The sequence below is a fragment of the Caretta caretta genome, chromosome 19 (genome assembly GCF_965140235.1).
Source record: "Caretta caretta isolate rCarCar2 chromosome 19, rCarCar1.hap1, whole genome shotgun sequence".
Taxonomy (NCBI): domain Eukaryota; kingdom Metazoa; phylum Chordata; order Testudines; family Cheloniidae; genus Caretta; species Caretta caretta.
The window spans coordinates 9,551,003-9,692,634 of record NC_134224.1 but is presented as its reverse complement, the minus strand read 5'-3'; the positions used below and the strand labels follow the sequence as shown (position 1 = coordinate 9,692,634).

Genomic DNA, 141,632 nt, shown 5'->3' with positions numbered 1-141,632 from the left:
AATTCCCAATGCAAAAATGTCTGCTTTTGCAGTGTAATGTCCTTCCCAGACTTCAGGGGCCATGTAGAAGTCAGTCCCACATGCTGTTGAAAGAAAACATTTATTTACGTTGACAGGTTCTTCAGGGTTCTGTCCTGAGGCTGAACATACCTTACTTAACCCAAAATCAGCTACTTTCAGAGTGGGTTCCAAGTCACTAGCATCCATTCTGCTTTGCGAGATCAGAATGTTGTCAGGTTTGAGATCACGATGGATAATTTGATTTTTGTGAAGGAAAGCCAGGGCACTGCTGAGTTGAAGCATGAAACTGGTGTTGGTCTTGCGGCTGGGCTTTCGGGATAGCAGGTACTCATTCATATCTCCTCCATCACAGAAATCCATCACAAACCAAAGGTAATAGGCGCTTCTGGGATCAAAGGCTATTTCTCCTTTTAATGAGGTCTCTACAAGCTGTAACAAGGAAGAGAGATTTCATATACCTGTTCAGGAAGCATAATTCACAGAAACAAAACTACTGACTGAAAAAATAATAAAAGAAAGAAACAGAGGGGGACAAAAGTTACATTCTTATCTATTTCATGTAAAATTTAAAAAAAATTTAAATGTCAATGAATTTGACAATTCTACTAACTCTCTGCCTGAAAAACATAGCTCAAACTCCAATTTAAAACCTAGAGCTATGGGCAGATAAAAGTATTCTGAAAGATACCCAAGTATCACCTTCCCATCTATTTCAGCTGGGCAGTGTCCCAGCCATTCACCCACTCTAACTTTAATCCAAATACAGTGTTTCAGCAGGTAGCACTGGTACAGCGCCAAGGAGTTACTTGTCCTCTGCTGATGAAACATTATGTAATGGAAGTCTGAAACTTACTTTTCACTCCATCTCCATGAATAAATTCTAACGTACTATCCATGAATAAATTCTAACGAAGAACAATCAATATGCATAGCTAAACAGCAATAGAAACTAACGAGCTTCTGCTTTTGCTGAAGTTATTTTAAAGTAATCACTTATTAACTAGCTATTTTCCCAGATGCATGGAATATATTTGAGCAGGAATTTCCAGTTACTGATTTACATGAAAACTAATGAAACAACTAATCAGCTTTGTTAATCCTAGTTACACAACTGTACATTTGCTTATTCAGCTTGTGAGGTGGCTTTCAGCACATTCTGGAAACTAAGCATTTCAAACCACGTGTGTTTATAATAAACACCACATACTACCAATACATACTGGACTAAGGATACTTGGAAAGAATTTTCAAAAATCAAAGCAACTGCTAATAGAGCCTTCTAGGAACACTTTTTGAATCAACAGTGAGGCTCTTCTTCTGAAAAGTGAGTGAAAAACACATGGCCGCTTGAAAGTGAAATTGTTAACACAGCTGTGCTCCTAAGGTTGCAAGAGCAATACAGCGGTGCACAGGCAATCCAGGAAGTTTTTGGAAAATGTAGGGGACAATTTCCTGGTGCAAGTGCTGGAGGAACCAACTAGAGGCAGAGCTCTTCTTGACCTGCTGCTCACAAACCGGGAAGAATTAGTAGGGGAAGCTAAAGTGGATGGGAACCTGGGAGGCAGTAACCATGAAATGGTTGAGTTCAGGATCCTAACACAAGGAAGAAAGGAAAGCAGCAGAATACAGACCCTGGACTTCAGAAAAGCAGACTTGGGCTCCCTCAGGGAACTGATGGGCAAGATCCCCTGGGAGAATAACATGAAGGGGAACGGAGTCCAGGAGAGCTGGCTGTATTTTAAAGAATCCTTATTGAGGTTACAGGGACAAACCATCCCGATGTGTAGAAAGAATAGTAAATATGGCAGGCGACCAGCCTGGCTTAACAGTGAAATCCTTGCTGCTCTTAAATACAAAAAAGAAGCTTACAAGAAGTGGAAGATTGGACAAATGACCAGGGATGAGTATAAAAATATTGCTCGGGCTTGCAGGAGTGAAATCAGGAAGGCCAAATCACACCTGGAGTTGCAGCTAGCAAGAGATGTTAAGAGTAACAAGAAGGGTTTCTTCAGGTACGTTAACAACAAGAAGAAAGTCAAGGAAAGTGTGGGCCCCTTACTGAATGAGGGAGGCAACCTCGTGACAGAGGATGTACTCAATGCTTTTTTTGCCTCTGTCTTCACGAACAAGGTCAGCTCTCAGACTACTGCACTGGGCAGCACAGCATGGGGAGGAGGTGACCAGCCCTCTGTGGAGAAAGAAGTGGTTCGGGACTATTTAGAAAAGCTGGACGAGCACGGGGCCTGATGCGTTGCATCCGAGAGTGCTAAAGGAATTGGCGGATGTGATTGCAGAGCCATTGGCCATTATCTTTCAAAACTCATGGCGATTGGGGGAGGTCCCAGATGACTGGAAAAAGGCTAATGTAGTGCCAATCTTTAAAAAAGGGAAGGAGGATCCTGGGAACTACAGGCCAGTCAGCCTCACCTCAGTCCCTGGAAAAATCATGGAGCGAGTCCTCAAGGAATCAATTCTGAAGCACTTAGAGGAGAGGAAAGTGATCAGGAACAGTCAGCATGGATTCACCAAGGGCAAGTCATGCCTGACTAATCTAATTGCCTTCTATGATGAGATAACTGGCTCTGTGGATGAAGGGAAAGCAGTGGACGTGTTGTTCCTTGACTTTAGCAAAGCTTTTGACACTGTCTCCCACAGTAATCTTGCCAGCAAGTTAAAGAAGTATGGGTTGGATGAATGCACTATAAGGTGGATAGAAAGCTGGCTAGATTGTCGGGCTCAATGAGTAGTGATCAATTGCTCCATGTCTAGTTGGCAGCTGGTATCAAGTGGAGTGCCCCAGGGGTCGGTCCTGGGGCCGGTTTTGTTCAATATCTTCATAAATGATCTGGAGGATGGTGTGGATTGCACCCTCAGCAAGTTTGCAGATGACACTAAACTGGGAGGAGTGGTAGATACGCTGGAGGGTAGGGATAGGATACAGAGGGACCTAGACAAATTGGAGGATCTGATGAGGTTCAACGAGGACAAGTGCAGAGTCCTGCACTTAGGACAGAAGAATCCAATGCACCGCTACAGACTAGGGACCGAATGGCTCAGCAGCAGTTCTGCAGAAAAGGACCTAGGGGTTACAGTGGACGAGAAGTTGGATATGAGTCAACAGTGTGCCCTTGTTGCCAAGAAGGCCAATGGCATTTTGGGATGTATAAGTAGGGGCATTGCCAGCAGATCGAGGGACGTGATCGTTCCCCTCTATTCGACATTGGTGAGGCCTCATCTGGAGTACTGTGTCCAGTTTTGGGCCCCACATTACAAGAAGGATGTGGAAAAATTGGAAAGAGTCCAGCGGAGGGCAACAAAAATGATTAGGGAACTGGAACACATGAGTTATAAGGAGAGGCTGAGGGAACTGGGGATGTTTAGTCTACGGAAGAGAAGAATGAGGGGGGATATGATAGCTGCTTTCAACTACCTGAAAGGGGGTTCCAAAGAGGATGGCTCTAGACTGTTCTCAGTGGTAGCAGATGACAGAACAAGGAGTAATGGTCTCAAGTTGCAGTGGGGGAGATTTAGGTTGGATATTAGGAAAAACTTTTTCACTAAGAGGGTGGTGAAACACTGGAATGCATTACCTAGGGAGGTGGTGGAATCTCCTTCCCTAGAAGTTTTTAAGGTCAGGCTTGACAAAGCTCTGGCTGGGATGATTTAGTCGGGGATCGGTCCTGCTTTGAGCAGGGGGTTGGCCTAGATGACCTCCTGAGGTACCTTCCAACCCTGATATTCTATGATTCTATGATAAGCAGAGACTGAACAAGGAACATAAATAATGTTGTTCAAACTACGTATTCACATTTTACCCACACCTCATGACAGTGAAATTGATGCACTGTGGCAGTAGTGAGGAGTCTTTTTAGAGAAATAAGTCCTAGCAGTACATTTTTTCCTTCTTCCATAAAGTCCTCCTAAGTCTTCATAGTATTTAGCACCTTGGTTCAGACCTTTAGTCCACAAAGTTCAATATCCTACCCCTGACAGTGGCACAACACCAACAGGTAGGTCCTCAACTAGTTTAAACTGTCATAGTTCCATTGGCTTCAGTTTATACCAGCTGAGTATCTGTCCCCAAATGCTTCATAAGAAGGTACTTCCCCTTTACTACTTGCATACTGCATCTGGCCAATTCTGTAGTGTTCTATTTTTTGGGTAGGAACAGGGCAAGAGATTTGACTGCCCCCATCTTAACATGTATAATTATAAATGTCATTATAAAGTTACCCAAGCCTCTTTGAAAGTCTAGATACAATAGATAATTCTATACTTATAAGCATTCTGGGACAGGTGTTATCATTTGCCATGTTTGGGTCTCGCACAAATGACCTCTGACTTGATTGAGGCCTCTAGGTGCTACAATACCAGTAATAATAAATAGAAATGTATTAAACTTGAACCCATGCTCTTTGTCACTCCAGCAGTGCCCTGTAGATCATCCTTATTCCATCAATCCAAAATAGAAAGTTTCCTTAGCTCGCCTAGTTTAAGGTCATTAACACTGGTATAATACCTCAATGTTCCCTTTAACAACAGTGAGCTAGGCATTTTTACAATGTTCCGCAGCAGTCATGTCTAACATTGGACAATGACTGAATCAAAGACAACGAAAAGACTGCTAAATTGTGAGGGGCCTTCCTGCGTTTGTACAGCACACAGCCCAATGGGGCCTAAATCCTGACTGAACACTACCATAACAAATATTTAATAAAAGACCTGCACTAGATGCAAAAAACAGGAACAAGTGTCTGATTATTACATATCTGATCAACTCTCACAATTTATCTTTAATGTGATAACACATGACATATAAATAAAGTAAACATTTGGTAAGTATTCACTGGATGTGCTAGTCACACACTGAAGAGTGATATTTATACATAAATGAATTTACTTTCTCAGATATCTATTCCTATCATGCCCTTATCACCTTTGCTTCTCTTTCAAAAGCTTTTAAGGTTTATTTGCCCTTTTTAAAAAGTAAAAATAAATCTCTCTTGCATTCTGGTAATGCACTTCCTGGTTACTGGCAGAATCCTAAGCGATGGCTTCCTAAGCAAAGATGGTTACTTCCTCTACTGAGGACAGCTGGCATTTAGAAATCCGTGTAAGTTCTGTCTTAATAAATCAGCAAATGTCCATTCATGATTAGAGCTACTGTAGGGCTTTTACCCAGAAAATACAACAGTGTGTATCTGGATTGTGTTTTGTTTTCATTCCCTTAAATTGTCAGAGCTAGATGGGATTTTAGCTGTGTGACTTCCATTAAGTCTGCTGGAGTTGCATGGCTATAAATCTGAAAATCCAGAGGATTCTGTTTAGTAAACCCATTGTATTCAAACATCTCTAGAGAACTCTTAGCATTGTTTACACTGCGTATAAAGACAAAAAGCTAGCCATACCTTCCCCACTTCTTCCTGCCCAGCTAGATACCCATAAATTACTCCCATCCTCCTCCCAGTTTCATGTACCTGTACATAAAGGGAAGAACTGGAACCATGGGACATCTTCTGCACCATACCATCTTTCTGTAAGATGCACTCCTCCAGATGGATAACATTTGGATGCTGGCTCTTGATACTGCTCAGTGCCCAGAACTCACGTAGAGCTAGTTCCACATTCTCTGGAGCATGACACCGAATTTTTTTCACTGCAACCCGCGCAGAGGTCTTCCTGACGACTGCTTCATACACCACACCGTAACTACCACGACCAACCTCCCGTATTAGATCGTACTTTGGCTGGCTACTCACCATCTTCAAGGTCAAGGATTCTGGGGGAAAAAACAACACGGGACTAAATCCTATGAATATTGATCGATCTGCATTTCCTCTCTCTGTATCAGTTAGAGAAGTATCATTTGGGCTAATCACTGTGCTTCAAATCATCAGTATTTTCATTCATCAAATATAAATCAGATTGCAATGAGCCATTACATTCAGATGTTACCGATATGAAGCCTCAAACTTGTTTAGTAAAACCATGACTAATGCCAAGAAGGATTTTCAAATATACACTATATACTAATGTTATCGTCATTTTAGCCGGCCTTTATCATAAAACTTTCACAGTTCAGGCACAACAACACTCATCTCTATCTTTCACTTGTATTAGGTCAGGACAGAACTGTCACATACCTCTCTCAACTGCTTTATCTCAACATCTTTTACTCTAACTCTGTGTACAGTATCAGTGGAGTATTGTGCTTTCTTTCACCATATATTATAGCATTTTACCAGTTAAGGTCCTGGCAGAAGCCCATACTTAGGGGATTTTATACATAGTTTCAAACGGCATTAAGTAGGAAGTCACATAAGACAAGGGTGAACATTTTCTGTTGTAGTTTAACTATTAAATGATTTTCTGGTACCGAGGCAAAAGGAGTACTTTGAGATATATTTTAATTTTTAAAAATTAAATACAAACAGCTTATTATGAATGGACAGCTTAAACAGGACAAGATATTTAAAAAGACATTCTACATTGTTTACACTCAAATTCTAGTTTTGTTAAGAAAGGATGGAGGCTGGACTAAAACTTATATGTTCATATTTAAAAAAAAAATCACAGAAATATACATAAAAATCTTCCTTGCAAGATTACAAATCTAAAAATACAACAGCATTGTACGAATGCAAGCCAACCAGAAAGGAACACTAATTACAGACAGAAAATAAACTTTGGCCAGGTGTTTGGCCAAGCAGAGTGATTTGCAAAGAGAAAATAAATGGACTAAATGGCAAAATAGCAAATTAGATTATTAGAATTAAAATTTTTAAAAGTTAGTGACACAGGTAAGTATATTTACAACAGTAAACCATACACTGAGGACTACTTCACTGAAGCAACCTTCTATCATCAGGCAACTTTCAAGTATCTACAAGGTTTGCAGCACAAAAGAAATTACAAATATCTTCAGTCTCATGACAACATCAGTGCAGATATATGGAGACTTGGCAGCAACATCTTTGTTATGTTTACAATCTTGAATGATTTAAATGTAAATCTATAAATTCCCCACAGAAACGCCACTACAATGTGAGATTCAGATAGTAATATTTACTTAGCCTGCTCCTATAACATCATGATATAAGCATATGGAGAATAGTGCAGCCTAAATGCTCAGGTAAAGTAACTAGAAAACACACAAAGGAAGGTACACACACACACACAAATGGTATCAAGTTCGGATATTTAAAAAAACCAATAAAATGAATGTAATTGTGAAGGAAAGCCACACATTTCCCAGACATGGGTCATCTCAGGCTCAGAGCATGGAGCACAATTTACCCTTTAAGCATCAGTTTACTATACACTGTACCAGAAACACTCCCACTGCTAAATAAATATCAACTGTCACCTGTCTTCCCCACTGCCCTCTTTAAAAAAAAAAGGGGGGGGCCATTTCCAGACACCAGCCCTTCCTCTCATAGGGCATCAGAACATTCCCAAGTATCATCTGGGTCTATGTAATAATCTAACCTGACCAAACCTCACCCCCCCCCCAGCAGACACACGCTCAATAAAAAGCCCCCCCCCCCGGTTTTGTAATATCAAACTTCACATATTCTCTACTCCGAGGACTGGGGAGCAGCAGCCAAGTAAAGGAAGGGGCTCCTGACTGACTGACAGGTTAAGTGACTTTTATTGGGGTGTTTAGAGCCCACATGTTTCATCCACATTTCGCTCAAGTACTGGAAAGACTACGGGGGTGGGAAAGTCCCCCTGCTACACCCTCCCGCCGGCCCTTCAAGGAGGCAAACTCCCTCCCCCCCTCCCCCGCCGTTCTCAGGTCCTCCCTGGAGACCTCCAGCAAAACCAGAGCTGGTCTAACGTTCCCGGGGGGGGGGGGGGGGGCAGCAGGAAACTAAAAACCCTTCGCAGGCCTGCTCCACACCCCAGAGAGCCAAGCAGGGCACCAGCCCCAGTCGCTCCCCTACCCGGCAGGTGAGGCCTCCCCTCAGCCCCCCCTCCTCAGGTGACCCCTCCTGCGCCTCAGCCCCCCACTCCCCTCCCCTCAGCCCCCGCCCCCTACAGTCCCCTCCCCCCTCCCGACAGCGGGGGACTCGCGCTTGCCCTGCCCCCGGCACGGAAGGAGGCCGCGTTGCTCGGGCCGCCTGTCAGCCGCTCCTCCCCTCCGAGGGCCCGCTCGGCTCCCGCGGGCCCTTCGCTGGGCAGCCGCCCCCGACTCGATGTTACCTCAGCGCCGCCGCGCTCTCGCCGCCCGGCCGCCATTATAGGGCTCCCTCCCCCCACTCTCTCACACACACACACGCTTTGGGCGCCGACACACCCCCCTCCGCGCGCCCCCGCCGCAGCCTGGACTCGGCTCCCGCACGCGCCCGGCCCTTGCCGCTTCCCCATTGGCTGAAAGGGCGGGCGAGCCCCCGCTCCTTCTTTGTGCCGCGCGCCGCCGCTTCTCATTGGCTGGGCCGGATGCGCGCTGGGCGGGGCTTTGCCTTGGAGCTCGCGCCGCTGCTAGCAGCCCGCCCGGTTCGTTCCCCGCAGCTCCATGCACCGGGGTCGGGGATGCACCAGGGGTGCAGCTCCCAGCGCAGCACAGGGGAGACGAGGATGCACCGCTTCAGGCAGCTGGGGGAGGGTTGGTTTATGGAGGGGGCGGGGGTATGGCGTTCGTGCAGCTCACGTTAGGATGCAAGGGAGAGGGGAGGATGCGCCATGGATGCAGATCGTAGGTGGGGGGGGGGGTATACACCACTTCGCGCAGCTGACATAGAGATTGGGGGAGGGGGTTGAGGAAACCACGCAGTCTCCCTCTCTCTCTATTATCCACACCCCGCTGCAAATCCAACCTGCAGCCCTGTTCCTGTTAAGTAATAATGGTTTGAATTGCATAGGGCGGACCCATTATCCCACGCCTCCCGCAGCCCACTTCACCAAGGGGACGCTGCTGCCCCCTGCTTGCTGCCGTCCCCTGTGCAAACACCTACCGTGTCTGTCACTCATAGATGCTGATTTTCCTGCTGAATTTTTATGTATTTCTCATTTTTCTCTTCTGCAATTAGATCTTTGCCATTAAAAAAAATAAATCCTATTATTTTGCCTTTCTTTAAAAGAAAAAGCAGCCCGTATTAGACTACAACTTATTGTTTGCCACGCAGGGAGGAGGATTGCACCTTTTGTTATCCCTTGTCACCGTGTGATGGGGACATGCCTTTTAGGGGGCTGCAAGCACATTGAAGGATGCAATCATTTGGTAAGATCCTTCCCCCCCTCTTCTCAAGAGGATGCAAGGTTATTGGTATCTTCCCTTAAAGGGACACTGTCTGCATTTTTCCCTGCTGGGTAGCAGGAAGACACACTCATTGACTATGCGGTGTCACCTGCAAGACATACAGTTCAAAAGTGATGCTGGCAGGCAGCTGAGGTCCCATCTTCCTTATACCTCCCAGGTCAATGTGGGAGCAAAGGGACCACTGCATGCACCTCAGAATGGGTTAATGTTTAGTGCCCCTGGACTTCATAGCACAAGACTATCAGGTATCAGTCTTCATTAGAACACTCTCACACGGCTCACAGGCAGGGATCAGCATTCATTACACCCCTCATTAATATCCTCCAGCACCTGCCTGTGAAAAACAGTCAGAGTGGAAGTGCCCTGAACTGGAGCTTCTCAAAAGCCTGCCTCTTCCCAGGAATGGTGTTGCACCAGTGTTTCCCCCAGGAATTGAAATTAGGCGGGGGGGGGGGGGGGTTTGAATATACGGAAGGGGCGCGAGGGCCGACAAGGGTTGAGACTGTGAGGGCGAAGGGAGGCTGTATGGCACCATAGTAAAAACTGAAAAATGTTTCACGACCATTTTATTAGATTTAACTCATGTTTTAAAATCATCACAGAAATTAAAGTTGGCTCTTCGGGCCTACTATGAAGCACTACACCTATACCCTTCTTGGTTTTTTGTTGTAATTTTGCACAACTCTTTGGTATCTTGTAGTGTCTGTAACTTCCAGTCCTTCATGATATGCTCATGATCAGGCAGAAGGTGACTTCTTTCAGAATACAAAATTCTATTCAGTGAGGAAGAAGATGCTCAGCTGTAGCTGTTGTGACTGGGAGTAGCAGGAGATGAATTCCTACTTCATTCATCCCAGGAAACAGAGCACAGAGATTCGGTCGAACCACTAGTGATGATAAAGAAGAAACAGTTGAAGTTAAATCTTCATTCGTTCATCGTATGATATTCCACTCTGTGTTCAAATTTCTCTATTCTGCCCTGATCACATAGAAGTCCCATTGCTGGTAGTGCCTCACTCCACTCAACTAGAGGTGTTTTATAAGACAGGCATCTGTAAAAGCTACGTGGAGGTTGAGTAGAATCCAGAAATCGCTATTGTAGATTTGTAAGAATCAAGTCTGTGTACTTTTTCAGCTGGCTTAACAAACACTTCTTGTCCTCTTCACTTAAGGAGTCAATATAAGAACCTTCATTAGTCAACGTCTCGACTGAAGTCTTTGCTTCTTCCAGTACATTTTCAATGGATATCTCTGGTTGATCCAAGGGTAGCTTCTATTGCTGGACTAAGATCTACTCTTATTGTAGCAGATGCCTGGATGACATTGTTTAATGACCCAAGTGGTTTCAACAGTAGACTTACAAGAGAGAGAATGGAAATAGTCTTCTCTGAACTTAGTAATAAAAGTAGTTTGCCAGCCTTACTACTTAGATCTGTCCTATCTTGGTAGATACTTTTCAAAGCCAGTAATAATGGTTGTAGTAATTTTAAGATAACAGCCAAGAATCGCTCATGAGAAAGCCAGCAGGTGTTCCCAGGTTGGACTAATTTGAACTTCAGTCCCAAATGTATTTTCTATTGGTTTCCAAGACGTTCAGTCCTTTTGGACTCTTGCTGAAAGAAGAGTATAACAAAGCCATTACATTTATGGCTTTTTAATGTATTTTGAAGATTCTACAGCTCTTACTAGCATGAGTGGATGGCCTCTGCAGTGTGTATAGGAGAGATTAGAGTTACACTTTTCTCTGAGCAAAGCTTGGACTCCACTATGTTGCACATATGATTAAAGAAAGGTCTAATCTGGGTCTGTTCTTGTTTTATCTGAGCTGGATCATCTGTCTGTAGTATGTGGTCAGCCACTACTTCTACCTATAGTGTGAGGTGGAGGAAAGCAGCTTGCCAGAGACACAGATTCTTTCTCAATGTCATACACATCCTCTTTCTTTAGTGAGGTTTCCACTGGGGGAGATGTATGCATCCAAGCATGTAAAAGTCTATTTCTCCCCCAGAGCATGGACAATCTATTGGGGTGTGGGGTGTCAGCTTTTATTATACAGAAGTAACATCTTGCTCTTTGGATTTTTTTTTGCCATAGGATGAAGCTTCTCTGATTAGCTGAGACAGCATTTATTTTTTATGGTTTCAAGTATCAGAGGGGTAGCTGTGTTTGTCTGGATCTGTAAAAGCGGCAAAGAGTCCTGTGGCACCTTAGAGACTAACAGACGTATTGGAGCATAAGCTTTCGTGGGTGAATCCCCACTTCGTCAGATGCATGTAGTGGAAATTTCCAGAGGCAGGTATAAATATGCAAGCGTGAATCAGGCTAGGGATAACGAGGTTAATTCAATCAGGGAGGATGAGGCCCTCTTCTAGCAGTTGAGGTGTGAACACAAAGGGAGGAGAAACTGCTTTTGCAGCTGGAGAGCCAGTCACAGTCTTTGTTTAATCCTGAGCTGATGGTGTCAAATTTGCAAATGAACTGAGCTCAGCAGTTTCTCTTTGAATGTATGGTCTGTATGGTTTGTTAATTTGGCCGTTAAGCCCGCAATAATAGCTCTCAGAAAGCACCAGTGCACTGGTGGCATTAAGAGAGCGGCGGAGAGAGAGAGCAGTAGGGATGGGATAATTCTGTGATCCAGTTAAGCTACACTCTATCCCTCCACATTTGCCACCGCACTGTATGATTCTACTGATGGGATGGGCGAGGGGGTGGGAGAGTCAGGTAGTGCAGTGCTACTCGAAGTGGTGGTCCATGGACCGGTGCCGGTCCGCGAGCCATTGGCTGCCGGTCTGCGTGCACACTGGGGGAAAAAATTGCCGGTCCCCCACATCAGAGAGCTTGAGAAGCACTGAGGTAGTGGATGCTGAAAATGGATGTTACCATATTGTGGCAAGTCACTTCATAACCTATCTGTGCTCATGTGTTTAAAAGATCAGACTTGATTGTCAGGGTACATTTATAAATGGTTTGTACAATGATTAATCCATATTTTAATAAACAGCCAATTGTAATAGATTGCTACACAGTCCAGGACGTCAATTGTTTGCTTAGAACCCAGCTATAACACCATCTACCAATGTGCTTAACAACCATCCAATATGTACTATTCAAGTCTAAATGTCTTCATAACATCTATTAATAAGTTATTGACCCTTTATAAACGAGAACTATACCCTTCATATAAAGTATGACCCAGCACTTTGAGGTTTGACTTCAATGGGGCTTAAAGTTGAGCACATGCTTGCAGCTGTAAATTACTACTGGTACTAATAATAAGCAAATAAATATTCAGATAGGTTTCAGAGGAACAGCCGTGTTAGTCTGTATTCGCAAAAAGAAACGGAGTACTTGTGGCACCTTAGAGACTAACCAATTTATTTGAGCATGAGCTTTCGTGAGCAAAGCTCATGCTCAAATAAATTGGTTAGTCTCTAAGGTGCCACAAGTACTCCTTTTCTTTTTGCAAATATTCAGATAGTGATTTTTAAATGGATAATGTCCCTTTAAGTGCCTCAGATTCCTTGAGTGAAACTGTATTGACATCTAGTGGCCAACTGGATTATAGACGGGCCCTTAAATTCCCAAAGTCCTTACTACCATTTGTAGGGGAAGATCAAGTCAACAAGTTTTGTTTAATTTTAGCTATTTGAGGGTATTTAAAGTATTGCAGAATAACTGACTGGGGCCCATCATATAACGGGGGGGGGGAGAGGGGGGAATCAAAGGTCATGTGATTAACTCAGCCCAGGCTTCAGAGTAACAGCTGTGTTAGTCTGTATTCGCAAAAAGAAAAGGAGTACTTGTGGCACCTTAGAGACTAACCAATTTATTTGAGCATGAGCCCAGGCTGAGGGACATAAGGGAGAGGCCAGATTAGGACAGTGGGGGGCTTGAGTGGAAGCCAGTGACACTCTAGCTAGGCAGGACAGAAGCTTGGGAAGCTGTAGCTAGCTTGAAGAAGCCGCTGCAGGTGAATGGTGCAAGGAGCAAGACTGGCTCTGGCAGGGAGGGACTGTTGGATTATATCCCACCTCCGGGAAGGAAAGCTGCGGGCTTCTGATTCAAGTGTGCCAATCACAGACTTGTGAATTTGAAAATATGATTCTGCTCCTGGCTTTTATCTTCTGGCCATCCTGCTAGTATTGCTCTCTTGACTGGATGTCCTTTTCCGTCACCTCTTTGATTTCCATCAGCTTCCGTGTTGGAACTGAGAGATAGTGCAGCATGTTGATGGAGTCAATATCCTATGCTGGGTATATATGCCCTGCTCAGCGTGTCAGCTAACACCAGTAACTGTCCTGGACAATATCTGATCACTACCTGGTATCGCTGGACACTCATCAACAGGCGCTGCAATCTCTTTGGAGCACTAAGAAGGGGCTTTGCCATGACTGTCTCTAGGAGTTTGTGCTCTGATTGCACTGGAGTGGCCACAGGTGAACTGATGGAATAGCTCCACTCCAGATACCACAGCCAGAAGCTCTTTTTGTATTTGGGCGGTATCCCTGTTCATCTCTGACATGGTTCTGCTGGCATAAGAGACTGGCTGCTCCTGGAAAAGAGCCATACCCAGTCCTTTCTCTGAGGCATCACACTGGCGTGAAAGTGGCTCTCCTGGCGGATAGTACTTCAGGACAGGGTCATCCGTTCTCCTTTGTTTCAGTGCGTCCAGTGCTTGCTGTTGGGAACTGCCCAGTCCCATTCAGCCTCCTTAGGGCTGATGCATGGGTTCTGCTGCTCCAGCCAGGTGTAGACAGAAAATGTATCATTTCTATGAATGTAACTCTTTCACATCCACAGAGCTGGCATGTCGCTGCCAGCCTTGATCTTCTTGGAATCTGCTGACAGTCCCTCTGCTGCGAGCAGATGTCCGTCGTACGCCACCTCTTACTGTTTGAGTTGCCTTTTTCCTGGGTTGAGTTGTATGATCTTGTCCCTGCACTGCTATAGAAAAGCGTGTCATTTACTGTCATGATCTCGCTCAGCTTCGGTATCTTTGCTCCCTTCCCCTACAATGAGGATATTACCTGCCATTATTTTTATCCCAGGCAGCCCTTCCAGTGCTTCGGTGAGTCTTCTCTGGAACACCTCTGGTGGTGGGCTTATTTGAGGAGGGAGGGATAACTCAGTGGTTTGAGCATGGGCCTGCTAAACCCAGCGTTGTGAGTTCAATCCTTAAGGGGGCCATTTAGGGATCTGGGGCAAAAATTGGGGATTGGTCCTGCTTTGAGCAGGGGGTTGGACTAGATGACCTCCTGAAATCCCTTCCAACCCTGATATTCTATGACTCTATTCCCATTGGCGAGCACAGCCATACGTAGAAATCAAATGGTGTTTCAAAGGTTGTTAGCATGCTGGCCTCTTTATCCAGGCTTATGTGCCAAACCCCATTCCTCACATCACGGACTGTGGGCAGTGCATAGTGGAGTTTTTCCATGCTCATTTCAGTGGCTATGGGTCTATCTCTGTGCAGATGTGTAATTTGCCTGGTGGCTTCTTTAGCATGCTGCTTACCCAGTCTATACTGACCTGTTTAGGTGCTATGATATGCCTGCTCTATAGACTTTTGAGCACCTTGCATACTGGATGAAATAGTGCCCCTGGAATTTCCCTTCATGGTAAGAACACAGATTCCACAGTAGGGTACACTTCCTGTTGCAGTTTCCTTTCAGTGCCAAAGCTTGTATGGGTGTATTCCCCAGGAGGAGTTGGTGGGGTTTTTTGTCCATTACCACAAACTTCAATTGGGACCATCTGTTATTTTTTGGCTTAGTTACTACAGGCTGCAATATACTCTCAACATTATTAGATTGTGACCGCTCTTTGTAACGGGTGTGTTTAAGTCCAATTCACCCCAAGGAATCATATCTCTGGAGGCCCTGCTATCTCGGTGAAATCACACATGACATTTCCCTATTACCACTGTTGCATGCACGGAGGTTGGTATTGTCCCTTAGGGCTTTCCTGTCCCAACTGCCTGAACCTGATTGTCTCCATTCAGGGCAACTGCACCCCCTCATTGTCCAGTGAGGGCACCCACACTCAGGTTTCCAGCTCCCCAGCCGTTGCCTCTCTCAGGCGGAGACCCACATCTCTCTTCCTCCTGGGCGGGATGTTTGCAGGCTGCCCAGCTCCCTACTTACTCAGTGAATTCCTCGGCAAAGTCTGGCTGCCTATGCCAGCTTGCTTTATTTTCCTCCTCAGAGACGATAAACAGTGTAATTGCCACAGGTAAGCTACCACACAGCTCTTTCTAAGCAGGAACATTTATTCTTAAGGCAAAAGCATTTCAGACAAAACATTAAAAACAATAAAAGAACCTACACGCATGCCGATAAGCTTACCAAAGATCAATGCCTGACTCCAACAAGGGCTCTGGCTGGTAAACAGTCATTCGAACCCCACCACGGGGTTTTCCTTTGGTCACAAGTTCATGACAGCTTTCACTCAGAACACGCATGCTCATGAATCTGGGATTCACTCCTTTATCCAGATTGGGTCTTTGACATGACCTCGAATAGGGAATCAACCAGACAAAAAGTCCACACCTCCTCGCAAAGCTTCAAAGACTCAGTTCTTGCATAACTGGAATAGGTGCATTTACATCCTCCTCCTCCTCCTCGAGATTTCTGGGAAACCTACTTGACTAATTTCAGAGGAACAGCCGTGTTAGTCTGTATTCGCAAAAAGAAAAGGAGTACTTGTGGCACCTTAGAGACTAACCAATTTATTTGAGCATGAGCTTTCGTGAGCTACAGCTCACTGACTAATTGTTCATTCATGTCTTAGCCCTTTGTTTAAAAGAGTTCTTTGAAGCTCATAACATTTCCAAGGTTCACATTAGTCATCTCCTAGACCAGTTACATACAATCCCACAATAATATACAAACGTTTGCATTTTTAATCCAATGAGCTCCTAAAATACATCTATTAATTTAATAATTTTGAACTTAATTCAGTAAAGTTTATGCAGGCTATTGTAGGAAATTGCCATCTCTGTCACGCTGCTCTGCTCTTGGGCTCCAGGAGAGACTCATGATGCCATCCCTGCTGTCTGATGTGCCATCCCCCTCTTGTACACGGCTGACTGAATCTTTGAGAGCTACTTCTGCTCTTGCCCACGCTGCTGAAAGGGTTCGCCTTGCCACGTTCCTCTGCAATGCTGTCCTGGCACAAGCACGTCTCCTTTACCCAGTCGTGCTGTCTCCCACAGTCACTGCAGCTCAATACCCTTACAGAACCCTGGCCACAAACTCTCTTTGCTGTTGTCTCCCTGCATGTACTTCTGGGGGTGTTGGGACTCCTCTGGCTTTCATCCTTTCTCTTGAGGCTTTCGCTGAGATTGGCGGCTGCTCCTGCAGGTGAGGATCCCAAGTGCCACAGATTATGCTGTCCTGATCTCAGAAACAGAGACCTTCCAGCTTTGCTCTCTTTATTCCTGTTGCGTTAAGCTAATGCAGGAATGTTATTACAGTCTATTAAACGGTTATTTGACACTTGCTTTGTCAACATATGAGAACATTAAAGCAGCGAATGTTTCCTCTCACTGCCTGTGCCCAGTTTAATCCTGGCCATGCTGTCACAGGGAGCTTTTTCCAAAGCCTGCAAAATCCTCAATTAAGGATGCAGGACTGAGAATAGCCACAACAGCTGTCATTGGGCACATGTGAAAAAAATCTGGCTTTTATGGCACTAGGGGGCGCCCTGTGATTTCAGATAGAGGGCCTTGTCCGACTGGCATGTGCTCCTGGAGAAGAGGATAGGGACAAATTGCCTTTATGAGATTCTCCCAGGAACAGGACAAAGTGGAAATGTTCTGTTCAGTGGAAATCTTCAGTCAATCATGGGAGACACCTCTTCCAAATGACCAGCTGCTGGAAGTCGTTCCAACCTCTGTCAGCCATTTTTAAGCATATAACTTCAAATACAGTTTCAGAGTAGCAGCCGTGTTAGTCTGTATTCGCAAAAAGAAAAGGAGTACTTGTGGCACCTTAGAGACTAACCAATTTATTTGAGCATAAGCTTTCGTGAGCTACAGCTCACTTCATCGGATGCAAGTGAGCTGTAGCTCACGAAAGCTTATGCTCAAATAAATTGGTTAGTCTCTAAGGTGCCACAAGACCTCCTTTTCTTTTTGCAAATACAGTAAAAACAATGAGGAGTCCTTGTGGCACCTTAGAGACTAACAAATTTATTTGGGCATAAACTTTCGTGGGCTAAAACCCATGAAAGCTTAAGCCCACAAAAGCTTATGGCCAAATAAATATGTTAGTCTCTAAGGTGCCACAAGGACTCCTCATTGTTTTTGCTGTTACAGACTAACACAGCTACCCCTCTGAAACCTGTCCATTCAAATACAGTGTGAATTTAGGGCCGGGAAAGGTTCTGGATCAACAGCTCTTGCGAGTGAAGCCCTCTGTTTATCCACAGAACAGCCCCCGGAGCCATGCATGCTTTTCCCATGCTGTTCTGAGAGGGGATTCACTGCCTGTCCAGTCTTTGGTCTCCAAGGGTGCTAGCTGGTACTGATAGGGGTGTGTAATCGAATGCTAAATTGTGTTACACTGTTCCGCAACTAGGTGGTGCTGTGTGTAAAATACTGTATCTTATTCAAGCTAACCTGAGCCATACCTGGCAGAAAATTAAAGGGTTTTATAGTGAACACATCTGGTGTTCTCTGAGAAGCAAGCTTGTAGTCAGTGTATCTCTGACACAGAAGCTTCATCTGCTAGGAGCAGCCCTGTAACCTATCGTGTACAAGCAGTACATGACAAAGTGGACACCCAAAGTGGACTTGGGAACTGCAAAGAGACCTACATTGCTACTCCATGAGTAAGAACTCTTCGTCACTTCTGACCAAGGCGGGATTTAAACCAACAGCAGAGATTAAAGGTTCCATATCCCTTTGCCAATCCCTGGATGCCACCAATCTTCCATACAGCCTTTGACAAATACGTCTTGGAGTTGCTTTTCAAGATTGTTGAATGAAATGAGAATCCATTCACAAAGAACAGCAACATCCTATGAAGCGATGCCTTTGGTTCAAAAGATGGCAAAGTAGAGGGGAAGTGTTTACTCCGTCATGACTGGAAGGGGAGGGCTGTATAATCAAATTAGAGGATTTGTTTGACAATGGGCAGTTTAAACCTTTTGAGAAGCTTCAAGAGGATTTTGTTCATTAATGCAAATAATCAGATATAGAAATGAAACTAGTATGGATCCAGGCTTACACAACTCCTCTGAACCAGCTCAAGCACAGAATGTTTAGATCAATTCAAGAATTGCTGGGTGAATTCTCTGACCTGTGTGATGCAGGAGGTCCAACTAAGTGATCATAATGGCCTTAAAATCTATGAACCCATGAATTCCAGCTGTAGATCTGCATTTTGTATTGGTATGGAGGGCTGAACCAAACCCACCCTTCCAAAGAATGTTAAAAGTACAGGGTTGAAATCCAGATCAGACTCTGAGTGTTTGGATTTAGCTGGTTATCAAGAGCAGTTCTAGCTGTAAACTGCAGTCCCCTCTCAGTTTGAGGTTTGGATCCGAGGTTTAAGTTTGGGCCCATCTCTGCATGTAATTCAAAAATGGTTACTGAGAAAATGATTATTTTCATTGTAGTAATACCTAGGAACCCTTTCAGCCGGGCCTAACTGGGCAAGGTGCTGTTCAAACGCAGATCAAAAAGACAGATTACAAGATCTTTGGGACAGGAACTTAGTATAAGACAAAAGAGGACAGGTGGATACAGACAGGCCTGCACTTTGAGTTTTCTGTCTATGATGTACGCTGTAGTTCATTGCTAATTTTGTAGTAAAAAATTTGAGCATGAGGGTCAGTCTCACGAATTCAGGGAGTTATTTAGAGACTTTAATAATGCACCTAGGTTTTGGGATGGTCACTTCTTGCTCCCACCAGGGGTGCTGTTCTTCACAGTTATAGCCAAATTTAAAATGCAATGCAAAATAACTTGCTTTTATGAAAAGTTATAAAAGGGTTGGGAGTGTGAGGGGAAAGACATATGATCTCTGCTCCTAGATACGTAGGTGCTCTGACATTAATATAATTTCCTTGGATCTCTCTGCTAAGCTAGCACTTATTGGGGCAGGCTATTTCTGGAAAAAGCCCCTATGCCTCTCTTCCTAAACTAATATATTGATTCCAGTATACTGCTCTCCAACCTTCAATCTCTGGGTTTGTGCAAAAGGAGAGATGAGAATGGAAACCTGATGTTTGAAAATCGGGAGTGGGCTGCAGTGTGGGCAGCTACCGTTAACAAATGGCGATAACATGATTTTAATAAGGGATTTCCCTGGATAAAGCAGTGCTGTTGCAACTCCATGACTAAATCATCTACCTGGATCTGATTAATTTTGGACCTCGTTAAACTCATATAGTTCACTTTAGATTTCCCTGGCTGTTGGAAGGTTTATTAGTTAATTTCAGACTGGATTGATCAACTCTACCCATTAATCAGTGTGAGACTGCAGGGATCTAGCTTGTGCTGATCAGTGCATCTCACTTAACTACCTAGAGCCAATTAAAGGCAGGACTAGACACTTACAAGCCTGCAGCCATGCTGAAGCTGATTAGTGAATTACAAACCTGACTAGTCTATCCAACCTCCTCAATCAATTTCAGACATAATTAATCAATTTCACACTAGACTAGTCAGTTCAGAATCATTTAATTTCAGAGGCAGCCAGTTGGCCTTAAATTAATCTACTCAGGCCTAAACTATTTGATCTAGAACTAATGAGTTTGGCTACCAGTATGATACACAGATTAGGATTCATCTCTGCCTGATTAGTCACTTCGGAGGGCTGGTTGTTAAATCCGATTTGAGCCTAATTGTAACTATTAACCTCACCTTTGGTTACAGCAGGTAGGTGCTGTGATTAAATAGCCACAAGGAAACACTGAGGGATAGAATTTTGTTAAGTTATTGAAAATAAGAGAGGTGTGTCGATTTCTTCTCCACTAGCATTAACCCTTCCCAGTCTGCAGTCAAGTTCTTACTGATACTATTCTTCCCATATACTGAGTTTTTTCTTAGCTTTTTCTCTGTTGGTTGCCTGGCAGGTTCGAATCAGGAGGCCTAGTGATTATAAATATTAGCTTAAAAGTGAGGAAGGGCGGGCTGATTCCTGGATTCTTCAGGCCAAGAGGTGAACATTAACTGCTGGGTTTAAATACTCTCAGTGCAGAGTTGACAGAGAACAGCTGACAAGTGGAAAGTGGGAAACTTTCTCAGGCAAGTACTATGGCATGAGAAGAGGGTTCTGAGGATCTGCTGCTCAGTTCTGCATTTTAACAACTCCAGTTTGTAAATTATCTGAGCTGTCAGACTCCATGAGGAAGCCAGGAGATGTGCTGCATGCAATAAGGACCTGAATGTAATCTATCATTGCAGGAGATAGTGCCTTTCATCTGAGAGGATCCCCAGCAATCTCTGTGCTGACAGGGATTAGGCCTCACCTTCCCAAAGGTATTTAAATGCCTAACTCCCATTGTGATTTACCTTTGAGGATCTGGACCTAGGTCACTCTCTAAATACCACCAGATTTAGAGGGGGCAGCAGCGGCTGGCTGGACAGTGATGTGGGTGTAGAGGAGACCCTGGCCAGGGATACTGGGAGGAAGCCCCTGCTTTTCCAAAAAGGGCTATGAGAGCCTTAATACCTAGATAGAACCTCAATTAAGAGCTCCTCAGAAGGCTCACATACACTTAAAGTGCAGGGGGCTCTATTTACCTGCAGCAGAAGGAAGCTGGCCTGAAGCTGCAGGGAATCTAGATACATCGAACCTGCTACTCAGGTCGCTCAGCCGTCCCTTAGACTCCTGGGAAAGAGCCAGAGCCTGAAAGCAGCTGAGTTGGAACTCAGTTACCACAATTTCAGTTTGGCCTTGTTTCTCTCCCCCCGCCCCACTTTTCTGAGGCTTTGCCTGGTTCTGTAGTAAAGCAGTGCACCTTGGTGAGTGCTGCATTGTTTGTGGCGGGTCCACCATCCTGCCCACAAGGTTCCTGTGTTATGCATGATGATTCTTCGTGTGCCCAGGAAAGCCACACAAACTACCTTCTTGGGTGGCACCATCAATGCAGCTCCAGAAACCCTGCCTAGATGGGATTCAAGATGGTCCCTGTCCCCAGGGAATGGATGTGTTGTCTCCACAGTTCCCCCAGCCTCAGCCCTCCTGGGCACTTCAATGCCCGAACTCCCATATCCAGGACATGCACTGCCATTAGATCGCTGATCAAGCAGACAGAGGAGAGCTTGTATTGACCCTGGAAGTGAAGGGTCTGTTTGGGTTTTTCCTGAAATACTAGGGCTCAACCTTTTGGCAAGTCACTGAGCCTTTGTGCCTCAATTCCCCACCTGTACCATGGGGTTACCAAAACTTCCTTACCACACAGGGGAGCTGTGAGGATAAATATCTGAAAAGACTGTGAGATGCTCTGAGAGATGGCCCCACCCTTACTGCAGCAAGTACCAAAAAAGGTGTCCAAAAAAATCTTTCTAATGTGAAAGGAGGAAAAACCCTTAAGGTCTGATCCTGCCAATGCTTATGAGTGGGCATAGAGCTTACGAACAGGATGCATGCTACTGACTCCATGGTAATAAGCATTATAGGACTGGAAGGGACCTAGAGATGTCATCTAATCCAGCCCCCTGCATTCATGGCAGGACTAAATGTTCTCTAGACCATCCCTGACAGGCGTTTGTCTAACCTGCTCTTAAAAATCTCTAGTGATGGAGATTCCACAACCTCCCTAGGCAATTTATTCCAGTGCTTAACCACCCTGACAGGAAGTTTTTCCTAATGTCCAACCTAAACCTCCCTGGCTGAAATTTAAGCCCATTGCTTCTTGTCCTAGCCTCAGAGGCTAAGGAGAACAATTTTTCTCCCTCCTCCTTGTAACAACCTTTTATGTACTTAAAAACTGTTCTCATGTCCCCTCTCAGTCTTCTCTTCTTCAGACTAAACAAACCCAATTTTTTTTCAATCTTCCCTCATAGGTCATGTTTTCTAGACCTTTAATCAGTTTTGTTGCTCTTCTCTGGACTTTCTCCAATTTGTCCACATCTTTCCTGACATGTGGTGCCCAGAACTGGACACAAGACTCCAGTTGAGGCCTAATCAGCACGGAGTAGAGCGGAGGAATTATTTCTTGTGTCTTGCTTACAGCACTCCTGCTAATACATCCCAGAATAATGCTCTCTTATTTTGCAACAGTGTTACACTGTTGACTCATATTTAGCTTATGGTCCACTATGACCCCCAGATCCCTTTCCGCAGTACTCCTTCCTAAGCAGTCATTTTCCATTTTGAATGCGTGCAACTGATTGTTCCTTCCTAATGGAGTACTTTGCATTTGTTCTTATTGAATTTCATCCTATTTACTTCAGACCATTTCTCCAGTTTGTCCAGATCATTTTGAATTTTAATCCTATCCTCCAAAGCACTTGCAACCCGTCCCAGCTTGGTATCATCTGCAAATTTTATAAGTGTACTCTCTGTGCCATTATCTAAATCACTGCTGAAATTATTGAACAGAACCCGACCCAAAACTGATCGCTGCAGGACCCCACTCGTTATGCCCTTCCAGCATGATCGTGAACCACTAATAACTACTCTCTGGGAACAGTTTTCCAACCAGTTCTGCACCCACCTTATAGTAGCTCCATCTAGGTTGCATTTCCCTAGTTTGTTTATGAGAAGGTCATGGGAGACCGTCTCAAAAGCTTTACTAAAGTCAAGATATACCACATCTACTGCTTCCCCACATCCACAAGGCTTGTTACCCTGTCAAAGAAAGCTATTAGTTGGTTTGACATGATTTGTTCTTGACAAATCCATGCTGACTGTTATGTATCACCTTATTATCTTCTAGATGTTTGCAAATTGATTGCTTCATTATTTGCTCCATTATCTTTCTGGGAACAGAAGCTAAGCTGACTGGTCTGTAATTCCCCAGGTTGTCCTTATTTCCCTTTTTATAGATTGGCACCGTATTTGCCCTTTTCCAGTCCTCTGGAATCTCTCCCATCTTCCATGATTTTTCAAAGATAATCGCTAATGGCTCAGATATCTCCTCAGTCAGCTCCTTGAGTATTCTAGGATGCATTTCATCAAGTCCATAATAGAAGTTTGTAGGGTTGTTGCATGGACGTGTCTTGAGATCCTCACTGCCTCGCATGCCCCATGGTGACTTCATGTTGTCTCTTCTTTTGCACAAGAAGCAAATCTAACTGCTGCTGGGAAAACTCCTCGCCAGTGGGGGGCCTGGGAGGACTCGCTAGCAGGCAAAGAGAGATGCTGAGAAAGCCCTGTAGACTTGCCTATGCACTGGCAGAAGGATTGGGAAGACTGTGGGGGGCTGAGGGGGGAACCATGTTGTCCCTTAACATCTCCCTGCCTCACTTTCCCAGCGTGTTGAGACGCTAAGAGGGGTGGCAGAACAGCCAGGTAAAGTGTTATCCTTCCACCTGGGTGTTGTTTCAGTGGGGAATTGAGTGCTGTTAACTCGTCTGAAGTCCTGGCTAAACACACAGGTTGTACCTTTTCCACTGCAGTGATTGACAAATGGCCTGGCCATGCCTAAAACTGGCTTTTTAAATCAATTTAGCTAAACCGCTGCCAACTCCTTTGTGGACACTCTTACAGCAGATTACAAGTGGCTAATTTCGATTTCGCTTCAGTTGAGTCCTTAAACTAAATCTATATTTGCTAGCTGCAGACCAGGGCTAAGCCTTTGCAGGAAGCTTTGCTTCCAAGCAACTATCATTTAGGGTCAGCCATGAGCCAAAAGCAAGAAAGTGACTGTGTTGCGAGTCGTGGTTTTTAAAGGGGAGGGGGGCCAACTCATTCACCAGCCTGACATGTGAGTCAGATACAGTGACCGCGCTCTAAACAACAGCTGTGCCTTTCCCTGACCACAGCACGTGTTCCTGTTACTTAACTCTGTGCAAAAAAATAAAAAAAAAAAATAATAAACAGAATGGATCATGTCCTGGCTCTCTTTACCAGGGGCTGCCGCAGGAGATAGGATGACCCTGTCAGTGCCTTCATATCCCCAAAAGATCACAAGAGTTCCATCAGGCTGCAGTTGCTCCACCGATTCTTGTTCCTGGAAGCTCTGAACCACGTAATGGTGCAAACTGTTTCTGGGTTCAAACAAACAAACGGCACCAGGCAATATGATCCTGTGCTGAAAGCAAGGAGGGGGAGCCTGGATTCTGGGCTTCTATTCCTGGTTCTGCCACTGACTTGCTGAATGATCGTGGGGGAGTCATTTCTCCACTCTGTCCTTTATCTGCCTGGGAAGTAGGTAGCATAACACTTCATTATTTGTATTCTTGTAGCCCGTAGGGATCCCAGCCCTAGACCAGGACTTTGCCGTGCTAGGGGTTGTAGAAACACACCACCAAAAGATCCTGCAGAAATGGAACAAACAGATGGTACCTGCCCCAAGGAGTTCACAGTTACTGCAGGGCTGTGGCAATTCAATCGGTTTCTGTTCATTGTTGTTGTTGCCATTAGGAGATGTACTGGAGGGCATAGGCCTGCACTGATCCCCGGGGATGGTGCTGCATCTCTTAGCTGCTGGCACCTCTGACCAGTGTTCCCTCCAAGCTGCATGCCTGTGCGACCACAGAAAAGGCCATCAAGGGCCGCACACTTGATTAGTGCAGGTGCGTAGCCACAGGTGGGCCTGGATGTGTTGGTAAATGGCAGTGAGTGGAGATGGGTGGGGAATGGGGGGTGGAGGGCAATGGAGCGAGGTGTGGGGCAGTGATGGGAGAGCTTGGGGCATGTGGTCTCTTCCTCCCCTCCCACTTACTGACTGTTGCTGAACCTGTCTCCTTCCAGCCCCGGGAGGAGGTTGCTGCCCCCTCTCCCCATCCGGCCCCCAGGGAGAGAGGAATCCCTCTGCTCTGGGACTGCGTCAGGGAGAGCCCCCGGGCTGGGACTCTGAGTCCTTGGGAGTCAAGAAATTTTGGGTCTCTCCCAGCTCTTCACTGAGTTTCTGTGTGGCCTTGAAAAGTCACCTCACCCCACACCGTGCCTCAGTTTCCCCATTTTCCAGAGGGGAATAACACTATTAACTTTCCTCTGTAAAACACTGTGATATTTATAGATGAAAGGGCTTTTAGATTTTTTTGCATAAGAGGAAAAGATTCTTCCTTTCCAAAATTCTCCTTCTCTTGGTGCCATTGTCCTAGCTGGCTGCTGACTTTCCTCCCCACAGGTGGCTGCATCTCAGCGGAGCATTTATATGTATAGTTTGCGAAGCATGTACTGATCCTTGTGGAAGGAGGCTGTAGGAATGAATAGCTGGGTACTGCAGACGCCATGTGAAGACTGACCTTCTTCTCTAAGTCCTGTGTGCTGAGGTATGTTGGGTCAGATCTTCAAAGGTATTTAAGCACCTAAGGGTGCAAAGAAACATTTGGGATTTAAACACTTCTGGAAATTCCACTCTGCCTGCCTGGATCTTGTAGGTGCCTGAACACCTTTGAAATCTGGTCTGTTAAGCCTTCATTCAAGGAGGATGAAGACTCGCTAGCAGTCTCTGACCCTGCCTTCTGTCCTGCCAGCATCTGACACGCTCCCAGTTTTCAGGAGGAGAGTTATGGCCGAGGCTGTAGGAACCAATGGCTTGGGGGATTGATGAGAAGAGACAAAGCCTTTTGCTTCGAGGTCAAATCTAGCCCTGGTAGGTGGCTAACTAAAATTACTGGGATCTGACGGCTATTGGGTGGCCTGCATGCAATTAGCTTGGAAGGTCTCAGTCCAGTCCCCAGTGCATTGCAAAGAAGCACGGCCACAGCAGATGCTAATGGACAACGCTCTTGTTTGCGTTCTCAGCAGAAAGTCCAAGGCCTTTAAGAGCTCCCCTTGCCTCTGGAGGTGGTCCAGGGCGTGGACTCACTGCTCGTGTGTGGGAAGCTTGCACCGCCTCTCTCTGTCTCCCCGCTGTACATGGATGCATGTCCTGTGACTAAGCAGAGGAGTGGGGTCGCCAGGGCTGGCATTCCAGCCCTATCGCCTCTCTCTCTCTCTCGTGCACACACACACACTTAAATATGAAAAGACGTGTCTCCAGAATGCTAACCGGCCATTTAAAACCATGCTCCAGCCTGTCCCCCATTCATTTGCAGGCAGCCGCACTTGCAGTGAGATCTCTGAGCTCAGCAAAAGAGGCCCTATTTCCTCCTGACGTTCTGAAGCCCCCTGCTCAATGCTGTAAGGCTCATGCTGTGGTACCTGGTCTGGGTCCCTCTTCTGCTCCCCAAGTTCCCAATCCCCTCTCCTGGTGCATCTCTGTTAGATCATCAACAACACAGTGCAAATCTCCCCAGATCTAGGCAAATGGCCTAGAATCTGGTTTTAGAGGGTTTCATTTATGTTCAAAGGATTGCAGGCTATCTGATAGAAGAAAGACTTGTCTACACAAGGAACGTTACCAGCTCAGAGTGAATTAAGCTACACCAGACCAAGGCCACTATTATTCCAGTATGGGAGTTATACCAGTATAACTCTACCGGTACATTTTCCCCAAGTACACAAGGCCTGAGATGCTGGCAGCTGAGGATCTGAGCAGGCAAAGAGCAGCCACTTGGTACTCAAAGGTTCCTGTAGCTTTGGACCCAGCTATGCACCCACTGTTCTGGCAGGACGCTGTGCTATAAGGTGGTAATGCCCTAGCCAGGTTAGAATGCAGGATGGATGGGACCAGGCTCAGTTATCCCCATCTGAGCGAGCCAGGCTGCAGCCCAGGGCCAAAACTTTCAAACTTGGGTTCCTAAAATTAGGTGCCCAGCGGCGTGATCTGACTTTGGTGCTGAGCAATCACTGCTCCCAGTCAAGGGCAGAGCCAGGTTTTTCCCCTGGGGGTGCTGATAAGTTGATGGTGGGCTGGAGAGTGAGCCTGCCCTCGCACTCACCCAGCAGCGGTGTTTCCTGTCCCACAGCGTGGGGCTGGGTTTGGGTCCTCCCTCCAGGTCTTGGGACCTGGTGCAGGGGATCACAGCCCCATTCAGGTTTGGCCCAGCCACCCCTCCCCCGTGACAGGGAGGCAGCCGGGCCAAATTTGAGTAAGTGGTGTTGTGACATGGTGTATAGGGTCGCCATGCCACCCCAGGGGCCAGGTCACAATGCCTGCAGCGAGGAGCTGGGCCTAGCCTCACGGGACAGGTGCTCTGAGTGTGGAGGGGGCTCACTCTCCAATCCCATGTGAAAATTCAGGTCGTACACCTCCTTTTGTCAATTGCATAATGTGCTTGAAAAGGCACCACGCATCTACCTACAGGCCTCTGGTGGGGGGCACAGTCACCAGCCCGCATCCTTCCATTAGCTCTGCCACCCGCTCCCATTGACTTCGGCGGGCTTAGTCCAAGCCGAGGTGCACGCCCAAGCAAAGACGGGCCTGGCTGGCGTGTTCTGAAGGGCAGCGAACCGTAGCTCCGCTAAGAGGGAGCAAGGTTTTGGATCTGGGTGAGCCGCCACATCTCTACAGATCGACCCGTGTTGTCACACGCAGCCAGACTCTGGCACCGGTGCAGTGACCACAGCTCATCGGCTACATCCCCACGGGAGCGTTTCCCCCGCCCCCACCATGATCTGCGTTGACCTGTCCTCCCCTGTCGCGCTGCCCAGCCAGTTTTGTGTTGGTGCCTTCTGGGAGAATCTGGGTCCTTATCCCAGCCTCCATCAGTGGCAGTTGTTATGGGTGTGTTTTCCAGTGAACTGTGGGAGGCCTTCTCCCACCGTCATAGGGCAGGTAATGGGGCCGTTTGCACAGACCCCGGGGAAGCAACACAGCAGAAGAACCATGGTAGAATTTAGGATGACCCCATTCCTGAGTGGTGGCAAAACACAGCAGAGCTGGTGACCCCCTCGCTGCATGTGGACACCCCCCTGCACCGCGTTAACCTTGGTCCCAACTAGTGTAAGATGGGCCCTTTAACTGTTGCTGGCATAGTTTCCTCCTCAGACTAGGCAGCGTTAAAGGAGGTCAGTAACTGTCAGTAACAAATCGCCAACTGTCCGGCCCCCCTTGAGGACACTCTTACATGAGGCTGGAATGCCCGCTCTGGGAGTTGCCTGCATGATAAACACAAGGCCAGCTGTCATCATGACACCATGAGTCAAGGTGCTATAATTAACCTGGCCTCCGCTCGCTTCCCCCCTCTTCCTCCTCCCCCCCGCCAGTGTTTACAGATCTCTGAGTGGACGGGTGCCGGAATTTGCAATAATAACCTGCTTATCGCTTGAGTTCCCAGATGGATCTGGAAGCGACACCCTGATCATGTGGGCCAGGTTTTTGGCCACCTCAGAAATGGCCTGAACTAAAACCAGCTCTGTCCTTGTTCTCTTGAAGATGTTCCACCCCCACCCCGTCCCCGCAGAAGCCCAGGAAACAAACCATGAGTAGCTGGGCCAACTGGGGCCATATCTGGAAAATCAGCTGAGCTTTCTGGTAATTCAGATGAATCCTGGAAAGTTCCAGGAGATGCTGGGAGATTTTCATATCTGTAAATTGGATTAATAAAGGACATCTCCCACCCAAGCCTTCTGCTAAATAATAGAGAGGCTGCATGGGGCGGTGAATAGGACACAGAACTGCAAGTCAGGAGACCTGGGTCCTATTTCTGGCTCTGCCACTGATCTGCTGGGTGACTTTGGGCAAGTCACGTCCCCTCTGTGAGCCTCCGTTTCCCCATCTCTAGAACCCACCTTTGTAAATCACTTTGGGTGGGATTCACAAATCGATGGGAGTCAGGTGCCTAGATCCCGTTGTGAATCCCACCATTTGATCTGTAGGGACGGAATGCACCAGGCTGGTGCGAATCAACGATTAAATGCTATTAAACCCTCTCCTGCTGAGGTGCCTTTTATCCAGCATTCGGATTCCTCTGAGGAGCTGAGAGCACCGTCGTCTGGAACAGGGGTAGGGCGGGGCGAATAGTCCCACTAAACCTTACAAGAGTTTGGCGAATATTTCCGCCAGAGCACCTCAGCTGGAGGGAGGATCGTGAGGGGGCAGGGGACGATTGTAGAGCTCGGTGCTGGAGAGAGTTGGGAAATAGCAGCTGTGATTGTCTTATGGTCTTGCACCAGGGAAAGGTTTCTCCCTTGGGACTCAGCGGCTCCCCATCTAACGCAGCAGGGCAATGCATTCAGCAGCCTCTTGCACCTTCCCAGCGCCAACCAGAGCTGGGCATTACAGTTCAGTGCCCAGGGCGGCAGGTGTCCTGTGCCGGGAGTCACTCCGCTGTAGAGAGGAGAGGGAGTTTCCTGCTCTTAGAGGACATGCCAGACAGCCCGAAATCTCTCCCAGTGGGACATGGGCAATCGGGGTGGGCTCCTCACAGGGGCCACCTGCCATCTGACCTGTGACCATTTGTGTTCTCCTGGCAGGTGGCAGCATCCAAGAGCAAACAGGGACCTGTCTGCTGTCCTGGTCCTGCACTCAAGGCCAATGAGTTCAGAGAGAGGGGCTGATCAGTATAAGGGCCCTACCGTCAATCAAACCCTAGCCCCTCCCCTTGACCCCTTAGCCCCACCCCTTGACCCCTTGGCCCACCCACCGGAAGTCCCTCCCCATGGGTTATTACTTCCGGGGTCAAGGCTGCCACATGACCGGAAGCAAGGTGTGTCATGTGACACCCATCCCACCCTTGACCCCTTAACCCCACCCCTTGACCTCTGCCCCCCTTCACCAGAAGTCCCGCCCCATGGGGTATTACTTCCGGGGTCAAGGCTGCCACGTGACCGGAAGCAAGGTATGTCATGTGACCCCTCTAACAATTCCCCCCCCCACCCTCTACCAATCAGGATGTGTTTCGCCCCTGTAGGACTGCCCAGAGAGGAGCTTTGACCAATCAGGGTGAGTTCCGGGGCGGGGTGTCCTCTCTGGAAGTGGGTCTTCTGACCCCTCTAACAACTCCTCCCCCCACCCGCTACCAATCAGGAGGGGTTTTGTTCCGATAGGACCAAGAGGAGATTTGACCAATTAGGATGAGCTCCGGGGGCGGGGTGACCCGTCCAGAAATGATTCGTGTGACCCCTCTAACAACTCCTCCCACCAACCTCTACCAATCAGGCTGCCCCGAGAGCAGATTTGACCAAAATAGGGCAGGTTCTGGGATGGGGTGAACCGCCCAGAAGAGGGGCGTATGACCCCTCTGCCAATCAGAGCGCAGCACCATCACCCCATAAAGCCCAGCGTCGGGCAGAAGAGGCTGTCTTTTACCAAGAGCGCGTGTTTTAGAAATCGTGGAAACATGGACTCCTTCACCACCCCTGTGAGAACTTCAGACTTTGTTTTAGCCCCGAGGGCCTTCGACAAACCGCAGAGAAAGCGCTACATCAGCGACAGTTCCGAGGAGGAGGAGGGGGCGATTGAGGGGAGCCCTTTGGTCCAGCCATTGATGGATACCCCGGACCCTGAAACCTAGCCGCTTGTGGGGCCCCACGATGAGCGTGATGGCCTCTTGTTGTCCACCCCCCCTGGAGGAGGAAGGTGATCGCAGCTCGGGGAAGTCACTAGTGGACAAGATGAACGCTCAGGTAAATGAATGCTTAAGAGGTGACGGTCGAGGTTGGGGGTGTAACGGGGCTAGGAACCAGAGATTGTGTAAATCAAAAACCAAGCAGTGGGGTGCTTACGCTGTTTCTTTTCTAAAAAAAAAAAAAAAAAAATCTCTCGACAGTTCGATGATGTCTTTCTAGAGGACCCAGAGACCCTGGACAGCATTGCATCAAGCAGCAAAGATGAACCGGGCCCACCTTGTTTTTGCTCAACGCCGATACAAAATGTTGAAGAGGACTCCAAGGATGACGGCTATGAGGAATTTAGGAGGCTTGGCATGGAACTGACTGATCTAGTGCCACGTCGTGAGCGTAAAAAAGTCATGCGGACTATTGTACACGTTGCTGTTTATTCTGTTCTTAATCACTGTCTTAGGGAAAAGCTTTTTGAAGATTGTGAGGGCTGTGTCATAGATGCACTAGGCCAGCGGCACCATGACTGTGTGACTTGGACTTCAGTGGATATAAACTGCAAGCTCCGGGGCCTGTGTGCTGAGCTGTGTTTGGAAAGCTTATTAAACACTGTGATTGCCGTAGGTTATGCTATGCAATGTCTGTGCCTAATCCAAGAACATTTAGCACAAGGGGTGACCTTGATAAATGCTGTGCAATTCAGTGGAGACCCTGGCCATGTTTTAAAGAAAATGACCAAACCGGAAGATGCCTGCTTAGAGCGTTATATTGACCGTCTGGTCCGCACAAAAAGTTACAGAACCCTGCTTAAGAAAAAAGGCTATTTGTAAGAAATCTAAAAGGATTAAGTTAGAAAATGGTGAGGGGCCAAACATGCGATATAAAATTTGGTAGCTGTAAATTAAAAAAAAAAATCTATTGAAAAGGGCTTTGTGACTATCTGTATTTCTGTTAAAAGGTCTCTGGCCCTTAAGGGAGCTTAAAGTCTTTTTTTTTTTTTTTCTTTTTTTAATGGAGCATCTTGGTTTGTTTTCAAGGAGCTGTATGTCTTTTAAATAAAAAAAAATTGTTTGTGAGAACCTAGCTCTTGTATCTTTTGTGTAAGAGAGACCCATTTACAGCAAAAAAAAAAAAAAAAAAAAAAAGCAGAAATGTATGTTGTGGGAGGGGGAAAAATATCCTAAAAATGTGTTTACAATAAAACAAACAGGGATGGTTCAGACATGTGGTTGTGTACAATAGAGCTGACTTATTCTGTTGAACTGAACGAGTTTAACCACCCCCCTCACTGAATAGCCAGGGTGACTGTGATTACTCACCCTTGTTGCCATAGGGTTAATTTTGATGGGGGTGCACCTATAGTAAGGGAGGTGGGTGGGTGAGGATGGTGAGTTCTGATTAATATGAAATGAAATAAAACCTCAGGAGTTTGCAGATGCTATTGGGCAGTTTAAATATAACCCCTGGAGTTGGTGGAATGCTATAGGCCAGTTTAAATATGGCCTAGGAGTTGTTTGAAGGCCACGGGGCAGTTTTTCTAGAAATCACCCCCCGCCCCACCAAACTTTAAGCATGAAAGAAACATGTTTTTAAAAACAAAAACAAGACCCAAGACATTCATTGATATCTGCAAAGGGCCCCTCACTTGAAATGGTTACTGTAAGAAGGCCCGGGTGGGGGGGGGGAGGGGGGACAAAAAGTATTTGAACTTAAAAAAGAATAAAAAAGAAAAGCAGCCCAATTGTGCAGAAAACTTATTCCCCACCCCCGATCACAAAAGGGAATGCTAGGGAGGGGTGATCCAATCAACCTGCTAATTATTCTGAAACAAAAGAGCTAGGATGGTGTGAAAAAAACCCAAAACCTCAGGTAGCTTGGAGACTGTCTCTTTCAACAGAAACTCTCTTGAATTGCTGCTGGACTGCAAGTAGAGGTATGTTCCCTGATTTTTTAACTCTGAAAATATATATATATATTATATAATGCCATTTTTTGGCCATGCTGTCTTAGTAAATAATGGTGCACATATCTTTATTGCAGTGTGATCTGTTTAGCATGGAGCCAGTAACTTTAAGTTGCAGTTCATCACCAGGACAAGGTAAAAACCATTTTTAACTGTAGTTGTGCTTAATAACTTCAGGTATTACATAGGTTGAATAGGGATTTGGGAGCTAATACTAACTAACATTTTGGCTTGTTTTTTTTACCCCAAAGACCCCAAGCACACATGGCTGGGGCGGGGCAGGGGCCAGAACAACCAGGGGTCTTTTTAAAAGCATGTGGGTTTATTGAAAAGTATTTTGTTGCAAACAGTGTTTTAAACTCTGTGTGTGTGTGTAAAACATAGGTGATTTTTAAAAAGTATATGTCTACAAACTGATGGTGATGGTGTGTTTCCAATTAACAGGGTTTTTACTTTGCAAAATCAGATGAAAGGGGGTTCCAAAGAGGATGGCTCTAGACTGTTCTCAATGGTATCAGATGACAGAACGAGGAGTAATGGTCTCAAGCTGCAGTGGGGGAGGTTTAGATTGGATATTAGGAAAAACTTTTTCACTATGAGGGTGGTGAAACACTGGAATGCGTTACCTAGGGAGGTGGTAGAATCTCCTTCCTTAGAGGTTTTTAAGGTCAGGCTTGACAAAGCCCTGGCTGGGATGATTTAACTGGGAATTGGTCCTGCTTTGAGCAGGGGGTTGGACTAGATGACCTTCTGGGGTCCCTTCCAACCCTTATATTCTATGATTCTATGATTCTATGTATTTTTAAAAAAAAAATTTGTGGGGGTTGTTTTCAAAGTGGTAGAAATAAACTCAAAACCTGTGTTTGTTGTACAGCCTGAAATGGATTATTTTGTTTTAAAGCTATGACTTTTTTAAATAGAAAAAATACCCTAATGGATATTTTTTATTTTATTTTAAAGTTTACTAGACAGTTTCATGTGTTTTATTAGAATGTTGTTTGCTTTACAGCACGGTCAAAACATGAGCGGGTAAAAATGCTCAAAAGAAAAAGGAAAGAGACAACTGAAAAGAAAAATTCACAAGTATCAGTGACGGATGGATGAAGCTGGGTAAATATATTTTGCTTATTAGTCTGGTTAGTTTATGAGGTTTTGTATTTTAAGTACATACATAGGTGTGGGTGAGAAAGCTGGCAAAGTTACGTTTTTGTAAAAAGAAAAGGAGTACTTGTGGCACCTTAGAGACTAACCAATTTATTTGAGCATGAGCTTTCGTGAGCTACAGCTCACTTCATCGGATGCATACTGTGGAAACTGCAGCAGATATTATATACACACAGAGACCATGAAACAATACCTCCTCCCATTGTTTTCATGGCCTGTTTCCCCACCGCTTATGCCCGCTTAGAACGATACAGCCTCCTAGATGGGTTGCAAGAGCGGTGCCTGTACCCCGACCCTGACTCGGTGATATATGTGAAAAGGGAGGGGGCCTGGAATCCCCCTCTGGGGGATTATTTAGGGGACTTCACTAGCGAGATCCCACCAGATCAACACATCACCGAGTTTGTGTCGGCAGGCCCAAAAACATACGGGTATAAACTGTTGGGAGGAAAGGCCTGTATGAAGGTCAAAGGTATTACCCTGAACGTAGCAAACTGTGAAAAGATCAACTTTGACAGTTTGAAAGATCTGGTCCTGGACTATTGCACGGGTCTGCGAGAAAACCCCTCAAAAAAGACAGAGGTGCAGTAACCCTCTATTGTAAGAAACAAAAATCAGTGGCAAATAGAGACAAAAACACAGAAAGTCGTTTACAACAAGAGGGTCCTAGGAGAAGGGTTTAAAACCCTGCCCTACGGCTTTTGAAAAATGGATACGAGGTGGAAGCACCCCTTTTCTGCAATTCTCGCGGGGCCTAGCAACTGCGGGAAAAGTTACTTTATAAAAAATGTGTTGGATAATGCCAAACAAACATTGTCTGTTATGCCTGAGAATATCGTGGGGTGTTACAGTTGTTGGCAACCTCTGTATAAAGAACTGCTCTGTAAATACCCCTTTCTCAATTTTGTGGAGGGGCTGCCTGATGCTTTTGACGATGACCGTTTGTTTCCTACCAATAAAGTGAACATGATTGTAACCCTTCTGCCCGTCAGAGTTGGCAGCAACAAGGGCCGGGTTCAATATCTAGGGGTTCCATTCCAATAACACAATGCAAACCGGCTCGAGCCCCCACCCAGTGACCTGGGACAAATATATACCACCCCCGCTGGGCGCCTCCAAGAGGCAATACTTCCCCTCTCGCAAGCACATAGTCTGAGTGTAGCAAAAGCCTTTTAATAACAGAGAGAAACAATGTGGCATTATGTTGGGGAAACACCACCAACAGGATTCATAACACAACCCATGAGCAAAAAAAACCCACCCCAGGCAAATTGGGGCATGCCCTTTTCCCTTTGGTTCTTGAGTCCAGCAACCCCAAATCACCCAAAGTCCCAAAAGTCCAATGCCCCAAAAGTCTCTGTCCCTGGTCAGGGCAGCCCCAGAGTTCGAAAGTTTATCTGTGGAGCTTTACCTCCCAACCTGGGTGGAAACGGGACGGGGGTAAGAGGCACCTTACGTGATCTGAAGCTGACCGCTCCATAGCGGCGCTCCGCTCCTCCAGCCGCCCCACCGCCCCACAAACTCCTTCGCTCAGCTGCACTCCGCTCCGCCAGCCGCCCCACGAACTTCTTCGCTCAGCTCCACGGCCCACAAGCAGCTCCTGCCATCCACACACTGCTCCGCGTCGAACTGCTTCACCAGCTGTCCCACAAACTGCTCCACAATATATCTTCAGGCTCCCCCACTACTTAACACAACACTCAGTGATTTCAGCTCTTAGGTGAATTCAGCTTGTAGTAGGGGAGCCCCAGTGCTGGTGCACTGTCAGCCCAAAGTGAGCTCAGCAGCCTATAACTAGACTTCTAATGAAATCAAAATTAGCTCTGATATTCCACAGTGGAGAGAGGAGGAAGTGCAATTAGCATGTAAGGCCCTCACGCCACCAAGTATTAATACTTGTCCCCAGCCTCTCTCCATTCACACAGTTTTGGAACCCATGACCCTTGCCTAGCGAGTGCTACTTAGTTGATGGTGAATCCCTCCATCATAACAAAAGGCCATGTACAGTTCCAAGCACAGTTCCCATAATCAGGGTAATAACAATTTATTCTTCCTGCCCCAATAACAGAGACACTGGGGATCCCACAGCAGCCAAAGTGACCATTTGGGCAGCTATGGTCTCATTCTAGGCGGGGTGGGTGTGCCTATGCAAATGAGATCAGCCCCTGAAGTTCTTTTCCACAACTTGCCACACCTCACCACCAGATGTCAGGGTGGAGCTCATCCTGACACTGCTTACATGATTATCATAGACGATCTGATGAACTCCGCTTGTGAAAGCGATGAAATCGAGAAAGCCTTTACCAAGTACATGCATCACAGGAACCTGAGCATTATGTATATAGTTCAGAACGTATTTTGCCAGGGAAAAAAGAGTCGCACTATTAACCTAAACACAAAGTACATGGTTCTGTTCAAAAACCCCAGGGACAGATTACAAATTGCTACACTCGCTCGGCAAATGTACCCCGGCAAAGCTCAGTTCTTTCTAGAAGCTTTTGAGGATGCTACCAAAAGGCCTTATGGCTACCTGGTGGTGGATTTAAATGCTTCCACACCAGAAGCTTATAGGCTAAGAACTGGTCTTTTCCCTCCAGACTGGCCGGCAGTTTATACTTTAAAAAGAACAACAGCCCGGTATAAAAAGAGATGAATTATTGGCAGGCCCCTTTTTAACAGCCAGGGCTGCTGCCTGAAAACATGTCTAGCTGCATGAAAAGAAATCTGGGCCTTTTAAAGTTACTTAGCAAATCGTCCCTGCAGCAAAGGAGGGCTATACTGTGCTCGGCCTCTGACGATCTAGAAGCAGCCATCTCAGAAATAGCACTCAACACCTTAAAAGGAAACGTACCTTTAACACCGAAGCAAGTGCGTGTGCTGAAAAAGAAACACACGCTTATAAAAACTTTGTGTAATAAAAGGGTTTCACTTAAAAGAAAGAAGCGTCTGGTGAAGCAGTCTGGGGGGTTTATCGGACCCCTGTTAAGTTTTGCTATGCCTCTGATAACGGGGCTTTTAACTAATCGATAATGGAGTATGCAGAAAAAATGTACCAGGTGCCCAGTCGGCAGTTGGAGCAATTAAGCGCTCCCCCTCCGGCAGAGGAAAATATCAGAACGACCGCAACACGCTTACTGGATGCTGAAATGAAATCTGTTCTTCAAAGAACTGACTTAGGTGAATATGAAAAGGCTAAACTTTACAGCACCGTGCTTCAAAGGTACCTAATGTACGTGAAGCAGAGCGATGTGGACAAAGGAAAAATAAGTCTGTTTCTACCAGAACAGGAACAGAGTGTGCCTGCCAAACCCTCCGAAATACCAAAGGCCTCAGACTCTGTTGCTCAGGAGGTGTTGGATAACGTGAATAAGCGTTATAAGAAAAATGCATCAGTATTGCTAAATAAGCTGGGCCAAGATAAAAACATTTCTTCATGGACCGATAAAGGGTCTTTCGTGTACAAAGGCTCTGTGGTTAATGGTTCTAACATGCTCGACTTAGTCAGGGCCGTCACCCAGACGCTCTCTGTTCCTAGCAAACATGTACCTAAAGGATGGGATGTGTTTATGAATGCCATGGCGGAACCGAACATACCATCTTCCGTCATGGGCAACTGCGACCAACAGAGATCTTTTGGAACGCCTCAAGGCCTCGATCGCCAACACTGGTGTGGACCAAGAAACAGTGACCCCTTTTTTTGCCATCTAAAAAATGAAAATTGGCTAAAAGAGCCGAATGGCTCAGTTTGTGATCTTTTTCATGTTCTATTTTTTTTTTTAAACTGGTAATGTTTTGCTTTAAATAAAACATTTCTGAATTGGGTCATTGTGTTTTGTTTTTTTTAAAAAAACCACGCCAAACATCGATTGTCTTTAAACCCCTCACCTGGGGTGCTTTATTGGGTAACATGACTATGAAAAGCGTTGCAAGATACGCATGTCTGGGCTTGTTGAAACATGCTTTGAGCAAGGCTAGGCATGGCCAAGTATTTAAATTTATTTTTTACAAAATTCATCACCATCCGGTCGTTTTGCACTAAATCATTAGAATACAATTTTAAAATCCGGTCAAAAGATAAACCCTTGCTACGATGGTGTAAGAAAAACACGCAGTGATAGCTGCAGGCGACGGAGCTGGGGTCTTGTAATTGTCTGTTGTGAAACACAATGTCTGTGGCATTTTTGTTTAAAAATTTCATAATGCTTTTAGGAAAGAACACACTGTTTGGGGGATGTCCGTATGAGTCAAAAAACTCTTCAAGGTTACGCTCCACCAGATATACGCAAGCCAGTGTTCACCCGGTCGGTTGTGTGGATGCGTGTTGACCACCAAACCTAGGGGTCTCTGAGACAGCTTGCCGCCAGGGAGCCAATCGCAGGGAAACACGTCTAAGAAATTCTTTTTCGTGTAAGGGTCCGTTGATAAGACACGTGAGAGCTGCACGGTGTCCATGTTCACATGTAGTCAAACAGAACATTTCTCCTCTGATTTATCTCTATGACGTTGTCAAAAACCCCATACAAGATCATATTGACGGTAATGGTTAAAGCCTTCCTAAAACAAATTTCTGCTCTCAGGTTCCCGGTTTTAATCAGGGAATAGTGATCGGCGCATTCCTGGTCGGGGGACAGGTCAAAGGCAAATATGGTGTAACCCTGTGCAAACTCCTCACGATCGATTAACAGAGAACGATCTTTCATGTGTTTACCAGCTGTCTGTACCAGATTCATGTATTCTCTCACGCAGCGTCCTGCCTCGAAGTCTGGTTGCAGAGGCTTGGTCGGTATCTGCTCACCGTCTACATACAAGGCCACAAAATTAATATCGTAATGCTTAAAATTAAAGGGATTTTTAGCGTAACTTCCGCTAAAGGCATCGTTATCCACGAACCCCAGGACAAGCATTTTGGGTAACTGTCCCAAGAACAGGTTCTCCTGGTTACTGACCCTGCTGCCCGCAGGGATGCTAAACACTTTCATTCCCACACGGTCCACGGAGTATTTGGCATTAGCGGTAAGCAGGGCCTCGGCGTACCCCAGACGAACGCTCGGGGCCACCTGTACTTTCTTCACAAAAAGGGATGCTGATAGAATGCGCAGTTTAAAGCCTTCGGTTCCACTGCCCATTAAACAGAAAGGATCTTTACTGCGCGTCAGTTTAATTTTCACATCCACTCTGTTCAACAATAGTTTTTCTTGAAAAAACAGGTCGCTGTGTAGATGACCCAGAATCTCTACTGTTCTGCTTTGAGCGGTCAGCTTTGCATGCCTCACAAACCCTAGATTCTCGCCATCCAAGTCTGTGTCTTCCTGTTGTCCGGCAGTGTCTTTGTAAAAGAGGCCAGCGGAAAATTGCGTGGCGAGGGTGTCGTCGCTGTAATTGAGCACTGATTCTATAAAGGCCCTGTAAGGGTAACAGTTGTTGCTTTGGCTTACAAGGTGGTCCCCGAGTGTGACATCCAGCTGACTAAAAATAGAGGCCACTGGGTAATTCACCAGGCCCACCTCAGCGTCCGCGTCAAGTTCAGTTCCGTCTCTTTTTACAATCTTGCAACACAGGTACAGCAGTGTGTTGTTTAAATCCATATAATCTACGCCATTCCCTGCTATAAAAAAAGTCAATGGGGGCAGACTCCGTAACGGCCGACAGAGGTGGCACCTCGATGTAGATGCTTTTCTCAATGCTGGTCTGCGTAGGGGCTATTTGGAACAAGTCTAGTTTCGATTTGGTGCATTCTTCAGACCCGCAGTGAACGAAAGCCATGTTAATTAAAATATATCTCTCGTATCAGCCGGCGAGTGTTTCGTCTTTCGCCCAGGCTTCCTCTTGGACTTTCGCTTATGGCCGACCCTGCGGGTCAAAGCCTTTCTTTTAAAGGGTTTCGGGGGACCTGCGTGTCGCAGGTATGATGCATTTCTCTTTCTCTTCTTCCTCCTTTTAATGTACATCAGCCCCGATCCTTCCTGTGAAGCTGTGTTCCCCACCTTCTCCAGAACAGCGCAGGAGACGTGACCTACCAAGTCTTTAGCTATGTTTTGAGCGGAGGTTTTTACGTGGGGTTTAATAATCTATAGCCCCCTCCTCAAAAGCGGTATGGCTTTTCGAAAGAGGCTACGGAATATTCCACCCATGCCTGCCCCATACATCACGGGGGCCCCATGATATCCGGGAAGGGCGTATCCCGCCTGGGCTTTGTAATAGTTTCTGTAGACGTTGGGGTCGCCGTAATTTTTTAGGATCGCCATAATACTGTTTTGCTTTTTTAGAAAACTCGCTCTCTCCGGGGGCGCAGGTGTAGCTTGATGATCATCTTGCCAAAGCGAAATGCGACGCTTTTGTTCTGATCTGTCTTTATTTCAATGGTAATGGTGTCGATGTGGTGTTTACTGATAGGGACGTAATGAGGTTTATCGTAGGTGATGGTGACAAACTCGTTGTTCCTTCCTTGGATGGGGACACAACGTAACAGGGGAACAGAAAAGTCCCCCACAAACTGATGTTCTACGATATCCGTGTACAGATACAAAGAATTAAACCCCCCTGTAATGTCTGCTGAGAAAGGGAATTTTTGGATGCTGTGTTTGGGGCCCAAGCCCAGAATGTTAGCTAGCTCCCCGCTGGTAGAAAACATATAAGTAAAAGCGGCAGATTTAAGTCTAATTTTTCTACCCACAGGGTCGTAGTTCATGACCATCTCAGGCGGTCCGGGGTGACGAGCTATGACACTGTTCATATGATCCAGTAATTTGGGTATGGACGCGTAATAACCTCGTCGTAGGATGAAACTCCATGCCATATCTCCAAAGGTGACTTCAAAAGGGGTGTCTTCGTTGATAGTGTTCCAGCTGTGCGGGTATTGTATTTCCACTAACCCCACCTCCCAGGCACCCCGGAGATCCAAGGGCTTAATTAGCCGTATTGTAAAGTTCGAGCTGGTGTTTTGGGGAAAAACTTCAGAGCTGGCATTGTGGGCAAAGTAATGTAAAACTCGCCGTCACTCATCTTCTCTGTCTTTGCGGGGAGGAATAACTTTTGTTTGTTTGTTGTTTGTGTCTAAATGTCACAGAGTTGAGAAGCTTTCACCCAGCTGTTAAACTTATCAGGCCACCCCAACCATTTTACCAGTAGTTGCTTTTTTCTCCCTTTTCCTTTCTCCGCTAGAACTTTTTCAATCCTGTAAATCCTGTCTCATTTGGGGTTTACTTCAGGGTAAAAAGATCCAGTAACTGTCTCACCCTCGTAGTCTTTTAATCGGTATACAGGTCTCTGACCCCTGGTTAAGGCTTCATCCACTATGAATATCTCATCGGTAAATGTCTGTTCATAACCTTTTTCAAAAGCTCCTTTGGTTTTAGATAGTCTCACGTGGTCGCCTTTTCGAAAAGGGGCAACAACCGGTTTTATTTTAAAACCATCTCCATAAACCATTTTCCATACCTTCAGAGAATTTGAAGTGTTAACATCAGTGGGTCTGGTATATATAGTTCTGTGAAAGCTCTGGTTGTAACTCTTTATAAAGTCAGGTAACACATCGATGTAGCGAAAGGTGTTATGGGCTGTAAAATATCTCCACATCCTAGTTTTTAAAGTTCTGTTAAACTGCTCCACAACCCCTGCTTTGACTTCATTATTAGTAACAAAATGGTGAATGCCATGCCGTTTTAACAATCTGCTTAAGGGTTTGTTTAAAAATTCTTTCCCCCGATCGGTTTGTAATTTTTGAGGCACACGACCTTCGCTAAAAATAGCTTTAAAGGCCTTGGATATCTCACCACTCGTCTTGTCTCTTAGGCCTAAGGCCCAGGCATATTTGGATAGAATATCTACCACTGTTAAGATATACTTAAAATTGCTGTTCTGTTTGGAGAACTGGTGCATATCCACCAAATCTGCCTGCCATTGTGCATCCACATCTGAAACAATGGTCTTGTTTCTTTTAAAATGTATTCGAGCCGGTTTGTGTAAAGTATAAGCATCCTGGTCTGAAAGCCAAGCTGTTACTTGTCTTCTATTTAAAGTTTTACTATGCTTTTTGACCACTTGAAAAAGAGGGTTCACCCCGCCAAAGCTCCCAACTTCCCCGGGGGTGTAATATATTTTCTTTAACAGAGCCACCTGTGGAGACATGACTGTTACTGGTACCATCTTTTACTAACACAAGTGTGGGTGGGGGACAACATTCATATTAACACATTTAAATAAGTTTTATTAATCGTCTGGTTTAACACAACCTTTTACAACCACCTGTAAAAATGGACGCCACGACTCCTAACATGAGGGTGTCTGTGCTGGTTCATTCTTCCATTTTGTCCTTTTCCTCTTGAGAGCTGTGTCTCAGACATGAGCAAAAACAGCTGATGCATGATACATTTACTCCCACAGGGCTACCGATGTGTAAGTTCTCAAAGGCCTCCAGAAAGGCATCATCGAGCTGTTGAGAGATTTTTTTCAAAAAAGAAACAGCGTAAGCACCCCACTGCTTGGTTTTTGATTTACACAATCCCTGGTTCTTAGCCCCCCCCCCCACCATTACACACCCCCACCCCGACCGTCACTTCTTAAACATTCATTTACCTGAGCCATGTCTTTTTCGTTCACCTTGTCCGCCCGTAACTCCCCCAAGCCATGATCACCTTGCACCTCTCGGGGGTGGACAACAAGAGGCCATCACGCTCATCGCGGTGCCTCACAAGCAGCCGGGTTTCGGGGTCGATTTCCGGTGTGTCCATCAACGGCTGGACCAAAGGGTCCTCCTCAGAACTCTCGCTGATGTAGCGCTTTCTCCACACAAGTCCAAAGGCCCTCGGGGCTAAAACAAAGTCTGAAGTTCTCACGGGGGTGGTGAAGGAGTCCATGTTTCCACGATTTCTAAAACATGCGCTATTGGTAAAAGACAGCCTCTTCTGCCCGACGCTGGGCCTTATGGGGTGATGGTGCTGTGCTCTGATTGGCAAAGGGGTCATACGCCCCTCTTCTGGGCGGTTCACCCCATCCCAGAACCTGCCCTATTTTGGTCAAATCTGCTCTCGGGGCGGCCTGATTGGTAGAGGTTGGTGGGAGGAGTTGTTAGAGGGGTCACACGAATCATTTCCGGACGGGTCACTCCACCCCCGGAACTCATCCTAATTGGTCAAATCTCCTCTTGGTCCTATCGGAACAAAATCCCTCCTGATTGGTAGCGGCCGGAGGGAGGAGTTGTTAGAGGGGTCACAAGACCCACTTCCAGAGAGGACACCCCGCCCCGGAACTCACCCTGATTGATCAAAGCTCCTCTCTGGGCAGTCCTACAGGGGCGAAACCCATCCTGATTGGTAGAGGGTGGGGGGGGAGGAGTTGTTAGAGGGGTCACAAGACCCACTTCCAGAGAGGACACCCCGCCCCGGAACTCGCCCTGATTGGTCAAAGCTCCTCTTGGGGGAAGTCCTACAGGGGCGAAACCCATCCTGATTGGTAGAGGGCAGTGGGAGGAGTTGTTAAAGGGGTCACATGACATACCTTGCTTCCGGTCATGTTGCAGCCTGGACCCTGGAAGTAATAACACGCAGGGGCGGGACTTCCTGTGGGTTGGGCTAAGGGGTCAAGGGGCGCGGCTAAGGGGTCAAGGGGCGGGGTTAGGGTTTGATTGATGGTGGGGCCCTTATACTACTGAGAGGGAACAGCTCATTATTACACTCGTTAATTTGGGTCAAGAAACTCTCCCACAGCCCTCACCCCCGGGGCCCAAACAAGCATGAGAACCCCGAGAACAGGCGCTCAATACTGGCACCTCTTCCTCCCCCAGACAGAGAGTCCTGCTTACTGTTTCATTATGGTCAATACAGCCCTTTATCCTCCCATGGGAGAGAAATAGAGTTCCCTGCTGGTTATCATGTGTGTGTCGAGACCCTACAAAAAAACAGGATCCTATCTACTCATCACAGACTTCAAAGACCCTTTTGCATAGCTGCCGAGGGTTTTATCCCTGCATCCTTGCAAAATGTAATATGCAGTGTCTGGCTGTGGCCCTCCACCCCACGGGTGGCTGCATTTCAGCAGTAAGCAGAATGTTTCTGTGGACGCAGTTTATAGAGTGCTTTGGGAATTGTAAACTGGGCCACTGACTCAGGCTGAGTGAAGAGATTCCTGGCCTGGGTGCCTGGGAAATGTTTTGCCTGCACACAAGTATATATGCATTATCTGTTTATGTGTGTATTTAATGCCAAGACTCTGCAACTGTCCCTAGGTAGGGAAGGCAGCCGACACTAGCCTTTGAATTCCCACTGTTCTATTTTTGATTCCCTCTTTTCTAGCCCAGTAAAGGTCTCTCCATTCCAGTCTTTCTGCTGATGAGTTTGCAGGGTGCTGAGCAGCTGGGACGAAATTAGCAACTCTACTTCTGTGTGATCTCTCTGCCCCATGGAGCAGTTACTGGGTGGAGCTTCTTTTATTAACACTTCTGCCCCAGAGACTGGCAGCCAGTGGAATCTGTGCTTAAAAAAAAAACAAACAAAAAACATCCCACTGGGGTTTGATCTGAGCAAAACCCCAAAGTGTCACCGACGCAGCCACATTTTATTTGGGATGGCACAGCGTCCGCCATAAATGTTTAGGGCTCTCTGAAGGTGGAGGGCATGAAGCAGCTTGCTCACCCCCACGTTTATGTTGTGACATCAATAAAAGGCAAATGCGCCGTTTGATACCGGCCACTCTGCTAAAAAAATAATCCCTATCTCCTTCCATCTTGTGGATCTCAAAGCCCATTAGCACTTCACACACAGGAACGAGTCAACCCTCGCGATCCCCCTGTGAGCTGGGGAAATACGGTATGTGTCCGAAGCAGGGCCATTTATTGACTAGAGCACTGTCCAGGGATGCAGGAGACTTGCATTCTCTTGGCGGGTCTGTCACTGACCTGTTGCGGGACCTTGAGCAAGTCATTTGCCCTATCTTGTCCCCTCCCGCCTTTTCTCTGTCTTGTCAGTTGAGCCTGTAAGCTCTTTGGGGCGGGGACTGGCTTTCGTTATGGGTATGTCTACACTGCAAGAAAAGACTCGCGGCACAGCAGGGTCTGGCCTCGGTCAGCTGACTTGGGCTGCGGGGCTAAAACTGCAGCGTAGATGTTCGGGCTGGAGCCTGGGCTCTGGGACCCTGTGAGTGGGGAGGGTCTCGGAGCCCAGGCTCCAGCCTGAGCCCGAATGTCTGCACTGCAAACTTTAGCTCCACAGCCTGAGCCCCACTCAACTGATCCAGGCTCTCAGGGTTTTTTATTTCAGTACCTAGCACAATGGGGCCATGATCTCAGTTGGGCCCCCTGGGCATTACTATAATTCAAGTAATAAATAATGATCAGTAAAGGTAGCCAGTGTTAAAGATTCAACACCCCTGCAGTGAAGGCGAGATTGCTCTGAGACCTGGACAAGGTCCTCTGACAAAACCAGAGCATTTATTTACAAGGCTAAAAATAAAAACCTTTCAGCTCTGATTTATCCATCACAAAGAAATGGGGGGAAGAGGGTAACGGCGCCTTGGATTTTAGTTCCCCTCTATGGGTAGGGGAAGGATAGTCTTGCAGTGAAAGCACAGGCCTGGGAGTTGGGCTTCTGTTCCTGGCTCTGCCCTGGATTTCTTCTGTGCCTTTGGGCAAGTCACTGTGCCTCAGTTTCCCCATGTGTTAAATGGGGCTCATCCTATGTCACTTAGCATCATCAGGTCCAGCTAACAGCTGACGGAGCGTCTCCTTTACCTCACAGCAGGTAAGGAGATGCTCTGAGCAAGTCGATCTGAGTTCTTTATCCCTGCTGCTGCCGTGAAGTTCTGAATGGTCGTGCCCTGCTACCCAGCGCTGGCTGAGAAGTCCTAGGTGCCCATTACAGTATTGTAGCCTGTAATGAAATAGAAGGGAAGCCACACGAACCCTGCCCATGTCTGGCTCAGGGCTCATGCGCTAATCTTCCCTCCTGCCCTTTCTCCTGTACCGCTCCCAGCACCCCTCTGCTGCTGTCATCAGCACTGTTCATCTCTGGACGCTTCCCAGATTTTGGATGGTTGGTCACTGAGTCAGGGAACTGCTGCTTACTGGCTGGTAGGATTCCTGGACAGGCTGCAACAAGACGATCTCCGAGTTCAGCCTGATCTCCAGCATACGGAGATTGTGGGTGAGGGGAGCACCACCCCACTGAGTCAGCTGCTGTTTTGGTCCCAGAAATAACCCACTTGGTCCCTGCCCCCCAACTTGCATCAACTGATTAATCAGCTGAGGAGTGTGATCTCTCTGCCTTTCACAGCAGATAGAAGAAATGTAAACGGGCTTTTGAGCAAAGATAGCCCGTAGCTGTGTGCAATTACAACCAACTCACCTTCTGTTTCTGAAGGGGTGGGCAGAAAAGCTAGCCAGAACAGAAGCTAAGAATGCTGTGGACCCTTCTTACTTGTTGTCACGGAGTCACCGGGCGATGCCCTGGAACTACTCCATACGAAGCCAGGCAGGCCTCTGCGGGAGCCTCCTCTCTGTGAGCAGACTGTCTCCAGGGCCAGAAGCTTACACAGCTTCAGCCTTCCTGGGGCTGACCTTGGAGCATTCAGCATCCCCTTCCACACCGTCCGCTTCCCACAGCCAGTCCGCACAGGCGGGGCTCCTGGGGAAGCCAGAGGGCCCTGCCCCCCAATTCCTCAGTCAGACATGACTCTCAGCCAGCCAGTTAAACAGAAGTTTTATTAGATGACAGGAACATGGTCTAAAACAGAGCTTGTACGTACCGAGAACAGGACCCCTCAGTCAGGTCCGTCTTGGGGGGCAGGGAGCCCAGAGCCCCATCTGGGCATCCCTCCATTTCCCCAGCCAGTTCCAAACTGAAACTCTCCAGCCCCTCCTCTGGCCTTTGTCTCTCTCCCGGGCCAGGAGGCCACCTGATCCCTTTGTTCTCCAACACCTTCAGTTGGCTCCTTTGCAGAGGAGGGGCCCAGGCCATCAGTTGCCAGGAGACAGGGTGTCGGCCATTCTCTGTGCAGACACCATCACACTGGCCCTCTAGGGCTCTGCAACAATCACACACCCTTATCCCACCACCTAGATACTTAAGAAATGCCTAGGGGAAACTGAGGCACCCACACAGTGTTCAGAGAAAACATTAAGAACTTTCCCACTTCATCCCACTTGTAGTGATTCAATTCTGTTCGGTTTATTTTTCCATGCGCATCATTGTGATATCAGAGTACCTCCCAGTAGTGCATTAAGAAGCAGGACTAGTGTCAGTCGTGTGTGTCTGGTTAGGTACTGATTACTCCTGGGGGAATTCTGTGCCACTGCGCATGCGCAGAATGTATGTCCCCTGCAGATTTCTTTGCTTCACCACAGAAAAATGACTTTCTGACTGGGAAACAAAGGGAAGCTACAAGAATGGTCATGTGACCCTCCCCAGCACTATGTTTCAGGTGCGTAGGGGAGGACGGGATTTCCAGTTCTCCTGCGCGGCATCCGGGGCTGGGTCAGACCCACCCCCAGATTTCTCCCCCAGCTGCAGGAAGCTCTGTAAACTCCCCCCTCCACTTCCTGCACCCATTGCTCCTCAGCTGCAGCGTGAGGGATCCCTGTACAGGGAGCTGCTCCCCCATCCACCCAACCCCCGTGCATCCAGTCCTCCTCCATACCCAGACCCTCCTGCCAAGCCTCACCCCCGCCCCCACTCACAACCCCCCCCATCCGATGAGCCCCACTCCCCCTGCATCTGAACCACCTAAAAGAGCCACTCGTACCCAGATCCCCACCCCACTGAGCCCCAACCAGTTGCACCTGGATCCCCACTCCACTGAGCCCCACTCCCCCAGCATTTGGACCCTCCCCTGAGCCCCCCACACCCAGACCACCCTGCCGAGCTCTATCCCCCCCAACAACCTCCCCGCACTGAGCCCCAACCATCTTCATCTGGCCCCCCCTGCAGAGTCCCATTACTGTGACACCCAGAACCCCCAACAAGCCCCATAACATCCAGATTCACCCCCGCCCCGCACCTGAATCCCCCACTGAGCCACCCGCACCCAGATTACCCCACACAGAATCCTGTCAGCCCACACCGGGATACCACCCACATTAAGCCCCTCCACACTTGGATCCTGCCTTACTGAGTCTGCCTGCCCACACAGAGGGGCAGGGCCCTGGGGTATTTCTGGGGCAGGCTGGATCCTTGCACTGTGTCAGGGTTGGGTGCAACCCGTGTCCCGGAGGGGTGGGGGGAGCTGCAGAGTGATCTCCCACCTCTGTGCACCCAGTGGCCTGTGCTCTCCAATGCCATGCTGGAGCCTCCACATTTATTTGACAAATAAAATTTGCAGAATTTTAAAATATTGTGCGCAGAATTTTAAAATTTTTGGCACAGAATGCCCTCAGCAGTAACTGACAAAGAACAATGCTTTATGCTTCTACTGTGTTGTATTAGAGGATCTGAGAGTACTTTATAAACACTTACCCCTCCTAGCACCCCCCTCTGATAGGTAGGTATTTAAGGTGGATAAATTGAGGCACAGACAGTAACTCATGAGAGGCCCCATGCTGAGTGAGTGGCAGAACGGGGAACAGATCCCAGATGTCCTGACTCCCAGTTGCCTGGTTGTGACCACTAGACACCCTACCCTGTTCGAAATGGATGTCCAAGCCCCACCATTCTGATCTGGGAGCATCTTACGCTCCCATTGCCCAGGTGCGTGTAAATGCCTGCACACAGTGCAGGGGGGATCATGGCTCACTACCTCTCCTCTAAAAACATTACCCTGTGGTGAGGTACCCATGGCCAGCTGTAATATGGTGCCCTTTAGTTCCTCTACATTTGCCAGCACTGCCTACTTGTGGAGGGTTTTATATTGCATTGAAGACTGGATTATAGAACCCGAGTGGTTAGGGATAGAAAAGCTGACCCAGCCCATGCCCTGGCCACAAGCCTGCTCCCTGCAGTTCATTTCCTACTGCTTTGGCCAAGATAGTTCTAAGCAAGGGGGCTTCCATCAGGAGACTATTCCGTAGCCCAGCCCAGCCCAGCCGAAACGTTCCCCTGGTTAATTTCAGCCATTTGGGCCAAGCTCTGCCTCCCTGCACCACACAGAATAATTCCTCTCGCTCCTTGGAGGGAGCGCCCCCCTGGTCATGTCCCACCTAGGGTTACCAACTCTGACTGAAGCTATTCTGGGAGATCCCCCCCAACATAACGTCATGTCATTTTCTTAAACTCTCCTGGATTGCTTTCAATAGTCGCCGGGAGATGTATGCTGATTCCGGGAGACTCCAGGCCAATCCTGAAGGGTTGGCAACCCTAGTCTCCCCTCAGCTGTCACTGAGCCGAGCTAAGTGTAAGTCAGGATTTTTAATCTTGCCTCTTAAGTCAGGTCCTCCCGCTCCGTGCTCATTTTTAATTTGTCTTCCCTAAGGGTGGCCTCTTACTTCCCCAAAGTCATGTGCCGTGTGTGCCCATGTGTTGGCCCTGCGCTTTTATCAAGTGTAATGGCCAGATTGGGATTTGTCTCTTCCCCCCGCCGCCCCCGCCTCCAGGCAGGAAGGAATTTATCTTTGCACCTCTTTCAAGCAGACATGCCAAACCCGTGAAAAAAACTCAGACATTGGGCTTGTTTTGGGCTTAATTGGCTTGTGAGTTGCTTGTTGGCTAGTTTTTGGCCTGTAGCTTGTTGCTTTTTTTTTTTTTTTTGATTGGCTCCCAGCAAGCAGGGGTAAGGGGGGGAGAGAGTCAGGGGTGCACAGCGGGCCCACCACCGTCCCAGACTGCAGGCCGGGCGGGATCTAGACACATAAGAGTGTCGGGGTTCAGGGACTGGCTTGGGTTGGCCTTGTTTTGAAATGGGATTCGCTTGATTTTTGGCTTACTGTGAAAGTCGGGGTGCTTATTTGCCGCGTGAAAGTCGGCAGCTGTGCCATTCAGCTGCAGCTAAAGAATGTCCCCGTTTTCGGCAGTGCCAGTTGGGCCTTGGCAACACGAGCCTTTCTTGCCATTAAGGTCAGCGGTGCCGCTCCGCCAGTGGTCGGAGCCCTAGTGGTCGGAGCAGACCGGGTGCTATTTTAACCACTGTGACGCGAGCCAGACGCATGGGGGGGGCCGGCGGTTAAAGTACCAGTGGACAGGCTGCCGCAGCGTGACAAGCTGCAGGTGACCATGCAGAGCTCATCAGCAGAGGTGACCATGATGGAGTCCCAGAATCGCAAAAGAGCTCCAGCATGGACCGAACGGGAGGTACGGGATCTGATCGCTGTATGGGGAGAGGAATCAGTGCTATCAAAACTCCGTTCCAGTTTTCGAAATGCCAAAACGTTTGTCAAAATCTCCCAGGGCATGAAGGACAGAGGCCATAACAGGGACCCGAAGCAGTGCCGCGTGAAACTGAAGGAGCTGAGGCAAGCCTACCAGAAAACCAGAGAGGCAAACGGCCACTCCGGATCAGAGCCCCAAACATGCCGCATGTGAAAGGATTACTTTGCCCTGGCATTCGCGGTTCTCCTGGATGTACTCCCAAAGCCTTTGCAAAAGGTTTCAGGGGAGGGCAGCCTTATTGCGTCCTTCATGGTAGGACACTTTACCACTCCAGGCCAGTAACACGTACTCGGGAATCATTGTACAACAAAGCATTGCAGTGTATGTTTGCTGGCGTTCAAACAACATCCGTTCTTTATCTCTCTGTGTTATCCTCAGGAGAGTGAGATATCATTCATGGTCACTTGATTAAAATAGAGTGCTTTTCTTCAGGGGACACTCAGAGGAGCCCGTTCCTGCTGGGCTGTTTGCCTGTGGCTAAACAGAAATGTTCCCCGCTGTTAGCCACGGGGAGGGGGAGGGTTGAGGGGGTAGCCACGTGGTGGTGGGGAGGCAAAATGCGACCTTGTAACGAAAGCACATGTGCTATGTATGTAATGTTAACAGCAAGGTTTACCCTGAAAGAGTGTAGTCACTGTTTTATAAAATGTGTCTTTTTAAATACCGCTGTCCCTTTTTTTTCCTCCACCAGCTGCATGTGTTTCAATGATCACAGAATCTTCTCCTTCCCAGAGGCTAGTGAAGATTAGAAAGGAAAAAAAACGCACTCGAGATGAAATGTTCTCCGAGCTCATGCTGTCCTCCCGCACTGACAGAGCACAGACGAATGCGTGGAGGCAAATAATGTCAGAGTGCAGGAAAGCACAAAATGACCGGGAGGAGAAGTGGCGGGCTGAAGAGAGTAAGTGGCGGGCTGAAGAGAGTAAGTGGTGGGCTGAAGACAGGGCTGAAGCTCAAATGTGGCGGCAGCGTGATGAGAGGAGGCAGGATTCAATGCTGAGGCTGCTGGAGAATCAAACCAGTATGCTCCAGTGTATGGTTGAGCTGCAGCAAAGGCAGCTGGAGCACAGACTGCCACTACAGCCCCTGTGTAACCAACCGCCCTCCTCCCCAAGTTCCATAGCCTCCACACCCAGACGCCCAAGAACGCGGTGGGGGGGCCTCCGGCCAACCAGCCACTCCACCACAGAGGATTGCCCAAAAAAAAGAAGGCTGGCATTCAATAAATTTTAAAATTGTAAACTTTTAAAGTGCTGTGTGGCATTTTCCTTCCCTCCTCCACCACCCCTCCTGGGCTACCTTGGTAGTCATCTCCCTATTTGTGTGATGAATGAATAAAGAATGCATGAATGTGAAGCAACAATGACTTTATTGCCTCTGCAAGCGGTGATTGAAGGGAGGAGGGGCGGGTGGTTAGCTTACAGGGAAGTAGAGTGAACCAAGGGGCGGGGGGTTTCATCAAGGAGAAACAAACAGAACTTTCACACCGTAGCCTGGCCAGTCATGAAACTGGTTTTCAAAGCTTCTCTGATGCGTACCGCGCCCTCCTGTGCTCTTCTAACCGCCCTGGTGTCTGGCTGCGCGTAACCAGCAGCCAGGCGATTTGCCTCAACCTCCCACCCCGCCATAAACGTCTCCCCCTTACTCTCACAGATATTGTGGAGCACACAGCAAGCAGTAATAACAGTGGGAATATTGGTTTCGCTGAGGTCTAAGCGAGTCAGTAAACTGCGCCAGCGCGCCTTTAAACGTCCAAATGCACATTCTACCACCATTCTGCACTTGCTCAGCCTGTAGTTGAACAGCTCCTGACTACTGTCCAGGCTGCCTGTGTACGGCTTCATGAGCCATGGCATTAAGGGGTAGGCTGGGTCCCCAAGGATACATATAGGCATTTCAACATCCCCAACAGTTATTTTCTGGTCTGGGAATAAAGTCCCTTCCTGCTGCTTTTGAAACAGACCAGAGTTCCTGAAGATGCGAGCGTCATGTACCTTTCCCGGCCATCCCTCGTTGATGTTGGTGAAACGTCCCTTGTGATCCACCAGAGCTTGCAGCACTATCGAAAAGTACCCCTTGCGGTTTATGTACTCGGCGGCTTGGTGCTCCGGTGCCAAGATAGGGATATGGGTTCCGTCTATGGCCCCACCACAGTTAGGGAATCCCATTGCAGCAAAGCCATCCACTATGACCTGCACATTTCCCAGGGGCACTACCCTTGATATCAGCAGATCTTTGATTGCGTGGGCTACTTGCATCACAGCAGCCCCAACAGTAGATTTGCCCATTCCAAATTGATTCCCGACTGACCGGTAGCTGTCTGGCGTTGCAAGCTTCCACAGGGCTATCGCCACTCACTTCTCAACTGTGAGGGCTGCTCTCATCTTGGTATTCATGCGCCTCAGGGCAGGGGAAAGCAAGTCACAAAGTTCCATGAAAGTGCCCTTACACATGCGAAAGTTTCGCAGCCACTGGGAATCGTCCCAGACCTGCAACACTATGCGGTCCCACCAGTCTGTGCTTGTTTCCCAAGCCCAGAATCGGCGTTCCACAGCATGAACCTGCCCCATTAGCACCATGATGTATGCATTGGCAGGGCCCATGCTTTCAGAGAAATCTGTGTCCATGTCCTGATCACTCACGTGACCGCGCTGACGTCGCCTCCTCGCCTGGCATCGCTCTGCCAGGTTCTGGTGCTGCATATACTGCTGGATAATGCGTGTGGTGTTTCATGTGCTCCTAATTGCCAAAGTGAGCTGAGCGGCCTCCATGCTTGCCTTGGGATGGTGTCCACACAGAAAAAAGGCGCGGAACGATTGTCTGCCGTTGCTCTGACGGAGGGAGGGGCAACTGACGACACGGCTTACAGGGTTGGCTTCAGGGAGCTAAAATCAACAAAGGGGGTAGCTTTACATCAAGGAGTATTTCAGGCAGGACTTCACGGAGGGTTCCAATAAGAAATGGTGCACCTAAGTTATTGTTCTTATTGGAACAAGGAGGTTAGCCTGGCCTCTGATTGATACATGGCTAGATTTACCTCGCTGCACCTTCTCTGTGAGTGACTGCAGTGTGACCTAGAGGAATGAGTCCCCTAGACAGGGGAGGAGGCAAATGAATACAAAACAAATCTGGTCTATTTCTTGTTTTGATCCACTCCATCTATCTTTTACATCTTTGGCTGGCAGCAGACGGTGCAGAAGGACTGCATGCCATCCACATCTCATGGCTGCTCAGCAGAAGATGGTACAGTACGACTGCTAGCCATCCTCATCTCTTGCCTGCCCGGCAGAAGATGGTACAATACGACTGCTAGCAATCCGTATCGCCTGCCTGCTCACCATAAGACGGTTCAATAGGACTGACTGCAGGACTAAAGAGAATGACCTGGTCAAGTCACTCCAAATTTAGTCCCTGCGCCCATGTCTGCCCAGGCGCTCCCAGCTAACGTGGCCAGGAGCACCTCGGACACGACGAGGATGGCTACCAGTCGTACTGCACCATCTGCTGCCAGAAGGCAATGGGTTGCTGCTACTATGTAGCAATGCCATACCGCATCTGCCAGCACCCAGGAGACATACGGTGACGGTTACCTGAACGGGCTCCATGCTTGCCGTGGTATGGCGTCTGCACAGGTAACTCAGGAAAAAAGGCGTGAAACGATTGTCTGCCCTTGCTTTCACGGAGGGAGGGAGGGAGGGAAGGGGGGCCTGACGATATGTACCCAGAACCACCCGCAACAATGTTTTAGCCCCATCAGACATTGGGATCTCAACCCAGAATTCCAATGGGCAGCGGAGACTGCGGGAACTGTGGGATAGCTATCCACAGTGCAACGCTCCGGAAGTCGACGCTTGCCTTGGTACTGTGGAAGCACTCCGCCGAGTTAATGCACTTAATGCACTTAGAGCATTTTCTGTGGGGACACACACACTCGAATATATAAAACCGATTTCTAAGAAAACGACTTCTATAAATTCGACCTTATTCTGTAGTGTAGACATACCCATCAGTACATGCAGATTTGTTGCTATTTACCCAGAGGAAGTGGACTATGTCGTGCTAGCTAGGCACTTTGCTGATGCCAGGACAATAGAGTGATTGGCACACTAAAAACACACAGATGTGTCTAAGACAAGACCCTAAGTCGGAGTGGGCAAACATTTTGGCCCAAGGGACACATCTGGGTGGGGAAACTGCATCCAGGGCCATGAATGTAGGGCTAGGGCAGGGGGTTGTGATGCCGGAGTGGGTGCGGTGTGCAGGAAGGGGCTCAAGGGGTGGGGGATGCAGGGAGGGGTGCGGAGTGCAGGAGGGGGCTCAGGGCAGGGGGTTGGGGTGCGGGAGGCAGTACGGGGTGTGGGAGGGGGTGTGCTGTGCAGGAGGGGGCTCAGGGGAGGGGGTTGGGGCGCAGGGTGCAGGAGGGGTTCGGGGTGTGGGTTCCGGCCTGGCGCTGCTTACCTTAAGCAGTTCCCCGTTCCTGGCCAATGGGAGCGGTGTGGGATCAGGGCAGGCAGGGAGCCTGCCTTAGCCCCGCGGCACCATGGGGGTGGCAATCCCGCAGGCCGGATCCAAAGCCCTGACGGGCCGGATCACCACCCCTGCCCTACGCCTAAAGAGCTTGCAATCTGTTATGCATATATACAGAGAACATGACTAATGACAACATGAGCAAGATATTCAGGGTGGGAGACAATCAACGTGGTGACAGAACCCAGGGAGAGTATGAGGGGAGGGAAGCTCAGTGGTTTGAGCATTGGCCTGCTAAATCCAGGGTTGTGAGTTCAATCCTTGAGGGGGCCATTTAGGGATCTGGGGCAAAAATTGGGGATTGGTCCTGCTTTGAGCAGGGGGTTGGACTAGATGACCTCCTGAGGGCCCTTCCAACCCTGATATTCTATGATTCTATGAAGTGGCTTGGAGGAGCTGTAAACTTGACCTTAATAAGGGTTCCTGGTGTGCCGAACAATTCAAATATACCCTGGGTAGTGATCATTTGTAGTGTCATGTTGCATTAACGATAACAAGATTGCAGAAGGTCTATAATGCCGTGACATGCTTAATTAGCATTTAGAGGCTTAACAGAACTTAGAATCCTAGAATCGTATGACTGGAAGAAACCTTTCGAGGTATCAAGTCCAGTCCCCTGCACTCATGCAGTGCAAGAAGATGCCCGAGGAGCAGAGAAGATGCAAGGCCCACTGGAGCTGAGCAGGGCTGGGTGGCTGTGAAGCTCAGAGAACAGCACTCAGAGACGGGGAGTTGCGAGGGGGCTGTGTGGAAATCTGGGATGCTGAGCAGGGATCAAGAGGTCCTACCAGAGGCCGAGCAATGAGAACGGGGAGTGTGTTTGGAGCAAGGGGGGTTTTCACGGTTAACCCTTCATGATGCAGAAGGCTGAGGACAGGCGAGGGCTCAGGAGGGTGATGACTCTGTTTACAGCTACGACTCCAGTTTCTTTGTTCTGAAAGACACCACAAAATCCCTGGAAATGTAGCTGCGGCCAGCCCCAAACAGGTTGTCCTCGGCCCTGTTTACAGCCCTCTCGCTCTCTGGAGGGCCGATTGCTCATTCTCACATGTGACAGGCATTTCAGCTGGAAACTCGACCCCTTCTCAAGCACATGTGACCTTGAGATAAATTATAAATAGACATGTCATAGGAGACAAAGGCAGGAGCCTTTAGGAAAGGAGCAAGAAGCTGAGCTCAGAACGTGGTCCCATTGAAGAAGCCAGGAGAGAGCTAGGACAGTTTACTGAGAAGCTGCCAACGAGCCAGGAGAAGCCGGCAGTGGGATATAACTTGGAGAGGTCGGCCGGCACAATGGATTACCAGTCCAGCATTATCCGAGACTCAAACCCCATGGAGAACCTGGAGAAGCAGTTGATCTGCCCCATCTGCCTGGAAATGTTCACGAAGCCCGTGGTGATCCTTCCCTGTCAGCACAACCTGTGTCGGAAATGTGCCAATGACATCTTCCAGGTCAGTGCCTTGCAAACGGAGCCTGTGATGTTTAAACAGGCTGCTTCCTGAAGCCTGGCCGCAGGTGGCAATCCTTGGGCAGTTGTGTGTTAAACCTACAGCGCGTTCACAGGGGATCAAACCTCCGAAGCCAATCTGCTTGCGGGAGAACTCAGTGAGGGTGGGAGCTGGGAAGTGGCTGGAATGGCCAGTCTTCCATGTGTGGTCCCTGGCTGGGGATGTTCCAAGGACTGGGGATACCGATGCTGGGTTGGGACAGACCTGATTCTAGGTAGACCAGAAATTCTGGCTCTAAGTGCAGTAGATTGCCCTCTTCTAGGCTGTGCTTGTCCATCAGAGGTGGGTGAGGCTTCTCGCTATGTATGCTGGTACCATCGGGCTAGAGCCACCTCCCCTGGGAAAGAATCCCCTTGACTTCAACGGGAGTTGGATCGGGACCATGGCATCTGAGCCTTGCTTGGCAAATCGCTCCAGAATGGACCCTTCTCCCCTGCTGCAAGAGTCTGCTCTCTCTGCTTAGACGGGGGAGGAGCCAGCTGATAAAACTGACTGCTTGGGCCCCATCTTGCTCCCTCACTTGCTGAGCTGTGGTTAGTGTCAAAGGTTCCCAGTAATAAAGAGAAAGCGGGAGAAAACCAGGCCCGGAGGGTGAAATCAGACCCTGCTTGCTGGAACGGACTCGAGGGATGCAGGTTCCCCAAAGCCCCATACGGGGCTGGGGGCAGCTGTGCAGGGAGCTGGGGGCTGTCCCAGCTGGTTTCTAATTAACGGTTGGTTCTTGAAATGGACAGAGAGGGCACTTCCCCCATGGGCAGGCTTCTGTTTACTCGTAAGGACAATGGGCAGAATGTCGGGGTCTCAGGTCAAACCCCTCATTGGGAATTTTGCCTCTGCAAAAAAAGAGTCGGCTTCTCAGCTGCCACACCCCTGATGTGCCTGTTCACACCTGTGCATGGTCAACGTAGCCCGCTCCTGCTAGTGCAAGAGGGAAATTCTGATTGGACGGCTTTTTCCCCGCAGGTATAAGCGACCCCAGAAGGTGCAGAGCAGTGGAGAAGTGGGCACTGGGTCAGGACCCTGAGATCTGGTCCATTGATAAACCTTTTAACACCCCCTGGAGCAAATTTTGATCTGAGGATCTCAAAGCATTTTTAAAACGTTAATAAATTAAACCTCACAACATTCCCCTACGCGATAGGGAAATATCATTTACATACTAACATTGCTCTTAAAGCGTTTTCTAAAGGGCAGGGGTGGGTGGGGAGGGGGGTGTCTAAAGCAGAGGTCTAGGACTCAGGACTCCTGGGTTCTATTCCCAGATCTGCCATGCACTTACTGGGTGACCTTGGGCAAATCTCGTTAATCTGGTTTTGTCTCAGGTGCCCCAGCTGTACAATGGAGATGATAATTGCCTCCTTCACTGGGCTTTTGTGACCCTTAATTCACTGATCATAAAGTGTTTAGCGATCCTCTGATGGAAGGTGCTTATATGAATGCAAAGCGTGATGGGCTCTGAGACCCTCTGGTGATGGGCACATCAGGGATGCATGTTCTGTCCCGGGGGAATGCTGAGGGGACAGGGTGATGTTTAAATGAGTCCATGTCACTGTCTCCGACAACGCAATGGTGGGTTTTAAGGATGTTGCGAGTGTCTGTGTGCCTGGCGAGACACTGACCTTTGACCTTGTGCTGGTGATATTCGCAGGCTGCTAACCCATACTGGCAGAGCCGGGGAACCACCCTCTCCGGGGGGCGCTTTCGTTGCCCCTCCTGCCGTCATGAAGTGATCCTGGACCGGCATGGAGTCTACGGGCTGCAGCGAAATCTCCTGGTGGAGAACATCATTGACATCTACAAGCAGGAGTACTCCAGGTTAGCCAGGCTCCCCTCTGTCTGCATTGTCCAGTCCCAGTGTTTCTCAGTAGTGGAGGTGGAATGATCTTCCACAGTTTCTCTCTGGTAAGAGCTAATGGGGAAGACTTCCCAGGGATGAAGGATTTTCAATTCCTGTTCTTCCTGGCACTCATCCAGCTCTCCCAGGCAGAGCGCCCTCATGGCCACATTGAAACAGGTATCACACATCCAGCCTGCACTAATCCAGATCATTTCCCCCAGTCCATGTTCATCCAAACCACTGCAAATCAAATGTCACATATTGACCGGACAGTCGTTTGACACCACCAATATTTGATCCCTGGATCCCAAGCTTCACTATTGACCCAAACCTGTGAAAGAAACTTTCCTTTTTCCAGCAGCCAGTCAGTTTGCTTAAGCAAATGAACCAGATAAGTGAGAAGGGGGGGGGGGCAATAACAAAGCTTGGTCCTACTGAGTTCCTGGGATCTCCCCCTGCAAAGGAGTGGAGTCAGAGAGAATGGCGGTGCAACATGGTTGGATTTCAAGAGAGCAAATTCTGGGGATTTCAGAAAACTGATGACCAGGGTGGATTTGGAAGAAGCATGACAATTCCCTGGCCTAATTCTGCTTTCACTCCAGTGTAATCAGGAGTCACTCAGTACTGCCAACCCCAGTCAAAAATCTTGTGTCAAGCCTTGAAAAGCCATGAGATGGGCTCAACATTCATGATTTGGGGGGTGGGATGGGGAAATAGATGGTTGGTCTTTGTTATTTGCCTGTTGTGTTCAGAGCTGTTGGAATGCACTCAGCTTTTCTCCACAATCACAAGCCCTAGACATCTACTGGCGGGGCAGAAGAGTGTTAATAAAAGCCAAGATTCTCATGCCATCTCTTGATTCCAACAGCCGAAACTTTAAGAAAAACACCAGATATTAGCTACATTGAAATCTCACCAGCCTTACACCGCAGCAGAAGACAATCAAGCCCTGGGATTGTAGAAGAAAGCTAGACTTCTATGATTCCTTATTATTTGTGTTACTTTAGCACCCAGAGGTACCAGTCAGAGATCAGGTTCCATTGCGCTGGGCACCGTACAGACGTGAAGTATAAGCTTCACCCCAGACCACATGCAGCCTTCCCCTGAAAAGGAATAATACAAAGAATCAGAAATTGCCACCGGGGCTTCAGCAGGGATTGCTCAGTGGTCTGAAGGGAAGGAAAGGTTCTGTGCTAGTTGGAGAAGTGTGGAGGAGACCAACCAGGAATGTAAAGTCACGGTCAGTTTGTAGGAGAAAAAATAAGGACAGCAGGTTTATAGCTGATTAAAGGGAATACGACCAGGACTTACAGGAGAGAGAAAATAGATCCATTCATAAACGAAGAAGGGTGTGAAATCAGCAATGATTCCAGGGACCTGCTCTTCATTTTTAAAACTTGATCTAAACCAGAAATCGAGAGCGAGAAAGCGTGAATGACCAGGAAGTGATGACTCAGTATGTAGGTGCTGATAACACACGCAGACAGGGGAATAGGAAAAAGAGAGTATTTATAAATCAGCAGGTGCAGATATGGATTCCAAGGCCTTAAAGGAATTAACAGATGAATTTATTGAATCACTGGCAATATTATTTGGAAGTCATGGAGACAGAGACAGGTGCTATATGGGGGGCAAATATGGTACCAGTGTTTTTAAAAAGGGGTTGGGGGATGTCTGCTAAATCCAGTTCCAATCGTGAAGTAATGGAGCTAACGCTACGGATAAAGAACAAATCATGCCCAGATCAGCTTGACGGCGCCTTTTAAAAACACGTTGCAGAGAGGAGGGAGTTAATGCAGTAGCTGTTAGTGAAGCATGGGATATCCTGGGCCAGATCCTCAGCTACTGCAAATTGGCATCAATCCATTGCAGTCAATGGAGCAGGGCCGATCGACACCAGCTGAGGATCTATCTGGCCCCTTGCCTCAAGCTCCTACTTGAGAAAAGAATTGAGATTGGCTTGGATATGAGCACTGTTGCACAGATAATAATTGGCCAAATGAGCATAAATGTAGGGCCATGGTAATAGGCTAGGTGATGAGGTGGAACAGCATCAGAAACAATGCCACAGTGATAGGCTTTGTTATTTGCTATAGTGGGTCAGACCCTCTAGCCCAGTGTCCTGTCTCTGAAAGCGGCCAGTACCACAGCGTCAGGGAGAACAGGGCAATTTTGGAGTGATCCACCCGTCTTCCACCCCTGGCTTCTGGTAGTCAGAGGTTAAGGGTCACTCGAGTAGGGGGTCTCATCCTTGATCATCTTGGCTAACAGCCACTGATGGCACTATCCTCCATGAACTTATCCAGTCTCTTTTTTTTTAAACCCAGTTATAGTCTTGGCCATCATAACATCCCCTAGCAATGAGTTCCACAGGTTAACTGTATACGGCATGGAAAAAATACTTCCTTTTGTTTGTATGAAACCTGCTGCCTATGAATTTCATCAGGTGACCCCTGGTTTTTGTATTGTGGAAAAGGGTAAACGGCATTTCTCTATTCAGTTTTTCCACAACAGTCATGAGTTTATAGACCACTACCATATTCCCCCGCCCCCCAATGCTTATTATTATCCTAGTACTTCTTAGCATATGCACAAGATGCCTCAGGTGGCACGTGACCAGGATTCATCACCGAATTTGATCCGCTGGTTGGATCATTAGCTTCCCCCACCCCGGGCTGGGCACTGACAGGGAGTGTGACGTGAATGCTGATCCATGCCTCCCATTGTAGTACTTAGAAGCCTCAACCAAGACTGAGTTCCCTTTGAGGCAGGGGAAACAGGTATCAGAGATGGAAAGTGACGTGTCCAAGTTGCAGGGTTGCTACATCTTAGGATTGTATCACAAGTCTTGCATTATTCGGTAGTTTTCTGAGAGGCCCAGCTCCTGGAGCCAGGAGATTACAGGAGACTCTCAGCTTTCATTTATTTTTAAAAAGCGAGTCTCCTTCCTGGTTGCAGAGAAAAGTTTGAAACTGTGACCCCTAAATGCTCAGAACCCAGACAGCCAACAAAAGCACCCCACGTTCTAGTCCAGCGGTTCTCAAACTGTGGGTCGGGACCCCAACATGGGTTGTGGCCCCATTTTAATGGGGTCACCAGGGCTGGCATTAGACTTGCTGGGATCCGGGGCTGAAGCTGAAGCCCGAGCTCCACCATGCGGGGTCAAAGCCTGAGTCCCACTGCCCAGTGATGAAGATCGAGGGCTTCAGGCCTGGGTGGTGGGACTCAGGTTACAGGCCCCCAGCCCAGGACAGTGGGGCTCAGACTTTGGCCCCCCAGCCTGGGGCAGCAGGGCTTGGACGGGCTCAGACTTCAGTCCCCCCACCTCCTGGGGTCATGTAGTAATTTTTGCTGTCAGAAGGGGGTCACCGTGCAGTGAAGTCTGAGAACCCCTGTTCTAGTCTAATGATTTTAAGCCAAACCCGTGACTTTTGGCAGCCTGACTGGTGATATTTGGCTGCTCTGGGTTCTCCATCCTGAAGTTGGTCCGAGCGACTTTATTTAACTTCTCTTTTAAAGAGCTCTCAGCTGCAGCCACCCTGCCTAAAAAGGGGGGAAAGCAGGTCAAAGTTCCTGGCCAACCGCCTGTGTTTAAATGTACGGTAGGTTTCTGCAGAAGGAAATAAGGAGCCAGCAGCACCAGAGGGTTTGCCTTAAAGAGGACAGAGTGAGCTTTTGCATCATGTGTCTATAATTAGGGTATTCCGCATCATCCTTGAATCCTGGATCTAGCCATTAGTGGCTCAGTAACCCTGATGGACCCAGTGGTTTCCGTGGCCACGGCTGATGGGAGGGGGAAGGTCCCCAAGCTTAGAGGGCCCCCAAAGCTGTCTGTAATGTTCTGAGTAAAGAATGTAACATGGAAGGGGGTGGGGCCCCAGCAAACATGGTGCAAACATGATGCCCCAGCAAACATGATGCACTGGGGTCCCAAATTTCCCTCGACAGGCCTGTCTGTGGTCCCAGTTGCCACACTGGTGTGTGGTGACAGAGTGATGCTTGCTGGAAAGTGGAAGCCGGTGAGAGTTATCTGTTTAAACAGATCTCTGCAGAGAAGCTGGGGATTGATCCCGAGCAGTAAAAATCTCTCCTGGGACGCCTGGACCAGAAATGCTCTCCGTGCTGTGGAGTGAAGGTCCTGGAGGGTTCGCTTGCTGTGATTAAATACAGAGCTCTGCCTGGACAGAGCGAGCTGATCAGAGATCCTGGCACGTACAAGCGCTGGCTCTAAACATTACATCACTGACAAGGGTAACATTAGAGACGGGTTGGGAGTTGATCCAAACTCCACTGTACAAAGTGAAGTCCAGGTTCTGGTCTCCATTACACCACTGTAAATCCAGATTAACTCCACTGAACCCAGTGACTGCCTTGGAGCTAGTCTGGGTTTGCACTGGTGTAACTTAAATCAGGATCTGTCCTTATAAATCAGAAGGCCAGTGCTGGTCGTTCTTCAGCTGTGTAGACCACAGCCCGGTATCTGCTTCCTATCATCGTCCGGTGGGTGTTTCAATCTGTATCTGCCACAGCTCAAATGTGATTAAATGCCACTCAAGGCTGTTTAACCCTGTTCGGTTTCTTGCCGTCTTCAGCAGGCCCCTGAAGAAAGGAAACCACCCCATGTGCAAGGAGCACGAAGACGAGAAGATCAACATCTACTGCTTGACCTGCGAGATCCCCACTTGCTCCATGTGCAAAGTCTTCGGAGCTCACAAAGACTGTGAAGTTGCACCCCTTCAGAACGTCTTCCAAGGGCAAAAGGTATCGAATGTTTTTTGTACACTGTACACTGAGTTCAATGTACAATGCATTCAGTGGCTCACTGCTGCTTCCCTCTCCCCGGGGAAAGGAGCCCATCAGCCAGTACTAAACCCTGGCCTGGCCTCAACTAGATGCTCCACAGCGGGGCCAGGGGCTGCAGCTCCTTGACCTTAGCTGAGGTTCACATCCGATCACTTGGAATATAGATGCGGTCTCCGAGGGGATGGGCTCCTCCTATTTGGCATCTGGGATGTGCTGAGCTGGGCCTTTCAGGAATAGCTTCCGAGGCTGAGCACTGGGGTATTAATAGGGGCTGCCGTCGTGAAGCAGTAACCTGTCTATATTTAGAGTCACTTGAGAGCTGGGGAGCAAGGGCCAGCACCAGTCCCGCAGGGAGCAGTGTCTACAGCTGGAAGCAGACCCATAAGAGCTGAGGTCTTTCCCAGGGTATCTTGGGTGGGATCCATGGATGGCAAGATCTCCCCCAGCATGCACCGGGGCACCCTCCTCCCTGTTGAATGGGGTAGAAACCCGGGAGCCCTAAGCAGACAGATGTCCATTTTTCACTGGAATCCAGACCATTTGGGTAGGTTAGGATGGGCCCTTGTGTCACAAACTCCCAGAGCCAAACCTTCCTCCTTCTCCCCACATGCACTTCCACGGACCATCCTTTCCTGCCGTTCAGGATTCCCTCCCAGCCCCAATGGTAAAGTTCCTTGATCATCTAGTGCCATTGCCCCACCCACCCAACAGGACCAGAGGTGCCCAGCACAGTCCAGGCTGCCCATCTGGCTCCATCCCTACCACATGGAGACAGTTTTGAGGCTCTGCTTTCTGTGCATCTATCCCCAGCCTTGAGACTGTGTTCCTCCTCTCTAGCCCCATCCTGCAGACGGTGCCAAGGCCTTTCCCCCTTCGCCTACCTCTCCTCTTCCTGAAAAGGGATTAGCCTTCAATGTAGGGGCCCACCGTCCTGTCTGCCCACCAACGCCCTCTCTCCCTCTCAAGACAGCACTACAGGCCTTCACCCGTGCCTGGAAGGATAAGGGTTAAATCTATTTCTGTTCCCCTCTCACAGATGGAGCTGAGCAACTGCATCTCCATGCTGGTGGCTGGGAACGACAGAGTCCAGACGATCATCAGCCAGCTGGAGGACTCATGCAAAACCACTGAGGTGAGGAATGGGAAAAATGACCGAGCCCTTTGAAATCTGAGTGGCAGAAATGAAATCCAACCCCCAGCAATGTCCTTGAATGGCTAATGCAGGTGTCGGGAGCAGCTTCCCTCTTAGTCCACGTGACTGAGAATCCTGTTTAATTCAATGGGAGGGCTTTTACAAGAAAGAGATGGGGACTGGGGGAGCTAGTAGTTAGAGCCGGCAACTGGGAGGCAAGACTCCTGGGTTCTCTTTCCAGCTCTGAGAGGGGTGCAGGGTCTAATGATTAGAGCAAAGTTTTGAGAGTTGATACTCCTGTGCTTCATTCTCAGCCCTGCCACAAACTCACTGGGCGACACGGACAAGTCATTTAACCCACCTGTGTCTGTTTCCCCATTAAGATAATCATGCAGCAGGATTCAATTCTTACCCACGTTTCATTGGACACCCCAAATTGTTGTAAAACAAGGAGAATGGCCAGCACCTTGCTCTTAGGATGGGGAGCTCAGAGGCACTTTAGACTATATATATGTGTGCGTATATATATGTATATATACACATACATTCTCCCATGGTGCAAACCATGACACCACAATGAACAGTAAACAACACACGAGAGCCATTGGCTATCAGTCTTCCTCCATGTTTTGTGGTCTTCACACAGCCATGAGACTCATGCCACCCCATCCAGGCATCCACATCATCGCTCTGGCCCTCAGGTCATATAGCATTTTGCAAAATTTGAGTTAATAAAACTGCAGTTTAATTTAATGATTCTCTGAGATTCTCAGCATGATGGTTATGCAAAGCATTATTCTAAAGGGTCCAGTTGGTAAAATAGGGGATGGTCACACTGTGGTCATCATCTGATGTTTGGAATTGGTTAAAGTAATCCTACCAGGCCCCAGGGGGAGGGTATCTGCTGACACTAACAGGAATATTTTGCATTCTGTCTTCCATGTGATGTTCACAAAGCCATTTACAAACCTTTGTTAACTGAGCCTCCCATCTCCCTGTGAAACGGGCGTTATTAGCCTCATTTTTCAGACAGGGAAACTGAGTCACAGCCCTGGTAAAGTGACTTGCCCAGGATTAGCCAGTTGTTATTTCTTGTGTTATGGTCGTGCCAAGGAGTGCCAGGACCACATGGCGCCCGGCGCTGTGCAATCACAGAACAAACAGAGGAACGCTCCCCCAAATAACTTAGTCTTGGGTCAGTGCCGGAGCTGAGGGTAGAACCCCCGAATCTTGGCTTCCAGTGCCCTGCTCTCACCACCAGGAACATGGCCTCCACTAGTAGGAGGTAAACTGGTTTCCGGTTCCACTGTTGCTAGTTCCAGTATATTTGTACCATCGTCGAGAGAATCGGGATTGCCACGTGGCAGGGAGCCTCTCGAAACTGCCATGCCCAGAGAGAAGGGCTAGGTCTGAGTTCCGCTGGGGGCTCCCCAAGATCTGAGCTCTGTGCATTTGTAATCACTGAATGCCTGCGGCGGGGATCGTTCAGTGCGGCTGTGATGCCTCTGGGGGAGATCTGGGAGCGTGCCTGTCCCCTTTGCTTCGAGATGCTCATGCCTTTTGTCCGCTGGCAGGAGAACGGCCGGCTGGTGAAGCAGGAGCTGTGCGAGAAGATTAATGCCCTCATTGCAATCCTGGAGGAGAAGAAGAGCGAGCTGCTGGAGAAGGTCACCAAGGAGCAGGAGGAAAAGACTAGCTTGGTGCAGGCTCTGATCCAGCAGTACAAAGAGCAGCTGGAGGAATCCACCAAGCTGATGGACACAGCGTTTCAGTCCCTGGAGGAGACAGGAGGGGCCACTTTTCTCACAGTGAGTGGCTCCTCTCCAGCCAAGGGAGGGATGGAGCCTGGATCTAGCAGTGTGGTTTGCTCCTTACACAGATCGTTGGGTCCACCCTCCTGAACCCCACAGGATTCTGCCTCCCAGTCTCCTCTCGTCTCAGCCGTTTCTAGGGAGAACAGTGGGCTTTCAACCCAGCAGGAGGGAATAACCTAGAGTTCCCAAGAGCAGCTGGCAAGGGTGATCTAACTCTGGCGGAGGGGGCAGAGGCTTGCTAGTCAAAGCCCCCAAATCACAGCCCCGACCCCACTTGGTATGACAAACCCTGCTTAGCACTGGTGACCCGGCACCTGGGGCCAGCTTCATACTAACCTGAACTGCTGCTTTTATCACCTTCTTGGTAACTTGCTACTCACCTTGTTCTTTCCCTCTTCTTTGCTCTCTTCACAGAATGCCAAGCAGCTCATTAAAACGTAAGTCCCCGGGGTTGCATTTTTCAATTGCTGCTTCAGTGCCACGGTCTGAGACTCTACAGCAATGTCAAAATCCACCTGAGGATTGTTCCCAGAAATAACGGGGGTTAGCACCCCGACCCCTTCCCAATAGCAGCCCGGGTCCTTTAAAAAGTATCCAGGGGAAAGCAAATTCCGAGCTGCTGTAAAGTTTCTCTGTTACGATCCCCTCTGACCAGCAAGAGACTGGAATAGAATGGCAGGTTCTCGGGCTATTGATAGGGCCCTATTAAATTCACGGCCATGAAAAACGCGTCACAGTCCATGAAATCTGGCCTCCCCCCGTGAAATCTCGTCTGTTGTGTGCTTTTACCCTATACTATACAGATTTCACGGGGGGTGACCGGTGTTTCACAGACGAGAGGTCCTGACCCCAAAGGGAGTTGCCGGGGGGTTGCAGGGCCCGGCTCCGCAGTCAGCAGCGTGGCAATAATGTACCATGTCCTCCTTACTCCTGCGCTGCGGCTCCCGGCGGCTCTGTCCTCAGAGCTGGGCTCCCAGCCAGCAGCCGCTGCTCTCCAGCTGCCCAGCTCTGAAGGCAGCCCCGCCGCCAGCAGCAGCGCAGAAGTAAGGGTAGCAGAACCAGAACCCCCCCTACAATAACCTTCCCCCCCCCCGCCCACGCTCCCAAACAGTTCCTTTTTGAGTCAGGACCCCTACAATTATAACACCATGAAATTTCAGATGTAAATAGCTGAAATCATGACATTTATGACATTTTAAATCCTATGACTGTGAAATTGACCAAAATGGACCGTGAATTTGGTAGGGCCCTAGCAATTGAGCTTCCTGTTGAGCCTGTCTAACTGAGGTGTGTGAACTCCGCAAGAGGGGGCAGTACGATTACTCCAGAGTCACACCAGTGGGTGGATCACATGAGCTCCTACTGGGATATAAAAGAACATTTCTGGGAAGGCTCGGCTGTAGGAGAAAGTTGAGCTGGTTTAACTGAAATGGCTTTTTTAAGCTGAGCTAGTTATGCTGGTGGGGACGCTAATTTCACTTTAGCTTAAACTGATTCCTAATTGATTCAGCTTGAGTTCAATCCAGAATCAGAGTGTCCACACAGGCGGCTGTACCAGTTTACCTAGGCTGGTTTAAAATCACACCTTAGTGAAACAGGCACAACTGGAGACAAGCCCTGGGTAAGGCAGAGTCTGGATAGAGAGGTGCTGTAGGGAATGCAGGACCAGCTGAGCTTCAGGAGAAAGCCAGGGCTTGGGCTTGATGCTGTTAATTGCGTTACCAATAAAGCCAAAAGCCCAGAAAGGGATGAAGTGTGACCTGGAGACAGGGTGTGTATCCTGTTGAACTACACCTGCGTCCAGAGGCCAAAGAGTTCTGCCTTTCCAGCTCCACGGCAGTCCATTTACCCTCCCTCAGCATGCAGGCTCCATGATTGCTGGGAGGTGCCCGGGGATCATCTGAAAGAGGGTGTCTAGAGCAGTCAGCTGGGAATCGCCAGGGATTCGGAAGGCGTTAATACAATGCCCTGTGGCAGAGGTCAAAGGGAGGGTGGGAACATCTCTCGAGCACCTTGTGTGAGAGGGAGGATTTCAGAGAGGGCTTTCCCTGGGTCTTGCTCCCTGGATAATAATCTTTTCCAGCTAGAACATGCAGTCACTCTAGCTGGTAATTCTCTCCTCTGGAGGAACAGCAGGTAAGGAAACAAACCCTATGTCTATCGCCCCCAGAATTGTGGAAGCCTCAAAGGGCGGCCGTCTGGGGAAGATCGAGCAAGGCTTTGAAAATCTGGATTACTTCACCCTAGACCTGGAGCACATAGCAGAAGTCTTGAGAGCCATCGACTTTGGAACAGGTATAATAATATTGCGCCCTTCTTTGGCCCCTCCTATTCGAGCATCTGAAAGCACTTTACAAGCACTAGCGAGTTAAGCCTCACAACCCACAAGGAAACTGAGGCTCGGAGAAGGGAAGTGGTTTGCCCCAGGCCACACAGCAAGTCAGGGTCAAGGATAAGAAACCAGATTTCTTGTCTCCCAGCGCTGTGCTTTACCCACTAGACTCACTTCCCCTCTTCGATAGAGGAGACTGCTCTAACACTTTCAGCTCATTCCAGTTAGTTAGCTGGCAAGATCTGAGGTCCGTTATTCATTTGGGACTTGATCCAACAACACTTTCTGAAGTCGATATATTACCAGAGTCAGTGGACACTGTGCTGGGCCCATGGTTTATAGCAACTGGGAATGCTCCGTCTTGGCACCATACCCATTTACCAGATAGGGAAACTGAGACACAGAGCTGCAGAGTGATCCACCCGAGGCTAGACAATAAGTTACTGGTAAAACTGGGACTAATACCCTCTAGTGCTGCTGACTCCCTGGGGTTCGTACTCAGCCCTAGACTTACATCTTTCTCTCCTACTTCCTAAGTGCATGGACAATATTTTGCTGTGTTTGGAGGTTGCCTTTTATAAGTGGCCTCCTGTGTTGAAAATACAGTTCTGGGGGTGGGGCTTCAGCTTTCACAGAATATCAGAGTTGGAAGGGACCTCAGGAGGTCATCTAAGTCCAACCCCCTGCTCAAAGCAGGACCAATCCCCAATTTTTGCCCCAGATCCCTAAAGGGCTCAAGGATTGAGCTCACAACCCTGGGTTTAGCAGGCCAATGCTCAAACCACTGAGCTATCCCTCCTCCATTTCTAATTCACGTTACTTTTGCTTGGAGATGAGGAAGAGGAAGAGCTAAATGAGGAAGAAGAAGAAACAGAAGAGGAGGAGTCACAAGAAAGGAAAGTGAATGGTAAGGAAAAAATGCTGTGGGTTTGTGATGTGCAGGGATCCTAGAAATTCATTTGCCACGAAGAAACACGGATTTTGCGTTTTTACAGAGAATCTTTAGTTTTTACATTTTGTGAAAAAATAAAAACATATACAGTAGAACCCCGTTGATCTGAGCCTCCATTATCTGGCTCTCCGTATTAACAGATCTGCGGCTGACAGCCCGAGCCCCACCACCCAGGGCTGATTATCCCATTTGGCCCGGTCCCAGTTAGATCGGCTAAATGGGGTTCCTCTGTACTGTGGCTGCGGAAACTAAAGTTCAGCATTTCATTTTAATCATGGAAATATGTAGATTTTAATGTTTTTTTAATCAGAGAATTTTTGTTTATCACGGAAAGCGAGGGTGTATTAGCAGGAGTGTTGAAAGCAAGACACAAGAAGTAAATCTTCCACTCTACTCCGCTCTGATTAGGCTTCAACTGGAGTATTGTGTCCCGTTCTGGACGCCACATTTCAGGAAGGATGTGGACAAATTGGAGAGAGTCCAGAGAAGAGCAACAAAAATGATTAAAGGTCTAGAAAACATGACCTAGATGGGAAGATTGAAAAAACTGGGTTTGTTTAGTCTGGAAAAGAGAAGGCTGAGATAACATGACAACAGTTGTCAAGTATGTAAAAGGTTGTTACAAGAAGGAGGAAGAAAAATTGTTGTTCTTAACCTCTGAGGCTAGGACAAGAAGCAGTGGGCTTAAATTGCAGCAAGAGCAGTTTAGGTTGGACATTAGCAAAAACTTCCTAACTGTTGGCGTGGTTAAGCACTGGAATAAATTGCCCAAGGAGGTGGTGGAATCTCCATCGTGGGGGATTTTTAAGAGCAGGTTGGACAAACACCTCTCAGGGATGGTCTAGATAATTAGTCCTGCCACGAGTGCAGGGGGCTGGACTAGACGACCGCTCGAGGTCCCTTCCAGTCCTATGATTCTGTGAGCCCTGGTGACGAGGGATGAGCAGGACAAGGACCCAGACTATAGTAACAACCCTTCGGAGTTAGGTTAGCGGTCTGGTACCACAGTCACTGGTGTTCCCTTTGCGTGATAATTATCCAAACCCTCATAAACATCATTAAAATGCCTGTGGCCGCGAGGTCTGCTCCCCAGCATTGACTCTCACCAGAGAGAGACAGAAAATGTGTCCACAGCCCCAGGACCTGATCCAACACCGGTTGACATCAATGGGACTCGTCTTCCATTGACTTCAATGGGCTGTGGATCAGGCTTCAGCTGCGCACCCATCTCTCTTAGGAAAGGATTTGTAGTGTATGTTTCATTGAGAGATTTAAAATCTTGCTGGCTCAAACTGATACATCCTAGCTCTGCACTGGAGAAAGCTCCTGCACCCCCATTCAGACTGATGACCCTCTCCCGCTTTCCTTGTGTAATTAATGTGTGCCCCACTTCCCCGCCCACCAAGAAGCTGCAAAGGCCTAAGGTAAACAGGACACTAAGGTGAAGAGCAAATAACATAACTCGAAAGCACGTGTGTGCATGTTCTCTCTCTGAGGGTCAGGACTGGAGTGGTGTTTTGGAGCCAGCATACCTGGCTTTCCTAGGTATCATGGCTCACCTTCAGGATGCACGTGGTGCTGTTCACACATATGGGACAGGTATCCAGGAGCAAAAGGAGAACATATTTAGGGGCTATCACTCGGAGCAATGGGATGCAGCTGAAGGCATTTCCTGACAGCGAGATCTATTTCACAATGGAAGACTCTCCCCAAGGGAAGTGGAGGAAGCCCCCTTAGTGGGGCATGTGCTACCTCAATGCACAGGGAGGCATTTCCCATCGGTCCACATCTCCCAATCTCCTTCTCCCATCAGCGTCACTGAAATTCTTCTCCTCCACCTCTCTTTCAGCACCTCAATAACAGAGCAGAAGCAATTCCCAAGCCAGAAGAAACTCCCCAAGTGCCAAAGAGCTGAGTGATTGGGAGCAATGGGGTGGGGGTAAACGCTCTGACTTCATGGGAGCTACGGGAGGAGTGGGCTGGGGTCCCAGCTGAAGAAGAAAAGGTCGGGCACCACCTGGCCATACGACAGTATTGCTAACTCAGGATGAAAACTTGACCGAAGCACATAGAAGCTCACTTTTATACATGGGTGCAAACTAGAATATTTCATACGTTTTATATTGTTCTATTATTTTGTATATAATTGTAACAGGACTTTGAATTTTGTGTATTTTGAAAAGAAAACTCTTTTGCTAACCAGTTTGTCGTGCCCTGAAGATGTTGACTCTGAGAATTGAAAAGTTTGTTTGCAACCTGTAGGGGATACACTGAGGGGCGTGCCAGACCTCGGCAGACAAAAGTAACTTTAGGTACAAGAAAGGGTTTTGGGGGACTAGAAAGAGGCAGCTGAAGAGAAAGTTCTGCATTGCAATGCATAGTCCTAACTCACAAGAGATTTATTAGGGTTGATGTTGCACTTTGTCACAATAAAGTAGATCTGGTCTTATCTGTGGTTTGTACGAGTGGAAAGTTCTTAGCATGGTTTGACCCCTGGATGAATAATGATCTTTCACACAAGCTGAGTCAATCAGCCACCATTGGCAGAAGGAAAGGGGGCTAGTCATAATCCCGGCCACTCATCCACAGCCCTGAAAATATACAGCACGTTTTTTTCAGAAATCCCAGAATGACTGCAGGCCAAGACGTGGAAAATATTTTCACTGTGTTCCCCCACCCTCCTCCTGTTGCCGCCGGGCTGCCCTGCCAGGGGCACCGTTCCCCGTGTTCAGTGTGACACACGCACACACACCTGATCTACTGACTGGTGTACGCAACACCTCACATGCACTCACACACACGATCCAATATCACACACACCCTGGATCTAATGACTGATACACACACACATCCCGGATCTAATCTCTCTAATCTCTCTCACACACACACTCAGACCCCAGTTCCAATATGACACACATACTCCCCAGATCTAATCTCTAATCTCTCTCTCTCTCTCACACACCCCCCCCAGATCTGACATCCCCCCAATCTAATATCGCACACACTCATGCCCCAGAGCTAATATGACTGAAACACACACCCGATCGCATATGACTCTTTCACACACACACCCCCCAAATCCAATGAGACATACACTCTTATCTAATATCAACACCCCCCGCACCCCGACCTAATATCCCACACACACACCCCGCAGATCTAATATCGCACACACCCACACACTGCAGATCTGATATCACACACACACACACACACACACACACCCCAGAGCTAATATCGCACATGCACTGAGGTTTTACGATCACAGTTCAGGGTCCCAGGAGAACCGGGGAATTATTCACACTCATTCTAGCGCTGGGTCCCTGAGTGGGTTCAGCCAAGGTGCCCCTCTCTCTCAAAGGGAGGTGCCACCATCCTCCCTGCCCACGGGTTATTGGCTGGGATGTCTGGCTTCTCAGACCCATCCGCTGTTTGCGCGTGCATCGTGAGACACACTGGCTGCAGAAGAATGGGAAGCAGGGCGGTCTGACAGTCATGGCTAGTGCAAACTGCACAGCTGCCCAACATCAATCGTGCAAAGTGTGGGCACGCTACCCATGGATCATGGAGACTGCAGAGCACTGGCCTCCCCAACGACAGCTGCTGCTCATGCCAAGTGTTGACTGTGTCAATTGCAGAAGCATGCCAGCTTCTGACACACCCCAGAGCTGTGACTCCTGCTGGCCACTGAAAATCACAGGTATGCCAACCGCAGAGCATGCCAGCCACTGACCAGGGTAACTACAGAGCCAGTGATCATGCCAAGCACTGGGTCGTACCAAGTACTGTGCTAAAGTTCATGCCCAGCGCAGAGCAAAATGTCTCCAGAACATGCCAGTTCCTGGACATGAAAATGAGGGTTGTGCCAACCCTGGACTATGCCAACCATGCAGCTGCCAGCTACTGCTTATGCAACTACCGGTCATGCCAACTGCAGAGCATGCCAGGCCCTGAAAACCAGGGAGCCCCCTGAACACACCAACCACAGAACTGCCAGCTATTGCTTATGCAACCACCATTCATGCCAATCACAGAGCATGCCCAGCCATGGCACATCATGCCAGGCTTTGAGAGTGTCAACCCAAGACACCTCCAGCGAGAGCTGATAATGATGCCAAAGCACTGAGCTGGCCAGTCACCTCAGGGCAGGATGCAGAGATAAAGTTTCTTGACTTATGAGGAGAGGCTGAGGGAGCTGGGATTGTTTAGTCTGCAGAAGAGAAGAATGAGGGGGGATTTGATAGCTGCTTTCAACTACCTGAAAGGGGGTTCCAAAGAGGATGGCTCTAGACTGTTCTCAATGGTAGCAGATGACAGAACGAGGAGTAATGGTCTCAAGTTGAAGTGGGGGAGATTTAGATTGGATATTAGGAAAAACTTTTTCACTATGAGGGTGGTGAAACACTGGAATGCGTTACCTAGGGAGGTGGTAGAATCTCCTTCCTTAGAGGTTTTTAAGGTCAGGCTTGACAAAGCCCTGGCTGGGATGATTTAACTGGGAATTGGTCCTGCTTCGAGCAGGGGGTTGGACTAGATGACCTTCTGGGTTCCCTTCCAACCCTGATATTCTATGATTCTATGATTCTATGACACCTTAAATGACTGTTTCTTGGAGCAGCTAGTCCTGGAATCCACAAGAGGAGGGGCAACTTTTGATTAAGTCCTCAATGAAGCACAGGATCAGGTCCAAGAGGTGAATATAGCTGGACCACTTGGTAATAGTGACCATAATATAATGAAATTTAACATCCCTGTGGCGGGAAAAACACCACAGTGGCCCAATGCTGTAGCATTTAATTTCAGAAAGGGGGACTACAGAAAAATAAGGAAACAAAATTGTCAGACACATAGATGAACATAATTTGTTGGGGAAGAGTCAACATGGTTTTTGTAAAGGGAAATCATGCCTCACCAATCTACTAGAATTTTTTGTGGGGGGTCAACAAGCATGTGGACAAGGGGGAATCCAGTTGATATAGTGGATTTAGATTTTCAGAAAGCCTTTGACAAGGTCCCTCACCAAAGGCTCTTAAGCATAGTAAGTAGTCATGGGATAAGAGGGAAGGTTCTCTCACGGATTAAAGATTAAAAGATAGGAAACAAAGGGTAGGAACAAATGGTCCATTTTCAGAATGGAGAGAGGTAAATAGTGGTGTCCCCCAGGGGTCTGTACTGGGACCAGTCCTATTCAACATATTCATAAATGATCTGGAAAAACGGGTAAACAGTGAGGTTGCAAAATTTGCAGATGATACGAAACTACTCAAGATAGTTAAGTCCAAAGCAGACTGTGAAGAACTACAAAAGGATCTCTCAAAACTGTGTGATTGGGCAATAAAATGGCAGGTGAAATTCAATGTTGATAAATGCAAAGTAATGCACATTGGAAAACATCATCCCACCTATACATATAAAGTGATGGGGTCTAAATTAGTTGTTACCACTCAAGAAAGAGATCTGGAGTCATTGTGGAGAGTTCTCTGAAAACATCCACTCAATGGGCAGTGGCGTCAAAAAAATGAACAGAATGTTGGGAATCATTAAGAAAGGGAGAGATATTAGGACAGAAAATATCATGTTGCCTCTATATAAATCCAGTGTACTCCCACACCTTGAATAGTGCATGCTGATTTGGTCGTCCCATCTCAAAAAAGATACATTGGAATTGGAAAAGGTTCAGAAAAGGACAACAAAAATGATTAGGGGTCTGGAACGGCTGCCATATGAGGAGAGAGTAATAAGATTGGGACTTTCAGCTTGGAAAAGAGACCACTAAGGGGGGATATGATAGAGGTCTATAAAATCATGACTGGTGTGGAGAAAGTAAATAAGGAAGTGTTATTCACTCCTTCTCATAACACAAGAACTAGGGGCCATTAAATAAATGAATAGGCAGCAGGTTTAAAAAAAACAAAAGGAAGTATTTTTTTCACACAACACACAGTCAACCTGTGGAACTCTTTGCCAGAGGATGTTGTGAAGGACAAGATGGGTTCAAAAAAGAACTAGATAAATTTGTAGAGGACAGGACCATCAATGGCAATTAGCCAGGATGGACAGGAATGGTGTCCCGAGCCTCTGTTTGCCAGAAGCTGGGAATGGACGACAGGGGATGGATCACTTGATGATTCCCTGTTCTGTTCATTCCCTCTGGGGCACCTGGCTTTGGCCACTGTCAGAAGACAGGATACTGGGCTAGATGGACCTTTGGTCTGACCCAGTATGGCTGTTCTTATGTTCAGTCAAGCCCTCACCACCCTTCCCAGGCCAAAGGAGCTGTCTCTTCTGGGGACCGGGGCAAGGAATCCCTGTGTCTGGAATGCCTGTGTCTACCAGTGCAGATCCTAGAGCATATCCTACAGCACAGATCCTAGAACTCCTCCTCCATGATGGAAGAGGAGCTCTAGGATCTGTTTTCTCTAGGGGCTGGGAGGGGAGGCAGAAAAGCAGATGGATGGAGGACCCCAGTCCTGGTGGGGGTGGAGAGAGCAGAGTTGTGGGACCTCAGGTCCTGGTACTGCAGGGAGAGGGAGCCCAAGGCTGGAGAGCTGAAAGGCAAGGAGGACCCTGACGCAGGGGGGTAAGGGCTGGGGGTAGCATTGGAGGACCCCACCCAGTGCTGGGAGAGGGAAGAAAGGGCAGTGGAAGGGAGAGGTGGGGTACTGGGGGGATACCAGTGCTGGGCGACAGGCAAGGGACGATGGAGACTACTGGCTGGCACTCACCTGTGCTGGGGTGAGGGCCCCCCCTGCGCTGGTAGAGGGTCCTTCCGGAAAGGGAAAAGGTCCATCGGAGGCGGAAGGGCAGGGTCAGGGTCAGCCTCCCCTGGTACTAGTGCTTGGGGGGCACTAGGACCCTGCGGCAGCAGGCAACTCTGGGAACTGGGCAGAGTGGAGCCAGCTGGGGAGGGCTCGCTCCTTGCTGCTGCCATAGAGACTGAGCCGGAGCCGAACCCGGGGGGTGAGTGCGGGGTGCAGGCCTGACCCCTGCTGCTGGCGCCAGGCCTCCTGCTAGTCCCCTGGGCTGCCCTGCCCCCCCCCCATGTCCTCCTGAAGCGCCGGGCCCCACAAAGTGTGGGAACTGGCACGGTTGCCCCAGTCTGCCCTATGGATGGGACAGCTCTGGATGGATCTATCCTCCATGAACTTATCTAGTTCTTTTTTGAACCCTTCTACAGTCTTGGCCTTCACAACATCCTCTGGCAAGGAGTTCCCCAGGTTGACTGTGCAGCTGTGTGAAGAATTCTTAGACCATGGTCCTCCAGTAAACAGACCCAAAGAGCTTGACGTAGAGGGAGATTAAAAACAGCACGTTGGTTCTTGGTGCATCCCCAAGTTACATTAGAGGAGATCACTTATTTATTGAGCAGCATCTGTACAGTTGAGAGAGGAAAGGGGATCTGTGCTCCAGAGTTTACAATCCAGGGCCCTATCCTGCGAAGGTTATAGAGACAAGTCGTTTTATGCAGGTGAGTTGGTCCTATTGAACTCAACAGATGTTACTTCCATGCATACGTTTTTGCAGGATCAGTGCATTTCAAACACAAGCTACATTGGATGGCTACATGAATATCCCAAAAGCCCTACCACTGTTTCTGTTAGGATTGTCTCTATTAAAAGTGTCACCAGTTTAACTAAAGATATGCTGTTAAACTGATTTAGTGAAACCCATGTGGACGCTATTGAATGGATTTAAACCAATTCAAAATCGAGCCCCCTTAGTTTAAACTCTAACCACCTTAATTTAAACAATCTTTAAATTAAATTCAAATCATCTGAATTTAAATCACTTCAATTAAAGGAACCAGGTTCAAAACCAGTTTAAGAGGGTTCACACAGGGATTTGCACTGGTTCAACGAAATCGATTTAAAAGCAGATATGCATTAAAACTGCTCCAAGGTCTAACTCAGTCAAGACTTCCCATTCCTTTTTCCTCCTGGCACTGGGGGCGAAGGTGTGGGGAAGGGGGCTACAGCAGGAACTGGGGCGGGATTTCACACGTGGCTCGGGAGTTTGCTACGCTCCTTGAGTTCTATGTGGCCGGAGGTTTCCAGTTTGCCCCATGGCAGTCTTGCTGCCCGGGCGCCCCGATGCCAGGACAGGTGGCCGGCTCAGGGCAGGATGGAGCTGCGGGACCAGCTAGCTTCGCATTCCTGCTGCGGGTCTAGTTCTCAGTTGCTCCGTGGAGTGAGCCAGGCTCCAGCGGGGGGCGGGTGGGCGGCGGCAGCTGGACCCATGGCTCACACCGGGAGGGGGGACTGGCACGGCGGGAAGGGGGCGACTCGGGGCTGGAGCATGCCAAGGGGGGTGCATGGCCAGACCCCCTCCCCCAGGCAGGGCTGGGCCCGGCGGGGTGAAGCCCCTCGCTGCCCCGGGGGGAGGCGCGCAGCTTCTCCAGGCGCAATGCGCCCCGCGGAGCGCACGGGAGTGGCCAGCCGGGGGTCCTCTCGGCTCCCCGCCGGGCGGGCTGCCGGGGTGCCCGGCCCCCGGGGAGGGAGGCAGCTCTGCAAAGTTTGCAGCCGGCCTGGCCGGAGCTCGCCGCCCCCGCCGGGCCCTTTGCACACGAGTCCCCGGCGCTTCACACGGGCCGCGGCCGGGGCCAGATAAAGAGGCAGCTGCGAGACCGGGGGGGTGGCTGGAGCAGGGGGACCCTCGCGGAGAGCCAGAGCCGAGCGCGCCCCGGCAGGTGAGGATGGCGCAAGGGGACGGGGAGGAGAAGCGGCACTTGCTGGAGGAGCCCGGAGCCAGGTGAGAGGCGATTTCTCCCCCTTCAGTTACCCCCTCCATGGGGCAATCGTGTAACCCCCCCGTCCCTTCTGAGCCTCCTCCCAGTAACAAACCCCAGTCCCCCTTTCCTTCCCCCATAGCACCCTCCCCCTACTCTGTCCCCTGTGCCTCCCCCATCTCTTGCAGGGGATCCCAGTGCTTCCCCCAGCCCAGCTCTGCAGCTCCCCAGGCTGGCCTGTCTCCCCCCTGCACTGTGGGACCCCAGGGAGAGAGCCCAGCCTGGCTGCAGCCTCCTTTCCCCCATTCCAGGCTGCCAGGCCCAGCTCCCCAAAGGTATTTAGGTGCCCAGCTCCCATCAGTGCCAATGGGCATTACGCACTTACCTAGGTTTGAGGATCTGGGTTCCAGGGCACCTGCTTCTGGCTCAGCAGGTTCCCTGGCTCTGGTGTCTCTCTGCCCGGTGTGTCTCTGCCCTTCTGGGGGGAGAGGGTGTCTCTGGCACAGAAGGGCTCCCCAGTAATTTAGTCTGGGGGACCAAACCAATCCACTGTCTCCATCTGCTGCCCTTATTGGGAGGAACTTGGAAATGGGGGCTACAGCTGGAATAACTGTGGTTCCTTTAGTGTTAAGGGGGGGGGAAAGGAGGGCTTGCCTGGCAGGGAATGAGTGACGGGTGGAAGAAGGAAGGGGTAGGGAATCTCCTGCTTTAGAGCTTCCAGTCCTCCCTGGATGGAGGGGAGTTTTCAAGCAGGGGAGACTAGCTAGACTTGGCCCAGGGCTTTCATGAGTGACTGGTGATTTTTAGGGTGCCCAGAATGAGATGCCACCAAGGGGTCTGGCTTTCAAAGGGTGAGTGCTCCAGCACTATCTGAGAATTGGGCGTCTCAAGGTGGGCACCCAAAAATCCCTAGCTTCTCTTGAAAACCCTGGGGCACATTTCCTTTGGGGGGTGGGAAGGGAAGGGCCTTGGGCACAAAGGGGCATCATTTTAATTTCAATTGGAAATCTTCTTCCCCCTTTCAGACCCTCTCCCCGAGTTTCTCAGCCAGCAGTTCCCAAGAGTGATCAGTAACGGTGACTCTCTGTCATTCAGGTCCTATCTGAGCATCTCCGAGAAGAACTTTCATAATTCCATGCTCAAGTACATTCCAGACACGTCCTCCATCGAGCTGGGCCTCCCGGGGAACCAGCATTGTCATTCCAACTGGGCTGCTGGCAGCCACTATGATTCCGAAAAGCAGCGGGCTCGAAGGAAACTCTACATCGCATCTGTGATCTGCCTGGCCTTCATGACAGGAGAAGTCATAGGTAAGACGCCAAAGTAGCCTATGTTGTATGGCTTCCTTGGCTGGTAAGAGCCAAGATGCTGGAACAGCTAGATTGGACAAGAGATTTTTCTCCACCTCCTCCCTAAACTGTTATGTGTGGCTATTAAACAGCTGCCACAGTCTGCCCTAGAAGTAGTTGCATTTCATTGTTCAAACAGCTAATCCCAAAAATATAATTGTGTATCTGGGTAAGGGCTTCGTCCCGCAAGGTGGGCACTTGGTAGGATCAAACCTTAGGGCCCTGATCTTAAGCCCATTGAAACTGGTGGCAAAAACTGCCAGAGGGGCCCTGGGTTAAAGTGGCAGACACAATGAAAACCCAGATGAGTATTTTGCAGCAGGCTCCAGTTATAACCAGGAGCCCCTCTGGTCTCAGGAGCCCGCCATCACATGGACTCTGATCTTTCTTCAGGGTTTCCTTGGCACTGGTCGCGTGCCCTGTCTGTGACGGGCATAGGGGCAGCATTGGTGCTCCTGGGGGCTTCCATCCTTTCACTGACTCATTCTTTCTCCTCCACGACTTCAGGGGGATACCTGTCCCACAGCCTGGCCATCATGACAGACGCAGCCCACCTGCTGACGGACTTCGCCAGCATGATGATCAGTCTGTTTTCCCTGTGGATGGCCTCGCGGCCGGCTACCAAAACAATGAACTTTGGCTGGCACCGAGCAGGTAACTTGCTGAGTGTATTCCCCTGCAGGGCAGGATATGAAGCCCAGGTGCTCAATGGAAGAACAACACTGGGTGTGGTGACATCTAATAATGCTCCTTTCTGCTGCTGGGTTTATCTGAAAGGAAGGGAGTTTCCTTGGTGTGGGGTTTGCAAAGGCTCTTGAATGGAGAGGGGAGGGAGCGACACTTGCAGAGCAGTGGGGGATGGGGAAGATGTCCAGATCCCACACAAGTCCCATCTGGCCAGTACAGGCTAAGAACTGGGATCCAACAGACCCAACCCTGCAGAGCACATACCTGAATGCACAGAATGCACAGGGGGGATCACAGAAATCTGGGTGCAAGCTGTTTGCTAACCCGACTCCCCCGAGCCGGTGAGCCTTGTGATTGTCCCTTTTTACTGCCCCTGTGGATCCACTGTTCCAGGATCGTTGGCACCTCTGGCTCTAAGATCATTAGTTACCCCTGTGGGACCCTACCCCAGCAAACACCCATGCTGAGCCACTGGGCCCTTCTGGCAGCAAGTACTTCCCAATCACGTTGGGTCCAGTCGTAACCAGCCCCATGGCACTCCTGCTGAAATGGGATGTTCCCCTTTCCTTGTTCTGACCTGGTATTTGGGTACAGTAATTCCCTCCCTCCTTTAAGGGCCACCCCTATTAACTTCCATCTGAGGACAACCCGAGAGTTAGCTCATCACTTAGCTGCAGTTCTAACCAGGGGAACAGCTTTGCTGAAGCCAAGGAGAGCCTCCTGCGAAATGCAGCAGCTGAAAGCCCACATGCTGGGTAGATTTATTTCAGCCCACTATCTGTCCAAGGGCGGGGAAACCGCCAACTGCCTTTGCTCTCTACATTCTTACAGAGGCTCTTTAGTGCTGCAGTTGTTAAAGGTCTGTTAGCATTCCCATTGCCAGTCTCCCTTTGTCTGTCTCTTCTGTCTGGCATTTGTGAGATACCCAGTCCCCTTCTCCGCTCTCCATTCCCGGCCATCTCCACGGTGTTTTTCTGCTGTCGTCATCTTGACGTCATTAATTTTTTCCTAACTTTGAGCTAACGCTGTGGAAAGTGCCGGACCACCAGCCTTGCAGACTAAGGCCTGGTCTGTAAATAGATGTTTACAGGCTATCCTATCATATCATATATCAAATAGGCTGTCATGATTTCAGTGCGGGGAGGTGGCATTTAACTGAAATAGTTACATCTGTACCGCTCCGAGCACACACGTAGCTCTCTTGGGGTAAAGGTCCATTAGGCCCTGTCTAAACTCAAAGGTTGTATTGCTTTACCCATCCTGGGATAGTTAAAATGGTATCCGCTTAGTATGGATGCGGTTTTACCCGTATAAAGGTGCTTATCTAATAAATAGCTCATTTCCATATGGGAAGGTATAACTGCATCCACACCAGCAGCTGTACCAGAGTAACTAGGTTTAAAAAATTACACTTCGGAGTGAAATAAACTGGTACAAAATCTGTGTAGATCAGACCTTGTTCTGGTATAGCTTATGCCCCTTCCCTTACAGGTATAAATGATACAGGGGTACGCACCTTTATACCAGCGTCACTGCATCCACACTAGACGGGGTTGTGTAGCTTTAACTAGACTGGGAGAGTACAGATGTGCAACTTGTGCCCAGAGAGCTGAATTCAGAGAGGACACGTCAGCTATGTTTCAGAGGGGGGCACAAGGGGAGGGTAAGGTGGTGTGATAGACGAGCCGAGGGGCTGGAGGAAAGGTGTGGATCAGAAGCAACTAACAATGAGGGGGTGACTTAGAATTGTTAAACATAATTAGGACTAGTCCTCCTGCGGAAATTGACCAGGATAGCTAGAGTGGAAGAATCGTTATTCTGCTAGAGCTATGCCAGAATATTTCCCCATGTAAACCAGCCTTTAGGGGTCAATTCTGCACACCCCCCTCCCAGCTCCAGCCCCTATATGCTGCTCCGGCACTCTCAGTCCCTGGCGCTGGGGGAATCTGGGATTCTGTGCAGCCCTGGGGAGGCAGCCGTGAAGCCAAGAAGTCCCTGCATGAGGCTCCGTGGCCGCTGTCCCACAGGGTGGCGAGTGCTGGGTGTCTGGAGGAGGATTTGCTGTGTGTTTCTTGCTCTCTAACCCTGCGTGTGCCGGGCTGTCTCTGCAGAGATCCTGGGGGCTCTGGTCTCAGTGCTGTCGATCTGGGTGGTGACCGGAGTCTTGGTTTATCTGGCCGTGGAGCGTCTGCTCTCAAACAACTATGAGATCGAAGGGGACGCCATGCTCATCACCTCCGCCTGCGCTGTGGCGGTGAATATCATGTACGTCCGGCCGAGTCACTGGCTCTTAGCTCCTCTGAGAACACTCCAAGGCGATGGGGCGGGAAGGGTCATTCATTGCTGGTCAAATTGCAAAGGTTAATCCCTCACACTGGAATGTTTCTTCTGGCCAATCCGAAAGGCCCGCCCGTCCAAACAGGCGATTAATCCGGGGATTAGCGGTCTCCCGAGGCCCGATCCTGCTCCCGTTGGAAGCCCCTGAGAGTCTGGCCGTTGATTTCCACTGGGAGCAGGGGCAGGGCCTTGGTTGGTAGAATGCCAGCAGGGATTTTGCAAGTGAGTTTGGAAGTGGCTGTGAAGGGCTCTGTGCTCCTCTCCCCTCCTTCCCACCCCCCCCCCCGCTCCCTGGAGCTAGTGTCCGCTGCACGCGGCTTGCACTAGAATCAAGGGCACCAAGGGGGCTGCGGGGTTCTCAGCTGTCTCCTCGGCCTCTACTGGGAACTACCAGACTGGGGTTCTGTTGACCCAAGCAGTGGGGCATAGGATTGAGGATCTGAGCCTCCCTCTGTGTCAGGGTTCCAGGCCCTCTGTTACTGAGCCAGAGTGACGCAGGCCAGAGGGTCTGTGGTTAGCGCCGTTCGTTGCAGTCCGGGTCGGAAGCTGGCAGCGAGAGCAGGGTGGAACCTCGCGCTGCACCCTGCATGGGGAGATGGAGGGGAGGTGGCTTTGCCCCTCTGCAGGCAGGGCTTGTCTCGACTGGTGCAGAAGGCATGGGAGGAGGCCGTGGGCTGAGGTGCCACGCTCAGTGACCTTGCTGCTCCGTCTTTCCCTGCAGAATGGGAGTCGCTCTTCACCAGTCAGGTCATGGGCACAGCCACCACGGCCATAGCCACCGTGGGCACAGCAAGCAGGGGAACACCAGCGTCCAGGCCGCCTTTATCCATGTGGTCGGGGACCTGCTGCAGAGCGTTGGCGTCCTGGTAGCTGCATACATCATATATTTCAAGGTACGGGCTCTGTTGCTAAGAGTGTCTGGGCGCAGAGGGCTGGAAACTCCCCACTGTGCGATGTACGAGGGATCTTTCATTTGTTGTGGCATGGAAGCTGGAGCATGAAGCGTGCTGTCCTAGGTGGAGGAAGGAAGAGGTGTGGTCTGAGCACAGGCCGCAGGTGTGGTCCGAGCACAGGACTGGGAGCCAGGAACTCTTGCGTTCTTATCTTTGCTCTGCTGGTAATTCCTTCTCTGTCCTCAAGAAAGTCACTTAACCTCTCTGCCTTAGTTTCCCCGAATGCCTTGCCCAAGGACACAGAGGAAGTTAGTGGCAGAACACAGATTATATATGAAATTTTTTTTTTCAATTGCATTTCACTTACTTCACCCACCACAGAAATGCAGCCACCTCTGGAATGGCATGCAGCAGCTGCCTAGCAGCATTGCACAACCATGTAGGATAGAAAGTAAGAAATTATGTGTGAACTTGAAACTTCAGGGGAATGCAGGGATGCAGCTATCCAAGTTGGAACTTAGTGGAGACACTGATGCCTCAGCTCTGTGCTATATGATCCTTATTGTCCACACATGGTCAGGATCTCTGCTTCTCTTCTCATCAGCAAGGAGGCAGGAGGTCCGGTGATGCTACACTAGGGCATTGGGGTCCACACTCAGGCCAGGTCTATATTGAAAATTTTTGTCCGCATAGTAATGTCGCTAAGGGATGTGATTTTATTTGCAACATTACTACGCTGCTCAGAGTTTCACATGTACAATTATGCTGCCAAAAAAATGCTTGTGTCAGGATCTCTTATGCACTTTTTTTGACACTATAAATTGCTTCTACACTAGAATCATAGAAGATCAGGGCTGGAAGGGACCTCAGGAGGTCATCTAGTCCAACCCCCTGCTCAAAGCAGGACCAATCCCCAACTAAATCATCCCAGCCAGGGCTTTGTCAAGCCTGACCTTAAAAACTTCTAAGGAAGGAGATTCCACCACCTCCCTAGCTAACCCATTCCAGTGTTTCACCAGCCTCCTAGTGAAAAAGTTTTTCCTCATATCCAACCTAAACCGCCCCCACTGCAACTTGAGACCATTGCTCCTTGTTCTGTCATCTGGTACCAGTGAGAACAGTCTAGATCCCTCCTCTTTGGAACCCCCTTGCAGGTAGTTGAAAGCAGCTATCAAATCCCCCCTCATTCTTCTCTTCTGCAGACTAAACAATCCCAGTTCCCTCTCCTCATAAATCATGTGCTCCAGCCCCCTAATCATTTTTGTTGCCCTCTGCTGGACACTTTCCTATACCAGCAAACCTTTACTCAGAGGAAATAGTGTAGCATTTTGAATTATTGGCACCTGGATGTTCTCTGGAGGCCTCCCATCCAAGCAGTGACCAGGCTGCACCTCTGCTTAGCTTGTGATCTGTTCAGCTGTCACAACACACAGTACAATTGCAGATGAAAAATGGAATTTTCGTTTGGCATGAAGCTGAGTAGCTCAGGAAGGAAACCACTGAGCATTGTGTAATGAGATTACGCGGAGTCTGAGGGCCATTGTTTGAATATGAGGCATTTGTGAGCTTTACATTAAATATACTGAGTAACTGCTTTCCTCCTCCCACCAGCCAGAGTACAAATATGTAGACCCCATCTGTACCTTCCTGTTCTCAATCCTGGTCCTTGGAACCACACTCACCATCCTCCGGGATGTCGTCCTTGTTCTGATGGAAGGTAAGGAGCTCCACAGAGCAGGGTAGTTAACCCAGTCCCGCCCCTGTGGTATGTTCTCCTGTGGGTTACAGGGTACCTCCCTTTCCTGCTGATGTGGGGCTCTGACCCTGTGTGCTTCTTGCTGTCTTGAAGGTACCCCAAAAGGGGTGGACTTCAACAACGTGAAGGAGATCTTGCTGTCCATCAATGGTGTGAAAGCCCTTCACAGCCTCCACATCTGGGCCCTGACTGTCTCGCACCCAGTGCTGTCAGTCCATATAGCTATCAGTAAGTATCTACCCTGCCTGCCCATTAGAGAGACAAGGTGGGGGAGGGAATATCTTTTACTGGACCAACTCCTGCTGGTGAAAGAGACGAGCCTTTGAGCTGACACAGACCTGAAGAAGAGCTGGAAGGCTCGTCTCTTTCACCAGCAGGAGTTGGTCCACTAAAAGATGCCACTTCAGCCATTTGTCTGTCTAACATCCTGGGACCAACACGGCACACATTTAGGACCTGGTAGAAGTGCTCCCGTCGCTCCGGTGGCATTGGATCGGATCCTGGGGGTAGAGCAGCGTGCTCCAAGAAGATGCGCTTTGGAGGCGTCAAGCGCTCTTGGCAGAAAAGCTGTTGGACGTGGAGGATCATGGGAAATTCCTCAATGCTGCACCGGCTTTGCCTGGTTTTGCGTCCAGCTCAGAGCTCTGCTTAAGTTCACCCAGAAGCTCATGATCCTTTAGTACAAAATTGGGGCCCTTTTTTTTTTTTTTTTGGTGGCTTTGCACAAGTTTCCATCCCAAGAGACCTTTGTGGTTTGGGTGGGTTTTGCATAGGTCTCGCTTAGATAAGAGAATGTGATTCCCTGCACCCCCCAGATTATACAGTTTAAGACCCTGATCCTGCAAACTGATTGGCCTAGGCAGTCCCGACTGGACTCCGGATAGTGACTGTGTCCTGAAAAAAATCACTTTTAGCTTTCTTTATTTTTATTTAAAGCCAGAAGGGACCATGGTGGTCCTCTCCTCTGACCCCCTGTATGATGCAGCAGCTAGCCTTTCACCCAGCGATTCCTGTCACTTGTGACTGAACTGGAGCACTGTTATCTGTTGGCAAGACGATAGCTCTATCTGGGTCTATGGATGTAGTGCACCCTGGCAGGCTCAAAGGCCAAGTTTTTACCCCACTACGTGACCTCTCCAGCTTCCATGCTTGTGTTGGTTCCAGATGAAAACACCGACGCACAGACAATCTTGAAGGAGGCTAGTTCCCAACTGCAAGGGGCGTTCAACTTCCACACCACCACCATCCAGATCGAGAACTACTCTGAGGACATGAGAGACTGCCGGGAGTGCCAGAGCCCCTCCGACTGAGCGCCTCTCTGCACGGGGCGGGGGAATCGGTGACCGACTGTGGACCAACAGTCCTGGAAACGCTGCGACCTCAGAGCTCCTTTGCTGCCTCCCCGAACAAGGACGCGCTGTGGTCAAGTGGCCGTTCGGAGGCAGCAGGGTGCCAGTCCCTGGGGCATTGGGATGAGGTGATATGACCGTGTTCTCCCCTGCGCTGTGTTTGAGAGACAGTGACATTTTCTTTTCTTTGCTTTTCTTTTTATTTCACTCTCATCCCATCCCAAACGGGGAGCATCACTTTTAATAGTCTGAAAATAAAGCAGATTAAACGATTCTGTCCCTCTGGCTTCATGCTCTGTGTGAGAGAGCCTTGCACTCTTCAGCGTGCTCTCGTCTGCTTGGTTTGCCATAGGAGCAGCAGGAACGTCTAGTCTGATCCAGGGGCGCCATTTCACATTTTGGGGGAGGTGCAACATAGGCACCTGAGAACTCTAGGTTTTTTGCCGCTAATAACTTAGAAATTAGCTGACGGGAACACTGTATCTAATTTCTATATAAAGAAAGAAAAACATATATATACAAACACCACCTAAAGCCATATTTTAAGTGTATATGTAAGTTTAGAACAATCAGGAGATAATACAGCAAGATATTCCCAATCCCAAGCCTTCAGGTATCAGTTTTGGAGCCTTAATGTAGATATCAGAAACACACGTGTATACTTTGTACACTCTCTTTAGTAGAGATAAATAAAATCTGCTTACTTTCTGTAACAGGCACTGTTACTGCCATTACCTACTCTATTTTAGTCGATTGTTTTTCACTCCACTAAAAACACAATTTTACTTAATTTTAACTGCACTTTTTAGCCCAAGCCCTGTGAGCCCAAGTCAGCTGACAAGGGCCAGCCAGCAGCCCTGTTACAGGTCGTTAATTTCAGTGTAGCCCTACCTTAAGGCATAGCTAATGATCTCCACCAGAATAAACCCAGACCCCAGTTACATTGCTTCCCCCAAAACCAGTTGTCCCTCTCCATTTCTTTCCCCTGCAAACTTCCACTTCAAAACCAACAGCTCTAAAAGGCCCCCCTAGAAAGCACTGCAAACAGGGACAGATGTCTGCAAGCCATCGCTGAGAGCAAAAGCCTTCCAGTCCCCGCACTGTTGCTTCCCCCCCAGCCGACAGATGTGCATACAACCCCCAGCTCTACATGAGCCCAGCTCATGTGATGCTGCTGCAGGCAGCTGTTGGCTTTTTGACCTTGCTAGGAATTCGAGCAGCCCCATTCCCCCTGAATGAGGAAGACCTGCGTGCTTCACAAGCCTCTGCACCCTTCCCCATTTTTTGCACCCGTCAGTCACTTGCACACACTACCGGAGGGAGAGTCGCTGCGGGTCTTACGCAGAACTGGCAGTCTTACGCGTTTCCTGCAAGATTCTCTGCCTGGGTAAGCAATGGCATCGACAGCCGAATGCTAAGGAAGTGAAACCTGATGGACGGATGGGAAGTGATTATTTTTCAAATGCTGAACACTGAGAGACAGAAAAATAAATTCCCGCTCTTAATAAAAGGGGCGGGGGGAACATAATCACATTTGGGCTTGGGCTGGAACCCTAGGCTCTGAAACCCCATGCGGGTCTCTTGCTGAGTCCAGGCTCCAGCCCTAGCCTGAATGGCTACGCTGGAATTTCTAGCCCCGCAGACCAAGTCAGTTGCCCTGGGCTCCAGGACTCCATGCTGTGGGGATTTTATTGCCGTGTCAACCCGCCCTTAGAGGCACAGCCCTGACAAGTGGGTGCTGCGTTACCCCAGTGGGCCCTGCAGGGGGCACTAGAGACACCAGCTGCAGCCAGGCTGGTGCCTTTGGGTCTCCACGCAGGTGAGGGGGAAGTTTCAGCCCCACCAACCCCAACGGTGCAAACCTCACGGGTCAGGCCCCATCCTGCCTTCACCGGCGCTTATGACAGCTCCTTCCCCCACCCCTCCCCCGCCCAGCCAGGTTTTAACAGCTCACACCTGTTGACGAAGATTGCCCGTGACCATGCGGAGCAGAAAGGAGGAGCAGGGCGGGGGGGGGGGATAACTGACTTTGGGATGATGGCTGCTTTCAGCAGCTCATCTCTGCTACGCTGCTTTTGCTAGGCTCAAAGAAACGGAACGTGGCTCCGCTGCGAGCTTCCTCACAGCAGTGCCGCGTGAAGGCCAGCAACAGCCAGTGAGGTGCGTTGCAGCCAGTGGCAGGAAGGGTATGAACAGCGCAGTGGGTTGGTTGCCTCTGGTCAGTCACTAGTGGCAGGCGCTGGCAGAAAGATCCATCAGGTCAGTTCCTTGATGCCCAAGTGACAGATTGATTTAGTGCGGGCCGGGCAGCGACATCTTTGGAGTTATGGGTGCTCAGCACCGCCTAGACGGAGCTAAGCCCCCGCAGGGAGAGGGAGCCTGTGCCCATAGGCATGTTTTATGGGCAACGAGGCCTGCTCCCTTGCACGAATGATTGTCCCAGGATTATTTACGGTGCCGCTCGCAGTGCGGCTTGGAAATAAAACCAGGGTTATTTATGCAGCCGCGGTGGAGTGATATTTACGACACAGAGGTTACGAGCCACCCTCTTTATGAAATAATCACTCCTGACGGGCTTGGCTTCCCATTGTTTATAGACTGCTCAGAACGTTTTTACGGCTCTCTCGGGCAATGGGTGGAGCTGTCATTTTTCAAAGCAGCAAAGGCAAGGAAAGCCCTGGCCTTAATGACTCTGCTAGAGAAACCACTTTCACCTTGTCGGGCCAGATCCTCAGCTGCAGTAAATCAGCGTAGCTTCACAAGGGCCTGGCTGGCGTAAATCAGCTTAGCAGCACTGCAGACAGTGCGCTCCATCCATTTACACCTGCTGAAGATCTGGTCCTGTCTGTAGGAATCTCCATTCATTTCTCACAGTCAGGCTGACCTCACCGGAGGGTTTTAATAGGTTTGTGAGTCAAATGGGTCCGTGTCAGATGTGGATTTTGAGCAACCTTCCCAAACTAAGAAGACTGAGCTTGGTTAGGACTTGACTGGGAGACTTAAAAACAAGTACACTTATACAGAAAATTGCTTGATATTAACTAATTAATCTTCACACACATCAGTTATGAATGAGCTATTACTGTCCCCATTTTACAGATGGAGAAACTGAGGCACAGCAAGGCACCATGACTTCCCAAGATCACCCAGCAGCTGTCCTGGGACTAGAACCTAGGTATCACTGGTCCTAGTCCTGAGCTCCACTAGGCAACACTGTCTTGCTAGGTAGCCAGCCATCCTGACCATTCGTAGCTATTTACACAGTCCTGACCCCTTCTACAAGAATTACAGGATGTTAACTCCCGTGCCCTGGCTAAATTCCAATTTGGGCGTCTGCCTCCCTAAAAGCTTGCCAACAATTTAAGCTGGAAGTGGTATTCTTCACTTCCCTCCGCAAAATCTTGTGTGCCATTGGTGTGTGTTGCTCAATTACTGCTGCATTCCACCCCAGAGGAGGCTGCATTTCAGTGGTGGGTGAGGCAATTCCCGTTTGTGGAACCTGGCAGAGGAGAGGGATAAAGGCGAGATATTTGTATCATGGGGAAGCAATTAAAGGCTGAATGATCAGAAATACGCTGTGGGAGCCCTGTAGCTTTCACAACATGTTCAGCTATTTCCTTCAGATCACCCCAGCTGAAATTCCAGTGGGAAATCCACCGTCAGGATTTCTTTATGACTTCATTGTCTCCATCCAGCCTCGCTCCAGCTTTATTTATAAGCATCATTTTCTGAGCCCATAATCCTGAGAACCTTAACCAAAGCACTTCTGGAGACCCCGGCAGCAACCTAACTGCCTCCTCGGCACATTGCTTCAAAAGCAGCTGCTGTGTCTCATTTATCTTCTTGTTTGAGGCTGGTCCAAATTCATGTTTATGGCTGTTTAATTAGGAGCTAATGACTTCCGTTTGGCCTTTCTTTCTTTCTCTGCCATTGACAGGTTCTGCTCAGCAAGCGCTCAGGTTGTCGGTTTCATCGCTAATAATGCTGCCTTTGTTCAGCTCAGAAACTGAACAATATGACTCTGCTGCGAACTTCCCCACAGCAGTGCCACAAGAATTTTGGCAACAGCTGCTGCAGTGCTTTAACAGCATGAATTTCTGCACAACGGTGCCCTGTCTTGCTGAGTCCACGGTCCCGCATGAGTTCTTTTTAGGTCAAAGCACACAGAGCTAACCCTTTGTGCTCATGTAACCATGATAGACCCTGGTCGTCAGTGGGTGGGATTGAACCTGGGACCTCTGGAGCTTAGTGCATGAGCCAAAAGCCAACTGGCGGTTAGCTAATCAAACGTTAGGCCCCACAATACCTCTCTGAGCAGAACCCATCATCCGCATGTCCCCTGGAATGGTGGTTGAAGGTAAGGAAGTATAGCTAGGGAAAAGTAGCTTTTACCAATGGGAAACTGAGGCACAGAGCGGCCAAGGCCTATGTTCTCAAAAGCATCTGCTAACTTGGTGTCCATTTGCCAAGCACCCAACTTGTAACACTAGGGCCTGAGCTGCAGGACCCGCTACTCCCCTTAGATTTAACAGGATTTGGGGTGCTCGACACAAGGTGAGATTCAGGCCTGAGGGGTCTCAAGCTGGGCACCCATAATTAGGCCTACATTTTTTAAAAGGGCTCACTAAGTGACTTCGCCATGGTCACAAAGGCCAAAGCCTCAAAGTTATGTGCGGGAGGGATAGCTCAGTGGTTTGAGCATTGGCCTGCTAAACCCACCGCTGTGAGTTCAATCCTTGAGGGGGCCATTTAGGGATCTGGGGCAAAAATTGGGGATTGGTCCTGCTTTGAGCAGGGGGTTAGACTAGATGATCTCCTGAGGTCCCTTCCAGCCCTGAGATTCTATGATTCGATGTGAGGTACCGGAATACCTTGGGCCAAAGCGAGCCTGAGTTAAGATGAGAAGCCAGGCGTTCTGCCTCACTGTTCCCTGCACTGATTACTCAACAGCTTTCCCTGCTAGATCTGGAAGTAGAAGCCAGGTGTCCTGGTTCCCATTGCACGGCTTTGCTTAATACAGAATGCTGCTAGGAGGCGTTTTAGGGGAACACGTAGAAACGATACAGGCTTGGAGGTAATTGCTTTGCCCCGCCGAGAGCCTGAGCTAAGTTTCCATCAGGAAGAACAATAAAGTCCCTCCTGAGTGCACACGATTGCCGTGCGAGGTGATTTAACCCCACGAGCCTTACACTAGTGCTGCTGTGTTGAGCAGAACATGCCTGGTAGCCATTGTTGCCAACCCTAGCGGTTTTAATCAGAAATCGCATGATAGTTGATGTTTGTCTTAAAGCCCCAGCTCCTGGAGTCAGGTGATTATGTGAGACTCTTGGCTTTCACTGGGAATAAAAAAGTACGTTTTTAGCTCTCCTGGTTGCAGAGAAAACCTGGAAAAATGTGACCCCCTAAATGTTCCATCATCCCAAGGCAAAGGAAAAAATGCACCATTTACTACTTTTTTACCTCTCGGGCTTAAAAATCATCTCTCGTAATTTTGGTGGCCTGATTCATGATTTTTGACCTCGTGGGTTGGCAAGAACAGGTAGACAAGGCGAGTCGCAGACACAGGAGCTTTCTAGACATCTCCCTGGGCCCTTAGGTGGCACATCCAGAACCGGACACAATAGTTGTTCTGAGGCACATCCGACTGGACCCACGGTTATTTTTATCTGAGGACAATAACCAGTTTTGTCTGCTGATGGGAGGATGACTGGGCTTCATTCTCAGCCTTGTGCTGAGTCTGAACTGTTCAATGCATGGGTATAAAACAGACCCTTGATGCTTATTCCAGATTAAATGAGTTTGGATTCATGGAAGATCAAACTCCTAACAGGGCAGCACACATTACAACAGCTCCCCAGTGTGAGTATCACGGACAGGTGCTGACCCCTAGCGGCAGCAGAGGGAGGGATGATCCCTGGATTGTGTTCCCGCACTTCCACAGGACCCTATTTCTGCTCCTGTATTTCTGGTGAGTTGAAATAGGGATTGTGGCTGCCACCAGGACAATCAATGGAATATACATTCAAACCCAGCTGAGACTCCAGAGGCAGGTCAAGAAATGGAAGCGCCCAGCATCCCTGGAAACCTTTATTTGTACTGGTAAAACCCAATAAAGACAGAAATTCCTTCCAGTATCTCGCCAGCTACCGTTAATGTGAATGTATCCCGCTCAGAGCCCAGCATTAGGGAGGTCTAAGCAAGGAACGTTGCCCCAGGCCCCACTGGGATTCCCGTTCGCGTGGCTGTAACGGCGGCTAGATCAGTAACGTTAAAGTCTGTAGCACTGGAATCCCAGCTCAGTCCGGTATCCTCGGAGCATGGGAATAATGCGTCCAGGACAGTGGCTGCCTCCTTTCCAGCTTTGCTTCCCAAGGGCTCCGCTGGGCTCTCCCTGGCGCTAGGGTTTCTCTAAGTGCCGGTACTTCTTGCGCAGCACGGATACCTGGTCCTTGAACAGCACGGGGTCCAGGCGGAGCTGCGAGTGCACCAGCGGCATGTAGCCAAACCAGGCTGCGAACTGGTTGAGGCAGTCCTGGCGCTGGGAGAACTGCAGGTTCCCGCTGGAGACGGCCGCGCTCTTAGACCTCTGCGGGGCGCAAGAGGAGAAGAGAGTGCTCAGGGCTATTGCACAGACTTAGGGACTTACCCTGCTCCCAAGAAGACAATGGTGGTTTTGCCATTGATTTCAGCAGGACAAGGAGCAGACCCTAAATTAGAGGCATTTGACCCCGTAGCTCATTCGTCAGCCCCCAAGGAGGGAGAGGGGAAGCCATCAAAACCACAGAAGGAGGTAGACGGAGCACTGTGATCAGAACACATGGGCGAGCGAACCGCAGGCAACGAGAGAGGAGAAGTGGAGGTGCAGGAGCTAAGGGGCTGATAGCTCAGAGGGAGAGCTGGGAGTTTCCACGGCTTTCCCTTCTCCACCTACATCATAGGTTGGCCCTGAACAAGCCAGAGAACCAGGCACTCCCCAGCTCTCTGAGAGATCCCACCCCGAGCAATGAACCCCCTGGGGGGAGCCGTGTTGCAGCTGCTCCTGTTATTCATTGTAGGGGATGTGGCCTAAGACCAGGACCCGGAGGAAAGCAGAAGCAGTGGCCAGTGGGGTCGCCCTCTGATAGGAGCCTTTCCCAGAATGCCTTTCCTGGGGCTGGCCCTTTAAATCTGGGAGAAACAAACTGCTGCAGCTCTAGGGGGAACGTTTTGCACCTAACAGTTACAATCTGCACCTCCTGCCCATCTGGTAAGTATATGTCTTTTATTTTGCTGTCTTGGCCTGAGGGGACTGTCCATCTCCAGTTCCTTCCCCCTCCCTCTGCCCTACGGGCACAGCAGTCTCTGAGCTGAGCTGGGACTGGTTCCTCCAGGATGCACACAGCCTGCCTGCCGCCAGCCCTGTGCTCTGCCCGTGGCCGCTGCCCCAGGAGGAGGGCTCTGAAGGGACTTGGCTGGGCCGCACGGTGGGAAGCAGACCGAGCTCTCTGCGGGTGCTGGAAGGGGCTAAGCCCTGAGGACGTAAAGGAAATATTTAGGGTGGCCCCTGGGCATATGGCACTGAGCAGCAGCGAGAGGTTAATACGTAAGGCCTGGATGTTTTAGGCTATTGGGAAACATTGCCTAGTGGTGAGCTCTACCAGGGTGCGGGATGGCTTCCAGCTCTGTTGCTTAAGTCATTAAGGACTGAACAGGGCAGGGCACCGGGGCCCAGGCAGCAGGACCCATCCGCACTGTCCGAGGGGGCCCAAGAGAACCCTAACTTTGAGGATTCTATGCTCCCCCCCCCCCCGCCATGCCTGGTACGCTCCTGTCTCGGTGGCGCCCCAAAGCACCACTCTCAGCTCCCTACCTCCTGGTGCTGCTTCTTCTGGGTCACTTTGATGGGAGGTAGCTTGGTGACGGCAGACACTAGGAAGTTCATCAGGATGTCTTCACAGTTGGAGAGCTGATCGATCAGGCTCCTCAGGCTGGCAGGCAGGTAATTGGTGAAGAGGCTGTGATAATACCTGGGGGGAGCAAGGCAGAGACTGTGATAATATCTGCGGCGGGGGTGGGGGGAGAGACGGGAGGGGTGTCTCAAAGAGCATGAGCCTGCTGGACCTGCTTGTACATTTCCGCTGTGCTTGGCTTTGCCACCGAGGGACCATCCCGTTCCCCAAGGCTGGGGGTGGCCAGAGCATGTCCCATGGGCCAAAGGCCTCCTACAGTCACAATGCAAGTCCCGGCAGCTCTCTCCTTCCACATGGCGCCACAGGCCGGGGTGGAGACAGGCCCTGTCCTTGCTCTGTGTTCCTTGCCTCTCCTCTGTTTCAGAGGACTTTCCCCAGCCACGGATGCTCAGGCTAATGCACCAGCCACTTGGCTGGGCAGCTTCATCTGTGGCACGGATGAAGGCTGCTCTTTGTGAGCTGAAAGCAGGAGACCCACGTTCTCCTCCCGCCCTCGACCCTCAGGCCATGACTTTCTAAAACGGGCACCAGTCGAAGCGCTCCTAGATGCACAGGGCTGGGTGCTCAGCACTCCCTGCATCCCGGCCACTTCTTCAGGTCCCTGCCTATGGATTTAGGGAGCTACCTTTAGCCTCCTCTTTTTCAAAAGCTTGGCCTAGGTCTCCCTCCCTGTCCTGGTGTCCAAATGGAGGTTCATAGAATCATAGAATATCAGGGTTGGAAGGGACCTCAGGAGGCCATCTAGTCCAACCCCCTGCTCAAAGCAGGACCAAAGCAGGTTAGCCCTACTGAACTCCTTCCCGGGGCATGGGGCTCGATTAGTCCGTTACTACATTGCAGGACCACTTCCAGCACATGGCCAGGCCGGACCCCGTTGTCCTGGACGCTGCACAGACACGTAGCAAATGGCAGCCACCGTCTCAGTCGAGGGTAAGTGCTTTGAGATCCTCAGCTGGAAGGTGCTATCTAACCCCAGGCCTGTTATGACTGAAGCCTCCATGTCTGGGCTATAGACAGTTCCTACCACTGGGTGGCTTCAAGCTAGTTCATCTTCCAGTGGAGCTTTTGGGTGGAAGAACAGAGCCCTCCAGCGTTCACTCTCCCTGGGACCCTCAGGCCGGAAGTTCTGGAGAAGGTGCTTTACCTGTGATAGAACGCAGCTGCAGTGAGAACCATGGAGAACTCATTGGTCCACTTGGAGGTGTAGCCCCACTGGCTCTGGTTGGAATCCCAGAAGTGACTCCGCATGGGGAACCCAACGATGCGGTCAGGGAAACTCCTCCACACTACAAAGGCAAAGTCAACCTGGGGAGCCAGACGGAGAGAGGTCACCACCAGGGCAGGGCCGATTAGCAGCAGATCCGGAGACAAACGCCTCCATCGTTTGGAGGAGAACACTGCGGAGAGCAGAACTACCCTGGCTAGGACAGAGCCCATCTGCATTTGACCCACTCGATCTTTACCACCATCGCTACTCTCTGCGAAGAACGGGCATGTCTTCAAAACATCCTCAGTACCTCTCCGAGCCTCGACACCTTGTGCCATGCAACCTGCACCTCCCTACTCCCTTTAAGGACATGGATCCTCTCCCCCAAGCCACACCCCAACCAGCTAAGAACAGAAACGCAATGCCTCAATCCTCGCCTGCAAGCCAGGCTGCCTGCTGCCATGTGATCCTGCCGGAACACACACGGTAAGCACCCTTGGGCCGGGCGCGTACTTGGGTGGAGGGCCTGCCAGGCACAGCCAGGTGTCTCAGCGAGAGACGTGGGTGATTCAGCAGGTGGCATGCTGCCATGTGGGTTTTTCCTGGAGGTCTCTTATTCAAGTACTCAGCCAGCCCAGCCCTGCTTAGCCTGGGAGATCTGGTGCCCCAGCGTGGTAAGTGCCAATGACCCGGCGGGGGGTGCTGTGCTGGAGAGATGTAAAGCAGAGCTTCTGGCTGCTCAGGGGCCGTGGCACTTTTTGTAAGAGGGGGGCATTAACCCCAACGTCCTGGCCAGATTCTAGCTTGATTATTATTACAGGGTCTATTCCCACCATAGTTTATTTGCCCCTCCTGCCCTCAACTCGGGCCTGATTCTGCGATGCTGAGCATTCTTTGGAGGCCCTGGGAGTTGAGGGCACTCGGCACATCACACGATCTGTAGAGTTGCTGTGCCCTGTTGAACTCCTGCCACGTTCCAGCCGAGAGGTGGCTGCACTTCCCATGGTGCTCTGGGTACAGAGGCGGATTATGGTTTTGTGGGGCCCTGAGCCCCACCCATTCTGCCTGCAGTCCCACCCCACCCCCTACCCCATGGGGTCAGAGCACTGGTTGGGCTGGCAGAGCCGGACAGGGCAGGAACACTGGGCGGGCAGAGTGAGTTGGGGCACGGGGGCGCTCATTTTTCCAGGGTCCCCCGGTTGGCTGGAGCCACTCGGGATAGGCCCCGTTGGCCCAGTGGCTAATCTGTGGACAGCTTGTGAAGCCCCTAGAGACCCTGCTCTCCCACAAGGCATCTTTATCTAGGTCCCTCCAGCCCCGGGTCTCACCTCGCTGGTTGACAGGCTGGTGTGTTCATCCAGGCTCAGCACCGCATCCGTCCCGATGGCCGAGTACGGGAAGAAACGGTCGCTTACCTGGAACGAGAGGGAACAGCAGAGTCAGGAAGGGGGCCAGAGCCCCTCCCGTCCCTTCCCCATCCCATGGAGAGCGCAGGCTAGTGCAGAGCAGCGGGCACCTGCCGCTGAGTCCCGGCTGGGCCACCGCTGAGCCGCTCCCTGATGCACAAATCTGGGCTGAGTTTCTTTGGCCGCACGTTCCCCGGCTGCACGTTCCCCTGGCCCTTGGGAGGGCCGGGCTGCCGCAGCACGGAGAGCAGCAGCCCCACCGTGCACTGGGGGGTGCATAGCCCGTTCACAGCCCTCCCTGTCCCGCCTGAGAAATCCCGGGACGGCAGGCCCACAAACAAACCAACCCGGCGACTGCTTACTTTCCGCCGGCCGTGAATGACTGTCAAAGGCACTGCTGTCTGGGGCCATTTCCCCCTCGGTGGGGGAGGCTTCTCGCAGCTCCACAGGACTAGGATCTAAAACCAAAGCCGAGGGCGCCTAGGTCAGCACATGTGGGTGGCTCTGTGTGTCTGGGAGGGGGCGGGAGGGTGTGCCCCAAACCCACAGCCTCCCAGTCCTCCCACCCAGCTGGAAAGTTCGAGCCTGGCTCACAGCTACCACCCTCGCTTTAATCAAACAAACCCGGGCGTCACTAGGGGCCCAACCGCTCACCTGTGGCTGCTTTTAACTTCTACTTGCTACGCAAATAGCTTCTAATTGGAGCCTGGAAGTATTCTCCCAGCTCGAAATTAAAAATCGTAATGCCAAGGCTGGATGCTCCTGCCCGGGGCTGCGGGCATGGGGCGAGGTCTAGTTAAAGAGGGTGATTAATAAAGGTACATAAAACTCTTCCCTCTCCCATCCCTTTGCCCCAGATAAACCCTTTGGGTCTGATTTTCAGAGTTGCTGGGGCCAGCTCCAGAACTGGTGTCATTCCATTGGAGTCACTGGGCCCGAATCCCCCAGCTGGCATAAATCAGTGTCACGCCATAGGTGTCCGTGGGTCAGATCCGCACATGGGGCGATTCGGCATCGCTCCATTGAAATCAGTTGGGCCAGATCCTCCGCAGGTGTAAATTAGCATTGCTCCGTCGGTGCGAATGGAGCTATACTGACTTCCGCCAGCTGTGGGCTGACTTTCTGGTGGAGGTTTGGGGGCTCAGCACCCCTGCTGATCTACCAGGGTCTTTCCGTGGCTTTCTGGGTCTCTATGTGCCGTTGTCAGAAGTGGGTCTAAGGCACCATGGCCCCAGATCCAATGCCTGCTGGAGTCAATGGGGGCCCTTCCAGTCAATTCAGTGGGAGAGGGGTTCAGATCCAATCCAAATGTTCCCAAAGCCCAGGGGTACCTGGTTCGGGCCTGTCTCTAGTTCTAACAGGGAGAACAAAGCAGTAGCTTGGGCCCTCGTCTTCTCTTCCGCAGCGTTAGAACCCAGGAGCGTGGCTGGGGGGGGGGTTAACCTTTGCCCCTGACCTGGGCGCAGTGCTGGGATCTGGAGACAGTCTGGATGAGCTTGAGGATGGGCTGGGAGAGGGAGACCACAGGGGAGACGGCCCGGATGAAAGCGGTGAACTTGCCAGAGGGGCTGGACCCTGAAAAGGGAGAGATCGGATCAGTCAGGGGTTCCCAAGGGAAGCGCCAGGGCACACCCGGGGTGGGCGGAGGGAGCGGTTCCTACCGTGCTGCAGGTGGTAGAAAGGGAAGTCACCGAGGTGGGTGGAATACTCCGGCAGAGCCAGCAGCCCCCCAGGCAGGGTGTTCCACAAGAACTTGGGGCGGGATTCTCGACGAACTATCCGATCCTTTATTATCTGGTGAGAGATAGAGACTGCTTTCATCCCCCTAGCAGCAAGCAGGCGCATCAAGCCAGCAGTGCTCAGCAGAGGAGACAACATCCAGTTGCAAACCCGGGGCTGGGGAAATGCAACCCAGGCCCCCCAACGTCACCCAAACAAAGGGTGTGCTGCACTCTGCAGGACCTGGCTGGCCAGGGAGTTGTGCAAACAGAGGGGGGGGGGGCGTTGATTTGGGGAGGGAGGGATCATACCCCTGAGTTTTTGCCCTGAGATTCAAATCAGCATGAAACTGATTCAAATCCACCACAATTTGCCCGACTTTGTCACTGAATTTTGCCTGGCTTCCATCTGAAACCATCCCTCAGTCCTGAAAGTTGGGGTGGTGGGTGGGGTCCTGCTTATATTGTACAGTGGTCAATGCATAAATCCCTGATTCTCTTGCCGCACCAGCTTTACCCCAGGCTAACGGCACTGACTTCAGTAGCGTTCCTCTTGATTTACACCAGTGAGTGGAAGCAGAATACAGGCTAAATGCGTAACTAGGAGATGGGCTGAAACCAAGATGGGCTCTAGAACTGAACTGCTAGATCTCCCATCTCTATCCTGAGATGAACAAGCCCCCCCAGGATTTCAGAGCACTTTGGATCCAGATGCTGAGCCCTTTGCTCATGCTGCCCCACTGACTTCAATGGGGTGGGCTGGCACCTCCCCAAGGGTACAAAATCTGGCCCTGGACCTCGCTCCCTATTTATAGCAATGAGCAGACCTCAGAAAGTCGAGCTTTTGGTTTGGCTGAGCGGCCAAACGTTCTGCTTCGAACTATCTCAGCCTTGCTGAGCAGCAACAACAGGGCTGGAAATGGCACAAAACCAGACTTCCTGGCACTTCCTTCTTCCGACCCAACCGGAATAACTGGGAGACGCGGCCTCCCTGCGGCCCATGCTGGCAGGCTGCTCAGAAATGACGGTGACAGACAGATGTCAAACTCTTTTCTGTTTATCGGCGGGGGTTGAGCCCTGGATCTTGACACGATCGCGCACCTCTCCTTTCTGATGGGAGGCTTTGTGTAAAAGATAACGCTGAGTCTGGGTCTTGCTCCCAAAGGGGAAATGCCATTCGAAAGACTCACAGCCTGACAGCTTTGCTGTGTGTGAATTTAGCATTGGGCAGAGGGGTGGCATGGATGGCCCTGGGGCCTGAAGGCCTCTGTTATCATTGTTACTATGACTATTTGATTTAGCTGGGGATTGGGCCCGCTTTGAGCAGGGGATTGGACCTCCTGAGGTCCCTCCCAACCCTGATATTCTATTACTATTATATTTATGTACTGTGCTGTGGTAGCACCCAGGAGCACCAGGACCCTGGTCTGCTAGGCACTGTACAAACAGAACGAAATATATCCCCTGCCTCAAAGAGCTCACCGTGCAAGTGTGAGCTAAGACATAACAGGGGGAGAAAGACAGAGAGGAGGGAGCATTGAACAGTTCAAGGAAACAATGAGATGTTGGCCAGCGATCTCAGCCTACCAGTTGCCTCACCATAGGGCAAAGGCAGGGCAAGCTTCCCCCGCCCTGCCCTGCCTGTGGGCAGGGGCTTGTTGGGATAGATAAGAGAGCACCAGGATTCCAAATTCATCCCTGGTGCAACATAGAAGATTAAGGTTGGAAGAGACCTCAGGAGGTCATCTAGTCCAACCCCCTGCAGTGGAGTTACACTGAGGATGACTTTGGCCCTGGGTCTGCTTGAGTTCCTGGCCTTGCTGAGATCATCAGTTTTTGGGATGGTCTCTCTGGAGTGGCAACCTGTCCACTGGGAGCTGCGCTGAGACCCCCCCAGGCTCATTTCACAGGTGCCGCTGAAGAGCCAGCAGATAGTCAATTTTGGTCATAACTGAGCTGGGTGAGATTTGAACCTGTGGTCTTGAGGGGAGGAGAACAGGGTAAAGGCAAAGAGGGAGACAAGAGAAGGAAGCTTGGTACATAATGAGCTAGAGAACCTATTTCTTTACTGGCTTATCCACAGCCATCCAGCAATGCCTGAAAGGAAGAGAGTGGTCTCTCTGCAGACAAAGGGCTAATGGCCCATGTTCCGCTCCAGGGAGAAACTGGGTTAGAAGCCAACCATGGGGCAGAGCTGGGAAGCCCTGGTAGATGCTGTGCGGCAGCTGGCTTCCTGTGGTCAAGGCATCCTGCTTATCATGTCCAGTTAAAGTCTTTTCTTTCCATTGAGTGACTCAGGAAAACGTGAGTTCGAGTGCCCAGAGTGGAGACAGTAGGGATTTGAATTGCCCTGAAGCCAGAAGGCAACAGGTCCGTGGGCAACATCTGTTATTGTCCCCTTCCACTTAGCTGAACAAATTCATCTTTCTGTCCAATCACAGCTGTTAACACAGGGACCGGAGCTCTGAGCCTTTCCCAGCCCTATGCAGAAAAGTCCACCAAAATATTGCCCAATGAGGCTGACACAGGCTCACGCTCCTCTTGTAGAGCTAGGCAAGCCCATCAGCCAGCACCCCTGCCCCACACCCCACAGCACCCTGCTGGGAGAGGCTGGGACTGGAGTAGCTAGGCACTCCCCCACAACCAGCACTCCTGCCCCGTTCCCTACAGTGCCCCCTAGTGGCTGGCACTGTCGTAGCGATACATTTCCCATCCGTCTACTCACTCCTGCACTGAGCTGGTGCCAATCCCTCTGCCCTGATCTGCTCTCTCCCCCCCATGGGATGGAGACAGGGTGGGATTTGCCACCACCCTGTTGTTGTTGGTCCCAGCTGTTGTTGCCTGTTTAAAAAAACCCAAACTACGTGGAACGGTCACCGAGGGAGCTGCTGTGGGAGAGATACCAGAAGCTTGTGGCTCACCTCAAGGGTGGTTTGCACTATTTTCTCCACGGAGGAGAAATATGCTTCCCACAGGAACTGGGTTTGCTGCTGGAACGCCAGGATCTTGTCACTGGGGATACAGCGAACGGTGGAAGGAATCTGAGCAGGACAAAAACCACGGAAGCGGGGAGACAGAGAGAGGGGACGGGGTTAGTAAGGTTTATGCAGCCAGGCAAAGTGTCTCCTTCTTATTGTGGCACTGGGGAGCCAGGCCCTAACCCTGGCCAGAGGGTTAAAAACATTTTAAGCAAAACCAGGCCTCGATCCAGCCACCCCACCACCCCCAGTGGAGCAGGTGTGGGGGAGTGGGTAGGTGGATCTTTGGCTTCTCCCCCTCAGCGTGCCAGCCAGCACAGCTGAGTTGTCCTGGGGCTCACTGGAACTTGCTGCTGGTATAGGCCAGTAGCAAATTATTACACACCCAAAGCAAGGGGGAAGGGGTTTGTTCCTCCCAGGGCTACTCCTGGCAGGGGGAAGCTTAAATGCCAGCCGTTGGTCAGACTGAGCCTAAAGGTACAATCTAGCCTTTAATGTTCCGTGCAGTTGTGCACAGCAGGCTTGTTTATAAAGGGCCTACTCAAATCCACTGTTTTGCGCTGACAAGGGCACAAGCCAGGCACCATTTTCCATCACCTGCAGGCAATGCATTTTGCAGCAAAGAGCGAGTTTCTCTGGTGTCCCCTCAGGCCTTTGATTAACGCCTCTCTAGCTCTCTCCCTTAAGCCGCCCCTGTGGGGTGTTAATGAGCCTTCCAGTCCTGCCTGCCCTCCCCCGAAGTCAATAGCAAACTTCAGTGGGAGCAGCACGGGCTCTAAGCCAGCTGTGGGAGGGTGAGGCAGGACACATCTGCCGCGGGAGATAGGGGACAAGGGTTGGGAGAGGGGACGACTGGTAGGCCAATTTCTGATGGCTGGCTGCCCTGTCCGGCTCTGTTGCAGCCGTCGGCTAACGGGTGATCCACCCGTCCGCCACCAGAACAGGGAGATCCGATGGCCAGTAATTCTCCGGTGCTGTGAGCGAAAGGCACTTCACACCATGGCACTGTCTGCTGTGCCACCCTGTGCCAGGCGCTGCGTTACCTGCAGGAGGAGCCTCTCGTCCCCGACAATGGCCGATTTACTCCAGTCGATCACTTCGGAGAATGGCAGCTCCCAGCCGTTACTGAGCAGCACTGGGATGCAAGCAGCCTGGATGGATGAGAAACAGCAGACAACCACGCTCATGAGACCCAGGCCAGTCAGGCTTGTACCCACCAGCTCAGGGGCCGACAGCCCGGCCGCTGGGTCTGACGGGGTGGGGGAAACAGGAGGCCTGAGGGAGGCGCACAGCAGCTGGCTAGTGGTATTGGAAGCCCAAATAATTTCTAGAGAGCCCCCTTTCAAAGACTGCTTTCGTCCAAGACCTAGGAGCATTAACCCTGCTCACGGCCAGCCCGAGGCAGGCATGATTTCCTCAGGGACCCTCCTGATGGCTGCTTTTCTACCAAGGGAATAGACAGGAAGGGCTAGCGGCAGAGGGAGGGGATGGGGGTGGGGGAGTGGAAGGTGTCAGGGAAGGGGATGGAAGTGGGAGAGGAGAAGATGGGTAGAAGGAGCGAAGAGGAAGGAGGAGGGGGAAGGGGCACTGATCTCTGAGGAGCAGAATTGGAGACGTTGAGATAAGTGTGTGGGGTGGGGGAAGGCTCAGGCTCTTGCCCTGCTTCTCTCTCTCCATTCTCAGAGGCTCCTGTGCCCTGGGATTGGGGTGAGGAGGGAAATTCACGGACTGACTACAGACATTTCCCGCTGTCTTGCCCGCAGTGGTACCTGCAGCGCTTCCAGGAAGCGGAAGGAGCCCAGCCGCCTGCCGCGGGGGATGATGCAGAAGGTGGAGTTGTGCAGCAACTCCTGATAGTCAAACCTGGGAACAAAACGCAGCTCTGGTTAGAAACCTGTGGTTAGAGCTCTCTTTTCCTTCCATGTGCCACAAAGCTCCCCCACCCGCCTTGTCGACTTAAGTGTCCTCAGCGCTGTTCTTGTATTTCAGTGGCAAGACCTCGAGGATTCATATACGTCACTCCTAGAACAGAGGTGGTCACAAACAGCATGCAGGCGTCCTCTCCGTCACAAATCTGAGCACAAATACCAAAGTGCTGTTGCCAGGGAGCACCTCCGCCTCCAGAATTGACTCCAGTTGGAGAGACTAAGGCAGGGAGCACCCTCCCCGCTGCTTGCTACAGCTCCCCCAGAAAGAAACATCATCACAAAACACAACACAGCGGTTTCTTCCAAGACTAAACACTTGTCTGCCAAAAAAAAAGAAACTTGTAAGACTACGTGTAACAGCACCATGGTTGATCACTGCCATAGTAATATGAAGGGGCATTAATGAGATGGTTACATTTATTTAGGATGAAAATGTTTGGCACCATGCTGGTCTTTTGGACACTGTTGAATAGGGAGCAGTTGATAATGTGCCATCTATCAGCCGGGTGTCATGTAGCGGAGATGCTTTGGGGCCACAAAGATCTCTTTTAGAGGCGTGCCAGCCAGCATCACATGCAGCTGGTTCACTGGCTGGAGCCGATGACCTCAGTGTGGTGACAGCACAAATGCTGTAAATAAATACTCAGAAACCAAAGCCAAGAAAGGCATTACATTATTATGATTGTATTACCATAGCTCCTGGGTGCCCCAGTGATGAGCCAGAACCCCAGTGCGCTAGGCGCTGGACAAACAGACGGTCCCTGCCTCAAAGCTCACAACCTAAATCCCATTCTTATCCCCAGAGGGGGCTGCCTCGGAAAGCTTAATATGCCTTAGTGTTTGTCAAACCCTCAGGATTCCCCCCTCCATGCACCCACGCGCAAAGCCACTATCATCGTCCCCAGTTGACAAAGGGGGAAGCTGAGACAGAGGTAGAACTAAGTGACTTGCCCAAGGCTAAAGAGAGGTGTCAGTGTCTGAGCTGGGATGAGAACCCAGGTGTTCCTGGGTCTCAGTGTGTTTAGATCCTCCGGCAAGGCGGCCTGTGATCATCCAGGCATATGACCACAGCATGTTGGAGAGGAGATGGTTGTGTGGAAAAAGCATTGGTGTGAAACTCAGAGGAGCTTGATTTAGTGGCTGGCTCCTCCATTGGCTCGCAGGTGACTGCAGGCAGGTCTGTGCCTCTGTTTTCCATCTGTGAAATGGGGCTAATGAGACTTCCCTACCAACCAGGGGTGTTGTGAGGTTAAATGCATCAGTGCTTGTGAAGTGCTCAGACACCCTGGTGTCGGGGGCTGTGATAAATGAAGAGGGCTCCCTTTTATGAACACCCAGCCAGCCAGTTAGCTATAAAATCCCTGGTAGTAGCTGTTCTCTATTTGCTTTACCTGTAAAGGATTTAAAAAAGTCCATAGGTAAAAGAGAGGGAGTGGGCACCTGACCAAAAGAGCCAATGAGAAGGCTAGAACTTTTTAAAATTGGGGAAAAACTTCCCCTTTGTGTCTGTTGTTGTGTCTGGGAAGAGGGGAACTGTGAGAAGCTTGGGCCAGGTATGAAATCATCAGAATCATACCTAGAAACTGCTTATTTGAAAACTCAGCTATGTAGGTCGATCAGGAAATGTCTAGGAAGACGCGATCAGGTTTATTTCTTATGGCTAGTGGACTCCTCTGTGCTAACCCCAGATGCTTTTGTTTGCTTGTAACCTTCAAGCTGAACCCCCAAGAAAGCTAGTTTCAGTGCTTAATTTTTGGAAATTGCTCCTTTAAAATCTAGCAATAGCCTGAGTTTTCAAATGTATTTCTTTCTTTTTGTTTTTAATAAAATTTACCTTTTTTAAGAACAGAATTTGAATTTTTGTGTCTTAAGAGGTTTGTGCACGTATTTTAATTAGCTGGTGCTGATTTCCTTTGTTTTCTTTCTCAGCTCTTCCCCGGAGTGGGGGTGAAAGGGCTTGAGGGTACCCCACAGGAAGGAATTCCCAGGAGCGCCTTCCTGGGTCCTAAAAGGGGTCTTTTGCACTTGGGTGGTGGCAGCATCTACCCATCCAAGGTCAGAGAAAAGCTGTAACCTCGGAAGTTTAATACAAGCCTGGAGTGGCCAGTATTAATTTTTAGACTCCTTGCAGGCCCCCACCTTCTGCACTCAGAGTGCCAGAGTGGGGAATTAGCCTTGACGGGGGCCGAGTGACCAGAAGTGACCTATTGTGCCTATCTCAGCTGTATGTTACTTTAGACAGGGGCTGCGGAGTCCCATTTAAAGTGGCAGGGAGCACAGATTTTCCTCTGCCACCTGACCTGCCACCGGCCCATGAGCCCCTACACCCACCCCCTCTACATTTGAATGAGCGGCATTGCCACCTGGTGCACAGGGGCACAGGGTCACTCTGGTTTGGCCCAGCCAAAAAGTGCCCTCCCCCACCCCAGCCCTGCAGCCTATGGCATGGGTTCTCCACCGGGGGGCTGTCAACCCTCCCTTCCTTTTAGCTAGATTTAACAGGGAGGTCCTGTCACAGTCTGGAAAGCTTTGAGAACCCAGCCCTCCAAGGACCACCTGCCAATGGAGTGCCCCCTGCAGCAAGGGTTGCAGAAAGGATGGCATTGAAGCCATTTACACTGGCTATATGCACTCTCGGGAATGCCCACCCCTCCATGCCCGGAAAATCCCTAGAAGGGGAGAGAGTCCAGAACTCTCATCAGACATCAGCGTCACTTGGGCTGTGTTTTAAGAACCGGTTTGTAGTTGTTTGATTTTGTGTGGTGAAGAGTTGGTCGAAGATCAGCCCTGGAGACTGAAGTACTTTATGTTTCCACAGAACAAGCACAATATGAGCTGCATCAAGCCAGTTTCCACACACACACACACACACCCCGCTACCAGCATGCCTCAGCTCTGAGCTGGAAACAGACCACCCTTTGGGGATAAAAGGGGAGTTCAGTTTTCATGGTCAGATCAGTCCTCAGCGTCACCCCCGAGCCTGCCAACCAGAGGGGGGCAATTAGTGCCAAATGCCAGGGTGGTTTCTGTGGTGTGGAGGTTGTGGTGAGTTTTTACACTGGAGCGTTTGACTCGGATCACATCGCCTCCAGCAATGAGCAGACGCATGCAGAAAGCCAGCCTGGTAGCATCCGCCCGTTTAAACCCCAACCAGTCTTGGTTGTACGGTTATCACCATGACACAAACAATGGCCCGGCCAATTGAAGCCTAGAGTTTAGGTTTGTAAAGCCTAATATTAATGCAAATGGTTTCATGAAGTTTGATTTTTTTTAAATACCAATGAAAACAATATTTTGTCTAAGCTAAACATTCCTCTGCTATGTTGGCAACCCAGCCGGCCCTGCAGCCTCGTGCTCCTGAAAGCGCAATTGACTTAAACCGGCGTGCAGCTGACCAGGCTGTTTCCACAGTCCAAGCTGAGTAAAATGCAAACAGCAAAGAACCGGAATCCATTGATCAAAGTAAATCCAATTAGTACAAATTCTCTCAATTTCCATAATCTCTGGTGTCACTGAGAGCACAAGTGATAGTACTCGTATTTCTTAAACCCTTCTAAGTTACTCTTGGAGCCCAAAATACTGGGCCAGATTTTCTGCTGTGCTGAGTTTCCAGTCAGTGCAGTGGGTGGTATAGTTGATTACTGTAATCAACTCCCTGATTCTCCGTTGGGCCCTGTGAGCCGCCATAGGTTAGAGCAGCCTGGGGGCTGCTCCAATTTGCACCATCTGGCAACAGTCCTCAGGGGCCAACAGAGTGCCTGCATGGTATTGGAGCCAACTACACTGGTTCTTTGCCCACAAGGGAGTTCCTGCCCCCTGTGCCAGGAGAATCCCCAGCAGGGGTGAGAGGGCCAAATCCTGTCTTCTCTGTGTCACCATGGCTGCATGCTGGGTTGGAGTAGGTGCAGTTCCTCTGACCCTCTATCTCTTGTGATGTTTTTAGTAGAACCATGCTCAGGGCCCGATCCTGTAAGGTGACTATCTAATACAGGCCAACAGGGTTGAGGCCATTCAGTCCCTCTCAGGAGACACTCAGCAACTTCCAGGTTCAGGCTCATCAAGTGGCATCAGCCCCTAAGGGAACTTCCAAGTCCCACCCTATTTAAACCAGACTCTGCTCATCTTTCCTAATTCTCTCAGCGTTGTCCTGGTCGGAGTTTCTCTCCTTCCCAGCCCTGTTCCCACAGAGAGCCCTCAGATCTGGACTGTGATATTACAGACCTCAAAGAAAGGTGAGCCCTTCCTCTTCCATGTGATGCTGAATCCCGGGAAGCTGCTCACCCAACGAGCGTACGCCAACAAGCTGAGTTGCGAGGCGTGATACATGAGGAAACGATAGAAGACATTTGTCAAGCAGGAGGGGATCATTTATCAGAGGGTCCTGATCTCAGTGAGCCACAGGAAAGCATGATCCTCAGTGTGATGTACAACTCTTTGCAAAGTGTGGTCCTGGTCCATGATTTGGGGGAGCGGGGGGCTAACACAGTATAAAAAATAATAACGCTGTGTAGAAAGGGAGATGTGGCCTGCACGCAGAGGGGCCAGAGGCACCAGGGACAGCGTCACACAGCTGTCCTGTTGGCTGCTACTGAGAAAAGTTCAGACTGTAACTTGCCCTGCCTGCATGCACAGAGAAGAGGGACTCAAGGGTCCCTCTTTGCTCCCCTATGCCAGCTGCAATACTGTACCTGTGGGACAAGGACATGGGGAGTCTGTGCTGCCAGTGGCTCCAGACCCCCCGTTCCTAACCAGCTGGGGGTCAGAAGCAGGCGTGACTTCAGGGCACTCCACCCCCACGGTGCAGTGGAAGGGACGAGACACACAGCAGAGGGGAGCGTGTTTGACTTCTCCACATCCTGAAGGGGAAGGGGCCGGGACGGCTCCTCTGCTGGCTCCTGCCCTTTGCCGCTGCTTCCTGGAGGGCAGCCGTGTTTGTAAAATGTAAATTACAGGCCGCATTTTTTTATCTTAGGGACGCTGGGAATCCCAATCCTTGTTTTGTGGCTGGAGGACTAGCGGTAGATATGCCCAATGGCCTGTGATGGGATGTTAGATGGGGTGGGATCTGAATTACTACAGAGAATTCTTTCCTGGGTGTCTGGCTGGTGAGTCTTGCCCACATGCTCAGGGTTTAGCTGCTCACCACATTTGGGGTCGGGAAGGAATTTTCCCCCAGGGCAGATTGGCAGAGCCCCTGGGGTTTTTTCGCCTTCCTCTGCAGCATGGGGCACGGGTCACTTGCTGGAGGATTCTCTGCCCCTTGAAGTCTTTAAACCACGATTTGAGGACTTCAATAGCTCAGACATAAGTTAGGGGTTTGTTGCAGAAGTAGGTGGGTGAGATTCTGTGGCCTGCGTTGTGCAGGAGGTCAGACTAGATGATCATAATGGTCCCTCCTGACCTTAAAGTCTATGATTCTGTGATTCTATGACTTCAGCAACACCCCCGAAAGGCAGACAGGATGCGAGCTCACTGTGGGCCAACGTGCTTGGTCACACCCATCACCTTTAATAATACCATGATAACAGTGCCGAGAGGCCCGGCTGAAATCATGGCCCTATTGGGCCAGACGCTGCAGCACAAAGGAAGCCAGAGTCCCTGTCCCAAAGAACTCAGAGGAAAGAGACAAGAACAAGGAAGAGTTATGAGTAAAGCTGGATGGGAAGTTTTTGATGAAATGTTTTTTTCATTGGAAAATGCCACTTCATTCAGAAGGTTTCTCAGGTCCAGGATGGAATTGGGGGGGCAGGGGAGCAAGAGCACCACCCCAGAATAGCTACTTGGTCAGGGCAGTTGCCTGGAATGTGGGAAACCCAGATTACTTGTACCTCAACCTTCTGCATCCGAGGGAGTGCCCTAACCTCCAGGCAACTGGCTATTCTGGGGTGGCGCTCACTCGCTCTCATTAATTTTGCGAAAAATTTCAAAATGTTTTCCCTCTGCCACGGAACTAAAACAAAAGTCAAAACCTCAAATTTTGTTGTGAAACAGAATGTCTTGTTTCCGACCGACCCTGCTTATCAGCCCATGTTCCAGGGGGGAAACTGAGGCACTGGGAGACTCAACAACCAGCCCAAAGTGACACCAGGAGTCTGTAGGAAAGCCAGGGAATTGACTCCAGATCTCCCAAGTGCCAGTCCATAGGACGGCCCTTCCACTCAGAGGGGAACATCAGAGGAGTGACTTTGGATTACAGCAGTGTAAAGCGGCGAGATCAGAATGAGGCCCATTATACACCTCACAGCCTCATGCCACTGGGCGTACTTAACCTTCGCAGACAGCCATGCGGGACACATTGTTAAGCAGATGCAGCCAGGCAGAGATCTCAGCACAGTCCTGTTCACAGAGCCGTGCGCTCCCCTCCCAGAGCCCCATGCACGGGGGCACAGTGCAGCTTTCTGCTGGGTAGGCCCTGGGAGCGTTCCTGACAGGACAGCCCCATAAAGCAAGGTGGTTTCTCCGCCCCCTGCACTTGGAGATGCCTAGATCAGGAATGAACACGCATCCAAGCTGAGTTTTCTTGCAAACTGGGCACGTGCTCCTGGGCACGTGCTCCTGACTCTGTTCCCCACTCCAAGGACTCAGACTCGGAGCCAGGAGTGGGACCCAGTACATGGGCCCCTGGGTCGGTGGGAGGTGCAGCGTGGCATGGGGAGGAATGGGGGCCTGCCAGCTGCCTGCTGGGTGGGCGGGGCTGCCTGCCTGGGTAGGGTGATCTAAGGCACGGAGCGGAAGATGAGTTGATTCTGGAGGGTGGCAGAGTGTCTAGGGCAAACGCAGCTTTGGAGGAAGAGCGTTTCTGGAGAGGGCAGCAGGAAGGAGGCCAGAACTCAGGCTGGTCCAGGCCCTGTTTATTCTGATGACGTTTCTTTACATGGCACGGCCTGCCTGGAACAAAACTACCCCAGGGGCTCCCTCGTCCCACCCCGATCCCACTTCTCACACCTCAGGTTAAATATCCCCCTCCCTGCAAACTCACCTTCCAGTGCTCCCCCACTCCTCCGCCCCCCTTTCCTTACAGTCACTCCCCACCCCCGTCAATCAGCCGAGCCGGACTCTGCCTGCTTATCCTGGTGTGAATCGAAAGGCACCCCCTGACTTCAGCGGAGTTACCTTCTGGGTGACTTGTACCCGGGCATAACCCCAAGCAGAAGCTGCCCCATGTGAGAGCTGGCATGGCAGCAGCGAGGAGGGGAGGAGAGATTCCATCTGAGGATACTGGGGAAAAAAAATCCCTTTGTCCCAGGATATTTAATGTCCACGTAAGGGTGGAGGCAGAATTGGGGGATCCCTGCTCCTCCCAAGCCCAAGGCAAAACCCTCATTGCTTTTGATGAAGGCAGCAGGCCTCTCCTCAGACCTCGCTGGCTCACGTCTCATGTAAGACCCTCCACCCGCCTCGAGCAAGCTGGGAGCCGACTGTGGGTGTTCCAAGGCGTCTAGGTATTTCCAGCCTGCTGCTTCCGTCTCCCAAGCCTTCCCCCGGTCGCTGTTTCTCTTGGATCCTCATGTATGAGTCCCAGGCTCGTCAGCCTCTCGTCCGCTCTCTCTGCGTGCTCACTTCCCTGCGAGCCCTGGCAAAGGTAAAGAACTTCCCCAGCATGATCCGCCTCCCCCACCCCCGGCTAATTCCTTGGAGGCCGAAGGCCGGTGCCTCCTCCAGGTGACTCCCCCTTCATTAATGTGCCTGAAGTGCCCTGGTTTGAGGGTGACTGTTTCCCCTTCAGTGTTTCATTCTCCAAAGCTCAGCCCCTCGCTATGAAAGAGGTTTCTGTGCAGCTGGCCTGTGAGAGGCACATTCATGGCTGGGTCCCTGCAACCGCACCGGAAAATCCAGTATTTATGTTCCTTTTGGACAGACCCACCTTTCTGTTTCTTCTCTAAGCTCCACCAACAAGGAGGGAAGGGGCAGAAAGAACAAGGAGCCACTATTTCCCGGGCTGCACCGAGCTCAGCTCCTGGTAGCTTGGGAATGGGGGGAATACACCTCTGGCATGTAACATCCAGGGGTGTGTTGGATTGGAAGGGTTCTATGGGACCGACTCAAGGACCTGCTCTAGCCTAGCCAGAAAAGGGCTGTGCTCCTGCTTAGGGGATCAGCAAAGACATCACACCCGTCTGAGCAGTCCACATGTCATGACATCACACCCACACCAGCACTGCATCGAATGATGTCACACCCAGCTGAGCATTCCATAGGGATGACATCACATGCAGCAATGATGTCACATCCATCTGAGCATTCCGCAGGGATGACATCACACCCACACCAACGCTGCATAGAATGATATCACACCCAGCTGAGAATTCCATAGGGATGACATCGCACATAGCAATGATGTCACACCCGTCTGAGCATTCCACAGGAATGACATCACACCCACCCTAGCACTACGTAACAATGATGTCACAACCATCAAGAATTCCACTGCGACATCATGCCTGCCCTAGCATTGCCCAGCAATGATGGTGCACCCACCCAAGCATTGTGTGCTGATGCTATGCTCCACCCTGAGAATTGGATGACAGTGATGTCATGCTACTAACTGAAGCATTTCATGGTGATATGACACCTGCTCAGATATTAGGGGATGATGTCACAGTGGCCTGCGCAATAGGTAGTGATGACAGCACACTGACCTCAAAATAATGTATCCCTGTCTCACCCAAGCGAGAATAAACAAGTCAATGCTCTCTCGCTCTCTCTCTCTCGCTCTCTCTCACACACACACACACACACACACAATCAGAACTTTTTCCGTTACGCTGCTGTGTTATCCCAGGTCTCACTGCAGGATCTGAGCAAATCACACACCAAGGTGGCTTGTTCCACCACTCCTGTTACACTTGCACCAGTGACCCCCCCCCATCACCTTCAGTCTCCCGTGTCCCTGGAAATCCCCACCGTCTTTCCCTGCCCCTTCCTAGGACCCCATTCTTCCCACTCAGGCCCTGTCCACTCTGTAGCTGACCCCAGATTCTCACGTTGCTGGCTGGGCTCGAGTGTGGGCAGGGCTATTTTGAGCCCTCTACGCTCCCCACGCTATAGATCAGAAGGGTGGATTGAGGCTTCATCCCGGCTGGGCGAGCGTAGGTTTCAGCTCACTGAGCTAGCAAACAGCATTGCTGTCTGCATTCACTGAACCGTGCTGGGATAACCCTGTTCAAGCACGCTGCCCAGAAACCAGCATTATCTCTGCCGTGCTCACAAGCAGCAGGGCTGAAAGATTCCCCATCCCTTCCCAAGTCCTGCTGGGGCCGTCCCTTTGCCTGAGAGCACTGGACAGGCACCAAGACATGCCCTGATTTTGCAGCAGCTTGGTGATTTGGTGCAGCGGCAGAGAACGCCCCGTGGCTGGTCCTCGCTGCCTTTGCCCCAGCAGACTGCATGAGAAAGGGCTCCAGGCTGGAGGGCCTCCAGCTCCTACTGCGGCTGCCAGTGCTTTAGCCGGTGTTCTCATGCCGCTCGCGTCGAACAGTCCCAGCACTGGCAAGCCCAGCAGTCTGCTCCTCTTGGCCTGGCTTGCGGGTTTGGCTGGAGCCTTGCTCAGGGAGGTTTTCCAACCCTGATCAACAGTTTGCTTTCTTTAAATCCATATGGCCCTGAGCTGCCTTTTGGATTGCAGCCAAGGGAAAGTCACCGGGTCCTGTCAAGGCTCCTGTCTCGGTGACACACAGAGCCCTGGATGGATCCAACGCCTCTGAGCTCTGAAGGAGTTTGGAGACACCTCCCAACATTGGGTCTGTCTGTGCAGCAATCGCAGGGAGCAACTGCAGCGTGAGTAGATGGACCCGAACTCGCTTCAATCTAGCCAGCCCGGGTACCAGAGCATGAAGCCACAGCTGCCTCTGCTTCACCCTCGGCTGCCCTGCGAGCAATCACCCGGGGCTCTGGGCAGGTTTGTCCCACCTGCACTGAAGCGCACTCGGCCATGGCTTCACCACGCCGGGACTCGAAGTGGCTACATTAAAGCTAGCTCTGGAATGTCAGCCCAAGCTGTCATTACATCCTGTGATTGCAGCAAAGACCATAGGCACGGACTTTTATTGGTATTCAACCCCGCTCCACCATGAGGTCCCACCCCCACTCTGCCCCCTCCTCCAAGGCCCTGACCTCACTCTGTCTCTTCCTGCCCCTGCTCCACCTCCCCCCCAAGGCCCCTGGCTTGCACATGGCTTCTCCACCCTCCCCCAAGCACCTCCCACCAGCCGCAGACCAGCTGATCGGTGGCGCCACGGAACAGCTGTGGCTGGTGGGTGCTGAGCACCCACTGTTTTTTTCCAGGGGGTGCTTGAGCCCCGGAGCACCCACGGAGTCCGCATCTCCAGTATAGACATACCTTTTGTTGCTAGCCCTTATGGGTGATGTCACAAGGATGACTGGCCCCTTTAAGGGGAGATGGGGCCAGCCACACTTGTGTCATAATTATTTCGCTGCTTCCCAGCCTGAGGGGGTGGGGTGAAATAGGGTCAGGTGATAGCTTAAGGGACAGCTGGGCCTTATAAAAGGACTGAGGGAGCAAAGTCTGGGTATTAGCACTGCAGAAGGCTCTGAGCTAGGTAGGGGCTGTAGGAAGCCAGATGCTCGCAGAGCAGAACCGAACCGAACCCCGGGAGGTAAGCAGGCCATGGTCTGAGAACACCAGGACTCTGGCAAAACCGGGCTTGGGGGCGGAGTGCTCCATACCAGAGCAGGGGAAAGACTCACAGAGGGCCCTAAAAGGGTTTGGTCCCAGCGCTGAAGACCCACAAGGACCTTTTTGTTTGTTGGGGCTGTTTTTTAGGTGGCTCTGTGCTCCCTGGGAGGAAGTTTGGGGTGTTTGCAACTTGGCTGGAGGGCTAAGCCACAGCTCCAGCTCTGAGCTGTGTGTGGAGAGCCAAGAAAAGCCGCTTTGGGGAAGGAAGTTGAGGCAGGGAACGCTGGCAGGACCATGCTCGCCCAGCAGGCGTGATACAGGGCAGGGAGATTTTCAAAGTCATGGAAGTGACTTAGGTGCACAAGTCCCCCTGAAAGCCACACTGGTGCATCTGAAAATCCCCCCCCTACCTGTATAACAGGCCTGAGCTCCCCTCCAGATACCCCATAACTTAGGATTCAAAGCCCCCATGGGAATTTGGAAGCCTGGCTGCTGTGCACTTTTTCCTGGGGGACCCAATAGGGCTGCAGGCGTTCTCTGCACACCCCGTTCAGCTTGGAACCATACAGCCAGGCAGGCTTTCACAGACCCAGAACGCCCCACCCCGACACAGCGGAGGAGCGCTTCCCTCTGACAGCCCAATCCATTTCACTCATTTAAATCTGCATCAGCCTAACCCTTCCCCGCTGATGGGTCCTGTCAGCGGGTCCCAAGCACGTTCTGCAGGCAGCTGGCTGGATTTGGTAAATTAGCCCCAGCTGGGAGTTGATGTATTGACAGCATAAAGTTTATGAACAAAAACCACCTCCAGGGAATTCAGCCAGACTCTTCGGGTAGATGCTGAAAACCCCATTGGCTCATTTCAGCTCATTAACAACCCTGTTCTTACTCGTGCTACCTGCAGAGATGGAGGGTAACTTAAAATAGGCTCTCAACAAAAATCCCATTCCCATGAAATGTCATTAGCAAAGGCCAAGGTCAGTGCTTTCTCTGCTGATTGCCCCCCTCTGTTCTGCTACAGCTCCCAAGCCAGGGCGAAGGACAGCTACAGCCTCGGGAGCGAGAGTCTCTCTCAAACCCCCGGATGCATCTCTGGACTTGCAGCTACTTTCCCTCGTTGAATGCTGGGACTTATGTGGCAAACTGGCTATGTTATGACCTGGGCCAGTTGCACCCGTGTCCTTCGGGAGCTGCTCCATTGAAACGATCCCAGTGTAACTAAAAGCCGAATCCAGCCGGCTCCCCAATTCTGATCGCTTGTGTTAGAAGAAATGTCAGTGCTGCCCTTATACGCCGGTGTGGGTGACAAGTTCATTACTGAGCTCAAGGCAAGTTCCAGTGTAAATACTGACATGTCCAGTGGCGTTTCTGCCCAATTCCCTGCGAACACCAGGCATGATTTTTGAGGCCCTATTTTAATTCACTTGGGCCAAATGCTCCACTGCCTGAAGTCAACCAAGTCACAAGGAATCTCGGGGTTATGTCTGCATGGCCATGGAGCTGTGGCAGGCCTGGGTCAGCTGACTCTGGCTCGTGGCACTAGAAAATGGCAGCGTAGATATTTGGGGATTGGGCCGGAGCCCACAAGAGTGGGGGAGTCTCCGAGCCCAGGCTCGGCACAAGCCCAAATGTCTTCACTGCTGTGTTTAAGCTCAGGTTGAGTCAGCTGCTCCAGGCTCTAAGACGCAGTGCTGTGGGGTTTTATCACTGTGTAGACACACCCTGGGGAAGCACAGAGGGAGCCGTATCCCCTTCACAGAGGGTTTGGTGTCCCATTGATGCCCCTTTCAAGACAGCAGCAGAAGTCGCGTCTTCTCGCTCCAGCCCCGTCCCAATGATTCTGCAGCAGGTGTGCCTCTGCTCAGCACACAGTCTGTCCCCTTGTGTCCACGCTACACCCGCTCCCCGCTTGGCAGGACGCTGCTCTCCATGACCCCCGTGTAAATCAGAATGACCCCACTACAGTCTCTCCAAAGAGGAGCTGAGACCAGGAACTGGCTATTTAAAAAGAGATGCTAATGCCAGGCTGGGGAAAGATGCTGGCGTAACAGCCCTGGAGGGCTCCTCAGAGCAGAAGCAGGTGCTCCGCACCCCGCCGACGTGCCTCGGCTCAACTGTGGGGCTGAGCGGGGAGTTCAGTTTCCGTGGCGTGCGTGGCCCCAAGGCCTGGGCTGCCAACAACGCAGCCACTTAGCGCCCCTTGTTCTGGCGGCGGCTTGGTGGTGATGATTGTTCAGATGAAACTAGCTTGCATCTTACATTTCCATTCCAATAGGCCACTAAACAGCTATCCGAGGGCAATGACTTTTGGCTGCTGCGGAGGGGGACGGGATTTGAACCAGTGAGCTGGGGGTGAAGGCTGTGTAGACGGAAGGATGAGCTTGGGGTTAAGGCTCTCAGGTGGGGCTTATGAGGGCTGGGTTCCAATCCCAGTGCAGCCCCAGACTCCCCCAAGAGGGGCAAATCATTTAATCACAGTTCCCCACCTGTGAAGCAGGACTAATACAGCCCTGAGATAAATCACCCATGTTTGTCAGGTGCCCACCCACTGTGGGGATGGAGCCCCTGGATGTAGAGTGCCATTCCTTCTCGCCCTGCCGCCTGGACCCAGTAATCCACAGGCCAGTAGCAGTGGCTAGTACCCGCTGCTTCAGGCGGAAAGTTCTCTGTAGGTGCCAGCGATTACCTTTCAGACGGAGCCTATCACCGAACTTGTTTACAAGGCTACAAAAGTGAAACTCTCTTCCCTCCCTCCCCCCAAAAAATGATTGAAGCTTAAATGCCAGCCGCAGTCTGTTCGGGCAGGGCTGCTTCTCTCAACTCCGCTGCTGGCGCCTCCGGGGGAAAATCCTAATTAGCTGGTAAATAAAACCAATCAAAGCGCTGCCCCTGGATCCTGTTCCTCTTTCAGATCCTAAAACAAGCTGGCAACGTTCATTGCACTGAAAATCTGAAGAACTCGGTGGAATTAAAATTTTGAATGAAATGACAAAAAAAGTTTCCCTTTTGTTCAAAGTTTTTCATAGGAAAATATTTCTAGCCCTATTATTCGCCTGGCAGTAGTGCCTCCATCAAAGCCAGGGCCTCATCGTGTTAGGTGCTGTACAAACACACCGTCAGAGACAGTCCCTCCCCTGACGAGTTTGCAATCTAAATGGATACAACGGACAATGACATGAAGGGCATAGAGCAAGTCTGTAGCAGAACTGGGATTAGAACCCAGCTGTCCTGTCCCCTAGGCCACTGTGCTAGCCATCAGACCAGTGGTTTTCAACCTTTTTTCATTTGCTGACCCCTAAAACATTTTGAATGGAGGTGCAGACCCTTTTGGAAATCTTAGACATAGAATCATAGAATATCAGGGTTGGAAGGGACCTCAGGAGGTCATCTAGTCCAACCCCCTGCTCAAAGCAGGGCCAATACCCAATTTTTGCCCCAGATCCCTAAGTGGCCCCCTCAAGGATTGTTCTCACAACCCTGGGTTTAGCAGGCCAAGGCTCAAACCACTGAGCTATCCCTTCCCCCCCCCCCAACATGGTCAGGTTGAAAACTACTGCTTTGGGCCATACTCTTTCCTAATGCTTTTTTTAAAACCCTCAAAGGAGGAGAGTTCAAGCTTGCGATTCTAGTGATTGCAAGGTGTTTCGCCGCTGAAAAGGAATGACCCCAACAAAGGTGACATTTCAGCTCGATGAGGAAAGGGCACTGGGCATGAAACAGCTGTTGCTATAAACATGCAAGAGCCAGGGCGATTTCTGTAAGACGTGGCATCCAAACTGAATGTTCTGCCATTGCCATGCTTTCAATTTGTGGCATAACTCAAGATCCAGGGGCTCCGTGAGTCTCCAGAGAAGCAGCAGCCAGCTCTGGCCACTGCTGAATTTTAACCAAAGACGGCCTGAAAGGAACCCAGATTCTTTCTCTGCACTCTCAGAGCCCCAGGAGACTGGGACCGAGGAGACTGCAGCCTGTGGTTTACGTAGCCGGATTAAGAAGTAAAAAAATTTCCCCTTCCAGAAACATGCAACTAACTTCAGGCCCCGGCTTCAGCAAAGCAGCAGGGAAGAGGGGTCTAAGTTTCACTTGGAAGCGCCAGGAAGGAAAGTGGCAACTCAGGAGTTGGCTGTTACCCTCATTCCCATCCTGCTGGGAATTTATACCATGGAAAGAAGAGAGAAGGGGAGATCTAATGCTTCTACAGGGCCAGAGAAAAAGGGGTATTTGTACCCAGAGAGAGAGAGAGAGAGCGGGAAAGGGGGGTGTTTTCAGGGCTGTCAGAGGTCAGCCTTATCAGCCAGGGAAATGAGAAAGTGGCAGCCGATGCTGGCAGGGCTGAGGCCTTATGGAAACACTTTGCTCTTGACGTTCTGTGGTTTCCGAGCAATAATCTCCTCAGTGCTTCCCTGTTTTCGTACAACCCGAGGGACATAAACTCTCTGATCTCTGTTCATCCGGCCTGTCATTCAGAAGCAAAACAGCAGGTCTGGGATGAGGGGCCAGGGGGTGACGACGGTGGGTTTCACTAATTGGATCGAGAAGAGCTTTTCCAAAAAGCATCGGGGGGGGGGGGGGGGCGGGTTTGGTGTGTGTTTTTTTTTTTTTTTTTAAAACCAGCGTTCTTCCTGCAGCAGAACAAAGATGCTACAAGACGTGCTTTATCAGGGCACAGAACCTGTTTGTGCAGGCAATTCCCTGCGGCAGAGGGGAGCCTGAGCTGCTTGCAAGCCCTTCCTCTGCTTGGAGCGTAATCTGGAAGGAGGCAGGTTACATGATACATGCAGTAACATGCATGTGTTACATGCAGTTGGAAAGTTAGAGCCAGGCAGCTTGTTGCCATGCTAGGCCCATGTTTCCCCTGCTAACAACGGAGCAGCCACTTATCTAGTCTCGCTTCGCTTCTAGGGTGAAAGGGGAAATACTCCAGACCTCTAGAGTAGGAGACTGAACCAGGAACGGGAGTGAGGGCCTGGTACAGCCCTCTCCGGCCTCTGGGAGCAAGAGGACTGGGCCTGGGTTGTTAGTTCTGAGTCAGTCTCACCAAATTTGGGGAGATGGGTGGGGTGTCCTTGATGTCACTAAAAGAAAGCCAAATGGGAGGGACCGAGGATTACTGACTAGCACCCCAGATTGGGATTCAGCTAACCTGGGATCTGTTCCCTACTCTACTACTGACTGACGGCATGACCAGGGGAAACTTGCTTCATCTCCACGTCCCCTCCCACCTATTAAGACTGTAAATTCTCCAGGTCAGGGACTGTCTCTGCACAGCACCCAGCACAACGGGGTGCTGAGCAAGGTTAGGGTTACTAGGCCCCCCTATAATGGTGGTGATCTGCTTTTGATCTCAGCCTCCTCAAAGATTTGGGGGTGTTTAGAGATGGAGTTCTGGCTTGGCTGCATCCTTACCATGTGCACGTTCCATATGAATTCTAGGCACTATCCACTCACCTGGAAGAGATCTCTTCTCCCCCCCCCCCCCCCCCCGCTTTGAGGAAAGCCCATATTCTTCTCATCTTACTGATGGAGAAACTGAGGCAGGAAGCGGGTTAGTGGCTTGTTCACAATTACATCAGTGCCACAGCTGAGCAAAGGACCCAGGTCTCCTTGTGCCTTTAAGACCAAGTGGGAAAATCTGAGATCTCGTTGCTAGTTGATGTAGCCAGTTGAGGTCAACCCTATATACCTTCCATCTGGGCTTTACCATGGCTGGCTACATCGAGGTAAAATACAGCACCTGTCTCCACTGGGCTTTTACATCGAGTTCACTGTCTCGCTATCAAAGAAATGCATCTGAGACCACTTGCCCCTACAGACCAAACATACATTCCCACAGCCATTTCCTGCGGTGACAGCCAGGGTGTTTGCCCCTCCCTTGTACCGATCAGTGGGTTGTGAGAGCTGGGCTGAGAGTCATTTCTGCCATGCTTACAGAGGTGGGAATGAATTTCACACCTGTCTGGGTGCCCCTCGGCTGCAGATAAAGGACCTTAGTGCCTCCAGGAGCTGACAATCAGAGCCAATTATAACCGGACTGACCTGCCGTGACATTAAAATGCCCAGCAGAGCTCATCTGGTCCTGGCAGGATGGTGATTTTGCATGGCTATGTGTGGCTGATGTGGAAAGATCACTATTTTACAGCTCTGGAGGTGATAATCTGTTGGCCCTAACAATCAAACGAGCAGTTGCCCAGATTAACCCTTATTACCCAATTCGACTGTATTTTCATGTACAAAATACAAAAGGAATAACACATCTCCCATTGAGAGTCTGCGGACAGTAAATTCTAATAGGCTCAATAACTGGAAAGTGGTTTTTTTCCTCCCATATCTCCCCTTTGTCTTGTTTTTCTGACCACGTTACATTTTCTTCTCATTAAAGGCCATGAGTCACAGATTCTAGTTCATCCACTTTCAAGCACCAGGTTAATGAAGCTGTTCTACGCCGATGGTCTGGGGCAGGCAGCTGCTCAATAAACCAAAACAGGTTAAGAACCCAGTGCTGCCTTGGTGAGTTAAGATTTGTTTGCAGAAACATTGGTGCTGATACCATGAGAAAATTGAACTGAAACTGCCATGGATGGACCCATTCTTGTGGGAGGGTTTCAGCCTGGCCCCCTGACCTCAGTGGGAGTTTGGCTGCTGGTTTCAGTGAGATCGGGGCTGAGAGTTCATGGATGGGCCACAGGTGTGCTTCGGGACGCACCTGTGCGCTCTGTGACCACTCTTGGGGAGCCCTGCTGAAAATGACAGGCCAAAACGTCCACCGTCTGCCAGTGGAGGGATAGCTTTAGGGGGGGAGGGATAGCTCAGTGGTTTGAGCATTGGCCTGCTAAACCCAGGGTTGTGTGTTCAATCCTTGAGGGGGCCATTTAGGGATGTGGGGCAAAAATTGGGGATTGGTCCCGCTTTGAGCAGGGGGTTGGACTTGATGACCTCCTGAGGTCCCTTCCAACCCTGATAGTCTATGAATGCCAAGAGACCAACAGTGCTCTAGCCCTGCCTGCAGAGGGAGCTGCGCAGGGTGGGGCGGGAGCCCAATAGAAGATTTCCAAGCAGCTATGGGGCATCCACAAGAGACATGCTGGTTTCTGTGGCTGTCATGTCACATGGCCACTGTCCTGGTGGGAGTCCATGCAGAGCCCACCATGCCCCTGCACTGGATATAGACTGCTATGAGTGTCACCAGACACAGCCTCCCCTTCCCCAGAGACTGAGTGTGCTGGGTCCAAAGTACACCTATCTCTACTAGCTCAGACCTCACGAGCCCTGGATCGGGACTCCAGCCCTCATCTTAGGAAGAGCGAATACTGGGCCATCAGCCCAGCCCTGGCTCTTGTTTTTAATCAGTGTTTTCTTCCTGTAGCTGGAGATTACCAGCTCCTGATTTGATACCGCCTGCCTCCTCAAGCAGCACAGCCGGGCCAGTGCGTGTCCTGCCTAGATCTAATGGAAGTGATATTTTCATTAAACGCCATATGGCGACTGTTACTAATATCCTGGTTTCTGCAGGTGGCTGGGCAGAAGGTACGTAAATCTGGTACATTTCTCTTTTCCAAGGGGCCAGCTGCCAGGGAAGTGTTATCAAGCCTTGTGCCTAGGACAGGCTAGCAGTAATGAGACGCGTTTTATCTTCACTGAGTACTTAACTACTCAATAGCAACCCCCCAGCATCCAGTCATCCCAGACCCCCCGACCCCGATGTCACCCAATTACCCCCAGATACAGCCAGCAATGATCATGCTCATATGTCCAGGCCATCATGTGAGCAGTAGCCTTAGAGTTTATGGGGCACCAAGCTGCTGAGGGGCACTGAGGAATAGGGCTTTTGAGGACGGGCTCTTGGCTTCCCTGCACTTCCAGTCCTACAACTAGCTAGGACACTGTACAATAACCACTGTACAATAAGGGGGATGGAGAGGGACCCTGGAGAAGCTGACTGCTGACTGCCAGGATTTTAGGGTTACTATCTGCTTTTAACACATGGGGAAACTGAGGCAGGGAGCCATTAAGTGACTTGCCCAGGGTCACAGAGGAGTGTGTCAGAGCCACGATTAGGATTCGGGAGTTCCTGGCTCCCACGTCAGCATGCAGCCTGCTAGATCATGCCTCTCTCACCGCTCTTCCTCACAAGCCTCACAAGATTAGCCTCCAAAGAGTTTTTTAGGCTCACTCAAACCAGGGCTCACAAGGCATGTACCGATGTTACGTCAGCCAGAGGGGCAGCCCGGCGCTTTCCAGCACTCACGTGCAAGCAAAGGCCCATTTTAATTCTTGACGCCGATGATCTGCGGGTGTTCAATGAATCTGTGCTACGGACAGTGTCTCTTTTCAGAGGACAGCGTCGTCGCATTCCCAGCTCAGACAAGACGATTGCTCATCTTCCCTTCGTAATGGTCCTGGCCTCATCTCAGCTGCTCATGCAAAGATACCCTAGTACGCAAAATGCATTGCCAGGCGCAGTTATGTGTAATGTGCTGGGCGGGGAGGGGTGGTATCAGGGTGAGGCCGTTTTCATTAAGCAATTTTGTTAGCATTGTTACAGGAGCAAAATTCCACCGGCGTCGACCTGCCTGTTCCCACCCATCCCCGCACGGGGAAGGATATTTTAACAAGGTGAGTGCAATAGAACTGATTACTGAGAAGCAAGGATGGTCTGGCTGCTAGTCAAAGACAAGGGGACTGGGAAGCGGGAAAGCTGGGGTTTGTTGCCTGCTCTGGGCAAGCAAACATGGCTTCAAAGGCCACATAAGCGTGTGTGTGAATGGTGGCTGGGGAGGTTGGGCCAAACCATGTGTAAGGACACGCGGTAAGCATGCAGCACAGACATACCCCTGTTTTACCTTGGAGGACTCCTGCTGACGTCTGTGGGAGTGGAAGATGGTAGGGATTGATTGAACCCTACATTTTTCAAAGCAGTGGGTCAACAGGGGTGCTCCCACAATCCCTTTTTAAATGGCCACGAATTTGCAGTACCCAACCTCGGCCACCTGGGACCTGACTTTAAGAATCACTGAACCCTCTCCTCCCTCTCCCCCAGGCCCACTGGAGTCCACGCACTGCGGGGGCCCTGCACCTTTGAAAATCAGGCCCAAGGGGTGTCAAGTTGGACACCCAGAACTGAGGCGTATCAGATGAGGCCACTTTGGCCAGTGTAGTCCTTGACCTCCGTTAATCAGCTGTAAAATGGTTGTAAGCCTCACATTCCAGGTAGGCATGAATTCACTGATCACAGAAATGGAGCGCTGGAAGAGACCTCCGAAGGTCATGGAGATCCATTCATCCACCCTGAGGCAGGATCAAGTACATCTAGATCATCCCTGACAGGTGTTTAACCTGTTCTTAAAAACCAACATTTATCCCCACCAGCTAAAGGGCAAAAACCTTTTTTTTTTTTTTTTTTTTAAAGAGAGGAGTGAAGTAATTCCAGTGAAGTGCTCTGAAGTCCTCAGGTGGAAGGTGCTAGAGAAATACAGTGTGTTAGGGGAACCTGATTCTCCTTTCCAGTAGGCGTAAATTACACTGATGTCCACTTTAAGGCCCATTTACACTGGCAGAGTGGTGTAAAGGAGCTTTGGTGTAAAAGAAACCAGGCCTGTAACGTTTTCATCCCCTCCTCGCCACCCTTTCTACCTGGGCTAATTGGCTGCCACGATGATTTTGCAAGGCAGTGCCCAGAGAGTTGGCAAAGTGCCATGAGAGCCTTTGGGATTAAAGCGCTACATAAAGGCAAATTATTGTTGTTAACAGAAATACTTACGCATTATGGGTCCAGTATTGTCCTGCCGAGACAGTAGCAACTTGTGAACATGTTTGTGCCGTCACTGTCTTTCAATGAGGATGAGAAAGGCTAGGGTAGGATTAACTCGATACAGCTGTGATTGAAATAAAGCTCAATCAATCATTTCTCCCAGGGCCTTCTCCCATGTTGCCTGTTTTGTTCAGGAGGCTGCAAAATGTTTGTCTTTCTTTATGTACGTTGTTTTTCCCAGGTGGTTTTTGTTCTGTTTTTTGAAAGGATCTGGTTTGGGTTAAATTGGGTTTGATCCCGCAGAGTGCGGAGTGGAGCCTAAAAGGTGCTGCACCCCCACAGCGACCGACGGAAGTTGGTGGGGGATGCTCAGGATTGGGCCCTAACTTTGCACATCACGAAGGTCCGGGGTGGTGCTGCCCCAATGAGCCCTCACCCAGTGGGCTGGCAAATCTGTGCCAAACGGGGGCTGGCCCACAGGCACGGATAGGGTTTCCAGCTGCTCCCCTGGCCTTGTGCCTCCTTTGAAAATCTGGCCCTCCGTATCAATGTGAAGATTTCACTTCCTCTGCTTTGCAAGTGTCCGTGCATGATCACATGGGCACTTGGCATTCACATAGGGCCTGCTGCGGCAGTTGAAATGAATAGAAGTCTGGCCCCGTAAGGAGTGCAGGATCGAGCCCACAGCTCAGCGGAGTCCTAGGATGGCTGTTGGATAACCCTGTTAAATAATGTAACTCTTAGACATTCCTCCCACGCTCAGCCCTTCATCCTTCCAGAATAGATCTGCATTCGGTTCCAGGCAGCTTACTGGGTGCAGATCTTTCCAATGAAACGTTTAAAAACCAAGCTTCCATTTGCTCTACATGGACTTTAAAGATCCCAGGGCGCTTTTCAGAGGAGCAGGGGGGTTGCCTCAGCTTCCTTAGTCAAAATCTCCCCTTTCCCTCACATTGTATCACTAGGTGACCCTTGCGGTCCCTTCTAACTACTATGATCCTATGATTTCTTCTGGATTGACACCAGAATCTGGCCCACTGTTGGGGAGGACTCAGGGAGGAAGGGTGCAATGCAAATGTCAATTCTTAACCTTGCCAGTTCTTAAAAGTGTGCAGCACAGCAAGGGTTACTGTTGGCTAGGGAAATAGGAAATGTATCAAAGTTTTCTACCTTCTACCCATTCTCAGAGCCCTTTGTCACCTTGATCCCAGCTTTGGAGTGAACCCTTCCACTCCATCCCATATGTCAGTCTGACAGTCAGCCAGGTACTCCCCATGTATCATAAGTCTAATTCCATCCTCTGTTCAATGTAAATCTTCTTGTGCTTGCAAACCATTTTACTGGATTACTTGAGTATGGGGAGGGGAAGGCATTTCACTTTCCAAAGCTCCTTCTGGTGAAGATCGGACCTTGGTCCTGTCCGAACGGTGATTTTTCTCTTTCTGTACTAACCATACCACTTCTATGATGCCTTTCATCTGAGGATCTCAGCGTGCCCTGCTCAGACTAATGAATTAAGCCCCTATGAAACAGGGAAATACTACCCACATTTTGTAGTCAGGTGCTTAGTGTGGCTGAAAAGCAGGCCTGCATATGTGTTTGACATAGCTTGGCCTAAGAGAACTGCCTCGGATCGGTGATAGTCGTAAACAGAACCCAGGAGTCCTGGGTCAAGATTTTTAAACAGCAGATGCCTAAAGCCAACTTCCTAAGTTCACGTTTAGATGCACAAATAAGTGGCCTAGTTTTTTCAAAAGGACTGAGTGCCCAGCAGCTCCCCCTGAAAACAGCTGGGGCTCAGTGCTTGGTGAGATAATAGAATCTCAGGGTTGGAAGGGACCTCAGGAGGTCATCTAGTCCAACCCCCTCTCAGAGCAGGACCAATCCCCAATTTTTGCCCCCAATCCCTAAATGGCCCCCTCAAGGATTGAATTCACAACCCTGGGTTTAGCAGGCCAATGCTCAAACCACTGAGCTATCCCTGCCCACCCCCTATTTAGGCCTGCCCCCATTTAGGCCTCATCCAGGTGCCTAAATATGGACTAACCTTAGGCACCCAGGCCCAGATCCTCACAGGTATTTAGGTGCCTAAAGCCCACTGAAATCAATGGCAGTTGGCACCTAAATACCTTTTGGGAATCTGGGCACCCAGTCTGTAAATGGGGGCCTGCGTGACTTGCCCAGTGTGTTAGGAACAGAACCCAGGAGTCCGAGCTTACTGTTCTCAGGAAGGAACCAGAAACAACTCCCTTCCTTCACTGGGACATTCACACCAATGCCATATTACTCTTTTGGCCTGTGTCCCAGCTTCCGGCGGCCTCTGCACAAACGTTCGGACTCCTGCTCTCATAAGCCTCTCCCCAAACCAACGCACGTTAGCTGCTACCCACGTGCACGCTCTCCTTCTTGTACCGAGGACGCTTCCTGCCGGGCTGGCATTTTAATTCCTGGGGAACTGTTCCCTTTGTGACGGATGAGACATGAAGAGCGCCTGGCCTCTGACAGGAGGTGAAATCCAGCAGGTGGCCGGGTAGTTAAACTAATACACCGTTTATTTTAATTCTCGGGATAGCAATTACTGGGCTAGAGCCACATTTAGTGCTCCAGGGCAAGGGGTGTTTTAATTATGCACGAGGCAGAGCTCTCCAGGCTGACACTGCCTCTGTCATGTGCACAAGAAATAAACCCTCGCTTTGTCTCTTGGGAGTACGAGGGATCCTGAAATAGTTGCAGAGAGAGACGCTCGCCAGAGGTGGAGGACACAGACGGGCTCAGAGAGGGTGAGTACCTAAACCTTCTGTGACTCAGGATCATAGTATCGCAGGGTTGGCAGGGACCTCAGGAGGTCATCCAGTCCAACCCCCTGCTCGAAGCAGGGACAATCCCCAATTTTTGCCCCACATACCTAAATGGCCCCCTCAAGGATTGAACTCACAACCCTGGGTTTAGCAGACCCATGCTCAAACCACTGAGCTGTCCCTCCCCTGATCTTCAGGAACATCCGTACTTTGAGCTGCGGGTCTGATTCCCAGCACGAAGCGACCTATCCAAGCAGCGGGGGCGGGGGGCTAGCCCCCCTAGGATGTGCCTGTCCGAGACCACAGGTATCCTCAAAGGCATCCCGACCCCAGCCCCTGGAAGACAGATCGCGAAACGCACATCAGGGAGTGACCTGTCCTGATTCTCCCTAAGCTCCCTGACACAAACACCCTTGACCTGATTGTGATCTCACGTGCACTGGTGCAAATCCATTGACTGCAATGAGGTTCTCGTGAGCACCGTCTGTGTTCAGAGAGGGAAAAACCATTCCTTCCTTCTGATTCTCAACCGGGCTTGGCAGTGGGTCCAGGCTGCTCCCATTCCCTTCTGAGTGGGAGGCTTCACCAGTCATTTCTAGACCCTGGGCCAAATCCTGGCCCGGGCTGTGCTGCTGCAAGGCCCCAGGGCACACCCTCAGGGAGAGTTATTGCTCCTGTTTTACAGAGGGGAAAAATGAGGCAGAGAGGGAGATTGTGGCAGAGGCAGGAACAGGGAGACCCAGCCCTGTCCAGTCACAGCACCCCCTTTCCCATGGGACCCCTTCATGGCAACTCTCCATATCCACTTGCAGGCTCTCAGGGCCTTGGTCATGCTTTACTCCATTGTAGTGGGTTCTCCTTTTCTGGGCCTCTTTCCCTTCTAGTCTCTTCCACGCAAGAATCCTGATCAGGGCTGCCCTGTGCTCCATGGTCCTGTTTCTCAGCGAGGGCTGCTTTCCTCTTTCCCTCTGCCATGCCAAGCCGCAGGACCTGGTAGCCTCACCAGGATGCACTGCTCCGGGGACCTGATGTGGCAGCTCTTGCCACCCGCTTGGCGGGCAGGATCTGACGCCGCCCTGGACGTCTCTGCCGTTCTGACCCATCCACGATCTCCTCTCGCCAGTCCGCACGAGACCTGGGAGGCTGGGTTTCTGGTAGCTTTCCAGTTAACAGAATCGGTCGCCTCAGCCCTCTGAGCCACACAGGGAAAGGCCCCCCATGGGGGCAGGCTACGGAGAGGCCTTCACGGAGTTCCTGCTTCAGCCACTGCGTCCTGCGAGGCGGGCGAGACTGCCAGGGGCCTTTGGAATTCTGATGATCTTTTCTCATTTCCCTGGCTCCTCGGAGTCTCCCTGCAGCCCCTGATAATCTGCTCCACCTGATGACACACGCAGGCCACATATTAACCTCCCGCTACCTCCTAATGCCAGCGGCCGACGATGGCTCTAATGCTGTTGCCCTGAGAGGCCTTTCCTGTTGATCCAATCTCCCTGCGAGACGGAGATATTATGAATCTATTATGGGGCTGCTGAAGGGCATCTGTCGCTGAGCAGAGACGAGCAAAGACAGAAAGCCTTGGTGGGCTCTGGAGAGAGCCATCCTCTCCGCCCGTGTTGGTGCCAGGCCTCATGTTCTCAGTGAGCGCTGCCTTCTACCCATCATCAAAAGAAGCTAGAGCACTAGCAAGTGCCCGCTTCCCAGGCTAGCTGCCTTCACCCGGATCTGGACAAGACCCACCTTTCAGCCTGGGAGGTAGCTCAGTGCCTTAAGGCCTGTTCCCGCCTTGGCATCTTCTGAGGCTGCCAACAAAGGGGGCTCTGATGTGGAGACTTGGCCACTAGGGAGAGCTTGGCAGCAATTAAGGTGCCAGCCTGAGACTCACAAGGCCTGGGTGTGATCCCCAGCTCTGCCACAGACTCCCTGGGTGACCTTGGGCAAGTCACTTCCTCCCTCTCTGCCTCAGTTTCCCATCTGTACAATGGGAATAACAGCACTGCCTTGCCTTACAGGGTTGTATGAAGATAAACACATGACAGATCAGGAGCTGCTTGGACATGACAGTGATGGGAGCCGTGTGAGTCCTACAGCTAGGAAGCTCACCAGCCCTCAGACAGTTATGGGCTTTATCCCTACCAACCAGTGATCTAGAGGCAAAGGAAGGCACTCTATCCTGTGCCCATGGCAGCCAACTCCCAGAATCGTTGTTCTGAACCCAGTCACTACTTGAATGCGAGATCCTCAGTGTCTGAAAGAGCCAGTAGCCTTATTAAACCTTAGCTAGAGTCGGCTCGAGGAACTAATGATCTTTAGTTAATGAAACCATATTGAACAGACCTTTAAAAAATACCAACATGTATATCTTCCCCAGGGCTTTGCAGCCATAGTGTGGCCCCTGGGAGCTGCCACTACCAAGACTCCTATGATCTGACAAGCACCAACCGTCCCCTCCCCTTGGGGAAGAGAGCAGAGAATGAATGGGACCCCCCCACCCCCACAAAAAAAAACTCTTCCCAGTGCTGCACTAAAGGACCATTGACCGTCAGGAAAGTGACTCATTGTTGACAACCATCATCAATAACAGCTCAGAGGAAAATTAAAATGCAGGAATTGCCGGACTGGAGCAGACCAGGGGTCCATCTCATTCAAAATCCTGTCTCCAACGGGGACCAGCACCACTGTGGGGCCAAGAAACTCCAAAGTGAACAATTATAGAATTGCCTGCCCGCAGGGGGAGTCTACCTAACCACCACCATCGGTTAGTGGGTGGCTCATGCCCTGGAGCCAATCTCGCCTCACCTGAATGTTCCTGCTGCTGGAACCCTTCGGTCAGTGATCATTTGCAGTCACAAGAATGCCCGGTGGCACTGAGCTGAGCCTGACGCCACAACATGGCCCTGCTGGAAAATCCCACTTGAACCAGTGCACGCTCAGCTACAGCCCTTCAAGGAACCGAGCGGCTCCGGAGAGATGCTAAGCGCTCTCAATGTAAAGTCAATGGGACACGTAGCTGTTCAGCACCGCTCAGGATCAGACTCTATGGCTGCGTCTACATTGCAAAAAAAAACAAAAACCCCACCCCAGAAACATGGCAACGAGTCTCAGAGCCCAGGGCTACAGACTCAAGCTCACGCTATGACATCTAAGGTGCGGATGTTTCCGTTTGGGCTAGAGGCAGGCTCTCCGAGACTCGCTTCCCTGGCTGGGTTTCAGAGCCCCGGCTCCAGCCTGAGCGGGAACGTCTACGCTGCTATTTGTAGTACCATTGCATGAGCCCGAGTCTGTAGACCCGGGCTCTGAGACTCACTGCTGCTAGGGGCGTTGGGTTTTTTTGGCAGTGTAGACGCACCTACGGGTACAGCTACACTCAAGCTGAAGGTGGAATTTCCAGCTTGGGTAGCCAGATGCACACAGGACAGACCAGCCGCCCGAGTAAGTCCCTAGTGTCCCAGGCAAGATTGTACTTGGGGCAGCTAGCCATCCTGCTGCCTTCACCCCCATGGCTATGCTTCTATATTTAGCCGCGAGGTCAATTAAAGCTAGCACACGTGTGTCTACCTGAGCTGGTAATAACACCTCCAGCTTGAGTGTAGATGTGATCTTAGTGAGTAAAGACTCTAACAACCACGGCATTGCAACAGCTCAGCAGTAATCCCCGTCATTACCAAACTAAGAAGTTCTGCCTAGAATCAGTATTCCGATAAAACAGCCTCTCCACCAGCCAAGGCACTGCTATGGGCCAAGGGCCGAAAGCCTGGATCCAGATTTCAAGCACCACCACGTTAGGGGGTGTTCAGCTCTGAGGGTTTAGTCTGGGTTCAGCTCCAATAAAAATATTTATGCTGGGGCGGGGGACGAGGGGAGCAAGTATCATTCCTCTCTGCTGGAATTCTGGAAAAAAGCAAATCTCCTATTAGAGAGGCAGCTGTGCTGATCGCAGATAAGAGCAGCTCTCACTAGATTATTTGAACTTTAATACAGAACAGGCACGCCCTGCATTTCACTTCCCATCACGGAAATTAAGCAGTGATTTATACAGCAGGATGGGAAGGGGGAAGATGACTAGAGAAATTACCCCTGTCTGTTATGTGACTCGAAATGTTCAGGGCCAGATCTTCAGCTGGTGTAAATCATCACAGCCAATGAAGCAATGGCCATTTACATCAGCGGAGGATTTGATTCTCAGCCAGGAGAGACCTCTTTTCCTCCCTTCTTCCTCTGTCTTTGCATTTTCATTGGCTAACTACATTCCAGTGCACTATTTATCTTGGTCCAGAGCCTTGGCTCGTGTGGAGTTTCCTCCATCCCCTAGGGATTTCACCCATAAATCACATCTCAACATCAGTAATGATTGGAGTACATCTTAACATCAGTAATGACTTACTTTTCATAATCAGAGTTATCCTTGTCACAGCGTGTGTCCTTGTGTTTCTCCCAGTCTTTGCCATGTCTGCAGGTGGTCAGGGAGATGATATCCTTGCCATTATGGATATGGTGTAATGCATTCCTGGTGTCAGAACCAATGCCAGTCAGGTACCTTTTCCCTTTAAAAGCCAACTTGTACTTCTTCTTAGGAGGCACAGAATTCTGGTACAGCCAGCCCCTCTCTCCACCCTTCTGAGGATGCTCCTTCGAAAACAAAGGGATGGAGATATCAAAGCCAGGCCTGAAGTTCTCAACATAAAAACTTGCCTTGGCCAGGATGGCCTGTCCAATGTCAAAGCCCAGATCCTCTGTGTAATTCGGCCAGGTGCCTGAGTAAAGATTAAATATCAGATGGTTTCGGCCGTCGTTCCATAGAGGGAAACCTTGGATTTTATCGTTGATGTTGTGAACGTACTGGATGGAGAGATGATCCCTATCCAAAGTATCAATATTTAGGATAAAGAGGCAGGCTTCTTCTGGGTTGGAGGTGTAGTATCGGGAATCCTCAATGGATGTGATTATTTTGAGGTAACTTTCTGACACAGGGTCCTCTCTCTCCATGGGGTAGACAAAGACCTTGAAACCATGTTTCTCACACCTCGAAAAATCAAAGCAAGTTTCCATGCGGCACCTGCTGTGCTTATAGATGTTCATTCTTGTCTCCCTTCTGGCTTTGGCAGATTGTTTGTGGTGGCCTCCATCACTCTGAAGTTCTTCGGGATCTGCAAAGCTCTTGAGGAGGGACCTGTCCGTCCAGCGGGGCCAGTTCTTCAGCACTGTGGCTTTCTTTCTGGAGAGGAAGGCCAGGCGTCTTAGTTGGTCTCCTCCAAAGAAGAAAAGCAGAAGCCAAGAGGCAAAGAAAGTTATGAAAATGTATTTCTTCCTGGTCTGCATATGTTCATCTGGGACCCTGACTCCTCATTTGAACCAGGAGGAGGTGAACTTAATCAGCAGGTAGATTCAGAAAGGAAGATCATTCCAGTGGACTCCGTTCGCAATCCAAAGTCCACTAGCCAATGGCAGCTTCCGAACTGGAGGGGGAGCAATTCGGAGCATGTGTTTTGTATCCTGTCTTTTTCAGGACTTCGGAGCACTGTATTAACCTGTAGGCTCTTCCAGCATTTCCAGCACAACACACTTCAAATTGGACTCTTCTTGCTTTTCTTATTTAAAATCTGTTCTCCTCCCATGGAGATTTAATAGCAAAGCTTCCCCAGCACCATTCGGTTCTGTACCCTTCAATTTCTTGATGCCGTACAAGATTTCCAAACTGTCTGATTCTGTCTTCTATAATGCAATATTTATTTCAGCATGAAATTGTGTTAAGCAATGATCATTTTTCTACCACTGCTTGGCCTGGCTCTTAAACCCCTGGAGAAAAAGGTTACACCATTCCTTTATCTTGGGTTAATACTCTGTGTCATTTTAATCAGCTCCCCCACACTTCACTGTTTTAGTTCAGATGTAGGATTTTTTGCCCCAGTCCCTTCAGACTTCTCTATGTATCAAAAGTTTACACTTTCCTGCAGGCAGCAGATAAATGTCTCTCTGAGTGGCTCACTCTAATGCTCTCATTTAGAAATCTTTTCCTTTCCACTTCTGACAGCTTTTAATCTCAGTCTCCCCTTTACCTTCAATGGTCCATAGATAGAGATCACCACTTCCTCTGCCATTGAAGAGCTTCAAGAGAGCAGCCGGGGCTCCAATCTGCTATCCTTCGATTGATCTGTCTGTGGAGCTTTGACTTCTAGCTTCTTGCTGTGTTTGGGGAGCATTTCCAGTTAAAGAGATCGCAGTGCTGAAGGCATGTCCCCATGCCCTTTCCACAGATGATCAAAGCAGCTCTTGGTCACTAATTGATCAGAGTTATACTGACATCCTCAGCCTCATTAGAGTCTTTGGAGGTCTTTTAGGAGTAAGCTCTCTGCACTTTCTGCCTGTTATTAAGCTCTCTCTTTCTCTTTATCCCCTTTGGTTAGCCCTTTCTCTCTGAGTGGAGAGTTATTTCTGTATGTGTATGGGGTTTTTTTTTTACCTCCCACTTCTCTGGGTGGATGAAGAACTATGCTCTCTCACCTTACCTTCTGTAATTAGCCCCCTCTACCTCTGTGTGCATGTATGGCATGTACATATTTATACAGAACATGTCCTAGTTACTGTACCTAGTCACCTTTCTCTCTGCCTGCCTATTTTATCTCTGTTTCCGTGTCGTCCTCTCTAATCCATGATTAATTTCTTCTTGCTGTCCACTCACTTCCTCTTCTATCACTCTCTATTAAACTACATTTATATCTTTTTCTCCCCAATCCTCTATTTTTCTCTTGCTGACTACTTATCCTGCTCTCTTTCTGGGTATGTATCTGGCTTGATCGCCTTTCGGTCTCTCAGGACTTCTATGTTGGTCTCTTTCTCTGTGTGTGTCTATCTTGAGCTCTCTCTCTCTCTATTTATTTTTATTTCCATTTTCTTTCTGAGCCCCCCTGTGCTTCTTTCTAGCTGCCTATCTGGGTCTAGTCATCCGTCCCTCTACTTCTCTCTCTGGCTCTCTCCCTCTCAGCCTGCCAAGCAGCAGCTGTCACACAGCGTTCTAATGCCACTTTCACAACCTTCCATCCCGGCCCCGCCCACTCGTCTCTCATTCGTCCCCCAGCCCCTCAGGGGGCGGGGCTTCTACTTAACTCCTTCCTAACCGAGCCGCAAAAGAGGGGAGGGGCCCGGAAAGGTCCTGGGCTTGCGCTCCGATTGGCTGTTAGGCGCCCGCCCGCAAGAAGGGGATCTGCGGGGCTGCGTGTGCGGCGAATCCCAAGGCAGGGGGGGTCTTCTCTGCTCCTGTCTCATCCCGTCCCAATGGGGGTGCAGCCGCCCCCCCCCCAGTAGGAGCCTGGGAGGGGAGCCTAAGCCTGACAAAGGCATTGTGTTGGTAGGGACTCGGGAGAGAGCCTATAAATCGCCCCCCACCACACACGCACCGGCTAGTCGTAACAGGGATTCATATATAGGGGGAATCCAGGTGATTCATTCCCCACCTGCACCCCTTACAGTGATGTGATTGGCCCAGGGAAGTGCCAGGGGGATCTTCTCTCCATCCCCCCGAGCCAGCATGGAATCAGAGCTAGCTTTATTTAGAGAGAAAGCTAAATAACCCCCACCACCTCCTAGGTGACTTAACAGTGATTTGCTTGTAAGGGGGATTTTCCCCACGCCCTGCCACCAAAGAATCCTGGCAGCAATTTATTCCCAGAATCGGATGAGCAGGAAAAATTCACACACCCCGGGCATCTTCTTAGCTGTTCATTGTAGGCAGGAAGAGGGAAAATATCCCGCATGGCCTCTGAGTATTCAGAGCAGAGATCTGGTTTTAGAGGAGAAGCAGGGAAGTCCCCATAAGATGTCTTTTATCAGGGAGGGAGAATGCCAGGAAATCCAACCTTCTTCCCCCCACTCCATTGCCGTCACCACACAGACACTCCTGTAGCCTTGTCAGCGATTTCTTTGCGCTCCCCTCAGCCAGCCACTGTGCCAGCAATTCAGTTTCCCTTTTGGAGCCTGATGCTGATTACAGAGCTCTGGGCACAGCAGGAGGGAGGAAGAATCAGCTCTCATACTTTCTGGAAAATGATTATTTAGAGATAGGAGCCCTGAAAGCACTGGGCCGAGTAAACTCCATTGAATTCAGTGCACCTGATTCTCCTATCTGACCAAGGTGATGTCATTGACCTCAATCAGGTTTCAGAGGAACAGCCGTGTTAGTCTGTATTCGCAAAAAGAAAAGGAGTACTTGTGGCACCTTAGAGACTAACCAATTGGTTAGTCTCTAAGGTGCCACAAGTACTCATTGACCTCAATGGAGTTGATCCAGATTTGCCCCGGTGTACATGAGAGGAGATGCAGGCCCGGGGCTGTGTTTAACACACTAAATTCTCTGCTGATCAACTCATAATAACGTTTCTTTGGTTCAGTGTTGTCATTTGGATTCCCACAAAATCCCGCTGGGCCAGAGGGAACAATTCTGGTTTACACCGGCTTGGGGAGCTGCCTTCCTGACTGGAAAGTAATTTGATGAGAGACCCCCAGTGGTGTCTCACCAGGTTTTCCTAAAGTCAAGGTAGCAGCACCTTGTTTGTTATGTGGGAGCACCAGTGTTCCTCGCAGACTTTAACTGGGAAGAAGCAGACTCTAGTGAGCGTCAGGACCCCTGGGCTATTTTCCCAGGTGTGTCACTGACACGTTAACCTTTAACCCACCTTAACCTCAGTTTCCTCATAGATACCATGCATATATATTTAATACCAACTGTCGCCGCCTGCCTCACAGGGCAGTTGTGAGAATTAATATTTGGAAAGTGCCTTAAGAGTGTAGCCTACAGGGAGAGGTATTTACAAGGGTGTAAGTTAAGGCAGTAATGTAATAAGCCTACAAGAACTTAGCTAAACAAGGCATAAGGCTCAAAACCCTTAGCATAAGCAGCTAACCAGGAGTAAGATATCACAAAATAGAATGGTATAATGACTAAATTGCTGGCAGGTAACCACAAGATGCTAGTTTATACCAGCCTGGGATATTTTACATTAGGAACATGAGCAGATGCCTGACCACAAGCGTGCCGTGGTAACCGAGGTATGTGCTGAGAAGCTTGAGTGCAAAGGCCTAGTAAACTGAGGGAGAAGGGCACCCCACCACTACTAGGGAATGGACCGACAAATCAGGGGAAAGGGCTGAACTCTCTACCGAATGTGCCTTAGGCAGAATGACATCAGCATTATAAACACGTTCTAACAGTTGTGTCCCGGCCTGTGTGCCTTGGGAGATGCCAGGATGATGACCACTTGTGGTGATGATGTTAAGGATGAGGATGACGGACACTTCGGGTCCTTTTGCAAGGGATGGGGGGAGGATGTGGATGCTCAGACACACATGCTGTGTGATTTCTATCTGCCTTGCTGGGTTTGGGTCTTCATTAATTGTGTTAATAAGACAATTGCAGATTCAGAAGGTTTTTCCTAAGTGTGAGTGTGGCAACCGTGCAGGACAGCGAGGTTCCTAGCTAACCAGTAATTCTAATAATGCTGGGCCTGACCTTGGGACAAGGACCCACCAAACTTCCATGTCTTAATTGGTTTCAGAGGAGCAGCCGTGTTAGTCTGTATCCGCAAAAAGAAAAGGAGGACTCGTGGCACTTTAGAGACTAGCAAATTTATTTGAGCATAAGCTTTTGAAAGCTTATGCTCAAATAAATTTGTTAGTCTCTAAGGTGCCACGAGTCCTCCTTTTCTTTTCATGTCTTAATTGGGAATTCTTAAGAAATACACAGTCAATAGATCAGGGAACAAGATCCTGAGATGAAAGAGAATCCCCTCCCATCTCTTTCCTGGGCTCCGATGATCACAGTCTTCCATGCCCTTCTGTCCTTTTTACTAATTCCCTTCTCCCCCTCTTCCCAGTCTTCCAGCACCTTGCAAAGCTTCACAGGATCTGGAATTCAATCTGCCACTGTCTTTGCAGGCTGTAGGCTAGTTTCCTGGATGTTAGTTTCCCAGATCTAGATTCTGCTGTCTATGTCTGTGAAGTCAATGGGATTATCTTGCTGGGGTGTGCAGAATTTGGCCCCTGGCCTATAGGGAAAGTGTGAGGGCAGGGACTGTGCAGGTATCCCAAACACCAATGATGATGGCCTGGTTTTCAAAGGCCCTGAGCACCTGCAGCTCCCATTTACTTCAGCGAGGCTTCAAAAGCTCAGTACTTCCGAAAGATCGTGGAGTGTCCCTGCAATCCCAGTGTCACTACATCTCCTGGTTTCTAGCTCCAGATCCTGGGTCCCTGGCTCTACTCACTCCCTGTCGTGTCCTCTGTTCCTCCTTATCCTTTCAACCAGTGATCGTCCCATGCCCCTTCCCCAATCAAATCTTTGCCATCCAGCTGCCTAGCTGCCCCTGCACCTCTTGCTGCAAGCACTCTGAGTGGGCTCCAGGCTCCCATCCCCTGCTCCTGCCTTTCTCATCAGTCTGTTTCCATGTCATTAATCTCCACTCTTTGCTCCTATTCGCCTTCTTAATCCTCCTTATTCTCATTTTCTTCTCAAGCCTCCCTGCCTGGCAAGTCCCTTTATGAATGGCTGCTAGGGTCACACCGGTCACAGTGGGGATTTTCCTTTGTAAGGGAGACCGGCTGATACTAAGATGATTCAAGGATCGTGCCGCACCCTCTGCGACTTCTGCCTCCACCTGACTGGGTTGAAAGGCTTGTGTTATAATCGGGGGATGGGGAGGTCTTTCATCATTGATTCGATGGCACACAGGCTAGCTTGTGAGAGTTGGATGGCTCAGGGCATTAGTTGTGGGCTACTGAACCTTTCGCTTTCGCAGTCTGTGCCAGCAGGGACACACACTCTACCGGCTGAGGCTGTTCCGTGCCATGAGTGAGATGAAGTGGAAGGTCTCAGTCCGGTTCCTAATAGAGAGGTATTCACTTGGCAACTGGCATTAATTGCCCCCCTTCCCATCTTGCCCTGGTTCCCGGTGTCAGCAGCGGCCAAGGATGGGCTGGGCCATGGAGAATGAATTCCCCTCTTGCCCTGAGATGTGGGGTCACTCCAGAACCAGGTGAAGGCACCTTGGCAGCATGGCATGGGGGAAGTTTGCCCTGCCACTGCCTGGGCTGTACCTGCTCGGGGTATAAACTCAGAGCCATGGTCTCCAGGGCTGTGAAGCCAGCATCCTTCATGAGCATGAAATTCTCTTGAAAGAGAAACTGCAGAGCAAAGATGTTTGTTTTTTTTTCTTCGTGCCCTTTACTGCTCCTTTGAAGTTCACCTTTAAAAAAACAAACCAACCCCTCCCTGCATGTTGGCTGGATCTGAGCTCAGCACATGGGAAGCTGCAGCTCTTCAGAGTCTGGGAGAAAACGAGCAGGACTGTTGTACTTCTAAGGGCTGCTCCTGCTCCGTCTGAAGTCAGTGGGACAATTGCTGCTGATTTCAATGAGTGCAAGAATGAGCCCATGACACACGTCAAACCCTGGCATTCACTGAACAATGATGTTTATGTGAAGCAGCCCTTATTTGTAATGGTATGAAGAAGAGACTACTTTGATAACCCGCTGATTTCCTCAGCTTCTAACAAAAGCACTAAAGGGAAATAATCTAACAGTTTGGAAATGCATGTTTCACGTTGCCTAGCAGTAAGCCAGGGTCTGGAAAGTACCTGGGAGTCCTTCCTGTCTCTGCCACTGACTATACATGTGACCTTCAACAAATTACTTCACCTCACTGTGACTCAGTTTCCCCAGCTATTAAATGGGAATAATATGTCCCTCACAGTGGAGTTGTGGGCCTTAATTAATGTTTGCAAGGAGCTTTGAGATCCTGTAAGGGAAGATAACAAAGGAATGCTGATTATTAGTAGTCCAACCACATATAAACCCATATTTTAGGTAAGTACGAGAGAACAGATAAACCACACAATAGGAAGGGATTATTGAGCAAACACTTGGTTTAGCCTAATACATTAATTATTTTTATAATTGTTGTTTGTATTACAATAGACCTGGCCCCAGCTGAGAATGGGGACTGCTGTGCTAGGATCTGTACAAACACATAGGAAGAGAGTGTCAGGCCTGCCTGCCCCAGTGAATTCACAGATAGATCTCTGACCCCATGGCACCTCCATGCTGTACAAAAAAAATGGAATGACATTCACAGACTTGCCACAATCCAACTTGCATGGGAGTAAATCTGGGCACAGCTGGGTTGATGGGCATCAGGGCTCACTGCAATAAAGAAGTGGGACAGGAAAGACTCGGCTGGAAACAATGGATTGGAAAGCAAGGCAATTGTCCAGGTGGCAGAGTGATGCAGACCAGGAGGGCAGGTGTGATCTCTCTGCTGGCATTAAGGTACAGTGAGTCCAGCTTCCATCCTTAGGACTGTAAGTCAGGGGCCCATTTCACATTTGGGTGCTCAAATAGGTACCTTCCAATGAATCATGAGAAATTCTGGGTGTTCAGCACCTCTCAGGGTCAGTTCCTCTGGCAAGCTCTGTCCCCATGTGTTTGTCCACATATGGAACCAGGTAACCCATCTTAGTGGCCCAGATCTGGAAACTCTGGCCCAAGGGGCCAAATCTTAGATCCTTGAAATCAATGGACTCTGCCATTCAAAAGGAATAGGGTTTGGCCCACATCTACACCTCTAGGGGGCCACAGTGCAGGCCACAGAATTCCACAGTGTAGCCTGTGACTGTGTTTTTAATACAGATGCAGCACCCAGAGACTACAGATCCCATTGTGCAATGCTCCATCTTGGCTTAGCCACTTGGATTAAGCTGAAGCTTTGCATGCTGGGATCAGTAGTCTTTAGAGCCCAACATCTGGATTAAAAATAAATGCAGGTCCAATCTGCTGCCTCTTGGGCAGATTAAGGGTGGGATTTTCAGAAACATTTAAGGAGTTTAGAAGCAGAAATCCCACTGAAAGTCAGGGGGACTTGTGCTCCTATATCCCTGGAAAATCAATCCCTAAGTAATTAGTCCATCCCTTGAGCTCCTGGCTAGTCACAGTCACATCCTGGAGCCCCTCTGCTCTCCAGAGACCAGGGCTGCTCCTAACACCCCTGCTACATTTGAGCTATTTTAAAGATACAAGGAAACTGACCTCATCGCTTCCTTTGAAGTACGAGATGTAAATGACACCATCAGGATTTTATTTAACAGTGTTTTGGAAGTGCTGTGTTTGATGTCTATAAAATATTGAAAGGAATCCAAAGCCAAGTTTGTACTTGGGTAATTTTATTCTCCTGCAAGTGCATTGCACACAAAAAAAAAAAAAAAGCTAAAGCTGTCTTTTAAGTAATAATATCCCTTTTACGTATAAAAGGGATTCCTTTCTGACTCAGATGGCAGAAGCCTGCATCTTTGGAGCACCACATTGCTTTTGACACTTATTTGGGAGTGAACAGGGGGAAGAACAGATCACGGCTTCTTGAGAACTCCAGAGGAAAAGAAGCTCCATCATGGAAGGAGCTGCCATCACCTGTTGACAAGCAAGGGGAAACAAGGGAATAGGCCAGGCCTCGTTTGCATTTCTATTAGATGGCAGTTTGGGAGTGTTTTGATCAAATTTCAATTAAGTTTTAATTTGGGGGGGGAATTAAATGTTGTTATCCCTGTCAAGGAGGAAAAGGGGCAAGGGGATGGCACCCATAGTGCATGAGGAAGGGGTCACCCTAACCTAAATCACAGTCAGGCATGGTTGGGTACCAGAGCCTGGCTAAAGTTAACAAAAGATAGCAGGAAGATGGTTGCTGCTTTCTGTGGGGAGTGCTTTCTTCATGGTAAGATTGCTATTTCTAGATGCATAGCATAGAGCAAAGACTGTATTTCAGTATGTGTAATAAATTGTGTAGGGGATGAGTCTAAGGTGGTTTGGGTGCAAACCTCAGAGAGCTACGTTCCAACTGAGGACTCTGGTGTCAGCCTTCCTACCCAGTATGAAAGCTGTCCTCACTTCAGCTGGGGTAGGTGGTAGGGTACAGCAGCCCCTGGAGTACCTAAGCAACACTTCCCTTCAGGGCTGGAGATGGACCTGCCTGGATTTTGGACTCCAACAAGCCTGGATGACAAACTGTAAATGAATCATAGAATCACAGAATATCAGGGTTGGAAGGGACCTCAGGAGATCATCTAGTCCAGCCCCCTGCTCAAAGCAGAACCAATCCCCAACTAAGTGGAGCAGCCTGGAGGAGGGCAGGGGCTAGTGCTGGAAGGAACGTGTTGCCTCTTTACTCCCTTGCAACTGTGAGAGGAGGCCTGAAGTTAAGACTATTGCCAGGGCACCTGGGGGGGGGGGGGAGGGGTCTTCAGGGGAGTCTGTCCTGCCCAATAGCAAGTGTTGATTTGTTAATTGCTGGCTTTCCCAAGTTTACTCTGTGTCCCCTTCCCCCACAAGTTTGCTTTGCTTGAACCCCCTGGACTCAGTGCTTGTGAGTGGGGAAGTATTGCCGGGGAAGCTAATTTAGTTTTTCCGGTTTTCTAAGTGGGGGCTTGAGCCAGTGTTATTCCAGGTCTCAGAATCCCTAGATGATCACTGAACCTGGATCCTTTTACTGCCAACAACACCTGCAGAAAGGTTATGTAACTAACAATACTGGTCTATATAAAGCAGTCCAACCTGTGTGTGAAGGTGTGACTGGGGTCCCAATGGGGAGCTAGCTGTGGTCACTCAATTAGGGTGAACTGCAAAGAATGGGGCAGCCAATCCCCCTAAAGCTCTGGATATTCCAATACTTAGATTCAGCAAGCCAGCATCAAACAGCTTCTTTATTACCTTACTGGTTACTCAGAAGTCCAGACAACACAGTTCCCTTAAAGTGATCCAGCCTCAGGCCTCCATCCAGGTACACATGTCAAATATGATGAAAATTTCTGTAAATTTTATTTCGTCACATAAAAGAATAGGTTCTACCAATCCCAAAAGATCGGACTCATGACCTCCCAGGTTAATGAATGTTTCAGATCGTACCCAAATACACGCTACAGCCAATTCTTATTAACTAAACTAAAATGTATTAAAAAACAAAAGAGAGTCTGGTTAAAAGATCGATATACATACAGACATGAGCTCAATTCATTGAGGTTCAGA

The 141,632-nt window shown here is 50.0% G+C and overlaps 4 protein-coding genes and 1 long non-coding RNA gene across 7 annotated transcripts in view; 3 read left to right on the top strand and 2 right to left on the bottom strand.

Moving 5' to 3' along the window:
• The window catches only part of PDIK1L (PDLIM1 interacting kinase 1 like), a 12,644-nt gene extending 3,504 nt beyond the window's left edge, over nt 1–9,140 (bottom strand). The window contains exons 1-3 of one of the 2 annotated variants that reach the window (XM_048825987.2): nt 8,979–9,140; nt 5,499–5,800; nt 1–450 (exon numbers count right to left, since the gene is read on the bottom strand). The exon at nt 1–450 is cut by the window's left edge and continues 3,504 nt beyond it. In XM_048825987.2, the coding sequence (XP_048681944.1) occupies nt 1–450; nt 5,499–5,800; nt 8,979–8,994 (768 nt within the window). In that variant the 5' untranslated portion in view covers nt 8,995–9,140. Of the gene's footprint in view, nt 451–5,498; nt 5,801–8,226; nt 8,322–8,978 lie in introns of those variants that run through there. The other variant, XM_048825988.2, reaches the window with a different exon arrangement.
• Nucleotides 9,141–55,875: 46,735 nt separating this feature from the next.
• On the top strand, nt 55,876–71,563 carry TRIM63 (tripartite motif containing 63). The gene is made up of 9 exons (XM_048825850.2): nt 55,876–56,187; nt 57,893–58,059; nt 62,674–62,842; nt 63,921–64,016; nt 65,591–65,824; nt 66,245–66,267; nt 68,001–68,125; nt 68,995–69,069; nt 70,964–71,563. The coding sequence occupies exons 1-9, from the start codon at nt 56,029–56,031 to the stop codon at nt 70,972–70,974; spliced, it is 1,059 nt and encodes a 352-aa protein (XP_048681807.1). The 5' UTR covers nt 55,876–56,028; the 3' UTR covers nt 70,975–71,563.
• Nucleotides 71,564–77,488: 5,925 nt separating this feature from the next.
• Nucleotides 77,489–86,483, top strand: SLC30A2 (solute carrier family 30 member 2). Of its 2 annotated transcripts, none has more exons than XM_075121323.1 (8): nt 77,489–77,862; nt 78,935–79,149; nt 79,696–79,842; nt 81,987–82,140; nt 82,934–83,105; nt 84,717–84,822; nt 84,955–85,089; nt 85,798–86,111. In XM_075121323.1, exons 1-8 carry the CDS (start codon nt 77,807–77,809, stop codon nt 85,827–85,829), a joined length of 1,017 nt encoding a protein of 338 aa, XP_074977424.1. In that variant the 5' UTR covers nt 77,489–77,806; the 3' UTR covers nt 85,830–86,111. The 2 variants fall into 2 exon arrangements, with proteins under 2 accessions (XP_074977424.1, XP_048681764.1); XM_048825807.2 differs by having other exon boundaries at nt 77,494–77,862; nt 86,026–86,483.
• Nucleotides 86,484–92,283: 5,800 nt separating this feature from the next.
• EXTL1 (exostosin like glycosyltransferase 1) lies at nt 92,284–133,609 on the bottom strand. Its single transcript, XM_048826007.2, has 11 exons — nt 130,960–133,609; nt 103,238–103,331; nt 102,512–102,619; nt 101,412–101,531; nt 98,434–98,566; nt 98,229–98,347; nt 97,135–97,230; nt 96,695–96,781; nt 95,304–95,464; nt 94,060–94,216; nt 92,284–92,796 (listed from the first exon to the last, which is right to left on the bottom strand). The coding sequence occupies exons 1-11, from the start codon at nt 131,892–131,894 to the stop codon at nt 92,608–92,610; spliced, it is 2,199 nt and encodes a 732-aa protein (XP_048681964.2). The 5' UTR covers nt 131,895–133,609; the 3' UTR covers nt 92,284–92,607.
• LOC125624787 (uncharacterized) lies at nt 93,314–103,339 on the top strand. The gene is made up of 3 exons (XR_012665490.1): nt 93,314–93,456; nt 95,000–95,852; nt 103,232–103,339. It is a non-coding gene; the product is annotated as an uncharacterized LOC125624787 (long non-coding RNA).
• Nucleotides 133,610–141,632: the final 8,023 nt, after the last annotated feature.

Excerpts from the sequence above, each read along its gene's own strand:
- SLC30A2 (XM_048825807.2), top strand. The coding sequence starts at position 77,807 with ATGGCGCAAGGGGACGGGGAGGAGAAGCGGCACTTGCTGGAGGAGCCC. Across the intron at positions 79,843-81,986 it reads CTTTGGCTGGCACCGAGCAG|AGATCCTGGGGGCTCTGGTC; the intron begins GTAACTTGCTGA and ends CTGTCTCTGCAG. Across the intron at positions 84,823-84,954 it reads CGTCCTTGTTCTGATGGAAG|GTACCCCAAAAGGGGTGGAC; the intron begins GTAAGGAGCTCC and ends GCTGTCTTGAAG.
- TRIM63 (XM_048825850.2), top strand. The coding sequence starts at position 56,029 with ATGGATTACCAGTCCAGCATTATCCGAGACTCAAACCCCATGGAGAAC. Across the intron at positions 56,188-57,892 it reads GTGCCAATGACATCTTCCAG|GCTGCTAACCCATACTGGCA; the intron begins GTCAGTGCCTTG and ends TGATATTCGCAG. Across the intron at positions 68,126-68,994 it reads AGCCATCGACTTTGGAACAG|ATGAGGAAGAGGAAGAGCTA; the intron begins GTATAATAATAT and ends TTTTGCTTGGAG.
- EXTL1 (XM_048826007.2), bottom strand. The coding sequence starts at position 131,894 with ATGCAGACCAGGAAGAAATACATTTTCATAACTTTCTTTGCCTCTTGG. Across the intron at positions 98,348-98,433 it reads TTTCTACCACCTGCAGCACG|GGTCCAGCCCCTCTGGCAAG; the intron begins GTAGGAACCGCT and ends CTCCCTTTTCAG. Across the intron at positions 94,217-95,303 it reads GCAGCTGCGTTCTATCACAG|GTATTATCACAGCCTCTTCA; the intron begins GTAAAGCACCTT and ends TGCTCCCCCCAG.